The following is a 144,179-nucleotide window of genomic DNA, read 5'->3' on the forward strand; positions in this document are numbered from 1 at the left end:
ATTATTATTATATTTAGAATACTGGTTTAATTACTATTAGACTAGCAATAGGAGTACATTAATATATTTTTTTTATTGCCTTAGTAGACAAACGAGCAAGCGGTCCACCTGGTGGTAAGCAGCATCCGTCGCTCATAGACTGCAAAGCCAAAGGCACAGCCAAGCCGTTGCCTAGTGGTAAAATTATTTAGGATATTGTTTTATTTAAGTACAGTTATAAGCGAAGTCATTTTGTTTATTATGCTACTCTGTCTCAAACATCAGATTATCAAGCCAACATAAACATTAACATGGTCAAAATAAACCAAAATAAATACTGTATTGCGGCTATTCCATTAACACGAACTTTAATTGATAAAATCGTTTGATTACAAATTACCGACATTTTCATTTCCCGTACAATCTCCATTGAGTCCACGTAGTTCGATACAGCTTGTTTTGTGTTGAATACAGCTTGTTTGTAAGGCGATGTGAATGTTAATAAGCATTATTGCCTCCGGATATTCTCGGCTAGGATTTTTTTACATTCGTGGACGTATGACAGTGCGTCTAGTAGTGATTTATGTGGGAGACTTCGTTGGGCTTGGGTGTAGAAGCTTCTGTATTTGCTGACTTGCTGAGACTGTGTTCCTCTGTCCCTTTCTAGTAGTATAAATGACGATTACATGTCACTTTCGTAAAACGTAATAATAATAACATTTATTTATAGAATGAAGGGAATTTATTTGTCATACAGACAAAATATTTGGAAGCAATATTTTATGATTTTGTGGGTCTTTTGTTTCGAAAATATAGACAAAAATAAGAGATACTGGGGCCTTATTCTCTATCCCGCACGTTATTTTAACAGTAACACAACGGATCATGTTTAGGACTATAGAAATTTGTCTTATAGAATACCATTCCACGCACATTTCTCGAAGATAACATGACACGGCCGCGTTACGGGCTACACTATCATACAGAATAAGGGCCCTGTTTTAATTTCGATGGTAGTGCTTCTGTAAAAGATATTTTAGAACGATAATCTGCAGAAATCGTTGTTTAATTACTACACTAAGCAGAATGTAAACAATTCGAGTGTAACTTAGGAAGTTAGAAATTCCTTGTTCGAGAGCTAAGCAACTATCTCCAAAGTTGAAACACGTTAATCCACGCAAATCAATTACCGGAACCCTTCGTGGCTTTCGGTTGCAATAAACTGGACCCTAACTACTAACTGCCCTCATCCGAACTTAATACAACTCTAAAGAAAACTAGTAATTTATACCTAACGCGCATTACCCCAATTGCCCAATGTAGTAGACTGTGTTTGCGCTAAACGTATTTTCAACTGTAACACCCGAGACATAGCTCTCAAAGTTCTGTGACTGATTTATTTATTTTAATTCGTATGCAATTTCAGCCCAATGTCCCCTCACGGTCCGGTGGACATCAGGCCTGGCTTAATTACGTGATAGCGGTCCATTTTAGCGACACCCTCTCTTCAAGTGTTTTGCACGTGTATACTACGACCGCAAGTTAAGAATCGTCCACACTTGCGAGTTAGAAACGCCGCGGTTGACTTCACGCTTATAACAGCTTTGTAGGGTAGTTCAAAATTTGTTTTCGCTATAAACAGAGATGCCATAGTAACCAAAATATATTTATGACTTATTTTCTCGTTCATATTATTATTTTTTGATTGCTTTGAATGACGAGACGAGCTTCCCGTTCGCCTAATGGTAAGCGATACGATCGCCCATAAACAGCAGAAACACCATCTGACACCTTGAATTACAAAGTATTTTTTGGTATTCCACTGCGCTCGCAATCCTGAGACATGAGATGTTAAGTCTCATTATGCAATGCGTATCCCCTTTTTTGTTTGAAATCGACATCAGTTCTTAATTTAGAGAACTAATGCTATAGGATATTGCATATCTATATTTTAGGTCATTCTATTCCCTTATAATACATCAATCAGAGCAGCAGACTGGGCTCTCTGGCGTACTTTGGGAAAGGCCTATGTCCAGCAGTTGACTGCAACGGGCTGGTGATGATGATGATAGTTTTAGGAACAATCAAAGTGACATTAGTAGAAAGTTTTTAGCTGTTAACGGTCCGATCCAAGCAGAATGAGCAAGACAATGTGAGGTGCTTAGATGGGACCATCAAAAGCTAAAAAAAAATGTATAATTGTAAAATGTAAGTAGATATCTTAACTTTTACTTTCGGATCACCAACACCTCAGTCCTGCCCTGTGAACATAAAGGCTGTAAAGTCTTCGAAACGTCGGGAGAAAATAATTACATAAATAACCGATAAAATCGGTCAATAGTTTTACTGTTTAATGTTTTCGGACTTATTGCATAATTAAGCAAATCATCCTAATAAAATTATCAATAGGAAAATTATGAATTAACTTAAGGTACTTTAAATGGCATTAAATGTTTTCTTAAATAACATGTTAATTTGATAAATTACGGGAACAAAGGTTGCAAGTTTGCGAAGGCTATCCCTTTGATTAATTCAGTACTAATGGTTGGAATGTAATTTGGAAGTTTCTAGAGTAATTTTCTATGTTGAATTAATGATATTCGGTTCTTGGGCCCACCGCAAATCCCCTGATTCCCTTAAGAACCTTGTTCAAATAAGTTTTTGTGTTATGGGATGCTGTTTATGTTGTATTGGTTGTGATGATAGTTGGATTACCTTCTTGTATACAAAGTTCAAAATGAAATTTATTGAAATTACTTTCAGCAAGATTAAAACCCAAGAGCACGTACCTTTGACTTTTTTAAAGTTATGTGAGTATTCTTTGTGAATTATCGTTTGCTTTAACGGTGAAGTAGAACGTCGTAAAACCTGCTTGCATGAGAAGTTTTCCATATTAATTCCGAAAGTATGTCAAGTCTCAACCCGCACTAGGCCAGCGTGGTGGACTAAGACCTAATCTCTCTCAGTAATAGAAGAGGCCTGTGCCCAGCAGTGGGACGGTATGTAATTCAAAATTTATATTATAATATAATATTTTTAGTAAACCAAAATCACGCTATTGATTATTCATAACGATTATTTTCATATTACCAATTAACATGCTTCGAAATATTATGACAAGCCTTAAAATATATTGCAGGTAATCTGTTTCAAGTGTTTAACGGTGTTTATAGTTGTTAATATTACAATAAATATTTCAGTCATATTATAATTTGTTTATGAACATGTTTTTGATGCGAGCATTATTGTTTACATTATGAATGAACAATAACTTATATTGATGTACGAGCATAGAAGAGATTGCGTGGGATTTGCTAAAAATATTTTGCGATTAATTTAGTAATTTGTTTACATACTTCTTTAATATTCGCTTCCAGCACTAAATAAATCAAAGTGTATTTTCATGTGTCATCAAGTATTTTCGTCTTCCAGCTGTTTTGCAGATGTGGGTTTATAAACATTACTTTTTATAATAAGCTTACGAAGTGTTAATGTATCGTCTCGAATTTACGAATCATTCGAGCAATAATTACTTTTGAATATGTTTGAATGCGTACAAAAGAAATAATAATATGATGTAGAAACGCTTTTCTAAATTATGAATTCAAAAGTTACTGGCAATAGCAAAACAATAACAAAAATCAAAACAATTTTGAATTTCGAAACAAAACAAACTCAAACACAATGACAACCGATTGAACTGGATTTGAAAATGGAACGAGACGCAATCACGAGGGATTGTGTCGAAATCCCCATTCTGCCCACATATCTCCGCTATGATAGGAACGAAAAACCTTTCGATTTGGTATCGCTGCCCTTCTGTCGGCCTGTTTTTAGAGGGGAAGGGGAGAAGGGTAGGTCTAATGTCTGGTGGCTCAGGCGTAAAAGGGTCGCGAAAATGACATTTGTGTAAGCTGGCCGCCCTCGAGATTAGCCTGACGATGATTCCGTCGGCTTGAAGTTTGGAACAATAGTCGGTGGAGTGCAGTTACGACACTATGATAATATTGTTATTTTATTGAATTGATTTAATTAATTTAGATACTGCTCAGTTCTACAAAGGACAATAATATTTTTTTATATTACGTAATAAAGTGAACAACATACTGCTTTTTAGAACGGGAAAGATGTTTTTAAAACTGAGATTCAAAATACGAACTAAGCTTAACTTTTACCAACGTTTCCGCGCTGCCACATTATGTTGATGAAGAGCTAGAAAAGTTTATGTGAAAGAATTTTAAGGAAATTTATCTCATGATTCTGCTAGTTACCCTTAAATACTTCGAGTAACGGAGCCTTGGATTTAATTGCAATCATTGTACTTGAATAGCTTCAGTTCAAATATTTCACCATCATTTTTTAATACAACTACGACAAGCAAGTCGCACAAAGTAAGCCTGTTTTTTGAAATAACTACCTTTTATTTCAATTTTGTAAATTATTGTAAATTAAAAATGCTGTCTCCACAGATTTCGCAGTACCGGTAAGGGTAGGCTCAAGCGGATCCGCAGTTTAAATTGTATCGGTGGCGCATAGCAGGCGAATTTGTAATGATCGCCTATCTGACATCGTACTTCGGAGTTCGGACTAACGCTTATAAATGTATTGTAATTGGACGCCAAAGGTACTACCACGAGTGGATTTAAAAATATTAAAACCTTTTTATTTGATTAAACTGCATTACTTATGCGTCTATAAAATTTTCCATGAGAACCCAACGTAAATTCTTAAATTTAACTAAGACTGGATAATAAGAACACTATTTTTAGAATGCAAAATCCTTTTGTACAAATATACATTTTAGTACTCGGAAATTAAAATACGAATCCATTTGATAACAAAATAACACAATTTCCCGCCTCGGGATAATTAAACGCCTCTACCTTGAATTTTATTTACTCTGTACGCCAATGACAATGAAAAATGGCGCTGCAGAAAATGCGTTTTCATGCAATTAATTCATGTCGTTGTTCCGGATTAAATTAATTTAAATGAAACTATTAATTCCATAAAGGTTTCGTTTGTTAAAATTAAATTGTGAATTATTTTTACTGCGTTCTAGTAAACTGTATTTTTATGAGAGATTTGAGCTATCATTTAATAAAATCAGATCTACTATTAAATTAGAAAATATATTGATCCTTGGAGTTTAAAGACTTAAATTCAAGGAACTTTATCAGAGTTACTTTTGGCATTTCATCCTAACGAAGAGGATGGGATTCTTGTCATTTTAGTGAGATCCACTATGGAGTTTCAATGTTTTGTTTTATTTTTCAGATGCAAGGCGTAATATAGTTGCCATCAGTTGACAGATTACATGACCAATTGTTCCGTCACTTACAAACATAAAGCTTACTTCGGACTATGTATTTTAATCGAATATCTAGCAATTTGGTGACTAAACGGGCCTGAACACCGAAAATTATGTCGAATAAATTCGTAAAGTTACTTGTTTACTCGCTACTTCAAAATACTAGCGCAGTAAAATAGTAATCGTTTAGTGCGTCCACAACTCTCAATACAAAAAAAAACGTACAGTCGAATTGAGAACCTGCTCCTTTTGTGAAGTCGGTTAAAAAACAACATGAAACGGTCCCCGCTAACAAATTTAAGCGATTGCCAAACTTTCAGTTATTTAGTTAATCCATGGATTGGGCGTTCCTTCGGGTGCTTGTAGTTGGGACCAAAGGCTCGCTAGTTAAAGTCCAAACTCCGTTCATTAGGCTGACTGCAGGCAAATTATTTTGGATTTCTCATTTCAATTGGACAGACTTAGTTGCATGTTTATTGGTTTGCAACAGTGGAGAAGCGTGAAATTTTCTAAAAGAGACACGACTATAGATACTATTTACATATATAAATGCGGACTAGACATCGTTTTAATACTAATTAGATTTTAAAGAATTTACGAAAGGTAAGCCGGTAGGAATCCGTTATATGGACCTTTTGCCACTGGTTTGCAGAGTTTAGTGTTTGTCGAACGACGTTATCGTATTAGGCTAGCCGCCATTTTTAATAAGCGATCCCAAACGGTTTTTCGATCTATCGCGAAAATGGACCAATCAGAACAAAGGTTTTTTTGACGCGCTTACAAATGAGTTATTTTGATTGGTTCATTCTCGGAATCGGATTGAAGATTGAGATTGGGATCGTTTATTGAAAACAACTGTTAGTGTAGTTACGATCGTGAAGTAGAAGTTTTGTTGTTGTTAATATTTAGTAGTTCCAAATCTAATTACTTTTGTTCTTAAAATCATCCTTTAAGTCAGCAACGCACCTTGGAATTTTTTAGCTTGAGCATCCTTGGGTTCAGAAGCGTTGATGATCTTATAATAACTTGCAAACAGGTAACTTAAAGTGTTATTAATCAAAATTAAATGTAATTAGAAGCTATAACTGTCTTGAATGATGTCTTCATTCCGCTTTGTCATTAAAACATGACCTGAATTCCAAGTGTAAAAAAATACCTTATCCTACATTTCATATTATGACTGACATATCCCAAGAAAATTTTATAAATCGATTTAAGCCACGCAGAGCATCGATACTACCTGACATGAGAATACAATACAAAAATGATATTGTATGTAAAGTAATCCGTAGAAATGTATTGAATAGGGATCGTTGGATACTGAACAATGTTCCGTCAGCTGTGACACGGGTCTTAAGTTAATTTCCGTTGGCAGTCATCCATTGCCGTCTCTCGTAATCGAGTTGCTAACTTTGAACGGATAACTGCAAGCACTGGAGGTAATGTGTCTGAAATTGTATTAATATTTGAGTAGTTTTAAATAACTATATATAATAATATTTGAGTAGTTTTAAGCGGCGATAGCCTAGTTGGGTGTGGAACGGACTGCCGAGACGAATGTCCGCAGGTTCACATACCAAGGGCACACACCTCTGACTTTTCTAAAATCATGTGTGTATTACACTAGGCCAGCGTGGTGGACTAAGGCCTAATCCCTCTCAGTAGTAGCGGAGGCTCGTGCTCAGCAGTGGGCAAGTATATAATACAGGGCTTATATAATTATTTTATTATTTAAATAACTGAATGTCGAGTCGTTTCTCTGGGGTAAGAGCCACAGCTGGCAGTGGTGAAAGGTGAAATTTTCCGAAAGAGAACTCGCATCAACAAATAGGTACTAATATGCAGGAATGCGATCGGTAAATCGTTCTAATAATAAGATTCTATATAAATGGGATGCAGACTGGAATCAAGTTATATAGACGCTTCGCCACTGACAGCCGGCCATAAGTGCCAGGATCTATGGGACTTATGATATCTGGGATGTCTTTTATAAGCGTGTCATCACGCGTCATAAAAATATTGACTTATTTCAAGAGGCTGCAATAAAAAATCTGAAGACATTCCCGTGTTGTAGCGAAAACTTTGCTGCAATATTTCGAAGCATACCAAGATAATGTTGCTTGGTTCATATTTTTGGTCTAAACTATCAGAAGTAAAGCATGAAGTTTTAATAAATAGTACATGCCGAATGCCGATTTTCCAATATTTTTATTTTATCTTTTGAAAATGATCCGACCTCGACAAGGCAACGCGAATAAAAACGTTACACTCAAATTGGAAAGTTTTGAGTAAGTATTAAGTACAAAATATTTACTACGTGATACTGATACGAAAAAAGATGTCGCCTACATCTATATTTGCTGGGAACGAATGTTAAAGACTACATATTTATGGCCTTAGTATTTGAATGCGACCGAATCCGACTCCCACGTTATTGGATCCGACGCGCCGCAACCGAATAAATACACAAAATAAATTATCCGTTTCCAATAAAACAGCATCCTTGCTACGGTTCATAGAGCACTAAGTGCGGGTAACAAAACATTTACAATGCACACGAATTCGACATTTACTACTAACGGCATATGGTGGAATATCCGATAATGCATGCTAGTGGTTATGCCACGCGACGAATATCTCTTGGGTACGTCGATTTTTCAAAAACCCATCCTCCGTGCTTAATCGACTGGAGGTAAACATAGCATTTTTCGCCTCCCGCGGAAAATATCGACGGGCCATCGTCTCGCATTGTGGTAAATCGGCAATGCGGAAATGTAGGGCTCCCACGAATATGTTTTCGAAGAGCGCAGTCATTAATCATGCATTGAGTGGCACAATGCTGCTAGTAATGGACTGTTTTGTCGCAAATGAAGCCCTGAAGAGTGTATAAATGCTACCGTTGAGTGCCGTCCCTAACAATGGAATGGCAGGCTTTGTTTCATCGGCACTAATTCATCAATCCTTGTATTGTAGCCTACTTCGATGTTCTGTCTTCATTTAGTTTATTTTGCAAACGACCTCGTCGTGTTTTTATTCAAACAATACAAAAAGAGTAATCTATGATAACCATGACGTCATTGCTTATAGGTTTTATAATCACTATAAAAACATGTGAATCGCTTGATTAGTTTTGATTAGTTATAAAGTAATTTAAAATCAGTTGGTTGTTTTTTTGTGTTTCTAAATAATATAATAATGAGCACAGCGTTGTATATCTTTTATTTATATTCCCAACATGTCTGTTGGTTTAGGACAACCGTATCCATTTAAATAACAAATTTCAAACTGATTTTATGAAAATGATATGAACCATGTTTGACAACGGGGTGTACTAGCCTCTAGGCGAAACTTTAAAAGTAGACGCAAACGGAAAGAAAACGCAGACTTATTACAATATGATAAGGGTTATAATGGGTTAACATTCTACGGTATTTATTACCGTGTTGTAGATACTGAAGATGATTAAAAATGGTCCAAAGCTATCAATCAAGCGACAAGTCTCCTCCGATAGGTCTTCTTATTTGAATAACGCCCCCAAGAAAATGAAAGCTATAGAGCTGTACTTTATAAAAGTTTTCTAATTGGGCAAAATTTGTTTATTTCGAAATACTGTGAAATACTTTTTCTTTTAATAATTGAGCAGTTTTTCATTACTTAATGGATTTTCCCTTTCATTAATGAAGAAGGCCCGAGTCCGGCAGATCATAACACAGAGCTAGTTTTATAATGAAAATAGAATTTATTTTAAACACCTAATACAGCAATTATTTAATATATAAACGGTTACTGTATAGCGAATCTAAATAGATAATCCTTCTAGTCTCCAATATTGATTCGACAGAACGCGTTGCTTTTAATTGTCATCCATTTCAGATTACCGATTCAAACCTTATTATCCTTCTAAACACGCCTTTGGGACAGTTCCTGACTATTCACATGACACAAAATGCACGTAACGTAATAACACTATCATTATCGCTGATGTTTCATCCTCTCTCAGTGACCGTCTTGAGCCGAGGGTCACCACCCGTTAGTGGGTTGCCCTCAGCATGGTCACTAAATTTTCAAGGGCGAGTGCCTAAAGCACTTGCCCAAAAATCCGGCTGTATAAGCTGGCCCACGACAGGCTAAAAAACGTCAGGTTAAAAAAATATATATTTGTGACATAAAAAACAAATAGAAATATCCTTTTGAAAGAAATATTAAAATATCATAAATGTCGTGAAATAAAATAAGGAGAAACGAATATCTTGTTAGCACTCAAGAATAACTTATGTTAAAAGATAACAGAACACGAGCACGGATCTGAGTGGGTGCTTCAGAATGCCGCAGATGTATGCAATCGTCATAATCTCGGGTCACGGTGCAGTCGTTTGTACTTCGTACGCGAGTTTCTCTAAGACGCTTTATGCATTTATCATGAAACTAAATAGCTTCAGTACTATATATGTGTGTTTTCTGAATTGTTATTTCAATCTTTGGAAAGGGTTATAATTACTAGTTCGATATAATCATGTGCTAGTGAAAGTCAAAATATACCTAGGTAGAATGATAGTTACTGAAATTATTATAGAAATCCTTGACAACGGACAACTTGAATATCATAAATACTATTTAATATAACCATAATTATTATACTCCTTAACTAGAAATATGAAAGCTGAGTTAAACGTCTATATGTCTTTATTGTAATTAACGTTTCGATATATTTTTTAATATTATTGATATAAAAAAATATGTAGATACAATATATGGTGATCTACTCTACAGTTTTTTAGGCCAGTGTACATACGTAAAGGATGTGTTTTCAATTCGGGAGATTGATCGTTCCGGTATCAGGCCGGCACAAATTGCTCTTCGTTTTAATATTAGATCCGGCAACTTTCAACTAACAAATGAGTAAGCCAGTTGGCTATTGGTATGAAGATCCTTGAGGATTCACCAGTGTTTGTAGTCCCTATATTGAATTTCATAGTAGAAAGTTTCATTAATAAGATCTTAAGTTTTATTATGTTAACTTCTTTTAATAGAGAATTCCTTGATTTTAGATAAAATTACAAAATTTAAAATATTATAAAATTATTTTCGTTATACATAGAACAAGTGAAAGCAGAATAAATATCAGTCGACTAAGTAATAAAGATTTAAAATAAACCCGTAATACATTCCTTTCGCCTCTAATCGATTGTAAACTCTACATTTTATGGTTCAATCGCTACCGTATGACGGATGCAGTCGATAATAATGTGTGTCGAATTACGACCGTAATCCCTTGTTTGTTTACTCGTATCGCACCCGTGCAGCCCGCCCGTGTGGACGCGTCCTAATTGATTCGCCACGAAGACTTATTGTGTTACGGAAGATTCATATTCATTTACAAACATTGACTGGCACGGGAATAGCTCACTAGTATTTCGGAGATTTAAAATACGTTTGGAACATGATTCATGATTCGTAGTGACTATTGAAGATAAGAGTTTTCGTAAAATTTCGTAGAGTTAATGCCTAACTTTTTCAGAGGATATTTGCTCTATCATTTATTTTTTAGACTCTATAACAAACGAAGTTTATAAGTGGATTTGGCCTTCCCTAGTAGGCCTCTGCCAGTCTACCTTTGGCTGACCTATTTATGTATAAGTATTAAAAACAAACTCTGACAGCCGTATAATTCGTAATCAATTGACTTCAATAAATTCCTTTCACCATATTTATAAACTAAAATAAACGCTACTAAAACCAAAAAATACATGTATAAAAATAAGTAGTATTGTCTGAAATGTCTAAATCGATTTTATTTGTCGAGTGTCGACGCGCGCTGTCCAAACATGTTCGTCTGCGTTTGTGTTTGTTTGTTTTGGGATTCGTTTGTTTGCTCAGATGTCGGCCACGGCTGCCATGTTACCAATTAAAACATATTTTTTATAAAAAAAACTGAAGACAACGTGATTATGAGTCTTATTAGGTTTAAGTAATTTATGATTCTATTAATACTTTATTATGTTTACGTTTATACAATTTATTTGCTAATGAGTAGTAAACTATACTAGTTATATACGTTTTTTAAATAAACTTAGAATAAGTATTAAAAACTGAATATAACATTCTAATATTTGTAAAATTTCTAAGTTTGACATTAAATAAAATAAGTTATAAAAAATATACTTATTATTGTCTCCAAAAATTATATTCCATACTAAAAATACCGGACTTTAACACTAGTTCTTGTCTCTTGCACAATATACTTATTAGTGTTTCTGAAGTACATAAAGGTTGATTAAACTAATTTTTAAGCCAGTTCCCACAACTTGCCCAAGCGTGATGTGACAGCACGGATTTAATTTAAATTACAACGCACGAGCACCTCGGAGTCAGTATACCGTGCGTATCCACCAAAACTAAATATAGGATAACGCGTTCTTTTTATGCAAAAACTGTCGTGTCATCGTAGGGGTGGCGTGTTTACTAACCGGTTTTTTGTGTCACTCGCCAACCGCCATGTTGGATTTCTATGATAATATCGTTTTTTGTACTACATTTTATGATTGACTAATATATTGTGTCTCAATTCTATCGATCAATATAAACAAAGGTAAAACTTGTGAATAAAAAGTTGTTTTTAGTGTCTTTGAAACTACTGTTATTTACATTAAATACAATATATGGAATTGAAATTAGAATTTGAATAGTCCCTTACTTATTACTTGCACTAAAATATCTTGTGCAAGGTTTGAAACATGGGGACCCCATCAGGGTCTTGGACATTCACTCGGGGCTCTATATTTGTCCAGAATCGAGAGATGTGCAGACCTCGCCGCTGTTGTGGACGCTAATCGGGTTCACTATACCAACGGACTGTTTACACAGTATAACGCCGAGGTTGTTCCGGTAGAGGTTTGAAGTAATGCCTTATGGCACCTCAGAGCCGCCTCTAATGCGTCGACGACCGCGGGGTTTTAGTCAATACGCAAACGTGCATAGCATGCTGGTAACCCCGACATTCCCATAGTTCTTCGAACTAAAGAGCGATCTTAAAGTGATTTCCCCGCGAAAAAAACGTAGGTCTTGAATCAAATTCTAGTAGATTTGTCGTTTGTTATAGTTTCTTTCTTTGTTAAGCATAGAAGCTATATCGATACAATAGATTACCAATCCTATCGGACGCAAATTCTTTGCACTTGTTGCGCGTCTGTCTGCCCTTACAGGGATACAGTAAATTGCCAAACAGAAACTGCTATTTGAAGCTTGGTCGTGTAGATGTTTTCGCCTATTCAAAACTAGACGATATTCGGACCGTGTTGCTTTTAGTTTTTCTGACCAAAGCGCCTGTAGTATTCAGTCTGGTAAAACCGGGAAATTTTGTTTAGACAGCTTGGAGAAATTAATGTAAATTGCACCGTTGTACGCCGGTTATCTATTAGCTGCATTAACTTTTGGTAAATTATAAATTTTTTTTTAGAAGGGTAAATTTTTTTTTTTTTAAAGGTTTCGTCAGTAATAGTCACGGTATATATTTATTATGTCTAAATTATAGTTGAATTTATCGTAGTTGTTCCATTGTGTAAATAACATTGACATGTACTTTGAATTTCTTTAACAACTTACATAAATTTTGTGCGTTCAGTTTGTCGGAAACCTAAAAATATCCTTCTCGGGTCCTAATTATTTTGTAAAATTTTAGGAACGTATCCATATTCCTCTAGCACTAAATATGGTGGCCATTTACAATAAGGTGACCAATTTCCTTTTTCTAATACAAAACATTCATGCTTGATATAGACTGTATAACTGTATAGGTTCAGCCGCTCCTCATTTTCCATATTTTACGGCATTCAGCATAAAAACTGCCTCGTCAGGCGCACTTATGTTACGAGCTCAAAACTGTAAGTCACGGCGCATTGTGCGATATGTGACAGACTAATGCAACGCGTATAAATGACGTGTCACCCCGTTTTATTAAGCATATGGGACGGTAATGTAATTAGTGGATCCACAACTTTGCCCGTACATTCCTTTAGAATTTATTAATCGTTGCTTGAGCGTTTAAACACTGCTTCGAAACTGTACCTAATTTTTAGACATATGAAAACTACCTAATATATATTATAATAATATCAGCCCTGGGTATATAAGGTCCCACTTCTGGGTACAGGTCTCCTCTACTACTGAGAGGAATTAGGCTTTGGTCCACCACTCTGGCCTAGTGCGGATTGGTAGACTTCACACACCGTCAAAATTCATATAGAGAATTTCTCAGGTATGCAGGTTTCTTCACGGTGTTTTTCTTCACCGTTATAACGATCGATAATTCATAAAGAATACACACATAATTTTAGAAAAGTCAGATATGTGTGCCTTTGGGTTTTGAACCTGCAGACATTCGTCTCGACAGTCCGTTCCACCACTCAACTGGGTCGCTTCATAATATCTACAAATTTTAATTTAATTAACGAAAGTTTAAAAGTTAGGAAATATTCCTATCCATCCTGAGTAAGAGTAATATTTGAATGCATACCTATTTCGAGAGGGAAGAACTGATCAAGGGGTTAGATACCGTTTGTTTGGATTTGAGAAGTTCTAGCCGAGAAAATGCACGTTTTTTTAAAAGCGAAGTGGGGTCCATTTGGAATGTCGATTGACAAGAGGAGATGCGTTTTGCCACTCGCCACAATTATGCCGGCCTGTTAGAACCAAAACGAAAAAAGAAAATCATATAAATTCAGTAAAGTATGGAACTCTTTATCGTGGGTTCCACTAACAGCTCAATGCTCGAGGTGGAAAATTGTAAAGATGTAATTGTGTAAAAGAACTCCGTAGGTATAACTTCTAAAGAGCATATTTGAATACAACGTAAATTAAACCAAGACTATGCAATATTTCCTGGCATTTCAATTTATATCGTAATAATACCTCTTTATCTACCTATATACTAATAAAGCTAAAGAGTTTGTTTGAACCAGCTAATCTTAGGAATGAATAAACTGACTGATTGACGATTTTAATGCTATAGGTTACTTTTAGCCCGGAAAATATTTATCCCAGAATTTTGTTTTACCGGGGGAAACCGCGAGCTAAAACTAGTCGTAAATATACGATATCGGATGCTGTGCAAACTACTGGTAACAAGATAAACAATCGAGCAATGCACTTAACATGCCCGTATGATAAACTGCCTTGTCTGAACCGGTAAGGCAATGCTTTGTTACCATTCCTTTGTTTCGATGCTTAGAGTAAATTATGATATTGATGGTTTCATTTCGATTCGACGAGATTTATACTTTGATACTATGTACCGACATACCTAATGTTTGTTAAATACTAGTTTTGGTACTCGTAAACAATTGAAGTAAAATCATTCATGTTGATCTGTTAAAGAATATTGCGTTTTCATTGTTTTTTCTAAAATCCAAAGTACCATCACTGATGTGCAAAAGAAAAAAGAGTTTGTGATCACCAAATAATCCCCATGATAAAGTATTATTAACTAGCTCTTGGTCTTAGCTCGGCCCGCGTGAAATAGATTTTCAGAAATAAAAAACCCGCTTTATATTTTTCCAAAGATAAAAGTGGCGTATAGCACTCAGTAGGAGGAGTAAAGTAGCTTCCTATTAGTGGTAAAAAAATCAAAATTGGTTTAGTAGTTCTTGAGATGCACATATGCAAACAAACGAACTCTTCAGTTACATATATTAAAGCATAGATAATAGTTATAGTATAATAGGCCCTTATCCAATAATTGCCAGCATGCACGCGAAACCGTGAGTAACAACAGCAGCTTTGTCTATAATTTATTTTTATCAGTTGGAAATAAAGTGTCTATAACGAAATTATTTATTACAATATATTAAAAAAAAAACATTTAAAAAATTATTAAGTCCCACACGGACTTTCCTCTAAATTAGAGTTGATGTTATACTTAGGTGGTACTGTAGAATCTAGCTGAATGACAGGTTCCTTTGCTAGTCTTTATATAATTTTTAAAAGTAAAGATAAGGGGTAGTATACGTCTATAAGGGTAATTCCGTCTGTTTGCAGTTACGGGCGTTCTATTTTTGACATGACATGTTTAGTCTTATTATATCCAGCAATTATACTTGCACATATCTGTGCAGTCTGGAACTGGACTGTGTGTTTAAAAAGGCGGTTTTGCCCTCGTAGACGTAATAAGGCCCCGTGACTTTAATATGTATTTTTACCGGTGTTTCGAATTGTGTGATAAATATTTCTTTCTTCGATTATCATGCTGTCTATTTTCTTGTGTATTGTATTATACGGGGCTAGTATTGCCCATAACTTCGTCTGCGTGGACTTCTGACGCTGAAAAGTTTTAAAATAATTTCTAATACCTATCTTAAAATGATGATAACTTGCGATATTTGGTTTATTAAAATAAAAACAGATTCCGTTGTCAATTACGCCGATGATCACTACATGAAAATCTGTTAAGCATTTTCGGATATGTGCGCTAACAAAAAAAAATAAACAGACAGAAAAGGATTCTAAAAAATCACTGATTTGTGTTTTATTTTTCTTCTATAGACACGTCTTTCCTTTTAGTTAATTTTCTATTTAAAAAACATCGAATTCTGCTGTTTTACTAAATAATGTGGTATGAAATTATCTTCGATCGGTAAAAATGATACAAAATATTGATTCACACAAACTATTCCCAAAGAGATATGTCCCTGTATCTGTCATTCCCACGCGCCGGTCGCCTCCTAACAATGCGTTTTATTTTTTATTTACACTCATATTTATTTTATCATCGTCGTATTTTATTTTTAGGGTGGCAGAAGTGCTTTTTGTTGCTTATGCCACGCGACGTTCTTCATTGTTTATCTTATTTGGACATATATTTCAATGAAATTGTATAATTGAGTTAAAAAGTTTGGGCGTATACCCATTGCGTATAATTAACTGTGTAACTCAATTTTAAAGTTAAATAATAGTCGTATTTATGCAATAAATTGTTATGTAACTTTCTTATTGTGTCAAAAACTTGCAAGTATTTATTTAAGTTTTTCTTTTATGGTATGATGTGCAGATACTACGAGAGTTAATATTAAATCATGCTTATCAACTTGTTTCAAACTACGCCGTTTACTTTCACTGTAAACCTGTACAATATAATTATCAAGTTATCTCTATGTAGGTCCGAGGCGAGTGCTTTCGTCAAGAAGGAATAAAAATAAAAAAGTGAAGGCAAATTGGTTTGTAAACGTAACATTATCGTAATTGCAGGCACAAAACAAGACTGCACAGATATGTACCACAAGCAGTGGTGAAGAGAAACGTCAAGTCTTTATTGATTGAGTTTACTTTAGTTTTTATGTATAAAATTGCGTTAATTGTAATAATTAATTGTAAGTGTCTGAAATGTTTTCACCCATTGTCCTTGCACTGTACAAATATAAGTTTTAAGTTTTAAGTAATTGCTATTTTAATATGTTAACATCATAATATAATATAAGTCAGACAATTTTTTAAACAAATAATGTTTAAATCAACTACAGATTTTAATAAAAATCACCAACGAACGGTAACGAAATCAATGTCACCAACCAGAAAAATATTGAATCATCTGTATTAAATATTTTATGGTTCACGAGATAATCAATAAGTCAGAGCTCACAAGCAATTTCGTAAACACACGTGCTGAGATATTGACGAGTAAAACAAACAAGAACTTATTCTGGTGTAATCATGAGCTGCCATTAAATCGTATCGCTACTCGGAATTATCGAAACATTGGTTTTATAAAACAAATGGTCTGCCTGTGGGCTTGTTTGGTTATCGTAATTTATTGTATTGGCAATAAGAATAATAATGATTTGTGATTTTTTTTTCATAAGGTTATAGGACATCGCTGTACGTAGACTGCTTCCAACAGATCGGTCTCTATCCTTGGAGGAGATGGAGGGGATTACGATCCGCTGCGGAGTGTGGACTTCATTTGGCCGACGATGATATATTTTTAGGGTTTCAAGCCTCAAAAGGAACACTTATAGGATCAATTTGTTATCCACCTGTTCGACTGTCCGTGTGTCTGAATGCTTAGATAATCAAGTTAATACAATCAAGTTGAAATTCAAATACGCAGGTCTATGGTTTCTTTCAGCTGTGAAAAATCAAACTTGTAAGTCAACGCTATCATAAGATATGACCGATTATGTCGCATATTTTGCGACTTCACAAGGGAATCAAAATCTATATGATACCTCTCGTTGACCAAGAATAATTATATTTAGTAAGAAGCAATGTCTTACAACACATACCTACTTATATATCTAAGTATATACATAGTCCAATCCGCACATGTCCGGTTTTTTTTATTTCTACGAGGGACAATAACACGTTAAGATTATAAGTAATTAAAATTTTTAATTATAAGAGTTGGTGTTTTAAGCTTGGTCAAAAGTCGTGCTCATTTTTATATCATGGCAGACCTGAATTTGTTATATATAAATAACATTTTTATACGTGCACAGCTATGGGACTCCATTGCACCTGATTGTAAGTGGCGTGTTGTATTTAGCTTAGATAGATCAAATGTATAATCAATTAAAGTATAGACAGCATTAAAAACGGTAAAAGTCATAAGGTAGGGTCCAAAAGCAGTGCAATTCATTTAAATAAATTTGAGAAACCTACATATCGCCGGGACCGCTCTTATGTTAATTACAGGGTATATTACGGTTTTTCGGGAAGCGTTAGTAATTGCTATAATATTAGAGCCTCCCTTGCCAAACTGCGGCGTCGGTATTCCACCCCCTATATTTTCTTATGGCTTATTTTTTACGTGCTTTTAAAATTCTAATTGAGATTTACTAGCTTAATATCTGGAGATATAGATATTTGGGGTATAATCTTTTTTGTTTTTTCCCTTTTGATCCTTGCAGGGAGATTAGAATAACTAAATAGAACATAATGCTCAAGTCGTATTATGTTTGAAATTTATGAGTGAATAATTTCAAGTTACTTAGGTTTTTAATTTTGAATCTCAATATCCGAATATAAGTCCTTCAAACCAGAACACAACAGTGACTACACACTGTTGCATGGCGGCAGAAATAGATATTGCGGTGGCACCTACCCAGACAGACTCTCACTTATGAGAGACGTACCACCAGCAAATCATTGTATGACGCCAACGCCGTTTATTAAAAATCAAATTAAAAAATTCCACTTTTATCCATGGCAGCAAATCACCGGAATAAAGAGCCTGTATATTAATCCAGGACATGGTCAACCAGTGTGCCAAATTTCATCTAAATCCATTAAGTTGTTTGCGTTTACTTCTAACAAATATCGTTACATTTCTACATACTTACACATTTATAATATTGTAACGTTGAGTCAGTCAGGTTTTATAGTTGAAACTCCCGGAACGGTATGAATTATATTTACTTAATACATTCTTTGTTACCACGAAGCTATGAGCTCCTAGTACCTGTGGGGTACATTTACAACGCACATCAAGGGCTTTATTCTTTATGACAGTGTAAACTCATGGGCGTATTACGTTTTCTTCGTGAAATTGGCGTGGAATGGTATTCTGTATGTCAATACTATAGGCTTAAATGCGACGCGGTTCGTTAGCTTGTAACGTACTGTCAAAATGTCGTGGAACATAGAGAATAAAGCCCCAGGTGTCTTGAACATATAAATTGATAGCATAATAGCATAAAGCATTACTAGACCATAACACTTCACGTTGCATCAAGAACATAGACTTCCACGAACTTACACCATTTACTGATTTATAATAAAAGTTACAAGCCAAACAAATTGCAACCTTAACTGAGGGGGGGAAGATTGAAAATGTACTGGATGAAATTGAAACTATGTTGAACGGAGAACTGAAATGCATTTGGCGCAGATGGCAACAAGTCCCCTCTGAGTCAAGTTACAAGATCTAAAATAAATGGAGGTTCGCTTGACAAGTTAATTATTCATTCACTCATTGCAATTCTCGGTAATGCGTCGAGTCTTTAAAAACAATGCAGCCGTTTTAAATTATTATTTTAAAGTACGCTTGGCTAATGACTGAAGACAAAGAACAAGTGGACGTTTAAAAATTAAAAGAAATTATATATGGAAAGGTTTGAACTTTGAACCATCAACCATCAGTACCACACGCCTGAAATAATCTAATAGAATTTAAACTAACAAACAACGGACTATTTGGAATTGTAGCGTCGAATGGCTAATGAATATAATTGAATAAATGCACTTTGTTTAAATAAATTTTACAAAATGAAACACAATATATTCATTGTGTGAAATTTATTTATACAAATTCCATATTGTTTTATATACGAAGACATAACAATGCATATTTAATTAAATGATTTTTTCTTATTTTGTGGCTGTTTATTGTTCTTTAATTTATTATGACAACATACTAAAAAGTTAAAGTGGATTAAGAATGGAAGGCGTGTTTAAACGCTTATTATTATAATTATTAAGATTTGAAAATATAATACTTGAACGTCGTTCGGTCATCACGTCCGATGTCGAAACTTAAATCTTGAGACCTTGTAGGATGACCATCATTATATATACGTTTTGGATTTTATTATACAAGCACAGCAAGTCCAACTGCACCTGATAGTAAGTGGAGTGGAGTCCAATAGAATGTCGACTGACGAGAGATGACTCCCCTCGGCAGTGGACAGAATTATGCCTTCCTATTGGAACCAGATATACATAAGTAGTTCCCGGAAAGCGACACACTTACGTGGGCCACTATGGCGGGTTTTAAAATTTTGTGTACGGTGATTGCTACCCGGGTAGATGTAAAATATATCCTAGCACCAGCTAAAGAAGGTATTAGCCGATTTATATTATTAAAAGTCACATATTAGCGCCTAATCAGAGTCATTTGCAAAATTCGTTATTTCATGTCATGTACTTGACAAGCCAATAATTATAATTAGTGCGATAACTTACAGTTTTATGTAAGTTCTTGGGCGTCATTGATTAAATAGATAGTGAAAAAAAAATTGTCAATTTTAATATTACGTTATGTCTTATTATTTTGAATTATGTATTTTTACAGGAAATTATCCTACCGCTAAGCGAATAAATGGTTAACCGACTCCTCAGTCCCCTGACATGAGGTGATTACGAGGCTTGTTTATTTTGTTATTATTGTTTTTTTATCTAAACACGATCGTGATTATCGGGTGGAAGTGCTCTAGACGTCGGCTTGCTTTACATTTCTTTTTAACACGGTTCCTTCCCACATGGCGTGCTTTGTTTCACTTTTATTAAATTATCTTGGCTTAGAAACGCGTAATCTGATTTGAATTCTAGTTGAATTTGATGTGTACTTTTAATGGAATATTCAAATTCATTTATTTTTGCACTATCATACTTTTCTAATTATTGTTGAGTTTGAATAGGTGTCCTGAAGTCTTACATCTTATCTAAGTACAGCAGTTGAACTAATAAAAATATAAGTATAGTTATAATTGCTTAGTTACGCTCAATTGGTCCAAATGAAAATAGGACTTCAAATTTCATTATAGGAATTTGTATAATTGTAAACTCTAGGTAGATATTGTAAGTAATATCTCGGACGACCAACACCTCAATTCGCCCCGTGACTACGAAGGCTGCTAAGTTTTTGAAACGTCGCTATAAAATTATATAAAACAAAGCAATAAAAACCGAAAAATAGTTTTATTTGGATGTGACATTCGCGTAAACATAAGAAGTCACGATTAAACATTTAATTACGTTTAAACTACACGTAGTTTCTAACGTTCTTTACAAAAGTTCGTTCCAAACATGACAATTTGAAATGCACGCTTGTGTCGTGGCAGACAAGAGCGCGCAACAGTTCACCGAATGCGTAACATTTGACCTGGACCACGCTCTTCACATCAAAGGGGTGCACGCAAGGGATTAGTCATAGCTGACTCACTGCGAATACCTGGTCATACTTTCCAAATGAGTTTCCTACGAAAAGTGTCTTTTAATGTTTATGTAGTGTACTGGCTAGTACGTTTTTCTTGATATAATGTTTTGTTTTAAAGAAATGTGAGTTTGTAAATAAATGGATTCAGAAGAACAAAGTGACATTTCTCGTCACCACTGTAGAATTCCAAGAAACATGGAAATAATATTCTGAGTTTGTTCTTCTGAATCCATTTATTTACAAACTGACATTTCTTTAAAACAAAACATTATATCAAGAAAAACGTACCAGCCAGTACACTACAGTTTACTTTGTTTTTTCTTTCTAATGATTCGAAATAGGAGTTTGATATAATCGAAAATGGTTAACTATAGTCTTTCACATCGGATAAGACCGCTATTTGATACGTAAGTCCCCCCCCCCTTTACATTGCATTAGGTACTTAGGTAAAGAGTTTTTCGTGACTATCTTTTTTTAGTATGCTTTGCTCTTTTAAGAAGTAACAAAAAAAGTATTTGGGACAAAATAATAAAATTCATGTAAACATTGTTACAATAAATTTGAGTGCAATTTTAAAATTATCTATTTTTCAATTTACTGAAACAATGAAACAAAAATAAAATACTATTTGTTTTTACAGGAAGAAAAAACAATTCAGTTTATGTTTTTCCAATCTCGGTTCAGTGTGTCGTAAAGATTACGCCTGATTTCCCCTGGCTCTCTTAGTCTCCAAGTCATTTTCTTTTAACCAGATAGGTTAATAGAAATTGAATATATCACTACTTTTATTCAGAAGCCTAATAACATCTTGTAATTAATTGAGTATTCCGTTTTCGTAAGGGAAACACAACTTGTTGTGTACTCTGAGTAATTTCACTAAGATATCACTATATTTAATTTATTATAGTACCTAGTTTTCAAAGATAGATACCTAATATAGATTTAAGGATAATATTATAGTATAGTATAAGAAAATCAACATTACTGTATTAGGGCTAGCTACCCTGTAAAAGTAGTTATTAAGTGGAAAATAAATTTAAATAAACCAAATCTTGAGTCGCATAAAGGTTTCCTGTTTTAATATATTTATCTCGCTGCTTTTTACAAGCTAAAATTCTACAAAGAGTTGCCAACAAAGCTTCAAATTTCGCACAGGATATTGTGAAACCCTTCACTTTGACGGTACAGTCGCAAATTTCATACTCCAAAATTAGCAGAAGACTTGCAAAGGAGCTGGAATATTATTGGTATAAAATACTCGTATGTCTAAAACATACCTACTGCTATAGAACCGTAGCATCATAAATATAAAGATGATATTAAAATAACGGGAAATAATAAAAATAACCTTTATTCAAAGTCAATCTTTTAAGTTGCCGCTTTCGCAAATCCCCGCATAGTTGATATTAAATTTGCATTGATATTTGATCATAAATTATACATGTTAAAACGACTGCGCCTTTGTAGTGCCGACTTTTTGCCTAACCTTGTTAGCTGGAATGAAAAATATTAATAAATATTGTTTGTAGATATCAATCGTAAAGCATGTAGCGAGATGTTTTTGTAACAGCTTTTTGTAACGGTTTTGGTAGTGTTAGAGTTTACGGAATGTAAATAAGAAATGCTTTGTTGTGACATGGAATTGAAAATGCGGCGGATTATCACACTAGCTGTTAAGTTACAAATTGAATATTACTACGCAATTGATGTAAATTATTACTCTTGTCTTTTATTGGAGTGCATACGTGCCTTTTTTTTATAAATAGTTACTGTGAGTCTTTCATATAAACTGTGATAAAGAGCCCCCACAGCAATTGTCTAATAGCTCACCACATTTTTTTTTATTGTTTTAAACCGGAACATAACAGTGACTACACACTGTTGCTTGGCGGCAGAAATCGACATTGTGGTGATACCTACCTACCCAGGTCGACTCTCACATATGAGAAACCTACCACCAGTAAACCTTCATCTTCATTAATTATCCAATTCACTCAATAAATAACAAGTTAATTTCTCTGTCCTTACGTAAGATTATATTTCTCTCGTATCTAGAGTCTGTGTTATAGACAGTTATGGATCCCCGGTAAGTAGTTCACTCCCGTTACAGGCAGTCGGCACTCTCCTGATTGCGGGCCTGGGATTGTTCGCTATTTGCATCAGCCGTATTGGTATACTTCAGTTCGCAATATTTTTCTACTAAGGTAAATGAGATTGAATGCGTCAAAGAAGGAAATATTTAGGGTTTCTTGGTTACTTATACAGGGTCATTTTGACATCGCGTTACTAAATTAAACCACATACTTATATACTTGAAAATAAAACTTTACAATAAGTTACTTGAGCCGTAGATGTAGGATAAAAAAGTGTAAGTTTCGAACAAAAGAAATATTAATAAAAAGTAATTTTAATTTACCGCAGTCTAATGCCACTATTACTACTCTAAGAGAATTCGTCGCCGCGGCAATATCATACATTCAGTCAGAAATATACTCCCGCACACGCCATATACGCATTAAACTACAAAATAATCAAAAAATCAGAAAACTAAAACCAGGATTTTTGGTGAAAATATTGGTTATTAATGGATGATTTTTGACACAATGTCGGCAAAGATGAAGAAGAGTATGTGGTTTCATAATTTTAGTAACGCGATGTCAAAATGACTCTGTATAATTAAATTGATTTGAAAAATATATGGAATTATAAAATATAATAAATTTTACAGAATACAAAAAAAAGAAAATACTACTTATTATTTAATTTCATCACACAGTTACATGTTCGAACGATGGTAACTACTAACCTTTCTTGTTACATAATAAAATACATTTTAAGTGGCTTCTCAAGGGCAACTTGGCTGACCTCTTCGGTGCCTTCGCCTACGAATGTCTTAAGTTAAAGAACGTCTGTCTGTCAAAATGTCTCGTCAATGCTCATGCTGTGCGGGCTTAATTAAATAAAATGATTAGTTGTTAAGGTTTCTTAGAAAAGTTAACGAACAATTAAATGCAATTCACGTCTTTTTTAGATTGCTTGACGTTCTTATTTGCAATTAACTTAATGCAAATATTGAAAAAATATTTTAACAAAAAATTATATCGCCTTCAAAAACCACTAAAAAATAATAATAATTTAATATTACCTATATACTGGTTACCAATTTTGGAGTAACAAATATAAAATAAAATACAGTCGAATTGAGAACCTTCTCCTTTTTTGAAGTTGGTTAAAATGATTTGAGCGCCTTCGATTTTTTAAAAAAAATACTTTGTATATCAAGGCGTAGTCGTCTTTTGTTAAACCTTCCCCGTTATAATTAAGCTAACAAATATTACGTTACCTACACTTTACCTATTTAAATCTTTTTGCGTAATGGTCACCCTACGGAAAAGAAAACAGCAGAAAGGATATTTCGAGAAGCTATCAGTTTCATTCGCGGACTGTACATAAACTAGAGCACGGTCTCAGTAATTTGAAAGCGTGGTTGCCCGAAGTATTTGCCGCGTGCGAAACGTTCCTCGTCCCTCTAAGTATATTCTTATATTTCCACTTACATTTTTTTCTAAATCGCATTTATTTTCCATACACAAGGCAAGGTGAAATAAATGTCAGTTTAATAAAAATATAAATCATTTCAATATTAGTACTTTTGCTAGAGGCTAAGATATACATACATGGAGGTGAGGGAGACGTAGTTATAACTATTTGTTTTTTTAAAGGTGAATCGACTTATTTTGTACAACGTTACCTATATAAAAATTTTGAACTTCGATAAAATATGGAGATAGATGTCGGAAGAGGACGGAATATGAAATGACCTTGCGTTGGAAAAATAATTATAAATCGCAGATTAATATAAAGAAGTATGTACCTACATAAGTACCCATCATGGATCATACTTACTACAACATTTTGGAATAAGTATTTTTGAAAATATAGTTAAAAATTATACTCATAACAAAATCCTTTGAAAAAAACATTTATGTATTTTTGGACGCTAATATAGTTAAAAATTGTACTTATCTTATAAAATCCTTTGAAAAATCATTTTTTATTGTTTCTGGAGATTAAAATATATATATTTCAAGTCTCAAACGACATTAAACAGTGTTGTTCTGTAGAAAACGTTTTACGTACAAAGAGCTAACTTTCTAAATAGCGTTTTGTTTACCCGTGTGTATTGCGAGCGGCGACTGCAGTCAAAGCTGGACTCAAAGCGTTCCCGCGATCCTGAGGGGATAGTGCTAACCGCCCGCGGATTATTTGACGAATAACAACTACCAAAGAGACTATTACGTGATGCCCGATATGGACCTTTGATGTTGCCTTCACATCTTGTATGAAAATCTAGGAAGTCGATCGATAGAAGTATAGAAGTTGGTAGGTATAAACAGACATAACTTGGTTCTTTATATTTCTTTTTGTTTTTTGTAAATGGTTAAGTATATTTTTATTGTTTTTGTTTGATAATTTCACAAAGATAGTCAATAGCCCGGCTAGCTCAGTCGGTAGAGCATGAGACTCTTAATCTCACGGTCGTGGGTTCGAGCCCCACGTTGGGCGCAACTTCTTTTGTATTTTTAGGACAATACCAACAATTTGTTTTTTTTTTTTATTTGGACTTTTGCACATCCTGCATTCCATTATTTCTTTTAATATGTTTAAGGTGGTAGCTCAAGGTCCATTTTCATACATTTTGTTTCGGCTTTAATCTGGGTAACTAAACAAGTATTGGCAAGTAAAGAATTTAAATTCACGTCTTGTTAGTGATTAGTTCTCGCAGTTGAAAGAAAAATGTAAAAATAATTAATAACCATGGATATTTCTGCCTTTAAAATTTCGTCATATTAAATTTTAAAGGCCGAAATATCCATGATTATTAATTATTTTTACGTTTTCTCCAACTGCGAGAACTAATCACTAACTAGACGTGAATTTAAATTCTTTACTTGCCAATACTTGTTTAGTTACCCAGATTAAAGCCGAAACAAAATGTATGAAAATGGACCTTGAGGTATCGCCTTAAGTGAGAAAATAGCTATTATTTTGCCCATCAATGCATTCGATTATGTTTTATGATTTATAGCTAATTTTCAATGTTTAGATTTTTATTTTTATTTTATGAGAATACATATCAGACTGTTACTAAATTAATTATTGATAAATAATTGACAAAATATGTTTTGCATTTCACCATTATTTAAATTAAATATTATACGTTGAATGATAATACGAATAAAAATATAAGCTGAAGCACCGAGAGCGCCATCTATTGTTGTATCTATTATAACACTCAATTAGAAAATTTTAACGACAAAGGTATCCAAAAGCAAAACAAAGGAAGAACAGTCAAATATTATTTTTTACGCTTTCATTTATATCTATAAAGTTTTAAATTTGTTTTATTTTTTATTAGCGACATCTACCTATCAATATATAAACTAAGTAGTCAATTGATAGTGGTTTGTTATGGTTGTTCGTGACAGGTTAGTTACCACAAATAGTAAGGAGTTTACTGATGACCTCATAGATGGCGTCGTATACAATTCTATTTAAAATAGATTTTTGGCCTACGATTATGTTCAGAGACATAAGTTCATACGTGACACGAAATGTGCCTATAACATTATATTACCCCAATGTTTTTCCCCTAATTTATACATTCATAGTTTTAATTTTGAAAACCATAACCGTTTCATAAAAAGCGTTAGTTCTGACCAAGAACTTTAATAATATTATTGAATTGACTTCAATACGATTGAAAAATCACAATCTCTACTGGAATATTTGTAACCAGAGATTGCATACCTACTGCTCTACAAGTCGCTATGTGGTAGACTCGTATGCACATACTTGCAAAATCGTAATTATTTCGCTATAACGAAATCTTGATTACTACATTCTATCCTTGCTGTGCCATGTCACTGAGATTTTGGCGATGTTTTTCCTAGTTTTCCATCTTCTTGCCGCGCTATTGTCTAGAGTGTATGATATAAAAAAAATATTACGAGGATGAAAAAAACTGCACTGACTAATAAGAATTTAGATCTCGTTTGGGAAAAATAAATAACACAGACATACACCTTTATCCAGGAAGGGGTAGGCAGAAGCGCAGCTAGTGCAACCACTTTCCGCCGTGTGTGTTTCATGATGCGATGGAGGGCGAGCTTATCGCCATAACGGACACAAATTCCAGACCCCAGGCTGATGAGTAGAAATCCCAATATCACTGCCCGGCCCGGGAATCGGGAACCGGGAACCCGAGAGCTCGGCATTGCAGTCGGCTGAAGTACAACTACGTCAAATATGTATAATCTATATTTCTTACGGTTACTGGCCATTTGAGTTGGAGATAAAGTGGTCAATTTGGTCAATGAGAACCTTCCTTAGTTCAATGAGATCCCTCGGCGTCAGATGATTACACGCAAGATTTAATATAGATCCTAATCTGGTTCTAATGGAATAAACTGAATTAACTATTTATCATCTATTTCTACATTGTTTTCTAAACTTAAAACTTTGATCATTATTATGTTCATTGTTCTTGCTTTTTTACTCGACGGGATTCAACACTTGACGTCGCTTTTTACAATATAAACACGGCATGTAATTGCTGGACTTCCTTTGCGACATCATTTAGCTCAATTTGTGTTGTTTATATAAAAAGCAGATAGCACGCAACTTGGGATCTATTGTTTGTGACAACTTGATACAAGTGACAAGATGGTAATGTTTCCTTTCTGTTTGGCGGTTTGTGGTAATGTTATTTATTTTTATTTTATCTTCCAATTAGTAGATATAGTTATATTATAGTTTATTAGTGTTTAATCAAGTGTGAAATTAAATATACTAGTACTAAGTTTGCTGAATATAACATTATTTTTCAAATGATTATAAGGTGTGTGGAGTCTTAAAAATGTTAACAACGTTTAATCGTGGAAATCGGTGTCCAACAGCCACATTAATTGATAGAAAGGCTCATACTATTAGCAAATTAAAAATAAACAACCGTTGGAACTAGAAAGGCGTTTTTCTATGGCGTTTTTGACGTTTTAGTAAAACACAAGAATCATTTTAACGTCAACAGCGTTGTTCTACGAAAAGCGGTTCTTAATTAAGTAGTAAAAGTAATGATTACCATTTCCAATGACTTCAAACCTACGCTAGTAAACAATGGTTCGTTATCTATTCACGAAGTTACTGCTTCAAGACTGGTTTGGTTTGTGTCAATGTACGCAGGGACGTAGGATATATTTGTGTTTTAATAATACGTAAAATTCATAAATAAAATCGTAATTGTTAAGTATACATTTGATACATTTTGTAAATTTAATCATCTAGGTTTTGTAATATAAGGAAGATTTCTTTAAATTTTCGAAATTATTTTTTTATCGACAATTATAATTATGGGGGGTAAATTAGACATTTTGAATTTTTGTTTATAAATTGTTCATTGTTCATAGATAATAATATGGTACAAATTAAAACTACAAAACGTAGTGTGCTTAGATTGTTTTTTACATCCAACATTGTGTTTAATTGCTAAGATGATAAAGGAAAAATTTAAGATTAGCTACTGTTCCATTCAAAGATTTTCCATTAATCCTCTCTTTGTATTCTTGTCTATCAACGCAGAGTTTAATGTTTCATTCATTACACCATATATTCTCACAATAAAATTCAATTTCTTAAAACCAAGAGTCGGTCTCCATTAACAATATCAGCCCTGTATTATATACTTGCCCACTGCTGAGCACGGGCCTCCTCTACCACTGAGAGGGATTAGGCCTCAGTCCACCACGCTGACCTAGTGCGGATTGGTAGACTTCACACACCTTAGAAATTCCTATAGAGAACTTCTCAAATGTGCAGGTTTTCTCACGATGTTTTCCTTCACCGTTAAAGCGAACGATAAATTCACAAAGAATACACGCATGATTTTCGAACGACCTACCAACTAAAACTCCGCATTGACCCTCTTCGGCGCATAGGGACGGCTGCGGGCTTCCTCCAGACAGCAGGTCTTAGTCTTCGTCCGCGGCCGCCTCTGCGCGGTGCCGCCTTGCGGCCCGTCTTCTAAATGTGGGGGGGGCTCCTAAGCCCCCGCGCACCGAAGGACGCTCTCGGCGTCAACGGCAGCATGAGGTCAACACCACACTGCCGCCCACCCTGGGGGTCAACCGAAAGTGTGCGATGAACGCACTACACGCACTGAAAAGTGCGTGCGCACTGGGACGGGCAGCCCCCAGCCGCCCGCCGACGACCCCCTTCGTGGCCCCTATTAGTCGCCTCTTACGACAGGCAGGGGTCCACACCCAACTAGGCTATCGCCGCTTTTTTTTTATCCATTACTTTCGAAATATTTAAGTTAATAATCAATCTTCAGCTCTAATTGGAATTAGTCAAGGCGTCTTCACCAAAATGGATTTCGGCGACGAAGATACGTCAGTAGTCACAAACACAACCAAAGTTGGAGACAAAGACGTAGAAGTAAAACATACTATAGTCGTATCTACTAAATTAAAGAACAATCGACGGGGAATCCACGGAGCTAATGACGGTGAGATATATTAGCAATTAGTTTCATCTCAAACACATCAGTATTTACGTCCATTTTTAAACCGGCTCACATATAAAATGCAATAAACGTTCTTCTCACGTATGCTTATATGTATTGTGTATAAAATAAAACGGTAGCTATGTTTGCTTTTTGTATCATGTCAAATTTATAGAAGCCGTTTTGCACATACTAACTTCTCATCACCTAGATTTATTATAATTGTCGCATACACGTTATTGTTACTTCTCTTGAAACAATTTATATATAAGTATATATTTCTTGCACGAAAATGTTCAAAGGATCTTTAATAAATAAGCTCAGGTGGTTCAATTATACATCCATCTTGGTATTTACTGGGAAATATTTTATGGCTAGTATTTTTTGTTTGAAATAATAATGGGCAATGGTATATTTGATTGCCTTAAGGTTGTAGTTATAAAATTATAAAAAAATATATATTTATTTTTATTGGCATATTTAAGTCCATTACATTGTACCAATAATTATATAAACAGCTAATGACAAAGTGATTATTATTTTAGATCAAAGAACAATAACTTACAATACAGGCCAAAGGCAGAATAAAGAAAAGGAAGACAGTGGTGAAGTGCCCATTGTAAGTGGCTATAAAGCTGTCGAAACAACGCAAATTAGAACTCCAGATACAAGACATAAGACTGCTTATCCAGAAGTCACACTTGAGAGTCGTAATCTACGTGATGAATACGATATATATCCTAATTTGGCAAACCATCCCATGCAATGGAAACCTTCTAGCTTCTACAATAACATAAATACCTGGAATCAAGATTACGTTTCTCACGGACGTAGCAATACACCGTACTACCAAAGCAAACTTAATAGAAGGATAGCTGACGATACTGTTAAAGAATTTTACTGTCGGAGATGTATGGAACTCGGCGGATCTAAAGGCTGCACGCAAAGACCATATCGAGCAACTACTCCTAAAGTGAAGATAGACGGCAAATTGGTGAAATTAGACTAATAGTTTCATTGTTTTTGTACATCCGTTACTGTAGAAAAAATAAAACGGAGTGATGTTATCTGAATAACCTTGAGACGTCGCTCGTAAGTTGAGAGGCATGGTATAATGACACGCACTCGTGCGCACGATCTTGGTTTCGTTAATCCTCGTTTTCATCTTGTTTTATATACTGTATAATATACATTTAGGTTTTATTATCTTTTGAAATTAATTAAGAATAAGTTTGTATTCAAAACACCGTGTAGTGGTGTAGCTACAATTTTAATTGTTTTAGTCAAGACTTGATAGAGTCCTAATAATGAAAAAATTAATGGAGATGGATGACAAAATATTAAGAAAAAAAAATACAGTTTTATATATTTTTATGTAAATAAATCGCCAATAACATATTACAGAAGATTATATTGTACTGTTTCGATAAACATTTTGTTTGTTAATACAGCTGAAAATTAATACATATGTCGGTTATCAATACATGAGACGATGCAAATGCGTTTAGCTCTGAACTTTGTATCTGGTGACGCGGCCATTGTCGTTGACAACGGTCTCGGCTCCTCGGCTGTTCTTGACTTCTCCATTCACGTTGGATGATGAAGAATACGAAGAGGAAGAGACACTCATGAAGTTTCCAGCACCAGGTGCAGATCGTGAGTCTGCATACCGGTTTACCGTATCTACATTGGGCACGGCCTGCCAAAAAAAATGGATTATTAGTCATTTGATTTATTCCAAATCCACACATGCAAGATTGTATAATATTATTTATAGTGTAGGAGGAGAAAAGTGGGACTTCTAGGTAAAATTGAATATTACAAGTCATAATTTTTTATGAATATTAATATGTGTATTGTTCGAGAGATAGTGCATGCATTTTTATGGCTATATTGTCAAGCATGCAGGTTACCTGGTAAATGATGCCAGAGTCCAGAAATAACATTGACCCATAGTTTACAGGATAGGAATAAGGAATTAAGACCATTGGCTTGATTACCGGAGTAGGAGTCCGGCAAAATCACAGACCAACTATAATGCACAAACTAGCCCAACGTTATATCATATGTATTTTCTGAAATATAATAGTTTTCGTGCCATTCTTATCCATATCCATGCTAGCTATGCTATTGATAATATTAACTACAGCTCGGGTCCCTCACAAATAGAATATTTTATGGTGTATTTAACAACGAATCAATTGCTTACATTCCTAATTCGATCGTTTGATATTATAAAATATTTGGTATTTAATAACAAGCCTTATGTATGTGCAACCGCAGCGATTTGCAAACATGACCTCATAACTTAAGTCGGCAACACATGTATTTGATATGATCCCATACAACTCCATTCATCAGTTTGCATCGATAACATCAAGATGAACCTCGATTACCTACAGCGGTGCATATCACGAAGGCAGATCACGGTCTCTGCGTCATCCCACACCTATGTCCATTACTGATGCAATGTGTCCGGCTCAGGTTTTTGTTGCGAATATCAAAATTACGTGGGTGTGCCTTAATATTGAGACTTGAGTTTTTTTATGTTATTGTTTGTACACCCTTGAACGTAATGTTTTTGTAGAGTTTATACCCATAAAGTACTTTTACTTTAAATAAATGATATGTATATCTACTGTTTTTTAAAAACGAACACCTGATATATTAACTATCACGTGCTATATTGTATAGCGTTGAGTAAACAACTATAGCGATTTATGTTCGTTTTATTTTGTTTTATTTATTATTATAATATATCATCCATTCGGCATTTCGGTCACCCTTTAAATTTAGAGGTCGTATTTGTCACGTTTGGTTAAATAATATATTTATACGTAAATAATTTTGTTAAAAATACTCTTTTTTATTGCATTTTATAAAGTTAACCAGCAAGTAGGTAATAAAGTATGTTTACTTGGTCGTTGTGTACACAATAAAGTTATTTAAAGACGTTTCGCAATCATCCGATCTTCACGAAGATAATGAACGGGTCGGACGAGGGGTCACGACTTCTAACAATTATACACAATAGGACAACATAACCAAATAACTTACCGGATTTTCCGGATTAATTGCGGCTACTTGGCGATTAACTCCGGGAATAGCAGCAGCGCTGGCGAACGCGCTGTAGTCGTTTCCATTATTAAAATGCGGCGTCGGGAACGCTGACGGCCCTGGAAAAGCTCCGAAATCCGGGAATTCCATGAATCCTGGGAACCTGTAGTTAAAATTGGGTATGAAAGCAGCCTGATTCGACGTCAAGTCGAATGCCTTTTTAGCCGCGTTCAGCGCTAGCCGCTGGTGTTCTAAATTTGAATTGAACGTCCTGAAAGAACACACACAGTTTGAGACACAGGACACACACGAAGCAGATTTGCAAATGCCATTTAGCAAAATAGAATAGCGTAGAAGTCCCATTAGTAAGAGAGAAGTAGGAAAGTTATTGTCAGTTTCCGACCACGCAGTATTACTGTACTTTACCTGAACATTTTCAGAGGTTTGAATGGTTTGAATGGAGGGAACGGAAGCAGTCTTGGAGACCGGGCAAATCTTCGACTATTAACTCTATAAATTATAATTAATAGTTTTAATATGTAACTAAAAGTGAGGTTCGATTTTTTTACACTAGTGCTTTATAATACCTATATAATAATATCAGCCCTGTATTATATATGTCGCCGCAGCACCTCGTTATTCGTTGAATTGGTGAATTTCCGGAGCGATAGTGGCGCCATCTATCATTACATCGAGGAAGTATTAGAAGAGGAGGGAGGTCGACTGCTGTCAATATAAGGACCGGCCGAACGACGACGAGCAGAATCTTGTAGAAGTTTTTGTACGAGTCTTATTTGAACGCTCGAACCGAGCACATTGTGTATTCCGCTAGTGTTACTATGCAGTAAATTGTTAGTGAAGTAAAGAAGTGTTTCAATAATCGAATAACTGTCTGGAAAATAAATATAGACCGGTGATACTTTGCCGGTCATGTAAAAAATAACCAAGTAAAGAGTTTTCACTACGACATCAGAATTGGGATAAGTAATCGATGCCCATAAAATTAAATTGTGTTCAATACATACCTACGCTATGTAGCATACCATGCTATGTGTAAGCAACTTCGAATGATAAAATGTCTGCGGGTACCGCGATCCAATTGCTACAGCGTTCCTGTATGGGTGCCGCGCATGGTGTGGAAATTCTACGGAGGCGTCTTGGTTAAAGTAACTACGTGAGTGACGAATGGCGGTTGATACTAACTGGCCTATCGCAGAGTATATTTATCGACGCCTGGAAAGTGGTATCGTATGACCCATAACCCTTATTTTATTTAACTACCTTCGTAGCATAATTGTAATGCGTACACAGTACGAGTACGACTACTGCGCTGAAGGCCTGGATTCGAATTCCGGGTCGAGCTAATAATAATTCTTTAGTAGCAACTCGAAGTCGGGTAGTTAGTAGTGTAACAACCCCGTGCCCCGGAAAGCACGTAAAGCCGTTAGTCTTGGGCTTGATCACTCTCCGGTCATGTCTGATTGCCGTCTCACCAGATTATTGGCCACTGTGGCAAAATTCGGCTATGAGGAATTCATTCATTAATAAAACACTTACTTGAGGGTGAGTTATTTTCCCGTAATCTCAGGAGAATTAGTTTTATCATGTGTTATTGGAAGTGATATCCGATCTAGTTTGTAGGTAGATTTGTTTGTGATGCAATAAAATTGCTGTTGACAAAGAATACTTTGTAATTCAAGGTGCTGGATGATGTTTTTACTGTTTATGGGCGGTCGTATCGCTTACCATCAGGCGAACGGCAAGCTCGTCTCAGCATACAAACAAAAAAAAAAAGGGAGGGTTTGAAAAGTCCGACATGAATAAGATTGAAGTCGGAATAGGCCAAACGATGATGCTGTTTTGGTTTTTGTTTTTTGTGTGCAGAAATATGTTCGCGGGCGTGCGCAAACGCGTCTCATGCGGTGCGGGTACGCGCCTCAGGGGGTGCGGATGCAAAACTACGCGCTCCAGGCTGCGCGGGTACAAGCATCAAAATTGGGAAGAACCTCCGAGAACTCTGCGAGAACCTCCGAGAACCTACTAACTTTGCAAAATTGATTTTCTTAGCAGTTCTGCTGATGTAACAACTGTGACAAAACAACGCAAGTTGCTTTGAGTTAAAATTCAATTATTCATTTATTATTTTCATAATGCTTACAACTACACTTTTACAATAATCTACGAGAATAAAATATCTGGAGAGTGGTACCTCTGAGCTAATTTATGTGTTACCCTTGTGCTAACCACGGGTCCTTGATGTATCCACAAGTGAACCCTGAGATACCGTTGGGACGCCTTGTGGAACCGTGATTAGACATGTACACACCACAGATTCTAAATTGACAAAACAGTGCATTAGGGATGTCTTTGTGTACTGAACTTTTCAATTATCTGCGAGAATAAAATATCTAGAGAGTGGTACCTCTGAGCTAAATCATGTGTTACCCTTGAGCTAACCACGGGTCCTTGATGTATCCACAAGTGAACCCTGAGATACCGTTGGGACGCCTTGTGGAACTGTGATTAGACATGTGCTCACCACAGATTCTAAATTAATAAAATGGTGCATCAAAGATGTCTTTGTGTACTGGCCTTACAGCAATAATGCTTTCAAAATAAGCAACATGGGTTGCTCACAGTTGTACTAATAAGAGGAAGTTCTTCCTATTCTTACAGAATCAAAATCTACTTACGAGAATCAACGAGGTCGGTGCAGAGCATGCTACACCGCCTGTCGGTATGGCCGTGCTGGCGCAAATAAAACATTTCATCACATTTTATTTGACCAGTACTCACGTGGAGTGAGCTGTGTCTTTTACAACTTACCATATGCCATCACTAAGAGTGAGCTTTAAGTTTGCCTGTGTTCACGTGGATTGAACAAACTACTCGTGAAACCCATGTTCCATATCCAAAGCTATGTTGCTTACAAATAAATTGACTGAGGTGTACTGTGGAAGTAAACACCTTGGCAATGAGTTTCTGTTACAGAAAGAGAATGACCCAGCGATGCAGAGCACGCATCGCATTTCAGAATGGCCGTGTCGCCGCAGCACCTCGTTATTCTTTGAATTGGTGAATTTCCGGAGCGATAGTGGCGCCATCTATCATTACATCGAGGAAGTATTAGAAGAGGAGGGAGGTCGACTGCTGTCAATATAAGGACCGGCCGAACGACGACGAGCAGAATCTTGTAGAAGTTTTTGTACGAGTCTTATTTGAACGCTCGAACCGAGCACATTGTGTATTCCGCTAGTGTTACTATGCAGTAAATTGTTAGTGAAGTAAAGAAGTGTTTCAATAATCGAATAACTGTCTGGAAAATAAATATAGACCGGTGATACTTTGCCGGTCATGTAAAAAATAACCAAGTAAAGAGTTTTCACTACGACATATACTATCCCAGTGCTCGCTACGGGCTTCTTTTACTACTGAGAGGGAATAGGACTTGGTCCACCACGCTGGCCCAGTGCGGATTGGCAGACTTCACATACCCTCAAAATTCTTTTAGAGTTTTTACAGGTACCTTTGCTGATTTCCTTACGATGTTTTCCTTCACCGTTAAATCAATTGATAATTCACAAAGAATACACACATAACTTTAGAAAAGACTGGGGTGCGTGCCCTTAGGTTTTGAACTTGCGGCCATTCGTTTCTTACCCAACTAGGCTATCGCCGATTACTAATATGACTAGGTGCCAGTTTCTATCATATTCGTGTCAGCAGTCCGTTCTACATCCTACTAGGTGATTGCCGCTTACTAGTCTGACGAGTACCCTATTTATATGACATTAAAGTCCTGACTCCCCTACCGTATTTTAATGGTTATAATTTTCAACATTCCGCCACCACCTGCGTATAAAGAGGTCAAGCAACACGAGGTGGGCTTGATAGAAAGGGACAGAACCAACCACCGATACCTCCACCAGAAGCTGCATAGCCTCAAGTGTTATATCTTACTCTTGCAACAAGTTCTCTAAATTCTTAAAGTACTCGGGGGCGAAGTAGTCCCACTCATGAAAGTTGTTCACTTGGAAGTTTGGCGGGAAGTTTCCTTCTGCCTCAACAATTTTGCCGTCTTTAAGACCGTATGTGCCACCGTACCTATGTCCAGCAGAATCCTGGTACGCAAATGCTCCTACTTGTTGAGCTCCGGGCAATCCTGGAACAAAATAAATTACACAAATTCATAAGCCGTGGTGAAAAATATAACATAATATAACTCTTAGGTGGTAACATACTAATAATATTAAATTGAGATCATAGGACAAAAACAATACCTCGGTCCCTACACTAGGCACAGCCTGTATCGTAGGCGATCTGATTCTATTACGATCTATCGATATCTGATTTACATACCGCGTTACACATTATAATAAAATAAAGTAAAGTGTGAAACATCAATGCAAGGTTTTATAAATTTGGGTCTGAGTTTGTGGGTGTATAATACGTGTAGTTGAATGGGGGTACACGTATTGAAGTGTCTGTGTGTCATGTGTGTGTGTGTGTGTATAACTTATGTAGTTTAAAAAAGATTAGAAACAATTAATAGATATAAAAATAATTTTGTTATAATTTTCTTTGTGCGATAAAATCAAGACAGAAAAAGAGAGAATTATGATCACTTTGATGCTATCAAAATTTTAATAAATTAAAATGGTCTACGAGTAACTGTTGATTTCAACAAAGAAAAGATTAAATTCATCACAGCGTTGCAAAACTATATAAATGTAAACTAGCGGTAAACTGCTTTTCAAATAACATAAGCTTCCTGTCGTAATCAGAGATGTTATAATTATCTTGTAAAATAACGGTTACGTTTACAACTTAATTGAATCCTTGGAGAGATGAAAGTAACACAAATGCTTTTTAAAACTGTAATGTAAATAAATTAATTATATCTCAATAGATAGGTTGACGTTTTATTTCATTTCAAACTAAGTCATATAGATAAGCAGCGGATTTTAAATATATTTTGCAAACACATGTTTTAACAGTTAAGAAAGTTAACGATTAAATTGAAACATTAATATTCCAAGATAACATTTTAATGGTTAGTCTGTAAATTATATTTGACTATAAAATGCATTTAAGAATTAATAATAAAATCTATCAGATTTTCTAAAATAAAAGAACAATAAAGTTTTTATATCGGTTAATTATGAATAGAAGATTAGACAAAAAACTATACGACATTATGAATATTTAACCTATACTGAATTTTAAAATTACAGTCTTGGTAGACGTAATATCAATTTTAAAATGTATGCAGTAAAACCATTAGGATAAGAATCATAATTAATTAGATTCGTAAACATCACAGAAAATGGCTATAAACAGTGATCTAGTCGCATTGAATTGTAGTTAGGATGCAGAAAGCAAAACATTGCATGATTAAACTATAGGTATGTCCAAGCTGAATCCAGACATGAGCAGCTTTATAGTCTGCATGTGGACATAGTAAAATCATCTTACGTTTTAGGACATGAATTTTTAATAGCTATCTTATTTTTTTTAATATAGGACATACGAGTAAGCTAATCAAAGCATCTTAACAATTGATTTTAAATAAACGATGAGAGAAGGTGTAAAATGCTGGTAAGGTTATTCACAAAATTTCTATCAAGCTAGAAAGTTGTTTCGCTGGTAGTAGGATATATTTTATATCCGCCCGGATACCGACCACCGTACACAAGGTGTTAAAACCCGCCATAGTAGCTCACGTAAGTGTCGCGTTCCGGGATCAGCCTGTATATCCGGTTGCATCAGGCCGGCATATCGTGTTGACTGTCGAGGAGTAGTCATCTCTCGTCAGTCCACATTCTACCCTACTCCACTTACCATTAGGTACACAAGGGTCAGTATGCCGTAACCGTTAAAAAAATGTTGGTACGAGTTTAGTTTAATTACTATAAAGATTAATGTTTATTCTGCTGACGTATAATATCACGTGATTTAGTCCCGCGTGAGGTTAATCAAATAAAACTTTAAAAAGCGTTTAGTTATAAAATCATTAACAGCCATTAATACAAGGCAGTAAAAACTTGTGCGCGTCTGAGATCATTATTTGATTGATGGGAAAACCCGTTTACTAGGTTATTATAGCACTTGTCGACACGCGTGTTTACTGACTATATGTGATGGTACAATGTTATGTTCAATCATATCAGTCCTTTTGTATCTATTGTCCTTTTGGTTACGGACCTCTTCTACTACTACGAGGGTTTATGCTTTAGTATATCATGCTGGCCTGGTGCTGTTCGTGTGGTCTTTTTGCTAACATTTTTATCCATTAAAATAAACAATTTTTGAAATATTGTATACGTAATTTTTCAAAAGCTAACAAGCCAATAATGACCTTTTTCTAGAAGTTGCGCGAACATGTTCTGAAAGTTGGTGTTATAATATTTCAATATAAATTTTATACCATCGTCTTCTGATAATACATCGATCTCATAGCTGAGCGCGGGTTTCCGATATTACCGAAAGGGGTCCCATACATAGACCTCTCTTCAGATATTCAAGGGTTTTGTCTAGATATAGTATATAAAAGTAGGTATATACTATACTAGGAGAAATAAACATTATTTTTATTTATAGGCTATGATGGAAGCCGTGGGAAAATATATCGTAACCAAATAAGCTAGCTTTATATTTCTATGGTCAGTATTCTTGGCTCCACATACTAGATATTGCAGCCAACATTCCACCGACACAAATAGCATTCCAAAGATAAGTTACAACCGTTTTAGTAATACTCAATTGTGAATATAAACATTTTATGAGTAAAAATGTGGGCGGTGTTACTTTAAAATAATGATGGAGGAATTTGAAAAACATAAATAGGACGAATTCAAAATTAACTTTGATAAAATCCTATAAAACAGAATGGCAAAACGAGTAAGGTATCTGATTTGCGATAAGTGCCTGCCTACAATGTAGTAACAACGGCACTAAAGTCCTTGAATTCAAAATCAATGCATACTACTTTACTGCGCTAGCCACTTTGTGAAACCAGAAGATACAAAGCCTACCGCGTCAGTCGTTTGTCTTGCAAAGACTATGAAATTAACTAGATTTGGTTTTCATACCAACCCCTATGAACCCAATACAGAAGCAAATTTGGTGGCACAATCCAGATGGATTTCCGCATAGGATAAGCTAAATATCTCGTAAAAACAATCACTAGTCAAATATAACTGGTAATATGTTACTTGGCTGCATGTTTAAGCAGGTATATTACGAGCAAATCTGTTGTTAAAAATAATTATGACTCAGTGGAAACTAAAGAATTTGGTCGTACATTTTTAAGCATGTTAATACTATGTTTACATGTATTTGAATACGAATGTACAGGAATTAAATTCCAACATCGTAGCAAAACTAGTATGTAGCTGCAATACGATTAATAAACCAATTAATGTACTTATAAAGTGGAGAAATTTGATTAAAAAAGTAGTGTGCTTTTGACAGTGAAGCCATTAATCCAACGATGCGCGCGCATAAAGAATTAGATTTAAAATAACAATAGGTGTTTTCTAATTGGATGTCATTATTAAAAATAGGATGACATTAAACTCAAACAGAGAAAAGTATGACGATAATAATAAATAAAAACAACACTAAAGATTATGACATGATGACTAAGAAACTTATCGAAATGGCTAACAAAGATGATGATACAATTTACAGTTATCGAGACGAAAGTAAAAAAGTAATCATACATGACAATTGACAGCAAAAAACGATTAACCAAGCACCACATCTAATTGATACAAAAACAAATATGAAAAGCAATAAAACAAAATTCTAACCTCAATGTTTGCAAACGGTATAGCGGCATGAATTGGACTGAACTGAGGCTCGAACAAAGCTGTGAGTTATGACTCAGAGATGACATACTACCTTAGTGTTATTGAACACTATGTAGTGTGTGTACTTAGTATATAAGCTATGTAACGTATTGTAATAAGTTAGTATAATAAGTGCAGACAAATAAAGAACCTAAAACCATCAACACGTCTCAACATATATATCCATCCTTCCATTACATGGCGACCCTGCCAGTCGCGTCGGCGCAGCCTCGTGCTAGCGCGCGACGTGCAGTGAAATTATGTTAAATATTAATGAAGAAAAACTATATTTAAATGAAGATAGAAGATAGTAAGAAATAAAAAAACAATAAGAAGATAATGAAGAATTAAAATAAATATTATTAAGATATAGATATAAATTAAAATGAAGATTGAAATATGAAACTATTTAAGGAAGAAAACACATAGGAAGAACGAAAAATGAAGATAGAAAATTATATTAATTATTGAAGAAAGTAAATACTAATAAGCAAGAATGAAAAGTGAAGATTTAAGAAGAAAAATAATATGGAAGACATATTGAAAAAATAATTAAGAAGAAATATGATTAGCAAGTACATATTATATAAAAATAATTAAGAAGAAGAAAAGAAATCAAGATGTTCGAGCGGTGTCCAGGGTAATCCCGGCCCAAGGAGTCCAGGGTATAGCCCGGCCCACCCAGCACGCAGCACCAGGCAACAGCCCAGCCGCATCGTCGAGCCACACGCAAGTCTTCGAGCTGTCTTCATGAAGAATAAGCAGTTTATATCCTTTTTACATTTTTAAATTTTATTTTTGTTACACTTAATATGATAGACTCGTATATTAATTTACATAGAAAGCATATTTTTAAAAAGACTTTAGTAAACTATTTTTTTTTTTGCTATTTCAATAATTAAATATTTTTTTTTTGTTCCTAAAAATTAATTTAAGTGAAAATGACAGAAAACTTTGATTTCGAAATTGCTCTAGAATTACTACCGGTTATGACAGGAAATGAAAAAATTACTAGACAATTAATTGATAATATTGAGTTTTACGGTAGCATCCTTAACGAAAGTTCAAAACAATTATTAAATAATTTTGTATTAAAAACTAGATTAACAGAACATGCTAAATATTCTTTAAAACAAAACTATTCTAATTTAGAATCATTATTAGAAGATATGAAAAGAAATTTATTGCCAAAGAAATCATTCATTGCTTTACAAAATCAACTTCTTAATTGCAGACAAGGAAATAGATCCATAAAAGTATTTGGCTCCGAAGTAGAAGGCCTTTTTACAGAATTAACTTACGCACAATGCGAAGGAGATCATTCGAAATTAAATATACTTCGTCCTATAAACGAGAAATTAGCAATTGACTGCTTTAGAAATGGTCTAAATAACTACCGAATAAGTATAATAATAGCATCTAGAAAATTCAGTTCGTTGGCACAAGCCATTCAAACTGCAATAGACGAGGACATAATTTTAAAAAATAATAGTGTTTCCCATCTTTATAGACAGAATAATAATTATTGTTCGAAATTTCAACCCATGTCTCACAATTATAATAATTTCTATAAAGTCACATCTCACAATAAATCAAACATAGATCATTCGCACAACATATTAGCACATCAAAACAAGGTGTCCAATAGCGAGTGCATTTTGCAAGATCAGCAATCATCGCATTGCGACTCGTCCGAGTGCATCAGTTTGAATATTTTAAACAACAGCGTAATGAAATCTGATCCCCGCCCCGTATGTGACGATAGTCAAGTTGATATTTGTACTGACGTAAATGTTTGTAATGAAAATCAATGCGATATAATTACAATTATGGAGTCAGTAGAACCTAAAAAAGAGTTCATTAAGCCTCAAGAAAAAATCGAAATTTGTAAGGATAATAATATTTTAAATTTAAAACAAACTCGAACAGAAAATGTTAATAAATCAGAAAAGGGGATATTAAACAGGTCTAAAGATGCAGAATTGAGTTTTGGAAATAATACAGGATATAGAATTAAAAGTAGGAGAATTTTTAAATCTAATGAAGGATTTTGTTTTTATACGCCTTTGGAAAACAAATTGTACTTAGACTTAAAGTATTTAGAGGTAGGTAAGAATTTAATAAAAGATATAGAAGTATTTTGTAGAAATAAAAATATTAAGGAATTGAAAATCAATAAGAATAGGAGTAATAGAAAAGATATTAAAAAGTTTATAAGAGTGATAAGAAAATATTATGTAGAATATCCAAGAATAAAAATAAATAATGAATTAATAGATATTATGAAAGTAAAGGAAGTAACAAGTAAATATACGAGAAATGATGATGTGAAAAATAAAAATAATGATATTAAAATGTCGACAAATGTCGAGACGATGAATAATAAGAAAAAAGTTATATTGTTAAAGAGTATAGATAAATGGTCAAGTAAAATTATAGACAATATAAATGATGAGAATAATAAAGATATAGTAAGTTATATTATAAAAACTGAAAGAAGTACTAAAGTATATTGTATTGATGAAGAATACAATGAAAAATACTTTGTAAAACTATGTGAAATGTATGACAAGCGTTCTGTAGGTATAACATAAGTTTAGAATAAAGTATGTTTTGTGGTTACATCAAAAAAAAAAGTTTATTTGCAGGATATAATGGATAATTGTTTTTTTTAAGTATCATGTGTTATTGTTCTACATTCATATTATATTAAAAAATATAAGAATTTTATATAAGATAAAAAAAAAATAAGAATGTGTAAACATTTTATTTTTTTTCCCAAAGGGGGAAGGTGTAGTGTGTGTACTTAGTATATAAGCTATGTAACGTATTGTAATAAGTTAGTATAATAAGTGCAGTCAAATAAAGAACCTAAAACCATCAACACGTCTCAACATATATATCCATCCTTCCATTACAACTATTCCACAAAGAAACGCAAACATGTAGGTGTTTAAACAAGAAGGTGACTTTGAAAGAAAAATGATGTCTTATGTACAAGAATTATTGCAGAAAAGTTAGCTATAATTTAATAATCATAGATAAAAACTTCATTTACTAGCGTAAATAATCTAGTTAATTAGGATGAAGTCATAGTGTTTGATGCTAGCAGCCGTCTTGCATTTATTAATGGAAAAATACTGATAAAGTTTTACAAAACAATGAAGACCAGAGAATTAGGGACAAGGATTACCTATCTTATTGAAAATAATAAGAATATTGAAAATTATGACTCCGGTGGCGTAGTTGTATTGCGTACGCGGTATGACTTCTACTCTGAGGTCTCGGGTTGGACAAAGTGATTGGGATCTTATTCTTTCTTTCTTCTGATTATAAGCTTACCCTCTATCATACCATGGGGTGAAATACACATGACAAAAAGTGCACTAGTTACGCCTCTGCTTGCCTCTTCGGGGATAAAAGTGTGTGTGTAGGTGTTAAAGGTAATTAAAAATAAACAGTAGAGAATATCTAACATATGTACTAGTCACTAAATTTAGTAATTTTAATTAAAGAAACAAAGAAATGCTTAATAAGTTTCAATTCAGTTTGGAAGTCAATTTATGCTAAAGTCAATTTAACCAATCAAAATAAAAGATATATAATTACTCCTTTTTGTATTCAACACAAGAAATTATCGTACAGTGGGCGTGCAATTTAAATCTAGATAAATTAAATTACAGAGCATAACACTTGAAGATCTGTGTGAGATTTTAACATGAGAATAAATAATAACACAGTTTCGCACGTTATTGTCCTCAATTATGGCTTAAGTGGTAATTTTCAGTAATATTTACTTTTTTGCCTAAGTGTGAAAAACATTTGGAATTTTGGGAAGTGTTTATTGGGAAATGTTACCTTATGATGCCGCTTGTGTTTTTCAAAGGAAAATTTTAAATATCTGTTAAAACATGGATTCAATCTATCTTCTGAACGTTTACTGAACAAAAAACATCAATAAAAAACTAATAGTAATCTAAGAAATAATAATAGGTAACTTTTGTTTTAATAATTTAATCGTTTTTAGACAAATTATGTATGTCTCTCGGTTACATCATCTGTGATTATTATTTAAATTCAGTTATTTTGATTGCAAAAACTTCTTTTTTATAGAAACGTCGAACTAAGGAATATTTTTGGAAGTAGAGAAATTACGTTACAATTATGCAATATAAGGATAATTCGTCAAATTACACGTAGATACAATTTTGTGATTAAAAACATAGATACCTAAACTTCGCATAAGATAAAAAAAGTTTCTTATATTTCTGTACTCTGTTTTAAAAGAGTTATATGTAGGTGCACTTTAAAAACTTCTTTGAATTGCACACTTAAACACTAAGTCAAAATTAAAATACATATTATTTTCAGTACTCAGCGAAATTATCCCAAATCTAAAAAAAAAAAACTATCATTTACCTTGTACAGATAAACAAATATCAATTACTAATGAAATCAATAAGCGTCACTGTCAAATTAATAGATCATTAAACTGTCAGAAAAACAAAGTTGGGAATTACCTAATAACTGATGTCATCAGCAATCGATTCCATACTTTATTACCACTTCGGCCTTATTACCACTTTGGTATCACTTCTTCATAACAGCGAAGGTTATAAGGCTTTTTGGCTTAAGCGACATTATATATTTGCTGCACGGATAGCGATCATCGTATACAAGGTGTTAAAACCCGCCATAGTGGCCCACGTATGTGTGTTGCGTTCCGGGATCAGCCTGTGTACATCCGGTTCTAACAGCCCGGCATAATTGTGTCGACTGTCGAGGGGTAGATACTTATTTTTCGTCAGTCAACATTCTATTGGGCTCGACTCCACTTATTATCGGGTGCAATGCGGTCACTTTTTCATGCGCATATAAAAGAATGTAATATACTATTTGTGATATTACGTTCTACACATATTTCGAATCAGTGTTTTTTTTGGGATATTTTGCATTCAATGTCATTTTTTTATATGCAATGTCGCTTAGGTCCTTTTCATGCCCGTATAAAAGAATGTACTTAATATACTATTTGTGATATTACGTTCTACACATATTTCAAATCAGTGTTTTTTTGGGATATTTTGCATTCAATTTCATTTTTTTTAATATGCAATGTCGCTTAGGTCCTTTTCATGCCCGTATAAAAGAATGTAATATACTATTTGTGATATTACGTTCTACATATATTTCGAATCATTGTTTTGTTTTTGGGATATTTTGCATTCAATGTCATTTTTTTATATGCAATGTCGCTTAGGTCCTTTAGCCTTACAACTGTCGATGTTTTGTGGTATGGTTAAATGTCACCGCGGAAAATTTAATGTACCTGTGAAACGCTGGAAGGTGTGAATTCGAGATAAATAATGCTAATACGATCATTTATTGTCATCTACAGCATAAGATAATTCTTTGCAACATTTGGTACTACAGAAAATTTTAAGTGATATTTTTTTATTTTGCTTAAGCATGTTTAAAGTAAGCGACGATAGCCTAGTTGGGTGTGGAACGGACTGCCGAGACGAATGGCCGCAGGTTCAAATCCCAAGAGCACACACCTCTGACTTTTCTAAAAAAATCATGTGTGTATTCTTTGTGAATTTATCGTTCGCTTTAACGGTGAAGGAAAACATCGTGAGGAAACCTGCACATCTGAGAAGTTCTTTATAGGAATTTCGAAGGTGTGTGAAGTTTACCAATCCGCACTAGGTCAGCGTGGTGGACTAAGGCCTAATCCCTCTCAGTAGTAGAGGAGGCCCGTGCTCAGCAGTGGGCAAGTATATATAATACAGGGCCGATATTATTATTATTATGTTTAAAGTACAATTAGACGATAGTAAATGAAAAATTGAGACAGTCTCGGTGGCGTAGTATTGCATTATATATCGTGCTAAGGTATATACGTTTATTTCTCGGGAAGAATAAAAAAAATGAGTTTTTCTCTCATCTTGTGTCAACAGAAGTAGTAGTCGTGTTGCACCTCTATCTACCCTTGAAAAGTACAAGGCCATGCTATGTATGAAAGTATAAACATGAGATATATATCTATAGTCTAAGAGAGTACCACGAACATTGTGAATGTTAACCTCATAACCTCAATCATGCATTTCGACCCCCTTCATAAGACATAGAAAGTCTAGATGTACCTATTGTATTTGATAAGGTTTGATATTCAGTGTCAATGGCTTCTAAAAAACCAAACTAATGTCTATTCGATGTTATTTCATTCTACTTATTTCTAGACCTTACATTTTATCTATTCATTTATTAATTATTAATTAAAGTATTGTAAAAAGTAGGCGATGAAACTAAAATGGGATATCAATAGATAATGATGTGTAATGGTCAATTGTCTTGTAAATTCATTTATAGTACCTTGGATATAGTATAGAAAGATAAGTGCTATATATGTATATTTGTTAACCAATAAAATCTTTACTACTAAAAAAACTGCAGAGTTTGTTTAAACGCGCTAATCTTACGGACTACTAAACCAATTTTGATTTTTTTACTAATAGGAAGCTACATTCGTTTTAAATGCTATAGGTTACTTTTTATCCCGGGAAAATATTTATCCCGAAAAAACATTTTCACGCAGGCGAAACCGTAAATAAAAGCTAGTTTCTAATAAATTTTACTATCACAAATCTAGTTGTTTGCATCTAAAAATAAATCGACGGTTGAAAGGCTAATTGATTTAAGTGACATGTTTTTTTTTTAATTTTAACTAGCTTAAAAAACATAGAAAAAAGTGCTGATTTTTAAATATGTATAAAACTTTTAAATATGTATAAAGTGTCACAATAAATGTCGCTTAAGTCCCTAGTCTCTAATTAGCCCTTCAACCGCCGATATAAAATCTAGTAATTTCCGCTTTATTACATTTAGTAGCTATTACTTCTTTATTTGCGTGAACTATGACGAGATTTAATTCAAGTTTATGGTCACCTAACCGGCATGTAAAAGTTTTTTATGATATACCGTATCTAATATAGTTTTAATAGAATTTTATTTTCTCTTCATAATGAGAACATGACGCATAAATAACTAGAAGTTGATACATAAAATGTTTGTTTTCAACGGTTATACTCGGTCAGTTAATTTAATTGCATCACTTAAACGACAAAGACTTCTTTGATTTCATAAAAAATGGGCTATGAGTCAATTGTCATCGTATAGTGCAATTATAAATTAATTGCTATGATTTATCACGATTTTAATTACACGTAGGTGTCTTGAAATTTTTATCGTTTAATTCTTTGTTTTAAGAAAGTCATAAAATATAACAGATCGGTTTTTATCTTAAATTACCAAATTAACATTTTATTTTCTGCTATAAAAATAGACATTAAATTTCCAAAAAGAGAAGAGGAGTTGCTTTTTATTGCGGCATATCTCATTTATAAAATATAGCAACAGTATATCAATTATATATAAATTGGGAATTATTTATAGTCAGAATAGTTGAAAGCCTAATGAGGTTTACTAAGCTGTAAAACAAAGAATTTCGATATATTTCAAATGGGTATATAAATATGGTTAACCGCATTGTAAAAAGCGATTTGAATCAATTCTTGAAAATGGCGGTTAGAGCATCTTATTAAATTATCTTTGGCTTGCCAAGAATTTTGTTACTTGACTAAAATCTCAAAACACACAATAATAAAATCGAAATGCATTTATTTGCTTAATGTAAATCTAAATGTATTACTTGTAACGTCTGAGTTCATCCATAGTAGAAACCGAATCTGCATTTAATTCTAATTATTCTATTCTTGGAGGGTTTTCAACGCATTTTATGATAATTGGAATTACTTTTAAGTGGATAGGCAGTAAAAATACTTCAGCCGCATTCTCCACATCTCGCTAGGAATGAGGAAGGTTCTATTGTACTATGACATCTTCAGTTAAATACTAACAATTAACATTTATAAAGGAGATAGAAGCACTACCTTCTGCCTCCTGTCGCTAAGTTTATATGAATTTTATATTGTCAAAATTTAATTAAAAAATATTTATGTGTATTACACCAGATATTTGCTTTGAAAATAAATGTTCCGACACGGTTAAAGAATGTACGGATAAAACACATTCCCGATCATTATTGTCATATATTAATTTATTAGTTCTGCTTCAATAGAACAACGCTGTGAGGTATAACTAGCGAATCCTTGTTTTCAAACCTATATAGTTTTCATAATATTATTAATTTTATGACAAAAAAACTGCATAACTGAATATAATAATATTTCTGCACATTGCACGTTATAACAGTTTTTTAATAGATACATCATGCAAACGGTGTGTCTTCATTATTTTTGTTAATTCCAAGCAGTTTAGTTCCGCCTCAATTCATGCTCTGTCACGCATACTCATTAATCTCAACTAATTCGTGAGCATCCATTGATACATATATACATACATACGGCCTGTATTTAAACATTTATTTAATGTCTCGCCTACTTAATTGCTACAGATGTGATTAATTTTGTTATATAAAAATATTTCGCGGAATAATAACCATTCGGTTTCCATATTTGATGGTCAGGTTTATTTTGGCTAATATCTTACATTTGAATCATTTATAGGTATACATATTATAAAACTAAATCCCCTTTTCTGCCTGTCTGTATGTTATCGATTTTTTAAAATCTACTGAACGATTTTTTATATTTGGTATTGAAATACTTTAAGATCCTGGGAAGGTCATAGGCTATCTCGGAAAAAATGTAAAGTGGGATTTTGATCCCGAAATTCGGAAAAGTACTTCACGCAGGCGTAGCCGCGACTAAAAGTTGGTTTACAATAAAACTCATAGTAGACATGATTGGAATAAACGCATACTTTTCAAAAGTAAAGGTTATGTCTTCTTCGTTTTTAATATGCGAGGTTTCTGAAAGCTAGCTGTAAATGCACAACTTAATCATACCTTTTATAGCTGTTGGCAAAGTTGAGATTTATAATAAAGACAAAATAAAAACATACGTGGGACGAAGTGCACTTGACCTCTCAAGAGGTCGTAAGCCGATTATAATTAAACATTACAATAGACCGAACAAATAATGCTAAACATGTGAGGGCGTTTGACCAAGATTTAGAATAAGAGGAATTAATTGATGAAAAAGATATAACTGTTTTACTAGACGTCGCGTCATAACAAATGTTACTAGATAATTTTTTGATGGATATGGGAGTACCGAGTAGCAGTATGCGAAAGTTCATTCAACAGCTATAATACAAGCTATTTATATAGTTATAACAAAAGGAGAAAATAATAAAGCTTAGTCAGTAGGTCAGTCTCAGAATGAAATAAATTAGTAATTGAAAGCTAAAAATTAGCTTTATTGTATTGATATTTATTTTGGAAGAACATTTATACATTTTAGATTTATTTGGCAATTACTGGATGCATAAAGCATCGGACCGAGCTCTGTGGCTCGCATTGGAAGAGGTCTATATTCAGAAGCGGACTGCAGCGAGCTGATGATGATGATGATTTATAAGAAAGTACTCTGTTGTATATTTGTAGATTGAAAATATTTTAGTATTCAAATTTGCTATTGCTGTTACGAATTCAAAGGTTTACCTATAATTTTTTATGGTCTATCCAAATAACTATAATGACCAGTTCAAGGACATCATCTCTTCATTACCAACATAACTAAGCACTGTTTTATTACAATTATTATAAGTTAACGTGAAATTCTCTTGCTGAGTTCGTAAACACATGTATTCTAAGAAAAACAAGGAAAACGTCACATGAAATTACAAAAGATCACACGCCAGGTGACATTGGAATTTAAAGCGTATGAGATCAGATTTGCCATATCCTTTGTAAGAGCCACACCTTCAATTAAATACTAGTTAACAGTAACGATGCAGTCAACTGGTCTCAAGTGCATCCCATATGAATATTTATGAATCTGTTCGCCTATTATAGGTAATCTCTCTAGAGAAGCTTAAAGCCCCCTAAGCCTCTAGACAATACGTAATTTGAAAGATCTCTTCTGAGAATTAATTGTGTTGCGTAATAAGGAACGGAAGAAATTAAATGGATTGACTGATGATACCCAAGGGTAATAGAGAAATATTTTGTTTTTCGGTCGGAATAATTCTGATAGTCCAAAAAAAATTTTAGGTGCTAATTTATTAGGATTTCCATTGCAGCGGAGTTTATTTAAAATGAAGGTGATGTTGACATCGCGAATTATTTAAAGTTCGATATGAAAGTTTATATTTATTTATGCAATAATTTTTCCAAGAATTGTGATGCTGTTGGACCACGTTCGAAGTGACTTTTACTTAAATTGAGTACAAGAAATTCTGGTTGCCCTGGCTCAACGAAACTTTTGATAATTAGTTTACCTAACTATATCTTGACTACTGATTGATATTTGTCTTCTTTAAGTTATGAGTCATTATTTCTCACTTTTCATGAGTACTACATACTTTTTGAATTTTCCGTCTCTATAAACTTATGTTAATATAGGTTGTTATTAAAATTCTCTTTTCTTTGTTTCATGATACCATCGTTAAGGTTTGAGACGATTATCATATTGGAAACATTGATTAATTCAGTGGGAATAATTATTTAAAAAAAAAAAGTTAAAAGACATTCTTCTAGCCATGAAATTTATCAGCTGTCACGCATTTTTAGTAAACTTTTGCTCGCGGTTTAGGCCGCATAAAGAAGTTTTCCGGGATAAAAGTCTCGCTATATATTTTCCCGGAAAAGAAAGGACCTTATAATCTTCCCAGGATCTTATACTATCTCCATACCAAATTTCATTAAAATCCGTTCAGTAGATTTTGAGAAAATCGATAACGCACAGACAGAAAAAGGGACTTTGTTTCATAATATGTATAGATAAACGTCTAAATCTACTCAAGTTGAATTTTGATTAATATTAAGACAAAGTTTTTAATGTTCGTCTGGTTACTCTTAAGACTTGAGAAAAAATGTTTCCTTTAAATCGATATCACCTAAATAAACTTATCGTACTTGAAAAAAACGATATTCAGTTTTTTAACGTTGCGTTTCCTAGGTACCATTTTACTACCAAAGCGATTAAAAAAGTAGTTAATAGTTTTTAATGATTTTTTTTCGTTTATTATCTTTTGAATGGAATGAGTTTGGTAGCGAACAGTGCCTTGATGACAAAACGCTAAAAGTGAATATCACTTTTTTTCCAGATATGATAGTTTACTTAAGAGCCATCGAAATATAACTTCTTAAAATTTAGTGCACAATCTTGTTAAATATTTGTAAGAGCTATTATTTTACATTTTACATATTTAACAGCTATCTTATATAAAATATCATAAAGCGATTTTGAAAAATTAACCATGCACAACGTCACTTTAGTGAAGTTTATGTTGCCAATCACGAAGGTTTCATTTAACCTTGTTTAGTTATTATTAGAATCTTACCTCTTTGCTTTGATTATGAATAATTCTAAACATTTTCCAATGTATACTTTAGAAAACTGTATTACGATCTAGATTGATTCTAATGTTCCTGCATTTTAGTAGTGCCCCTCTGGTTAAATAAAAATAATTTCAACGCCATTTTTCTTTAAAAACTTCTAATTCATTAACTACTTACGTTTATATTCTAACATAATTATCGCGTGAACGTTTTATAGTTGCCAACTACTTGATAATAAGACCTAATTCGCTTCGCCCTCTAACCACGTCAAGTTTGGTACCGATTATATCGCTGGTGAAATTTACATGTAATACTTGAGTTAGAATACATGTAAATATGTTTTTAAAAACTACGCAATGTATACAGTGTGAAACTAATGCAAGTTTCTTGGTAAACAGCTGCCAAACGTCGAAAAATTTAATTATAAATGCCATTTGCTAAGGCATATTTGTCACAGTGGTAAATTACCTACTTAATGTAAAAGTTTATTCCAAAACAAAAATATTTATTTGTTGAAATCTTTTCACGCATTTATTTGTTATACTCTGAAAAATTCTTTGTATCGCCCAGAACAAGGTACTAATTAAAAATATGAATACAGTCACGTCGTATGTTTATGGTTAACCAGATTTATACTTCTTACTCAACTCCTCGGTATTATGTTGGTATATTTTATATTTAATGCATTTTAAGTCAATATCCTAATTTTTGAGTTCAATTCTATATAAGCGAAGGTGTTCTAATCTGAATGTTGATGGAAAAATATTCTCCTAAGTTTAGGATAACAGGCAATCACTTTCTATATGATCAATCCATCTTCCACTCTCATTAAGTATTGTTGGCGTGACATTCATCAAGCATGTTACTAAAATGATTTGGCTCAGTTTATACGACCTGTTGCTTGCGTTTATCTCCTCAGGGGAAGCAATTTGAGGCAATTTCTCTTAATAAACTGATACGAAAGGTTTGTAACTTTTTATTTGTTTCTTTTGTTTTTATCCTACAAATAACTCTATGATGATTAAAAATCAGCCATTAATAAAATATGTAGGAGGTTTTATATGTATCTATTTAGTTGACTGATATTGTGTCATAGTGGTTTCCATAAAGATGAACACTAACAAAAACAAAATGGTGTTACTGTTATACATTCGATGTAGTAAAACTTCTGCTAATAAATAAATATATCTAATGATATAACAAACTTTTTATGTAGTCCAGTTAACAAATTTTTAAAGGCGTTTTTTACTCTGCCACATACGCTATTCTATTATATTGTGTAATAAGAATTTATTTTACCATTCTGGCTTTTGTCAATTCGATTCTTTATTTGTCTTTTATACTTCAATATCCGCATTAAATACCTGATCATCTAATTCAGTTTTACTATTTCTACTATCACAAGTGTAGGTAACTGAAAAGTGTTCAAACCGGCGGCCTTGTTTTATTAAACAAATTGATAATACGAATTGAACAAAGGTAAGTCATAAAGGTTTCACTGTTTTATCAATTAGTTTATAAATTACCTTATTTAGAACAAATAATATTAACTTGAACTGAATTTTCTAGCAATTGATTAATTATTCGAATTTTAAAGCTTCAATTATAGATGAAACATCGCTATTTTGTTTTCAATAAAATAAATTATAAATAGCAGTTACTTTAAAATAATCAGTGGAGAATTTTATCGCGTTATTTGACATGCAAAGGGCTCAAAACCTTAGTTATTATACTTACCGCATAGAGGTCGTTTATCGATGAAGTATTTAAGATGAAATCGAAGAGCTCTAGGAATATCTGACCATCATAAGAATAGAGGATGGAATTTAGAAGCCTATGTTCAGTAGTGAACATAGCCTTGGATAGGCTGATTATTACGATGATCTCAGTAGCTTGGTTCTAGGATAAACATGAATACTTTAATAGCCATTGATACTATGCTGATGTAAATCATATCACAAGGATCAATTTTTGACTATACTTCGTGAATATATAAAAATCGAATGCTGCTAGTTGGATGTTGTTTTATGTGATATAAGTAACTTCACAGGTGTGCCAATTATTTCTAGGCATTATAAAAAACGTATTTGCTTAACAAATATAGTTGACTTAATGTAAATGGAAACATTTGTTACTGCCGTGAGTCGAATATGCTAGCTCACGTACCCCATCACATGTCAGTCAATAGTCAGTACTCAGTACATAAAAATCATCGGACGCACCTAAACGTAACGTATGTTGTTTAGTTAACGAATTAGTGAATATGTGTTAGGTTTTCGTGAATTTTTACTTGTGTTTTTAATGTATAACTGCATGTTAAATAGATCCGACTCGCGGACGTGATCAAATTAAATAAGTGATTTAAATTTGAAAATGGAATAATTTAATCGCTCAATTCATTATTATTTTAATTTCGTAGCTATGGATTGTTATATTAATAAATACAAATACGTTTAGCATATACAATTGAATGTTACTTTTTTAAAATAAATGATAAAAACGTCAATGATGACAAAAGAAAAACATAAATTTATTTGGACTTGTTATATATGGGACAATGAAGGTTCGTATAATCACTCACCGTAGCACCAAACCAATTGACAACAGAATGCACTGATCAATACAATACTCCTCATTTTGCCGGCACAATTGCGTCTATGCGACACACGTTGGTTTACAAATTGGCAAGCGAACCTGTTTATGACTAACACTTAGACCTGTAGTTAAACACGAGTACACTCTTCGGTTATTCGACGTATTGTGTACGAGGTTGGATCCTCGCGGTCTAATAAATGGGTTTTCTCTCACCGCTTATCAGATCTCTACCAATAACATATGTGTGCGATATACGCTAATATCATCCTTATTGTATTGTTATAAGGTGCTTAAGGACGCGCTTTGAAATTTGTTTTCGCCTTCGTGATTTTCTACACGCCTAGGAGATGCGTTTACTGTTTGTAAACATCCGGGGGCGAATCGTTATAACAAGGACTTGTGTTGCATTTTTTTACTGTTCTTTTTTTAAATATTTGATTTTATAGTTTTTTTTTTATATTTGAATACTGGTTGAATATATTTTAAATAAAGAATTAAATTGAATAGTTTCGTTCTACGCATACGGTTATCGCCAGTTGCATGTAAAGGGAGCATCGCATGTCAAGGTTGGGTGATATAAGACGATATGTAATCAAACTAAGGTCGTTTTATCTCAATTAAAATGCAACGTTTTTGTTCGTTGTGATTTTTTGCTGCACCCCATTCCGCTGTCATGCGTTCATTTGTTTTATTTAATTGAATGTTTTATTAGTTACGGTAGGAATGGGTATAATTTTATTATAATCATGTTTTCCAGCGATGTTAATCCGTTGGATAATTATTATAAATATGTAATATTCATTGAAATAAAATTATTTTTAAATTTTATCGTGGTTTTTTTATTATTATTTTATTAAGACTGCAGCCTTCATGGTCCTTCCCGCGACCGTGATAGTTTTATTTCAATATATAACATTCGTGTACACAAAAGAAATTATTATGTCATATTCGTTGTTTATGCTTCGACGTCTCAGTGTAAAAAAAGGTTATGCTTGAAACTGTTAATTTAGTGTTGGTCGCAACATTTAGTCTATGCCTAACCCTCATTAGCACATGGAGATTAAGGCGTCGCGCAGACGTTGTCAAATTGTTACCAAGAAACGTTACTACGAAACTAGTTTCTCTTTAATATAGTTACGGATAAAGACATTTATTTTCTCAAAAGATTACAATAATCACTTATAGAGAAAATACATATTCTAAACCAAATTAGCGTATTTAGTATAGGGTAGTTGTGAAAGATTCGTTTGAGTTGAAACAGATATCAAATCACAAATGTGTCAAGAGTACTACAGGTAGGCGCGGACTCGAAAACAAGATGTTTTCTAAGGCTCATCATATCTTAGTGACGGATGCACAATTTAATCAATAAATCGTTTGTACCACCTTAGCTTTCTTTTTTTTCTTTAACATAGTTGTTTTGTATTTCGGTAGGTCGACGTCTGCGCAACGCCTAAATTCAATATTCTATACGTAGTTATTTCCCATTAATAGCACATACATGTTTACTTACTGCGGATATAATAAATATAGTTGACAGTTTCTTCGTCATATTTCGATGCAATTTTGCACCGGAAGACATTTGCGTACATTCACCTTAGCGGTAGATAATTGGACAGTGGTTAGGTGTTGTAGTAAACTAGCTTAGAACAATGTCGTAAATTAGATCTATTTTATTTTAATTGTTTATTACTTTTGGAAACGGGTTGCACGAAAATTTTCAGAAAATATGACATATTTAAAAACTTTACTTGTAATGATTCCTATGTTTACGTGAAAGTTAGATTCATTCGTTAGATATTTTGGTATTTCAACTCACCGTACTCTCGGCTGAGAGCTTTAGGCGCTCGCAAACCTTGACATAAAGTGATCATGCTGAGGGCAACCCACTAACGGGTGAGGATGAGACATCGATTGTGATATTACTTACACTCAGCGAGTGTTCATCTGAGTCGAGATCGAAATATCGAAATAAATGTAGATTTCCGATTTTATCGCGGTTTTCATAACTTTTCTCGTACAAAAATCTTTACCCACCGTTAAAATCCAAATCCAAATGCTGTACCAAAATTGTCTGTTTACGTTATAACTACAACTATACAAAGATATGTTTACAAGTAGATACCTACATCTGTTAAAATGAGTTGTTTTTGTTTTTATTAATTTAATAATACATACAAAGTGTCAACATTATCATAATAATCCGAGTAATAATTGCTTGTGGTGTCAGGTAAGCATTATTAAATATAATTATATAAAAGTTGTAATATATTATGAATATTACATGGCTCACCCGTGGCTTCACTTGTGAATGTTCGTGGATTATTTATGAGAATAAAATAATTGATTTCTTATGTTTACGCGAATACATCGGAGGGAAAATAGTTTTTGTATTTTATCATGGTTTTTTATATTTTAATTTTTTCGCGACATTTCGTAAACTTTGAAACCTTAATAGTCACGGGGCAGACTAAGATGTAGATATTCCGCAAAGTCAAAGTTACAATATCTACCTACATTTTACAAAGATACAAAATAAAAAAAAAATCCTAATGACGGTCTGTTCTACTCAGAATAAAATAATTATAAAAATCAGGGTGATGTAGCTTCTTATTAGTGAAGAAATTTTTATTACCTATCGGATCACTAATTTCAGAGAAGAAGAATAAGGAGAGCTGATCCATTACCATAGAAGAGAAAGATAGAGAGGAGTTTCCGAGATGACGCGCCACATACAAACTTACTAACTTTATTTGTATATAACTCGCATCCAATGATCTCATCGACAACGTTGATTTACTTGGTGTATTTTAATTTAAAGAAATCTTTAGGCTACAAGAAAATAAAAACTATATTTTTACTTAAGTAAAAAATATCGAAATCACTAGTGGCGAAGGGTGAAATTTTCTGAAAAGGAACCCGCGACGACCTATAAGTACTAATATGCATAAATGCGGTCTGCAAATCCTAATGTTAAATAGATTTTACATAAGATACAAAAGGGAAGTCGGCAGGAATCGGGTTATATGGGCTCTACGCTACGTAAATTACATTAATCGCAGATCGATACATTTTATACCTTCGTAGAACAATGCATTAACAAATGAAAAAGGATTTATTAATTAAAAAAAATCTGATAATATCGGATATATGACCTCTGACTGATAGAGACAACTCTACTTCCCATTTGTGACAACGTCGCCAACCTTTCAAAGGAGAAGGTAAGGTTGGGCCGCAGATTATTATCTTCATAAAAATCTAGCCAAGTTTAAGTGCCTAATCAGTATTTTAGAGCAACAATAACATGTTACAACATAAAATTTTTGGTATTAAATATAAAGATAGATAAAAGATTCAGTATTTGTTTGTATGTGTGCTCAGGTTGGGCAATTCCAGTTTCTGTGTTTCGATTTAGCAAAGCATAAGTATATATTTTATTGGAATTTAAGACAAAAATGATGGATTCATATGCAATCACATCATGGTAACCAGTATAGCTGCGATGTGTGCTTGTATTAGCTAGACCCGTGTTTCTCCTTCCTTTGCTTATCTCTTTTTTGATAAAAGGCGTGAAGTTACATTATGTTTTGTCTTATTGATTATCAAATATGGACCGTGTTAAACACGGACCAGGTATATGTATATAATTAAAATGAAATGCGCTGGACCGATCAAGTTAAATCTGCCGTGGACCGTCCCGTACATGAGTGCACCAGAATATCCTACTAAGAAGAAGAAGAAGAAAATTAAATATTTGTAATTATGTTTCCATTGAAAACATTTGAAATACAATTGGAAACTTTCCAATTGTATTTAAATGGGTTGCTTATTTAATCGTAAATATTGTGGGCTTTATAGGCATTATTACAAATCTTGTTGGTAGACGACATTAAAAGTCGCTAACAGTTTGGTTATACATTTAGCTCTTATTTGTCACTCGGGATTTTCCACCTACATGTACCTACAATAATTATGGACAATTTTATTTCGTATGTAACTTAAATATTTCATTTGGATACGCCATTACCCCAATAAACCGGATTGTAGGTATGCTAATAAAAAATATTGTTGGCAAATAAACATCGATCGCTAGAAAGGGGCGCTCGATTAGAGAGCACTGGATGGCACGATAGTAGGCGTTTTTTTTTTTCATAAATAATAGCACATGCACGTTAGTCACATTTTTTTTTTACACTTTATTCAATAAAGGTTTGCCATCCCTGATGTAGATGTTTTGAAGAATAATATTGCTTACAAGTATTTAAGGTACTAATACGGTACGTAATACCTAGGCAATTAAGATAATCGTGCGTCACGAAGCCATTAATCTTTCTGACCACAAATCATGTATCAGCGATCGATCGTGTTTTTCTCGGAAAATTTTTGGCCATCGCCAAAAAAGTGGGGCTTTGCAATGATACTTGCACTTTTTGTTACGATTTATATACTACTTATTAACTTTAAAAGGTAGGTAGGTTAACAGATCATTTAAATTATTGGTTCTATAGATAAGTGATGCTCGCTCCTCCGTCCACGAAATATACGTACTTAGATGTATGACGAGGACCATTGTATTACTTTAGTAAAAAAACATAGGAATAAGCAGAGGTGCAACCAACGCATCCACTTATTGCCATGCGTATGCCGGCCAGTGGTGCAAAAGTAACCAAACATTAATTTAACCTTGTTGTCGAGCACCCTTTCCCCTCAGCTACGGCTAAGGATCTAGTTATAAATCCGCTGATTAATAAATTTATGCGTAGATTTATAATATTCCGCTAAAGTTCACTGAATTTAGTGTTTCTTAATGGCTCAGCTTACATTGTTACTGAAAACTTTATGATGGTACCAGCGCTTTTTTTTCTCCCCCCAGTGATGGTCTCTTTGGAGGATGAGTAGAACGTGGTTGGTTTCACCGGTCTTACGGCCCAATGTCGAAGTGAAGCATCATCCGACCGAGCATTGGACCGAGTTCCTAAACCAATGTGCATCTTACACCGGCCAACCAAAATCCGCGTTCGCCATCTTCAGCGCACGCGGAGCGGTCAAGAGATGTTTTGTTGTACTAGGATAGCAGCGGGGTAACGGTAGTTGCGCTTGCAAATAAAAAATATACAAATATTTACAGACAAGAGCTAACGTTCGCCAATCGGTATAACCCTATACTTTAAAGTTTTTGATATAGATACGCATTGCATTTTATATATAAGTATATATTAATTAATTAATTTACATATAAAAATCAATGGGTTATTGTTGTGTTTTTTTATTATTTTACGCTGCCATACTATGATTAAGATAAAACTTTGTGAACTAATTGCTTGCGCTTGAAGTAAAGTTATAGTTGTAATACAATTCGTTTTCAGTAGATGGCGCACGTTACAATCAATTTTAATAAAATCTTGTGAATGGGTCTAATTGCTCCTACCTTCAAAGATAGGATAAACTTGGACTCGATAGATGGCGCTGATGTGGAGATCTACAAAGTTGAAACGTAGTATACATAAAAGTCGGTATACGCAGGCGCCCTGTGGCAGGTAAATTTTTTTGTTTGACATTAATTGATTACAAATTTCCATGGTTCAGCCTATCTTTTGTTGAACATTTAATTTTTCAACCGTGCAAAGTTACCTTCACCAGTCATCAATAACTTTGCGCTAAAATTTGTACTAGGCGATAAATAAATGACAGAGTAATTATAATTCAATTTTTTATATTAGTTAAGTAATTAAAGTTTACATAATAATCACAGAATTTTTAAAATAAGTAGTCGTTTACATAGATTGTGTTCAACTGCGTTTTGGTAACAGTTTGTGACTTTTTTATCGCAAAGTATACAAGAGTTTATTAGTAAAGATTCACAATCTTTGTAAATAAATATCTTTAATATTTACAAGTCTTATGTTCATGACAATTGAAATGATAATTCCTTAAAGTTGGTTGTACAAAACCCTATTTTTATATAAAAAAAAAAACTTTTTAAAATTTTATCATATAAGTTTTTGTGGTTAAATATATTTATTATTTTTAGAATTATAGATATAATTGTTAAAAAACTGCGTGTGTTATTATAAAAGGCTTGAAACATTGAATTCCTTTCATACATAAATAACAATAAAAACGGAGAAAATACACAAAATAACTCAATAAGAACAAGATGTTAAAGTAAACATAGGTATCATGTCTTTTATCGTCTCTATACATTCTTTTTAACAAAACAACGAATAGAAATACGTCAACAAAATTTAACACAAACTGTGTACCTAATACACATACATTTTTACTTAACACTTAAATTAATGACTCCGAAACTGGCACTTTGATCTCTTAAACCGTCTTATATTTAAGGCTTGATGGCTGGCTTGACTGGCTTGAAGTCGAATTCAGATATGCGTCCGTCGTCATTGACGATTTTGTGACCTCCGCTCTTCTCCGATGTCTCTCCGTTGACGTTCGTTTCCGAATGGAAAGTGTATTGGGATTCGCCGTAAACATGGCCGCCAGGAATCGGTTTCAAATTCTTCACATTGGCTACGGGGAGAGGCTGGAAGGTTAAAATTAAAATGTTAATACGAATTGTTATAATATCATATTTGTGTCAATTTACGTTCGTCTGTGTACCCGCTGGCGTCCAAGTATTGACGTTTAATTTTTAAATGAGAGCATAATGGATATCACTACATAGTATAAAACAAAGTCGCTTTCTCTGTCCCTGTGTGTGCTTAAATCTTTAAAACTACGCAACGGATTTTGATGCGGTTTTTTTTAATAGATAGAGCGATTCAAGAGGAAGGTTTATATGTATAATAACATTCATTAAATAGTGGAGAAATATTGCACGCGTGCGAAGCCGGGGCGGGTCGCTAGTATGCTATAAAGTTGAAATCCGCGCGTGGATTAACTTGATTTAAAAATGACTTAGTTGAAAAATTTTATACTAGTAAAATAATATCAGTTCCATATGAAAGGACTACGTACTCAATTATTATGACTGTTATTTATATTTATTTCTAACACTATTAATTTTCTAACAATTCTATTGATTGTAGTTGCAATTTAACTGGATGTTGAAATAGAATACATTCGGTTGGACAAAATATTATCAAAATTCTCAACATAATATTTCAAATTTGTTGTTGACGACGCAAAAAGGTCAGATTAAATTATACAATAACCCACTCACTGATCTAATTTTGGACATGAATTTATTCTGACACGCACATTTCAATGCAACTTCTCCGTATATAAGGAAAATCCAATATTATAGTCAGGGGTCTATTTAATATACGAGGGCGAATCCGTCCTGTTGGAATTACGGCGTTCTAATCAAAGGACAACTTTTAAAGCCGTATAGGTAAAATGGTTTTTTTTAACTCTTTTATCTATAAACTACCAAAGCTATCCTTCGATTAGAATGCACGTGATTGCAAAAAGACGGATATGCCCCCATAGACGGAATAGCCCCCCTGACCATATTCATTTCAATTACGTTCCTAAAAACTGATTGTTTTCTTTTTAAACCATATTTGATAAGTAGCTAAAAATACTCACTTCCCAGCTGCCATTTGTTGGAATACTGCTGCTCAATCTGAAATTGAAGTTTATTTGTTAATATATTTATACAGAATTTAGGAGACTGGATTCCTTTTATGGTTGAAGTGAGAGGAAGAAGCATGTTTGAAAAAGTATGTTCTGCTGAGTACATTTTGCTAGTGGTAGGATCTATTTTATATCCGCCCGGATAGCGACCATCGTACACAAAGAGTTAAAGCTCGCCATAGTGGCCTACGTAAGTGTGTAGCGTTCGGGGATTAGCCAGTGAATATCCGGTTCCAACAGGCCGGCATAATTGTATCTACTGCCGAGGGGATCATCATCCCCATTAGGAAATGAACAAAGGAGCACAAAAGTTTCAAGTAAATATATATATTATATCTACAAGCGGGTATATTACGAAACAATATTTACAGTTTTTGCACTTTATCCCAGTTGCCAGCCGCCGCTGCCTGCACCAAATCGTCGTTGAAGAATCCAGAATTTGGCCGTCCTGAAACGAAAAATGAATGGTATAAATATAAGCAAAAGTTGTAAGCAGAAGCCACTAGATGGCGCTGTATTAAGATGGTTTCTTAAATATTTATACCCTCCAAGCGTTTGGAAGGTAGAAGAGAATATTTTTGTATAAAAGTACGCCATGGTAAAAAAACATCAAACTTATGCCAATACTGTTAAAATAAATGCTGGATGCAAATTTAAAGATTTAAAAATAGGTTGTTTACATTTAGTATTTCCTTGTCTGTATAGTATAGACGCTTAGCCGTGTCAATTTAATGCTATAATATTATAATAAAATAAAATCTTTATTATCATATTTTTTTATCATTTGCTCGATACATACAAAAGTGCAACTAAGTTATCCAGTTTTCGCTATGTGTTCTATCCCATGATGTGATGGAAAGAGTTTATCGTCATATCGTGCACACATTCCAGACTCTACACTAATACCGAGCACAGAATTCCAATATCCCGAGGGATTCGAATCCAGGACCTCAGAGCATTGTCGTACCTCGCAATACTACATCAACGAGACAGTCGATAATAATACTTTAAAGTTTTTACTAGTTGTAGAAGTTAAGTTATTTCTAGCACTATAATAAATAAACGAAATACATTAGAGATCAAGAATTTTCGGTTAGCCGTGAACCTCGCTTGAAATTATCAAGTATATTTTATAAATGCCTGATGGAGGTGCAAACTTCCAATATTTGTTTTGGTTTGAGCTGCGCAGTAGTCATATTTGATCTCGGATGTAAATAACATCCGCGGAATACCAATAGATTTGGGCCGAGGTTTCAATCCGAGCACTATAATCTAATTTAGGGGTTGTAGTGCTCAGATAATTCTTACAGGAATTAAATCGGAAATTTGTACTCTATAAAAATTGGTTTAAGGTTGAAAGATGGCTGATTCAATGGACTCATCAAAGAACATCTAAATGAATATTTGTACTCTCAAGATTTTTAAATAACGAAAACATTAACAAAATATAATTCTATTTAAATAATAATTGTGTTTTGTAAAATTCAAATTCATATACGTTATATTTTCGAATCTCTGACAATAACACCTTCTACATAAACATTTATATTTGAATTTAAGTGTCCATAAATATAAATATCAAGGATCGCTTGACTATATATCATAATAACAAATGACAATAATTTACAACTGCATAGATTTCGTTAAATAATATTATAATTAACTAGCTTTTGATCACGGCTTGGCTTGCCTGAAAGACATTTGTAGGTTAAAAGTCTTGCTATACATTTTCCCGAGAAAAAAGTAGCGTATGTCTTTCCCACGGTCTTAAAATATCTCCATACCAAATTTCATGGAAAAAAGTTAGGTAGTTTTTAAATTTATCGCGTTCATACAGAAAGACTCGATGGGGAATTTGTTTTATAATATGTAACGGTAAGGCAAATACTTTAATTAACCGCTGACAATTATTAATTATATTAGAGAAGGTAGGTATTGCTCACGGATCCATTGCGTCATATGTATGCCCAGCGCCATCTATTTAAAAAAAAAAGAATTTAAAAATCCAATTATTTTTTATGGAAGCAAGTTACCGGGACAAAGTAGCTTATGTGTTAATCCAGGACATGTTCGATCCGTATGCAAAATTTCATCCATTTCACTAAAGTTGTTTTTGCGTTTACTTCTAACGAACAAACAAACATTTTCCTAAAATTGCCTATTATATTTTATTATTTATTATTATATTATAGAAGTAAGATTGAATACTATTATTCGCATACTATAATCTTGGCAATAGAGTCCCTTCAGCTCGAATACCCAACATAAATACGACTCATAATAATAATTGTACTTGCCCACTGCTGAGCATGGGCCTCCTCTACTAAGACTCATACCCCAAGACAACCGATCTATAAGGGCTCTAAACTTCGACCTTCGTCGATATTAAAAAAAAAATAACAATAACTTCAAGGTTTCTAATGTTGTTCCACATTAACATACTCGGGGTGTTAATACTCGCTTTAGTCATAGTAAACGTATATAACTAGTTTATATTGATAATACGTTTGATATGGAAACAACGCGAGAAATTCCGGAATTTAATAATATTTTTCTTCATGCGTAACAATTTACATAATCTGTTACTCGCATCGATATACATGTACTAAGTACTAGATTTGGCGTTCCGAACATTCACTCAGTTCAACTGAATTGAACTGCAATCCATTCAAACTGACTTTAGAATGGTCAATATTTCCAGCTTGCCGTTGTGTACGGAGCGGCGCTCATAATATAAAAACTCGAGTCTAAGCGTAAACCTGGACGTGAATAAAAAATATTAGCTAAATAAGTAAAATGAATTGTTCTTCAAGTGAATAAATAGGTCATAACAATGACGTTTTGGTTGCCATTTTAGTTCAGATTTTGAACAAATTGTTTATATGAACGTCGTGTCTATAGAATATACGTCAATGGTTCCTCGAATCTATACTAATTAATATATAAAGCTGAAAAGTTTGTTTGAGCGCACTAATCTCAGAAACTACTGAACCGATTTCAATTTTCACTAAAAGTAAGCTATATTACTCGTGAGTGCTATATGCTACTTTTTATTCCCGGGTAAATATTTATCCCGGGAAAGCTATTTCATACAGGCAGATCCGCGAGCAAAACCTAGTAATAAAAGGCTAATTATTTCATTTCTAAATTATTCCTGATCAAGCCTGAAAGCTTTAGTAAATAATTATTTAGCACATAAAGTAATACTCGTCTAATCAGACTTGGTACTCTAAATGTGTATGAGTATAGCTCGAGCCCGGAAAATAAAAGTAGAGGTATATATTATATTTCATTCCAAATCATAACACTGCATTTCATATTTTTATTTTAATGGAATAATTGGATGTTATTGCCTTAGATTTTTGTATTTATTTCACTACCAATAAAGGTCAGTTATATAACAGAACTTGGTTTCCATACTAAAGCAAATATCAATATAAAAAACATACACCTACGTAATGTGTATATAGTCACTATTAAAAGGAAGGTCACCAACGCATCAAGATAATATTTATTCTTATTTCAAAAACTTCAATAATTTAGCAAAAATGTTAAAATACTGGTTCTGGCATATGCTAGCCAGTTTAAGATAAGTACGCGTAAAATATTCACATCTGTATACGCGTTTTATTTAAATATCGAACGCACAAATTTAAAAAAGGAATTTCTTATAATAATAACGTGCATTTTTTTTTTAAATACCTAGCTAGCTAAGCAAATGCGCACGCAGTTCCTCTAGTTGTAAAGTAAGATCACTAATGGCCATAAACATCCAAAATGCCTGAAGGATCGTAAATTTATAGCTAGCTTTATAAATATAACTAGCATCTTCTCCATTTGCTCTGATAATAAAGGATCTCATAGACCGTGTTTTGTTTTTTATTCGATAATTTAATAAAGGAAATTAGGTGAAGTGGTGCGAATCTTCAAATCCTTGATCACCATAAAAATAATATGTACTGACATCAGCCTGTCATCTATCAGGTTTAAAATACACACATAAATAGAATTTTAGACGTTACTACTTATAAACTGCAAAATATCTCTGACTGAATAGATTATTAAAACCAGCCTTGTGAATATTTAAAATATTATTGAGTGGAAATACTGAACACTATAGTTCCGCAACAAAAACTATGAAGATATGAATAGTACGAAAAAACAGAAAATCGTGAAATATCACGAATTGCATTATGGTTATAAAAATACAATTAACACTAAAAAAACAACAGACGCAATCTTAAAAACCACTACACAATATAGGAAACAATAAAAAATATAGAGAGGGAATAATTTAAACGATTTAAAACACAACACGTATAAAGCACAATTTGCGAAATTCTAAAAGTTTAACATCAAAACCATAAAATTTCAACCTTACCTTGAACAAGAACGACAGACAAAACCAACACTGCGACGAACTTGATCATAATGCTAATTGATTTGAAAAAAATATAAACAAACAAATCGATGTTGCGAACTAGAGTCCGACACGAATGGAACAACGCGTGCTAATGTTTTAGATGTAGCGATAGCGAGGTTTATATCGCGAGCCAATTTGTGATTAGGATGCGGCTATACTTATAGCGATTAGAGAGGCGGTGGCGTTTTGCTCGTGAGCCTCATGTCATATTAAGCTTTAATATCTTATTGATACATTTGTGTCTTATAAATATTTTTAAATAGAAAATCTTACAAATAAATAGGTACTTTAAACTTTTTAAACATGCTCGCAAGTAAAACTATCTCGTATCCACGCCTGCCATTACAACTTTTGTAAGTGAGAATCCATGCATACATAATTTTTTATGACACCGATCATTGGTTTAGCTAATGTGTAATTAAGTATATATTATACTTTAAATGCGCTGCTCCAATTAATGGGCATAAACAATATGGTTTAAATATAAGAATATAATCCGATAAATTATAATAGCCCGCTTAAATCGGTAACACGTTACACGAAAACACGATTGACCAAATGCAATATAATGTGGATAAATCATTGGAAAATTAAAAAGTATTCAAATATCATACGTTTTATTACAATTAAATATTTTAGTCAAACAAAATTCATCAAATTTTTTAACGTAATATTGAAATTTTAATTAAATTATGAGGCAATTGTTGCTGGATGTGTGTAACAAAATAACAACCTAATATCTTAATTACTATCTTTGCAACTCAACATGTAGCTTAGAAGTGCGTAAAACGCGATTTCCATGACCGCATCCCAGACAATTTACATGTGACGTGCAATCAAAACCTAAAAAAACTTTTACTTAATGATGTCGTTTGCACATTTAACTGCAGCCATTATTCATGTTTTATTTTAAAGCCTCTTAATTCCTAATATTTATCATATAATATTTAATGTAATCTAATTTATAACTTGCTTTAAAATAGTTTTGTTTTATCGCATTTATAGTTAATGCATCATTAACAAATATTTACACAAAATAAATTATATAGAAGCAAGGCAATGACTTTTAGGAACTTATTGATATTGTGTTCTTCAAATTCAAGTTTTTAATAACATAAATCTGATCTAAAACTATCTAATTGGGTTTTTTATTTAGTGCAGATCTATCGATTGAGATCACGAAAAAAAAGAGAAAATGGTGCAGGAAAATAAATCTACATTTTATGCGAACGATAAAAATCTTGTTTATAGATTAAAGCTTCAAATATTATAGCTGAGGAGATGGTGAAAATTTTATTTCTCTTTTTACTTATAAAAAATATATTATATAATGTTTAAACAGGAAAGCAAGGTTAAACATGCTTTAAAACCAAGCAATGCAAGGGTTTAATACTGCTTTGGTTACTGGCTATTAAGACTATCCATTTTTTAGCCTTTTTTTGTCATGGGTAAATCCTTTTGGATCCCCGTCATACATATACAAGGTAGACGGGGTATATGCGATTTTTACCGGCTAAAAACTCCACAGTCGTCTCCAACAGCACTAGAATAACTCCAGGACCTAGACCGAACTCACCGAAACTCGCTTCCTTAGTCTACAGTCACCGTAAATGAACTGAGAGATGTCTGGTTGAAGCGCCAGGCCGAGCAGTACTTATGTAATACCCTTCCTGATTCACCTCGTATTTGATTCCTAATGACGAAGCTAAAACGCTTCTGAAATATACGTGTAAGGGTATGCTTTCTCCATGTGTGTGAAAATAGAGGACCTATGAATAAAATCTTATACACAATTAAATTACTTTAATCTGATACTATAAAGTTATTATAACCCCCGTTCTAGATATTTGTTAAATACAAACGAATACGAGTGTGTAAACAGCTTATAAGTGTAATCGTTCCTCATATCATAGTCATATTTATTCGCCAAATTATTCGCCGATAGTCTAAATGTGGCATAAAGGTTGAACCGATATTATAAATCGTGACGTTGGAATGATTGTTTCGTTTAGGAATTTTCATCTCGCGTAAATGTTTATCTCATTTGTAGCTCTATGTAAGTGTAGCGATAAGTAAATATTAGTATACCAATTGAAAAGTGATTTCATCGGTTATATGCGGATGTAGCTTGTTGACGACATTCTTTCATTGTAATGCAAAAAAACATATTTTACAAATTATCTATGACTGTTATGTGCATCGTTTTATTGTTAACGCGATGGCGAATAAATTGCGTTGGCCAGAATGAACTGGAATTTATGTAATTTCTAGAATTCTAGACGAACAATGTGTTTTCCATTTATGCTAGCGATGTGTTATCATAAATGTCAATGGATAATTAGAAAAAGAAGGATTCGTGGCAAAGTTACGACTCTGATTGTGAACTCGAAAATATTCGACGCTTAAAGTGACTTTGATATTAATGTCATTGCCCCTGCCGTTGTTACGCGGCATCGGTTAGTATATTCAATATTTTAGACCATTACAATAAATTCAATATATCACGCCTTTATCAACAAAGGGGTAAACAGAGATGCAACCAGGGCACCCACTTTTCGCCAAATGTGTTGAATACCATGATATGATAGGGAACGAGCCTATCACCATATCGGCCACAAATTTCAGACTTCGGGCTGATAATGAGCAGGAAACCCCAAATATGACTTAGCCCGACCCGGGTTTCGAACTCAGGTCTTCAGAACAGTGGTCGTATCGCACTAATAATACAACCACGACATCAAGACATTCCATCTATATGAAATACATATTTTTTTATAATTCGTCTGGTACTAACAATACGATTATTATTGCAATTGTTTATTAATAAGATTCTACATAAAGGACAGCTGGCAGGATACGGGTTGTATGCACCCTTCACCACTGCTATATACATAAATATGTTTAAAAAAAGCACACTTGATTCCACTCCCACACAATTTAATTTCCAATTGTTTTTCAAATACATATTATAAAACAAAGTCGCTAAAAGCTGTCTGTATGTGATCAATTTTCAAAAAAATTACTGAACGGATTTTTGTACGGTTTTTACTGAAAGATAGTGCAATTCTTGAGGAAGGTTTAGATTAATAGTACATTACGGTTTATGTTAATTGACTGAAATATAACGATTGCTATTGAAGAAGTCGCGCGGTTTAAAACAATCTCGTGGGCCGGAATTTACGTGGAAATAACTTTGTAACACACTTATTTTCACGCGGGCAAAGCCGCGGACCCACCTAGTTATATCTAAAAACGATGAAACATAAGCAAATGTCGACTAAGTGGGTTGAATCACCTAGGCGACATTTACTGCCTCTAAAAGCTTATTTCACTTTATCTCGATCTAATTATGTCTAGATAACGAGCGCCACGTAGGTGGTTACAGCTGAACAATACAGGTTACGTAAGCGATCCTTTATTCCATAACGTCACGGCATAATGATTACGACATACCTAGTCATCTCAATTACGCTTAGTTAGAGCCTTTACATTCCGAAAAACACTGTTTGTAAAGAGGGTTATGGTATAAAATACAGAAACATGACGCGTCTTTATCAATAAAGGAGTAGGCAGAGATGCAACTATTTGCCATGTGTTTTCGTCCCGTGATGGGACAGCGTGAGTGCCTTTCGCTATAACAGATTTCAGACTCTGAGTTAATACGTAGCAGAGAAAGCCTATATCACTGCCTGACCTGGGATTCGAAGCCAGGACCTCAGAGCGGTGAATGCACCGCGCATGCAATACTACATTTATTTAAAAGTTCGACGGTATTTTAATCAATGGAGTAGACTGGATAATAACTGATACAAATAGCGAAAAATCCGCCATAATGCGTTGTTCTAATTGCCGTTTTTCGAAATTTATAGCTGAGATGTAATAAAATTTGTAGTTTGTATAAGCTTGTATTGGACGCGAATTTACTATCTTGCTTTTGCAACGTATACCTTAGTACAATCAGCCATAATAATAGCTCTTTAAAACGCTTATACACATTAAATACAACCGAAATATTCTTTTTTCTTTATGTAAAATAAAGAAAACCCTTGGAAGTTTATTTTAGTGTAGAAATAATGATTGTTGATACGGACCCAAAAGAAGACGATATTAAATTTTGAAATTGACTTGTGGCCGATTGTATATAAAACATCACACGATGTGCTCTTCATTAGCAAACTATGATCTAAAAGTCAAAACAACAAATTAAAATGAAAACTCAAACTTCAGTAATAACTGAAGGTAATTTATTGTATCCATCGGAGTTTCTTTCTGCCTTTCTTCGGGTAGTCATCGCTTATCTAAGCTATCTAGCTAATGAAAGGTAAGTTGACTGGTAATTTAGCTAGGTTAGGGCTTTTATCGTCCCCACCGGTGAGGATCGCGACGCGTCCATCCCTTTATCTTTATCTAGATTATATACATCTTTTTTATTTTTTCTTTCCTGCCAGCCTGAGCTGGCTTCTTTGTTTACCTCATAGTTTTTAATTTATTTTATGACCAATTTAAAATGTCTTCAGTTATACAAGCGACTTTATTTAAGTAATTAAATATTCACATGTACCTTGACTTATAAGTGCAACTATGTTCGGCTACATGATGAATAAATCATTTTTTTTATTAGCTATTACAAAAAATTAACTAAATCCTTAAGTTAAAATCACGCCACATTTTATGAAGATAAAAATATAAGATGCAATCTCGAGTTGAGGAAGTTCATAAACATACCTCTTTGGACTGGATGCTGTCATGGTTTTTCCAGTTTAATTGCATATTCTGATCATAAAAAATAACCTTTGGTTATCAGACACCGTATGATTTATTTTATTATTACGAGTTAGCAATGTTGTGTTGGATAATTTTAAAATAGTATGGATGTGCCTCTTGTCTATGCTACACAATATAAATGAACTAAATAACAAAAGCAAATAGAAAACACAATATTACTAGTAACTAATCTTTACTAATATTATAAAGAGGAAAGTTTGTTAGTTTGCAGGGACTTTTCTCTGAAACTATTGAACCATTTTTGAAAATTCTTTCACTAATATGCAACTACATTACTCTTCAATGCTTAGTTACTTTTTGTCCCGTAAAATTTACGCGGACGGAGCTGCGGGCAAAAATGTTCTAATATATACCATTAAATGTAGTATATATACACTTGGGTAAGTAACGCTTTATTGTTAGCTATAGTTTAAGCATTATGTTCCGGTTCGAGGTACAATGTAATGTGCAGCCAATGTTCAACATTGAATGTTATAAATCACCGGGCGTTATGTTTTAGGATGATATTTAGTGCATTTGTTGCTTTGTTACTGTTTCTATATGTTAAAAACATTGTTTATATGCAGGCTTAACTTTTAGCAGCCTGCTCATTTCTTTTTCTTTTCTTTTAACATGTAAATTTTTTTTAATTTGTTAAGGGTCCGTTTATATACACTCATTTATGAAACTATATACATATCACAAGTAATACATACGTAATACAATAAAAGCATATTTGAACCAAGAGTAGCATAAAATATGCTAATTAAATTAGCAAGTTATTGATAACGTATCACGGATTTAACTTATTGCATATTTGTAATCTATTCTCACCAGATGATTCATTGAGACTTCATTCAAAATCTGATTTTGCTAGACTAATTGGATTGATGGTATAGGATGTGACTGAATAATCCCGGTTTTCAAGGCCAATCATCCATGTTTTTGGTTTCTGTTTGTAAGGCAAAAACATAATACAACTTTTTTGTTAGTTTTTTAATATTAGAATTTATATTATGTAGTATCTTGTAATTTTAGTATACAAACATTTTTGTTTATAACGTTTTTATAGAGGTTTTAAAGTCAGGCGGATCTTTAAGAGTTCCGGTACCTTATTATATTATCCATCTTTCAATTCTTACATAAAATGAAATCCATACTGAAAATTAAAATGAAAAAACGAAACTAGGAAAAGTTTTAATTGAAATTACATTTCCAAAGGTTATCCACAATATTTTTATAATACATTAATTAAAACACATATAAAGTATTTTAAAATCAGGTTATCGTATTGCTACTGTCTCCCCCGGTGGCGTAGTTTTATTGCGGTGCGACCACTGCTCTAAAGACCCAGTTCAAATCCCGGGTTGGGCAAAGTGATATTTGGGTTTTTCTGATCACCAGCAGCCCGGAAATTAGAATGTGTGCCAATATGGCGACAGGCTCATCTATTATACCATGGACGCAACACATTTGGCGAAAACTGGGTGCACCGGTTACACTTCTGCCTACCCTTTTATAGGACGTGATGTGTCTTTGTTTTTGCTACTGTTTATGGAGTGGATTTATCATTACCCAGTACGTCTCATCATGGATGATTTTAAACCGACATTCTATGGGTAAATACCAGGCACTTATCATGTTTGTTGATCTACTTTTTTAATACAGAGTCATTTTGACATTGCGTTACTAAATGAAACCACATACTCGTCTTCACCTTTGCTGACATTGTGCCAAAAATCATCCATTAATGACCAATATTTTCATGGTTTTAGTCACGGTTTTCTTGGTTTTAGTATTCAGATTTTTTTATTTATTTGTAGTTTAATGTGAATATGGTGTGTGCGTGGGTGTATTTCTGACATAAAGTATGATGTTTCTATTGCAACGAATTCTTTTAGAGTAGTAGTAGTGGCTTTAGGGCGCGTAAAATTAAAATTACTTTTTATTAATATTTATTATAATATTTATTCGAAACCTACACTTTTTTATTTTACATCAACGGCTCAAGAAACTTATTGTAAAGTGTTATTTCCAAGTAAATAAGTATGTGGTTTCATTTAGTAACGCGATGTCAAAATGATCCATATAAGTATTTATTATTTTGTAACATACTATATGTTATAAAATAATAATAGCTCTTAGTTTTTAATCCCAATAAGTCAACTATACTCTATGAGGAAATAAAGAAAACATTGACATTCACTCTGTCCTGGGCCGTTAATTAATAAATAGGAGGATGTTTTCTTATCATTTCATTTAGTATCTATAAGGATATGTGGATGAAACATAATTTAAATAAAATATGCACTTGTTTACTAAATGGGGGACGAATGGTTAACCTTGCAGTGTCTAAAGCTTGAAGATAAATATTATTATGGACCAATGAAAAGCCTGTTTTTATATGCCATTCGCATTTTATAGGTAAAAAAATAGCACAAAATTAAATAGTAAACAGTCGGATAAATAGGAAAAATCAAATGATGGCGTCGAAATGATTTTTTAATAAGGCATGCAAATGACATTATTATGAACCTATGCGATGTTGAGTGTTGCGTCGACTGTCTTTATATTTTGACTGGATTTGCAAGTATATTTGATAATTGAAGCACTGTATTCCTTTTGTTGTGTAATTTAGAAACACAACAAAATGTAAGTTAAAATAGTGTTAGGTATTTCATTTTGAGTATAATTTGAATATGTTCTGAATGCGATAAATTATTTGTCAAAGTCACTTCAAAGCGAAAATCGCTAATACTTTCTGACACCGATCTTATATTAAAACCAAACATATTTCAACGAATAATTTTAAAAATTCAAAATCATGTTGCATCATTTAAACGTACGTATATTTTAAACGAAACTTAATTTCCTTAGAGACCATTAAAGCTAAATATTGAAATACCAATTACTGTGAGGTAAAACCAATATTTTTACTTCTTATTTACAGATTACTATTTATCGCATAAAGAACAAATAAAGGATAATAATTGACCATTTAACATATTTAATGTAAGAACAGGTTTGTGTTAATAAAACGAATATTGCACATAATATATAATGTTAAATATTTTATATGTATACTGAATAATATGCTTAATGACTGCCTCACAGTTTTACCGCATGCGCGGTACGGCAGCACTGAGATCCTGGGTTCGAATCCCGGGTCGGGCAAAGTGGTATTTGGGTTTTTCTGCTCAGTATCAGCCCGGAGTCTGGAATTTGTGTCCGATATGGCTATAGGCTCACCCCCTATCACATCGTGGGACGGAACACACTTAGCGAAAAGTGGGTGCCCTGGTTGCGCTTAGCACACACCTTGGGGAAATAATGCTTGATGTGTGTATTTGTGTATATTCCACCAATGTTGCAACAGATTTGATTAAATGTTGATGAAATGCCATTTACTCAAATCAACTTCGTAGCATATAATTTTCCTTTTTTATGTTTATTAACTAGCAGACCTTTAACCCTTAACTATGGACGTAATTTTTTTGTCACACTACCACGGACGCGCGGTCTCTCGGACCGCTATGTTCTGAGTTAAAATACAACGTGAATATAAATTTTATTTTTACTCTATTTTATTTATTATTTTCTAGGCATATTGAAATAAAATAATTTAGAAGCTTTTAATCAATCCTTATTTATTTCTCACCTAATCAAATCATATTAACAGTTAAAGGCACTATTTGGCATAAATTTACTTGAGATCAGTTTAAGGGCTGAAAACTTTAATGAATTAAACTTTTTTGAAAAAATAACCATGTTTTCTATAAATCTAAGGCTTATTCTAACATAAAATCAAATAAACGTTTTCTTAAATTCAAACATAAAAATTTTGACAATGGTTCAATATGTATCAAATTATTGGCAGTTTTTCACAAGAGTTTGGAACACTGTAACTGTATGACCTGTTTAGAACTTATGCAATTAAAATTGGACTTTCTCTTTAGTTTTGGGGGATAAAGACGACATGTTTTGCGCTTTGACGAGTCAGTATCCTGACTAGGGGGTTCGTCTAGAGCAGAGGTTCCCAGATTTATATATCTCATAGACCCCTCTCAAATTTTTTTTGGTTCCGGTGGACCTTTTTATTTTTTAGTTTTGGCAGAGAAAGTACATTACTACTACCGCCCAGGAATCGCGGGGGGCTATGTTAGGCTCAACGTGCCTTTTACGACCCCTATCAATATTATCTGCCTATATTGATAGGTGACGTCAAGTCAACATTTTAGTACTGTACTAGCAAACCAGATACATTTTCGCGGATCCTCGCTTGGGGCTGATATTCCTTATAATGTTATCGTCTATGATAGAGACATTGGTATTATCTTCATTGTCACTTATATGTTTTCGGATAAAATAAGCTTCTGATAAAAGCAATCCTCGATAGTTTCTCATTATCAGACTGGTGTGACTCTAAAAGTAGATCATAAATATGTTGCAGCTGTGACCTTGGCGTTTATTTTGACGTAGATGCACTTTATTTATTGACATTTTGAATGAAAATAACATAAAAAAAAACATATTCGGCGAAAAAATTTGTATATGAAACATGGACGTGCGGTCTCACAGACCGCGGTTAAAGTTTAAAGACAAATAAATGGCCTTATTTGCAGCCGCCAACACTGTCTCCCATTTTAACACACGTTACGTCACTAAAACTAAAGCTACTGAGCGCCTTATACAAGGGGAGCAAGTGGAAAGGTGTAAACACGAAATTTTCAAACTGCGAGCGGCCTGTGAGACCGCGCGTCCACAGTTAAAGGTTAAATAGTAATTGAATAACGTTGTTTCTGGGTTCTTGCCCATTTATAATGTCTCAATACGACTCTAGGCTGCAGTAATGTAAAATTTATATTTGAAAATACTGCATTAAGTACACGTGCTATTAAGGTGCTCTTAAACAGTACATTCTTTTGAGTATATTAAGAAGGGGCAGCAAGGGCAGCTTATCTTTACCGCTAGAATTACGCGAAAATATTGTTAAGTTGCTCCCCACAATTAAACGGTGCGCTAACCCTATTTTTAAGGTTTACAGTCAAAATGTATACTATATATTAAAAAAAAACATCTCTCTACATGTGTTATCTTAACTATGGGTGTTTAAATTTTTTTATAATGTCCACATTATATTCTCACACACATTCAAATTATTGTCTCATTAATTTTTCAATAAAAATGCCACTGAAATAGTTGATTTCGTGCATCTCTTCCTAAAGTACAAATGATTTTAATTTGCAACCAATACCATTAAATAGACAATTTAATAAGAAATATTTTGGTAGGTTAAAAAATTCAAAAAGAACTAAAATGGATATTTTGAATGAATAACTCTGAATCACATATTTCCGCCGTAACTAGTGCACCGATTATATTTGGAACTAATGTTCAAGGCCGTTTGCTGGGTGTAGAGTCTTAAGGGCTATATATGATTTGGTTGCACAAAATTATATTACTAGTATAAGATCACTAATACAGACGATTACATAAGCACTACTGGTATGTTACTTGTTCTTTTGCTTAGGTTTTGGTTTTTTAAGAAGTTATTTTATTATATGTATTCAAGGGGCTTATTCCGTCTACGAGACTAATCCGTCTTTTTAATATTACGGGCGTTCTAATTAAAGGTTAACTTTGATAGCACTATAGGTACATAGGGATTTTTTCACTCTTTTACCCGTATGGCTATAAAAGTTGTACTTCGACTAAAATGCTCGTAATTTTAAAAAGACGGATATGCCCCCATGGACGGAATAAAGCTCCTTGACTATAGTAGATTTTTTTATACTTAATATTCATATTATAAGTTTTTTATGTAACGGTTTCTCTATAAGTCTTTTATTTGAAATTTGATTAGACATCTAATGTGAATTAGGTATTTCCAGATGCACGGATAAGGTATTTTTAATTTTAAACCTTGTTAGTATGTGATCATCCTCCAAGTATAACCTTAAAGCCATTAAACTCGCATTAAACGCAATTAGGTTTAATATCGATTGACTCAATTGATAGAAACAATGTGTATTGTCTCAAGATCAATCTACTTTAATTACTTAAATTACACATATTTTATTTTAAGTAAAACACTTAGGGTTGCCGCTTCAAACTTTATTTCCCATGACAATATGTATTTTATTAAAACCTTTGTTAGATATTATTTCAGAAAAAATACGTGTATTCTATCCTCTTACATATATATAATAGGTATATAAAAAGAAAACTTAATCAACAAAATGAACTCTATTGTAAATGCAGGAAACTTCATTCTTCTTTACTAGCGAAATGACTTTTTAAAGGATTTTCCGCTTCGTCGTACGAACACATGACCGTGACCGTCGTCGCTAACGGATGCGAATGAGGCCGTCAGGTCCTTTGCACCATTTCCGAACTTGGAAATCCGAATAACATCCATGTTGGGTAAACTCTGCAAAATATATTAGTATATTTATAAATAATGAATTATAAATTGAATTTTAAAATTAATTTATAAATGCAAAGTTAGTAATTTATCAATTAAAAGTTATTTTATTGGGACAACTTTATTTGACGCAGGTATCTAATGAATGATTAATACATGATATTTTCGTTTATATCAAATCTTGTTATTGTGGATCAAAGTAATGTATCCAATTTCAAAACTTTAATATTTATATGTCACCTCAATTTTTTTAATAATTTTTATTATAATAAAAAAATTTAATGAATTAAATATAACTAGTGATTACTTGCCTTCATAATCGCATTTTGAAAATTTTGAGTATCAATCACTGGAAAGCTGAAAGTAAATGGATATTACTAAGTAAACTGTTTTAAATAGCTTTATAGGAGAGTCAACAAATAAGAAGTAATTTGTAATTCATTTTATGGTAAATGAAGTTTGCGTCGATTGGGGGTTAATCTCTGAAACTACTTACTACTCCGATTGTAGGAGTTATTTGTATTATATTATATTTGTATTATATTACAATACAATATTACACATATATTGTATTGTATTATACTAGCCTATAATGTCCCAATGTTGGGCAAAGGCCTCCCCAAGATCCTTCCACGAATGACGATCCTGCGTTATAGTGAACCAGTTATTTTCATTTGATTCCAGTTCATCCCGGCATCTCTTCTTCGGTCTACCTCACCTAAGAGCAGTGTCAGGGCTCCACAAGGTAGCAATCCTGGCTCAAAACTCTTCAGGCATACGACAGTCTGTTTCTCAGTGCTGACGGCATGGCAGTCTCCGCAGTGCGTAGACGTAGGGCCGTTGTGATTGGCTAATATTGAAATACAACAATAATAACCAATCACAACGGCCCTATGTCTATTTCTCAGTGCCGTTGTACACTGAGAAACAGACTTGTTATCACAGCTTTACTCCGTCCTTAGATAAAAAACGTTTATGAATAAGGGGGTAAGAATATACATTAACATATAGTAGATGTAGTTATTATTATAAATAAGCCTTGGGATCTTCGCTCAGCAATTGAATCCTGGGTCGGACAATATTGGATTTTTCTACTCGGTATCAGCGCGGAATCTAAATATTATGCCCAATACAATAGCTCTATATAATAATATAGAGCTGAAGAGATAGTTTGTTTGAACACACTAATCTTAAGTTCGAATTGAAAAAAAACATTTTATTATTGGACAACCTATTTATCGAGGAAGGCTAACATCATCGATAACCAATACGAGCGAAGCATCAATGAAAAATATTACAAAACCGGGGATTTTTTTTTAGAGCTCCCGTAGCGTGCGTTGCGTAAAAGGCTAAAGTTCCGCAACAATCATGTATGAGGGAACTGTTCCTCTTAAAAGCTTCTAAAAAATATATTATGATTACGATGAATTTTGGTATGGAGATAGTTTGAGTCTCTGAAAAGGACATAGGCTTATTTATATTCCGAAAAAAAATATAGCGGAAATTTTATCCTAGAAAACTCTGTCACGCGAAGCCGCAAGCAAAAACTAGAGGTATAATGAACTTAGATTTTATGATTCTATAAAACAAGCAAAGCAACAATGTAAAAATGTATAGAAAAATACAGATTCTCATTGCGTTTAATTGCGGAACGCCATCCTACTGGTATTAAGTATTTATACAGGATTTTTCCTAAGCATCGAGAAGATTCATTCGATAATCGATTACATAATAGTGTTTATTAAAAGCACGCAATTGTATAAAAAATGTTTTGTTCATGTTAATTTCGAATTATGTCATTTTAATTTAGTCGTAATTGATCTAGTTGGCTACGGCTGATTAACTTATTATTAGTTGGAAAACGTTATGTTTTCTATGATCCTAAACGTAGAAGTATACATTTTATAGTCTCAGAAATGCATGTATATCAAAGTCCTGCTGGAATTATTCATGGAACTTGTCGTTAAATTATCGGAATAATATATAAATTTTATAAATTTTTTGAAATATTTTTCGTCCTATCTTCCACAGGTCATAGCGTTATTACTATTTGGCTATGCGCATTCCTTTCATCCCCTATCTGGGACCGTATTTTTTTTATTAATATCCCTGCAGTCTACTCCGGGGTAAATCTGCGAACAGGATACTAGAATCTCCCTGCTGGATGTGGAAGGTAGTGTGGGGAAAGAATGGGAAACCCTTTTGGATAGGCGGAGGGAAAAAGGAGAAGAAATGTTCACGAGCCCTCACATGGTGTTAATTTGCAACCATGAGGTATACACATCTGAATGAGTGCCTAGGACGGTGACATGTCCCCCGTGCATGGATGTGCATTCGGTAAGGAGACCGAGCGCACAGGAATTGCCTTGGGAGGAAATTGGGACTGTAATTACGTATTGCAAGGTAAACTTTTAATTGAATATAAAATTACTGTAGAGAAAGCTATTATGGTTATTAATTTATTATTAGGATAATTATTAGAAGGTATTTAAGGAATATATTAAACTGTACATACTGGAAATAGTAAATGCATCACCATTACGAAGTAAAAATCGTTCTACTTACTTCCCAAAATACGGAATAAAATCATCCGGATCCGGTACAGGAACGGCTAAAACCATTTAAATTAATTATTATCACTTATCATAAAATATTCTCTACAAATTCATTCAGTTTCAGAAACAATTAAACTAATAGAACAATATCTTTTTCTAAAAATATTTACTCACATTCAGTCGTGTATGTAGCAACAAAAATAATAAATATAGCAAAGACTTTCGACATTCTGAAATTGCAAAGTATTCGAGTCTGAAAACTATTTAAGTGCCTGAATTTCAACAACTGATGGGCTGAGCGATATATGTCCTATTATATACCTTGAAAAATCCTTGAAATGTTCAGTTTTCGAAAACAATGTTTCTGGGGGAGACTTGGGTTATCTGACAAAGTAGGAAAACTTGATTCACTTAATTTAACTTTTAATTAAGTTATTAAATTAAGGTATCGTCTACTTACTGTAGTGGTAGTTATGAGCCATGAATTTAAAGCCTAATAGGTCCAAGATTTACTTTTTTGCTTGTGTTTCTATTGTGCAGATTTTTCTTACGCGTGTTACCAGTGATGAGCCCATCAAAAGAGTTTAACGTAAAGTAGGTAGACGGTCTTTTAACAAAGCCAAATCGTTTCTGTAACATTCTTATAAAAATGTGTTGCGCCAACTCCAAATTCTATTCGTGGTCTATTGGTACTTCATAATCTATTGAATCTTTGGAAGTGAAATGGAAAAATTTCTAAATTATCTTTAGTATATATTACATAATCTATATATGTTTTACTTACATGCATCAGAAGTGGCTGCCTATTTTAAGTATTAGCAAAAACCTTGCGTGACTATTCTTTAAATGGTCACATTTCCCCACTCTGTTATTTACCGATATCGCAAACTACGCAAGCCTTGCCAATAATAAACAAATGAGCCCAATTTAAATTACAATGCGGCATTGAAACGGTGCTGACTAACTTCTATGAGGATTTTTTTTTGTTTCATTATTTGTAGTCAATTTTTGAACATTATCGTGTTTTGGAAATAATTAGAAGTGGCTTACAAAATCAGTTCGTAGAAAAATATCTGTTTTGCTTTAGAGCAAATTGTAAAAATGACAAGGATCACAAACTATTGTCTTACAAGGAATTATTAACATAATTTTTTAAAGAAACTTAAATAGTACGGTTAAAATTAATCATTTCTTGTATTGTTAGTGTTAACATATTTTGTTAATTGTTCTAAGGTATTGAATAAGAGTGGTATTTGCATCGAATGTACAACATCATACTAATTTATTCTTTGCTTCCGCCCTTGTACATGCTATCGTCTAATAGTCTCTCTGTGGCCTTTGTCTCAAATGTAATTTGTAAACGAATTCAAATGCGGGTTGATAAACTAATTGATTTTGGAATTTTCCTTAGTGTAATTACTACTTTTGTTACTCATTTTCATGAGATGTAAACCAAAAATGTTATTTAACATGATATGATCTATTAATCAAATTCTAGAAGTACTTGTAAAATTAATTTTTATGTATTATTTCTGTATTTTTATGGATCACTACGAATAATTTGGAATTAACGAGCGCCACAATTCACATTACAGATTATAAATAGTAAAAACACTATCTAAAATTCGAATTTGCTCGTAGCGTGACATTGCACTTAAATTTGTTCGTCACTTTGAAATATTAACGTAGTATCATAATACCCAGGAACTGTTGATTTTTATAAAGAGATGGAAATAGTTACTCATAATATGCATAAATGCGGTCTGTAATTCGTCCTAATAATAATTGGATTTTACATGAATTACGAAAGGGATGCCGGCAAGAATCGGATTATATGAACCCCCGGCCAATGCCAGGAATTACAAACTGTCATCAAAATGTCAACACAACAATGCTTTAATGCTGCTTGGCAGCAAATTTAGATAAAGAAGTATATGCAGGCGGTATCTCCAAGACTTCTTATGTTGACACGTAAGTTAGTTAGTTAGACATTGGAATACAACTATTGATCAGATTTTATCGCGCTTTTTTAACTATAATTTTGCATAATAATTGTTAAATGTAAATAGATATTACAATTAGACTTTTCGGACAATCGAAAAACGTCTGAAACGTCAGTAGAAAATTGTAATATAAAACACCGAGAAAATAGTTTTATTTCAACGCCACCTCTAATAGAACTAGCATCTATCTATATACGTTTTTCCTTCTACAGTTTTAAAATCTTCATATTTTGTTACGCCATTCTTAAAATCAACTCTTCATACTAATTAGTTATTTCAATAGCATGTGTTGTCAATAAAACGTGGCGTGACGTACGCAACTACGTCAATGACACTTGACGTAGAAGCTAAATATCATCATTAATTTTGGTAAGAAATAATTCAAGAGGAGAGTGGGAAGAAGAAAAGGAAAGTAAAAATAAGTCTTAGTCATAGTAAAGCCCGTTGCAGTAATTTCACCCCGCAAATTTATTCTATAGCACATTTGTTCAGGACAAAAAACTTAATGCAAGTGATGTCACGGCCAAAACTAGTATTAAGTCATAACAACAGATCCGGAATTATGGTTTGATTACAAACATGGATAAAAATATACAAACAAGGGTAATGACCTACTGACTGCTGGGAGTTTTGAAGACAATGAGCCCAAGGACCTTGCAAAAGCCTTGATGTTTGATTCCGTGACATACATTGATGATACAATACAAACAATATTAAAACTCCCAAGTCACGTATCGTTTTCTTAAAAAAAATTACCCTACCCTTATTTGTGTGACCTTTCTAAGTGTTTATATATTTCCTTATTAATATTGGAATTTATCTATTTTCTAATTAGTATTGGAAATATGACTTGGGTTTACACTATTCGTATAAAAAAAATGCTTTTTGAGCGGAAAAACACGACAAAATCTTTAACAATTCACGAACGCGTTTTATTTACAGCTTTTTTCGTCTTTACTGGACATCATTATTGTGATAAGTATATTCAAATGGGTCGCTTAATGGTATGTCTTTCTTAACCTAGCAATACAGTATACAGTTATATGCACTATCGACACATGAGGTCCTGAAATCAATTTCCAGGTCAGAATTTATGCACGTTGGTCACATTACATTGTACCCATTAAATACACAAGAATGAAACTTTGCTACGAATAATTTGCAATGAAATATAATCATAAATGCCTAGACGTTTTTGCATAGCAATTGTTCATAGATATGTTTTTTACATTTATCACCAGCTAATATAGTAATATAAGCTTCTCTCGTAGCTGCACTCGGCGTATAGCACTCAGGAACAAGATAAACTTTTATATATAGTGAAATATTTTTCAGAAACTTATAAAGAGTTCAGAAAATTGCCTTCTACATAATACGTATAGGTACCACCTCCAAAACTCCAACCACATTTTACTTCGCTATATGAATGAGTGATTTAATATATATATGTAGGTGTTCATTTACTTATGACCAAACACGAGTTTTAAATGGTTTTGAACAAATTTATTGTATTTGTTCATGTGTTCCTTGTGTACAGATGATTATCATCTTTATGTTTAACATTGCGTCGAATAATAGGTATAAAGGACGAGAAAAGTAAAATATTGTACGGTTCTGGTATATTTAAAAATATTTCGGACGTATTCTCAAATAAAACTTTCCGAGTTTTTCGATCTTGATATGTTTTTTACTCTCAAATACTTCTGATTGGATTCCAATTTAATTCAGAAGTAGGTACCTGTATATATTCCGCTTGTATGTGTGGTTATATGTATATATTAATACAAGTGAATTTCCTGGTGGTAAAATATATTTACATATATTCGCACGGAAAGCGATCATCCTGTGACCTTACACAAACTTAAAACCCGCCATAGTGGCATTAGTGGCCCACGTAAGTGTGTTGCGTTCCGGCATCAGCCTGTGTATATACGATTCCAACAGGCCGGCGTTATTGTGTCGACTGTGGAGGGTTATCTCTCGTCAGTCGACTTTCTATTGGAGCTCACTCCACTACTATTAGGTGAAGTGGGGTCACTTTACTATGCTTGTATAAAAGAAAAATTATCATTATATAATACTAGCTGACCCGACAGACGTTGTCCCGTTTTAACTATGAATTTGCAGCGCGTATTCTGTTAATCGCTGACAGTTATTTCAAACAATTGACAGCCATATAAAATTAATATTTTCGTTAAGTTTTCTTAAATTTTCTAATTTTCCGGGCATTTTTTTGATTTTTTTCCTTCATAAGAACCTTCTGACAATTACAAACACAACAACAAAAAAATAGTGAAATCGGTTCAGCCGTTCACGCGTGATGGTGTGACCAAGGGAAATAGGGATTTACTTTTATATATATAGATTTACTGACTGGACTGGCTCGGTGGCGTAGTTGTATTACAGTACGACTGCAGTGCTTAAATCTCAGGATCGATCCCCGGGTCAGACGTAGTGCTAGTTTTATACTTAGTATTAGCCCGAAGACTGGAATTTGTGCTCAAAGTTTTTCTCCTATCACATCATGGGTCTGAATACACAAGGCGAAAACTGGGTACACCGGTTACACCTCTGCTTACCCCTTGGGCGATAAAAGGAGTGAGTGGGTTTGTGTAACATAAACTTGTAGGCTTGTTGGTTGCCTTTTATTTGCTATAAATTTTAATACAATGTACACTCCAGAACGAAGAAAAATAGACGGTCCCTCAACATTCGTTAAATAGAGTTTACACTGTATTTGTATTTTTTTTTATATTTTTCTTATAAACTAAGTACAGTATAACTCCTGAAATTCCAATAAACATACTATCTAAATTAGGGCACCATCAGTTTGTAATGGCGTTGCAGAGCGTATGATATCGGAACTACTGTTTCATTAATTAATCTAATTAAAATTGTATCGGGTATAAGTACAATAATAAATACACGTTTCTGGTAAGCAATATTTTATTTAGTAAACAATGTAAATAGAAATTAAGAATTACCAAAGAATTCTCTTTATCTAAATTAAAATTGCGTATATTCCAAGTTTTATTGATTAATAATTAACTTTTACATAAGAAATTAATAATAATGTTGCTTTATTTATAATGTACATACATTAATAATACGTATGAACAGAGGCATTTATATCGAAATTACACGTGTAGTATTCTTTGTGGGTAAATTTTTGTAGTTAACATAGGTGCACTATATAGTCATTTTGACAATAAAGTTATTTAAAAATACTGCAAAAATAACATCTTGAGTTATAGATATTTAAACATTTTTCATAAATAGGTTAGTACTACATTTTTATATTAAATCTCTAGAATGTGATTATATTGTTCTTTTTTGTCAATTATGTTGCAAACACAAGATATCAAAAGTTGTTTGTTAAATTAGCGATTTAATTACCGTATTCCATTATTTTTTCTTCGACGTGGTGACCATCGTTGATCAAAGAGCTGACGCTACCTTCGAAGGTCTCTTTCCCGTTGATGATTGTGGAATGAGAGTGGCTAGAGTATGAAGAACCGGAGTACTTCTCGTTATCGCCTGCTACGTGGGCCCTGATCAGGTCGTGTGTTAGCGGCGGCATTGCCGGTATTGACGGCATATCCGGCATCGACGGCATTGCCGGTATTGACGGCATTTCCGGCATCGACGGCATAGGCGGCATATGTGGCATACGCGGCATATGCGGCATAGGCGGCAGAAAGTCTTCGCGGTCAAAATCAGGCATACTGAACTAAGAACAAAATACCTCATTAAGTATAGAGATTAGAGATAGGAAATTGATATCGGTCCAGATAGCAAAAACCGTACAAAATGTGTAAAATAAGTATCTATTATAATATAAATAAATGTATAACGTTCGTGAATCATATCCGATTCCGGACAGCTAGCACGGTTTTATTGATAAGCGAGGGATGATCCGTCATCAATCTATCATCTTTCTATCAGGCCGCCACTCTCCTTACCATACTACGCACTATGCACTACGAATATCATGTATTATGTAACCTAAAAAAGTATTTTTTAAAGCCATTTGTTTTGACTCAAATTGACACGCGCGAGCTCACAATATCATAAACAGAAGGAAAGGTACTTGTGCCAAGATATTTTAGATTATTCATTATTGCAAATAATCTTCAATAACCAAACACGAGTGAAAAACATATTTGCATCTGAGTTTGGAGTCACATGACAAAATGTCAATATTATTAACATAAATTCTGCTATTAAATAATTCATCCATTTTTTTATAATTTAAGGGAAAATTTATTTTTACATTTAAATATAACTGTGTCATCTCTAAATATTTGTTGTTTAATAACATTAAGGTATATTTACCTTGGGCTTTATGTGATGTATTTTATGCATCTGTAATAGAAATATATTCGTTAATTTACTTTTTAATACGAGTTAATATATTTTGTAAAAATCATAGTTCGTCTTTGTTACAATGTTACCTGTCCTTGTGGTATATAGTACTCCATTTGTATGTATATAATGTATATTAAGTGTAAATAATATGTATTGTGTAGTTTAAAATGTATTATGTATGTAAATATATCTTCTATCATCTATGAGGATTTTGTAAGCACTGGAACAAAGAAAATATCAGTTAATGAATTATGTTATGCATACGGTGGATTTTTTCTTATATACAGGGTCATTTGACATTGCAATACTAAATGAAAGCACATACTCGTCTTTACAAAAACAGTGATCCAAAGAATCCAAATTTTAGTTAAAGTATCAGTTTTTCGTTTCTGATTTTCAGATCATTTCGTGCGTATATGGGACGTGCGTGAGTGTAAAATATCTAACCGAAAGTGTGGTGTTGACGCTGCAACGAATTTTCTTAAAATATTAATAGTAGCCGTGTAAAATTACAATGACTTTATTGATATTTATTTTGTTCAAAACATACACTTTTTTATTTTACATTTACGGTTCTAGTACATGACTTTTACAAAGAGTTGTTTTCAGGAAGATAAGAAATAAGTATGTGGTTTTATTTAATAACGCAATGTCCCTGTATTTTTATATATGTGAAATTATCGTGCTCTCTAGTCTCCTTTATCTACAGGCATATGTATATCATAATAATTATTATCTTTCTTAATAAGTAAGTGCTTATATTAAAGATGTCAAATTTATTGCTTATTCAATAAATTGCCTCAATGATGCTGATACATATTATTTTCTAGATAAAAAGTACTCTATAGTTTTAATATTCTAATAATGAAGAACTGTCTGTTGTATGCTGCAAAAAAATTACTTAATGTCTACAATTATATTGCATTAAGAAACTGTTTTTTTTTCGCGGCTCCACACACGTAAAAAAGATTATCCGGAATAAAAGTCGAAATTAATCGAAATCTGTTCAATGGTTCAGCATTGAAAGCGTAATAGACGGTAAAGATGGATGTTTTGTATCATTGATAATGAGTTGGTCAAAATACTCCTTTAACACGAGAATACTTGCATCCATTTTTTTAATTAAAAGCTGCGGCAAGTGTGTACGATGAAATACGAAGGCATTATGTGAATAAGACCGTAATATTCGGTACATATTAGTTATAACCTGTAGTACTGGACCTAAAGAGAGATTACAAATAGTAAGGAAAGAATATATTCATGTAATGACTTTTATCGATGATAAATTCGAAATTTATACATAGATATACAGCTGAAGAGTTTGTTTATTTAAACGCGCTTATTTCAGGGACTATTTAAACGATTTTGATTTTTTTCACCAATAGGACATCACATTACTCTTAAGTGGGTTGCGAGCGCCTAAAGCGCTCACACAAATGTCCACTGTGTTTGTATAGGTCGGCCCTTGCCATGCTAACAAACGTAGGGTATTGTAAAATAAATCTGTCTAATGCTATAGGCAACTTTTATTCCGGTAAAATATAAAGCGGGACTTTTATACTACAGAGATAGTGATGCTTGTATCTTCGGTCGGTCGACACTTCTAAGGACTTCATTTCGCTTAACGTCAGGTGCATTGAAGACCCATTGCTGAGCTTATATAAAAAAAAAAATACCGGTAAATTTTTTCACGCGTGCGGAGCCGCGAGCCGAAGCTAGCCAATAATATTTAAATTTACCCACCTGCTTATGTGTCAGATTTTACAGGGACACCATCGTCACCAACTGAAACAATTGTAACTTATTAGGTACTTTACTCTTTTTTATTATTTTTTTTCGCGTGCAAAACGCGTTATCGCTACCACGAATGTGAGTGGAATGTAATGTTGGTTTCACCGGTCTTACAGCCCAATTTTGATGCTTGGGAGTGTAGCATCATCCGAGCGAGCATTGGACCGAGTCCCTAACCCCTGTATACCCGACACGGGCATACCAACTAAAACCCGCGGTGGCCTTCTTCGACTCATACAGGACGGCCCTACTTCATTCCCATTAAATTTGTTCTAAATCTTGTTTTAGGCGGATCTAACTTTAAAACCTTAACTTGTTTGAACTTGCACAATGGCGAGGCAACCTCGCCAACGTCGAACTCTCTCGGCAGATACCCAAAATACGGTTATTGCTAGCAATATTGCTTGAAATAAGTACGATTAATGCATGAAATAAGTAAAAATAATAAAAATACTTTGTTTCTGATTTATAGATATGTATTATGTTTATCTTTTCATAAGTGTCGCAATTTCTAATATGGAATAATCTTTAATTTAGTTTCTAATAAATTGGACGTAAATAGCATTTTTAATTGTAACTTGTACTCATAGTTTTGGCGTGTTTTCATAACTTGTTATAACAAAATATGTTCCTAATACTTACTATTCCCACTACAAAAACATGGTCTGCTTATACTGCTATAAGTTAAATTTATTAGATATTAATCTAACAAAAATAAATTTTATAACAATTATCAGATAATAATTACTCAAATGATAAAATGCAAGGTAAATAAGACTTTATGTTATACTTACTGGTTTCCTCAAAAACATGACCGTCAATGTTGAACGCAACTTTCTTTTTCCCTCCCTTATCGCTAGCGAACACTGCACTATAAGTTTGTCCCGGCTTCGGCTTCATTTTCAGGATATCTTCCTCGTTCGGCATTTGTATGTGTGGCATCATTGGCATAAAGGGTAGTTGGGGCATTTGTTGCTGCGCCATGTTTAGTAAAGCAAAGGGATTAAAAGGGAAAGGATTCTGAAACTAAAGATGTATGTGTGTGTACAAAGACGAACTATTAAGCATGTGTATTCGTGTATTTTTTGTACTTACCCTTGGCGGGAATCTGTAACCAAAGTAATTTATTTATTTAACAAAAGGTCATATAGAACACAACCATAATTTATCACACTTAATAATAATAATAATAATACATCAGTTTATTGTCTTATTACCAAATGATAACATACATATTACATATTCTTATACTAATACGATAATAAAGACAAAAGGAAGCGGGTCAGCTTGTGCTGACCAGGACAGTAGTTCCGAGCAGCGCTGGTTTTCAGCCTCTCCTAACTTCCTAGGATGTTACGCGGAAAGTGTATAGCACTATATATACTTTAGCACTACATTAGGTCTAGATTACCTTCCTTAAACTTATGCCCTAATAATTATAATTAAACTGCCAAAACGACTCTAGAATTAACAAAGTTTACATCTACTTATACGTTGAGTTTTATAAAAAAATATATATATGGAAACTAATTGTCTTACCTACATACTATAAAGAAAAATAATTTTATTTTTCTTACCTCTGAAAATGATTGTTGTTCGGCTCTCCAAAAATGGCGGCTGACAAAGAAATTCATTATTAACTTTACATCACAATGGAAAATTTTAAACATATTACAATTTTAAATTACCATTACAAATTAGGACATTCGGTAGAGATGCAAATATTTTCTGTTATTTTTCTTTCTATTGCAAATTTTAACAATAGCGCGAATACTAAAAGACCTTGTGAAGGTAAACTTAAAAAAATTGCTGATGTTATTGTGTGGAGACAATATTTGATTTTACCACAATACCTATTAAAATAGAAATGTATGATTTCTGCCTCACTACAGAGCACAGATTATCCATTGTTTTATAAGTTAATCAAAGGATAAAAATAACTCCAATTAAATAAAGTGGCTGCTTCAATTGTGAAGGTTAATTCATTTAGATAACTTTTCTAAGGAATCAAAAATCATTTACGAAATATGCGACCCGAAATTGTATACTTCCTAAGTATGTAATGTCAAAATATGTGAATTTAAATGCGAAAGTTTTTGATAAAAATTAGAATTTTGCATAACAAATATTGGTATAAGGTAGTATGAACGAAGGAAACCGTATCATAAGGCCTAACTGATCCATGTATTTGGATTTTTTTGTGTTATAGTACAAAAACATATTACGATATTTTGTTAGTTCTTTTATTACTAAATTTATTTTAACATGAAAAGATTTTATGAAGATTTAAAAATTAATTGGGCCTTAACGGGATCATTTCTTCCTGACACTAAAATAAATTTGGTCCTTTTGGAGTAAATCTTGCAAACAGATAAAACAAATCCTTAAACAACGTATGCGCTTCTTTCTCAAATTATTTTCTTATTTAGGAATAAGTGGTCATATCCGGAAAGATCCATGAGGGCGAAGCCGCAAGCAAAGTGTACTATTTCGTAAGATTTCCGATCTTTACGACAGAAGAGAGAACAAATATTTTGATGATCCTTACTATAATTTACTAAGACTTTAAATCGTTCATCGTTGAATAAAAATATAATTTAATACGGGCTATTCACATCGAATACATAATATCTATCTATATATATGTATACGTTATTATATAAAGCTGACGATTTTGTTTTGAACGCGCTAATCTCAGAAACTACTGGCTCGAATTGAAAAAGTACTTTACTGTTGGATAGCTCATTTATCGCGGAAGGCTATATGACATCACGCTATAACCAATAGGAGCGGAACATTAATGAAGAATGTCGCCAGGCTGGGAAATAAATATTCCCTTTGAAAGCTTCAGTTGCGTGGGCCACGTAAACGGTAACAGTTACGTCACAATCGTGTGTGACGAAATTGATCCTTTAATTTAATCCAAAATATATTATAAAACAAAGTCTCCCCCGCCGCAACTGTCTGCCTGTCTAAAGGCGATAAACTCAAAAACTACACAACGGATTTCGATGAAATATGGTATTGAGACAGTTTGAGACCCTGGGAAGGATATAGGCTAGTTTCTATTCCGGGAATATATATAGCGGGTCTTTTATCCCGGAAAAACGTTCACGCGGGCGAAGCCGTAAACAAAAGCTAGTATACTATATATGAAACCAACATTTTACAATTAACATGCACATTTAAATACCGAACTCATATTGAAAGAAGATAATACTACTACATAGGGTGATTTTTTCATTTCGTTACTAAATGATACCACATAATATACGTCTTTATCTCTGCTAACACTTCTTAGATCTTAGAATATCAAAGATTTTGATATGTAATAAAATCAATGCACCATTGTCAATTTCGTTCAGGAATCTGGTCTATTCTATGTGCCATTTAACATTATTTAACAACATAACCTGTATTATTAAAATGTTATGGGTAATAGTTTTTGCTTGCTTGCTGCTAACTCAAAATAACTAATAGATTAAGATACCAAGTATTTCTGTGTTCATTGAATAATTGTTTTCTATGGAGAAATAAAATCTTTAACTGTAATATTTAAAACAATTTCTAATCCAAACTACTTTTTTATTCTTGCTCTACGTATGAAACAACATCTCGATATATTTGCACAAATGGCAACAGTATTGACTACGTAATGACTTTTCCATTTTGCAACAACCAAGTATTGAGTAAAATAATCGTTAATATAAAATTAATTTATCCATATTTAAGGTGTAATATTTTCATATTTTACAACAGTTTTTTACATTATTCTCATCAATGATGATTACGAAATAGATTAATGAAAACACACATCATTTTAGACTGATCATTACATACAATAAAATTGGAACAGATCGATGTCTGCGCATTATAAATATTAAAGAAACTAATAACGGGGGTTTATTAGAGCAACAGAAATATAAACGGTTATTATTAGAATTTTTGTCTGTCTGTCGTGTGCCGTAAATATATGGAAAGATTGCGCAAGCCTATTTGCTCGGGCCCTTAACGTAGTTTTGGATTCCGCGACCTCTGCTTTCACAAACGAACACCTTTCCATACAGATGCATGTAATTTACAGAATGTCCTTATCCTTCTCAAATTCTTTAGCATTCATGTAATCTACACTGCTTAAATTAAGTGACCAAAAATTCCGATGTCCCAACTCATGATTTAATATAACAAATATCACTTACCTGTTGTGATGGTCATAAATGTAACAATTAAAGCGCACGTCGTGAACGCCATTTTATGGCGATTATTCAATTATTGGTAATAAACTCAGTTCTAGCAAATATATGGTATGCGCCAAACGTCGGTAATATACTGGGGATTCGTACAATAATGAGCGATTTAAGTATTATTCATAAGTTGTTGTTTTAGACAATGCAAGCTGTACAAACAGTGTGACGAATGCTTCGCTGTTCTGGGTACCTTATTGTGTAGATTCTGAAAAGAAACGAAAATATTGCGATGAGTTCTCCGCGTTATGTTGGAGTATCGTTTGTTAAAATCACAAAATCTTTACCGATATCTTGCTGTATGTACTGCAATTAGAACAACTATGTTGTATTGAATAGCTAATTTCAAAAAGAACTTTTACAATGATTTTTAACAAACATGACGCGAATTATGTATTACGTTACTTAATCGAATGAATTATAATGAACATCCCTTTGAATTAATTATTAATTCCAAAATGACTACAGAATTTCTGAATGGGGTCTTTCGGCAACGCATCGTGTAAACACGCCTTAAATACACATTGGATGTAAGTCACGTTTCGTTTAAATGCAAATAAACGTGTGAGTAACGGTATTGATACAATACCCATATTTTGGAAAAAGTTTCCATCCTTGGACAAAACATGTTTTGTTTACTGTCACTACAATGTCTGAAATCTAGAAAAATGCGCATTACTTTGCCGCTTTTGGTATGTATATTCTTAAAATATATATTTAGCTTAAGTTTTACTAAAACTAGGAAGAAGATAAAAATAGTAATCCAGAGTATAAAAAGGACTTGATACACACTTACAACATTAAAATAGGTAATCTTACTTATTTGCGGCTTTTGGTGTGTGTTTTCTTTAAATACACATTTACATTATGTATAATAACATCTAGATGGAAGACAAAAATAGCAATCCGATGATTAAAAATAAAAAAGGCTTGATACACACACAAATACGTAATCTCATAAAAGTACGCTGTAATATTATTAAGGACAAACTACTGACGCAATCGAAGCCCTTTATGGCATACTACGGAGAATTATAAAATATTTATTGTTTCACGTATTTGACATTAAGAAAAAAATCTTCATTTAAGTACTACGAAATAAAATTATATATAAGATTATCTCGACATTTCTAGAAATTAAATACGGAAAAAATGCGTGATTTAAGTATGCCGCACCTAAAAAAAAAACAAGAAAAAAAACGATACCTTTTGCAATCATAAATTATTAGTAAAACAAAAATATACTTCATCTGATTTTCAATATAATTCTTCATTTATTTTCTGTGTGTTTTAAATATCAGTTATCCGTTAATACTATGTTTTAAAATCAATATGTTTTTCGTTCCAATATTTCAAAGCAGACGATTTTTTAACACTTATTACTCTGTATACGTGTGGCACTTTGAAATCTCTTCTACTATAAGAAATACGACAAACCTCGAATACGTGACAAAACATTGTTTTTATAGACGACCATAGATTTCTATGAATCGTAAGTAGCCATTAAATGCGCACTGAAATTCATAAAATACATTGTATTTTGAAATCGATGCTCTTTACACGTTTCGCAGAATATGCCAATGTTATGTTTATTATTGCGTATATTTTGCGGAGTAGTGATAAGAATTAAACTGATTTTTATGGTAATTGAATTTAAACTTATGCAAATAACATTACGGCGCTTGCGCAGGTCCTTAGTATCAAAGAAAAGATAAAAAAAATGGTAAAACGCATTCGCTGTTTCAATGCTGTAATTCTACCAGGGTTTTCGGTTTCTCGGCTAACAGAACGCGCAATTTACTATAGACATTGCATTTAGAGACTTGGATGAATAAATAAATTCATAATAATTAAGTTTTAATTTGATATTAAAAATACACTAAGTAGCTCTTCGGCTTAGGAGACATCACCGCTACTTTCATGAGAAATGTATCACAAAGAGTTACTTCTATTATGTACTTTTCCGGGTTTATAAGTACAACAAACAGGACAGTAACATATTAAAATATCTTAACAAACTTTCGCAATGATAATATTAGCAAGATGACAACCCGGTTAAGATAAACTCACAAGCTTTCAACACTGTATAATTGCATTGAAAATGTGGTTTTATTACCAGTTTTCTCATTTAATAATGTAGAAACAGCACGTACTGAATGTAGGAAGTAGACAGTAATCTGCTACATAAATAATGGTGCCAGATAAGGCGTTTCTTGTGGACTCGAATATGATTTGTTACAATAACTGACAACTGGACTCGACTCGAGGTCAGTGAAAAATGGGACTAGAGATCCCTACATTGTTGTAACACCGCCATATTACGAATTCTATATTATATCGTATTCACAAATACTCGTTAGTTTATAAATATCAAATATTTCATAATATTTTTGTACATTTCTCCGATTCCACCACGCCGCGCTCTCCTCTCTCCTTTCTCGCCGCTCTCCGATACATTGTTCCATATTTACTTAATTAAATTCAGTGAGTCATACCCTTAGGGTCACGTTAACCACATTTAAGTTTACGGAGAATTATAAAATATTCCAAAACACTTATTTATAGCAGAAGACCAGATGCCTTTCACGATACTTTTATCACTAAGATATGTCATTCTCATATTTTTTCTGTTTGTAAAAGGAGACCTTGCCTAACGTCCTAAGAATGCTATGTTAGGTCAAATACTTCTCCAGTGGTAATACTGGTACGCTACTTTTTCAGTTTAGTATTCGATGGTAAGTGTACCATCGAATATTAAGAGAGTGCCGTAGGGTCTAGAAATATATTTATCCGCTTATTAAGCTGTTAGGTATGACGCGAATGTTTTTCTTCAACTGTCATCCTTTCTTTCTGTCGATATTTTATTTAATGGAAATAGTATCAGCATTGTTCTAACATATAAAAAAAAAAGGCACAAACTTTGGCAAGCGCAGTGGAATACCAAACAATACGTCGTAATATAAGGTGTTGGATAGCGTGTGTACTGTTTATGGGCGGTCGTATCGCTTACCATCAGGCGAACGGCAAGCTCGTCTCGTCATTCAACCCAATAATAAATAAATTAAAAAAACAAACACATACGTAATTAATAAAAGTATACTGAACTCTGAACGCATTCTCTGTCGTATCAAATTTAAAGCCAACAGTAAAGGCCAAATTCCCACAAGACGGGTAAGTAACATTACTTTTTGTTGCACTCTATATATACTTAGGGCTGTACAGACTATTCGATTTCTTTTCCCGCTTCATACATGTAGCTTGAAGTTTATTCCCCTAATCAAGAGTAAAGTAATCATTGTATAATAGTTATAAGCTTACAAATTTAAGACCATTGCCGGTTAAATAATACTCAGATATTAGTTTTAATTTTTGCTATTTCCTTCTTTTCTTAGTAATTTAATTTTATATTATGTACTAATTCAAATATTATTTATATCTGTATAGGTATATTCTAGTGTTAATTTTTTTCATTTTGTTGCTATTTTATTATTTACTAACCAAAGAAGGATATGCCACCGTTGATACGTAATTCAGTTTCCTTTTTTTAATGGCTTAGTGCCTGTTTCACATCTTCTGCATAAACTCGTCACATAAATGTGTAAGGCGACCAAATGTAAAAGTCCCAATATAATCTTCACTCCCAAATAAACGTTAGTAAAATGAGTAATACCTACATTAGCTGTTTAATACGATAACTATCAAATAAAATTGTTTGCAATTGTGAAACAATATAGTTTTGATTTATATTCGTAGCATCATTATTTTGATGCTAAAAAAAAGTGACCATTTTACAGCAGTGACCCTACCCGAATCAAAATTCCAAGTATGCGCTCTTTACTCAATACGTTCAAGTTATACAATGTTACATCCGTGTTCACCTGAGCGCTTTGTGACGACATGCATCCTTGGACCACGACTGACGATACACTTTCTTGTGCTAAACAAGTTATCTAACTGACATCTTGGTGGCCGGTGCAACGCAACTATATAGTAGAATTTTGTATTTCAAAAGTAATAATAAAAATGAGTACGTTTTTATAGCAATCAATTGACATTTTGTTGCACCAACGTTACAGTTATGTTTATACAGGACCATTTTGACATTGCGTTACTAAACGAAACCACATACTCGTCTTCACCTTTGCTGACATTGTGCCAAAATTCATCCATTAATAACCAATATTTTCACGAAAAATCATGATTTTAGTTTTCTAATTTTTTGATCATTTTTAGTTTAATGCGAGTATGGTGAGTGCGTGGGTGTATTTCTGACTCAAAGTATGATGTTGCCATTGCAAAGAATTCTCTTAGAGTAAAAGTAGTGGCTTTAGGGTGCGTAAAATTAAAATTCCTTTTTTAAATATTTATTTTGTTCGAAACTTACACTTTTTTATTCTACGTCTACGGCTTAAGTAACTTATTGTCAAGTGTTATTTCCAAGTACATAAGTATGTGATTTCATTTAGTAACGCAATGTCAAAATGACCCTGTATATTAATATAATTATAAAAAATATGTCCAGGACAGTATTGTGACCACCACACGCAAGGTGTTAAACCAGAAATAGTAGGCCACAGTGTGCCGTGTTCCGGAATAAGGTTGTGCATATCCGGTTTAAGCTGGCCGGCATAATTGTATCGACTGGCGGACGTAGTCATCTCTCATCAGTCGACATTTTATCTAGATCCAAATTCCACTTATCGGGTGGATTACTTTGCCTTGACGCTATAAAAGAGATGTAGAATACGTATTATTGGCTTCCACGAGGTGGTACTACTTTCCAACAGACGATGGGAACAGGGAATAGTAAGTGGTAACATAAAGGAGTAAGAGACAACAAATGGGAGACCCATTCAATTGTTTGGCGACCTTCTGCTATAGTATTGGTATAAAACGATCATAAAAAATGATTGCCAGTGACTTCGTAACCTTACAAATGTTTAAGTATAGAATTCACAAAGTAGAGTCAGAAAGTACAGTTAGCTAAAAAAATAGATGAGCAATCCCAAATTTCAAATCGCACTTTTATGACTTAACTGTTTTTTTTTCTTCATTGGTATAATTTAAAAGTGGATTTGTTGTTTTTTATATCAAATTATCATAAAATATAGATTAAATATTTTTTATTTTTCCACTATTTAAAAGTAGCTGAACAAATTACATATTTAAAACCGCTATTAAACTTTTGTGTCCGCATCAACAATATTTTTTTATTCGCTAAAATAAACTTCAAAGCCTTTTTTTATTTCAGACTAGCTTTTGTCGGCGGCTCCGCCCACGTCAAGAAGTTTACCCGGAATGAAAGCAGCCTTTAGCACTCAAGAGTCGTTACTCCTGTAGCGTCCTATTAGTGAATTAATTTTCAAAATGAAACTAATGGATAAGCTCATAATGTAGTGTGTGTACTTAGTATATAAGTAATGTAATGTGTAGTATTAAGTCAGTATAATGAGTGCAGTCAAATAAAGGACCTGAAACTATTAACACGTTATAACACTTATTCATTCTTCCATTACAATAAACTTTTCCTCTCTATGATAATAGTATAGATAAATAAAAAGTATTTCGATTGAAGTTATACGTAAAAGCGTTTTGAAGATATAAATTCATTAAATCTACTTTTGTGGCTGGCTGTACAGAATCTCTAAACGGTTCTTCAATAGGCACGAAGAATAATGTATTCGTCTGCAGTCGCGGATTAGGCAATGTAACCAATGTCATTACTTGCGTACAAGCAAGAGCGTTTAGAAATAATTATCATTCCTGAATTGTAAACAAGAATTGCTTTTTTTATTATTTAAAGGCTTCATCGCTTAACGCCTATATCACCCAACAAAAGAAAGGAATTGATTAAAAAAAACTTGATTAAAAAGTTATCTTTTTACTTTTTTAACAAAATTGATTAAAAAAAATATATAAAAAAGTAAAAAGAAAAAGTTATAATGTAATATCAAGGTTTTTTAAAGAATGTAATCGATTCGAGAAATGTTTTCGAACAATTATGAATTCTTGATACAAGAATGTTAAAATTATTGAAATACTTCAACACGTAATTGAATGTAAGAATTTTTGCGTTAATTTATTTAATTTAAGTTATTTTTTTTAATAATGCGCCAAATGCCAAGCAATAATAAACCGTAATAATAGCCTAACATAAGTCTAGTTCGGACTACGTTAATATTTTAACCGAGTGAATATTTTAGTTACTAAGCCTCACTATGAACCAGGCTATGGAAGTTGTCATTGTCATTTACTGTTGTTACTGGTTCTTAAATGACTTTTGTCTAAAACTTGTGAGAGAGATAACAAGAACATGCAGCTGATACCCCTTACTGATTTTAATTGACATTTAACTATTTATCTTCCGGCATTGCCAATTTACATACACACTGGTATGTTTGCATACCGCCATTGTCAATAAATGATCCCTATAGCTTTTTTCGATTTTCGTCAAAAATGGACCAATCAGAACAAAGCTTTTTTTTCACATTTTACAAATGAGTTATTTTGATTGATTCATTCTCGGAAGTGGATTGAAGATTGAGATTGGGATCATTTATTGAAAACGGCTAATAGTCGGTTTCTGCCAGCGTAAGCTACCTGTCCTTTCAACATAGTAGTAATTTTGGTGCGAGTATTTTAGCCCGTGTTTGCATTAATATTATAGCTAGTTTAGAAAAAAAATTATTAGTTTTACTAAAAAAACCGCTGATATTTTAATTAATTCGAATTTTTTAATATGCAATAAGTATGTACAACACTAAAATCATCTATAAACTTCGTCAAATACCTTATCGAATTTAAATATAAATGGTATATTTACATATTAAATTCGCAACTGGTTAGACATGTCTACTTTTAAACCTGTTTTGAACAATTACAAAATCAAAGTTCGTCAAAGGATGGGCCGTTAAATACAAGTGATCAATACTTGTAATAGCTTTGAGGCGTGACGTGCATTTAAATGTATAAGAGCCTGGTCGATCCCAAAGCGGGAAAACAGTTGATCGTTAGTCTTACTGGCCAGTAACTACACAATCGTGAGACCAATTATACGATTCTAAGACTAATTGATTATGCATTCTACTACTCAATAAGAAACCCACTGCGATATTTTAAAATAGTTGCTAATTTTTATGATTGCCGGCTAACTTCATTGCCTACGTGCTTACATCTGTTTCGAGTCTGTATTAAGGTGCTCTTCCAAAAAAAGGGTGCGGTAACCATATTTTTAGAAACCCACTGCGATATGTTAAAATCGTTGCTAATTTTTGTGACTGTCGGCTTGCAGTTTTCAGTTTTTTTTGCCAGCTTTCCTACATACTGCATACGAGTCTATATTAAAGTGCTCCCCTATAAAAACGGTGTGATGACCGTATTTTTAGAAGCTGTCAATTCGAACTTTGTATTACATATAAAACATCAGACATATTTTATAATTATCAATAATCATAGTTTTGAATTAAACAAGTGTGAAAAAATAACTTCAAGCACGTGATGAAAAAATGTATGTGTAATAAAATTCTGCAGTGTTGTCCGGCGATAAAAAAAAAAAAAACAAAAATAGCCTTTATTACACGCCTATTAAAGTCGCCGGCCTGCAAGCGCTTATCAGTTGTCAATGTAGTCATGGGTTCATATCCACATGCGAATTGCATGATTCAACAGAATGTATCACACTGAAAAATTCTTACTATATTTAATTTTACAAAAGAATTATAATATATTCTTAAAAGCAGTGAGTAATATACTAAAGCATTGTGAAATTTTATGCTCCAAACTGTAACGGATGTATGATTCATTCGCGTATTTATATTCATACAAAAGGCTTAAAATTACAATTGAAGTATTATTCACTACCGAACTTAAGGCTCATTTAAATGGTGCAATTTTCTTCGCTCGCACGTGCAAGTCTTGAAATGACAAAAAGCTGCTCCGTCTAAACATGCGCATTGACGAAGCAATTCTCACCGCATTTACAGGCAATAATGGCCTGGCCTCAACATTATTTACAAGTCTTAACAGATATTTAAATAAAGAATAATATCTCCACATTTACGATAAATGTCATAATGTAAACAGTTATAGTGAGACAGACAGTAATACACATTTTTGTATAGCACAATCGCATGTGAGTTTTATTTCTTCTGCGTCTAAACAGTATAATGGAAAATCTCCTGATAATTATTGCTAGCAATAATTGCTCCGTCTAAAACGGCTTTATTTGTTTATTTATGAAACAGGATTTAGTATCGATAATAGTTCCTTGACATTTTGTAATCTGATTATTATTAGAAACAAATATGATAATAAATGCATCGCTTCCTGTACACATTATAATTTGTTTAAAAATCAATTGTGTTTCATTATAAGTAGGATTCACGTAGATAACTTATAAGGCGGAAGAGGCACTAACACGAACAATTTATACGTGCATAGACATATGTAGCTATTATAGCTACTAATAGATTGATTCTTTCCTAACCGAATTTCTGCCACGGCGGCCAATGTCAACGGAGATCAGCCAAGTACGCAAATACTTACCTATTAATATAATATCTCCATGATACCAGTATAGAAATACCAGTGTCATTCAATAATGATCTACTCTACACTCCAAATAGACTTCAATATTGCAAGAGCGAGAAGAGTTCAACGCGCGATGACTAACGTATTGATTACAAAAAGTCAAAAGACTTTTTATTGTTTTGGGTTGTTATGGTTTTACAGTAAAAAGTCACACACACACACACACACTGTCACACGTTTTATCCCCGAAAGGGCAGGCCAAGGCGCAACTGATGCACACTCTTTTCGCCACGTGTCCCATGATGTGTGTGATAGGGGGCGATCTCCATCTGAAGCACAAACTCTAGAGCAGGCTGATACTGAGTAGAAAAGCTTAATATACCATATATACCAATTAGAATTTACCGGAAAAGTACTAAGCAATGACAATTAATCATCATCTTCACTAAGGTAAAGGAACTCTCGAAGGTCTACTTAATTTGATATTTAAAGAAAATCCTTTGATTAAATTACGATGTCACTACATAACATTAAATTTAATGATAAAAGTACTAACAAAAAATAGTAGTATGTTTTTCAACTACAATACAGAAAATGCCAAAAACATGGATCATGGGCCTTGTGAAGAGCCAGACTTTGTTTGGTTACACTACCTTAGTATTAAAAAGTGTTAATTTTTGTGATTTAGATTCTCCTTTTAAACCCGGTATAAAGCATATAACACGCGGGAAGCTGCGAATAAAAGCTAGTATTGTTAACAAAAATAAATTTAATCTATATTTTATGCGTAGGTTACGAACATAGATCGCCACATAATCGTAAGGAATGAGCACCTCCATTAAATATATTTTATGTTTTTACTTAATTTTGTGTCACGATCCGGTTTTAAAGTTTGCAATTAAGAGGTTCTCTATTTTTGGAATTTTTCGTTTTATGTAATAAAGTTTTTTTTAACTTCACGCAACGTCATTTGTAGTCAACAGAATAATTTCAGCTGCTCTAGATTGACATTCAGGGTACGTTTAGTTGGCTGGATAAGCACATTGTAATAAACAGACAGCCTGATATAATCTGACATCTGTTTACCTACGCAAATTGTCTCTGCCAGCCCTTCAGGGATAAAAGCGTAATCCTAGTAATGGCTTATGAAGGTATGCTTGCGGACTGTCGATGAAATGTACTTACGTGCATCGTTACATGCGACATCGACGGCGGCCGTGACACGAACGTGCGGCCCCGCTTCGGTTCACACTCACACTTTATGCGTTGTTAGGGTTGTCACTCACCCCCAAGATGGCGATAACATGTTTTTTGCCCAAGAGAAAAAAAAATCGTTGTCACTCGAACATAGTTTTATTAACGCCTCTTATTATAACTTCGTGGGTTTGGGTACCAGATTTGGTAAGATTTTTTTTTAATTCCAAATAGCACGACTGATTTCAACGGTAGAGGTGATACAAAGTTCTAACACATCATGATACCCAAGAAACTTTTTTTTAAACGGACACGGCAGTATCCCCTTAATGGAATGGGGTTCAATAATGTCGACTGACGAGAAACGATTACCCCATGGCAGTCGACACAATTATGCCTGCCTGTTGGAACCGGATATACAGACTGATCCCAGATCGCGATACACTTACGTGGAAGAAAACTTATAAGGAATGTACATGATAATTAATGTCGTTAACAATAGTTTTTTCTTTAATTGTATAAGTGACTATACTGCACCTGGCCTTTGAGTCACTAGCAATTATTCATTTGTACTGTTTCTCTTAGTATATCAGATATTAGTCCAACAAAACTGCTATGACACTTTAATTCTGACGATATAAGTACAGTTGTCAATCTGTTGTGACATAAATAAATTTTACTGCATCTTTTAAAACGACAACTACCAATGCGCGTTGACCTTACGATTTAAAAGTTTTATTTTATTTCTTACTAATATCATAAATGCTGAAGTTTTTCAAAATGTTTGCATATTTATCAGAAGTAAACGCAAAAACAGCTCAACAGATTTGGATGAAATTTGACTCACGGGTGGACAATGTTCTAATGTAACGCATAAACCACCTTTATTCCCAGTAATTTTCCCCCATGAGAGAAAAAGACTAATCCGATTTTTTTATAGACAGCGCTGGCGTCGCTATCAGTAGCTACCGTAATTTTTTTTTTTTTTGTAACGGAAAAGGCTTCTCACGCGAGCGAATCCGCAAGCTACACGTTATTGGTAATATTGCAGAAAACATAGACTCATGAAATTGATTTGACAATTTAGTGATTATACCTTTACCAATGATAGTTAAAAAAATACAAAACCATACGCAATGTACATTCTACTGTTGATAATTGCGCATGCAATTGTTTTTATGAAAACTAGATTTTGCTTGCGGCTCTGCCCGCGTGAAAAAATTTTCCAGGATAAAAACCTATAGCAATCTGGAGTAATGTAGCTAACCATTAGTGACATTGAAAATGGGTTTAGTAGATCCTGAGAATAGCACGTTCCAACAAACAAAAACACTCTTCAGCCTTACAAACAAACAAACTCTTCAGCTTTATTTATGAGTATAAATTATAGATTATGAATTTTATCAATTAAGAATAACAGACAGGAAAGAAATTTTGCGTGACAACCCTGTTTGTCAACGGCCAATCATTGTTGCCGCCTGACCGCTTGATATAAGAGATTAATGCGGCACTACGGTACCTGCGTCGAACAGGATCTTATGCGGTTTCTCATAAGGTTTAGGTACAATACCCGAAAATCTAGAATCATAAAATATTTATAGACGAAATTAATTTCTAATGATATTGGAATATTTTATCACCGTTTATGTACCGTTAGATTACTCATAAATTGTTAAAACAAGAATGTAAATTAAAGAATTCATAAAAATATTTTAGAAGTTAATGAAATAAAACTTAAACACGTGTAAAGAGATCTTTGAATTGTTAGCATACGAAATCCAGATTTATAAAAAACAATATTTATTTTGATGAACTAATGTCACGTATAATAATAATGGATTTTAAAATATTATATTATTCTAATGATAAAAATAAACTTCATATGCCATTTCTTTTATGAACAAAAAGGAACACAAAAGTTTCATTTATTACAATCAATATAAATAACAAATATTATACATAAATTTGTACACTTAGTACACACATTGCTGTGTTTCTTCACCACCCTAAAGACGATCGGGTAGGGAATGCCTTCTGCGTTAAATAAAGCCAAGATTAAAGTTACAATTACTAATGAATATTCCGTTTATATAATTATTGGTTATGTAAGCGGAAATTATTATTTTTAGCCAGCCACACCACCCAGTCCATTATAAATTTTAAGGGCTTGTTTCGTATTATTAAGAAGCTAATGTAGATCGCTATCTCAGTAAATAAATGGTAATCATATCTATATAGGCAGCGGCCAAAACTTGGGGACATAATTGACAACATAATTTTGTATTTGGCCTTTTAAAAATTACTTATTTAAGGAGAAGCAGTTAATGAGAGGTGTTGAAACAGGCGATAAAGGTTATAAATAAGTTATAATGTCAATAAGTACATTATTAACAAAACCCGGCTCTAATTTGTAAGCATAAAGGTTTGTGTCAGTCATATCGAGCCAAACTAACAAAGATCATCGGACTATGTAACCCGGAGCGTCATGCCTGTGACATAAGAAGTCAATTATTAAATTTTTATTTTTTCGATGAATCCAAGCTTTGTGGAATTTTACTGTAATTTATTCTAATGAATTGATGAACACATATTAGCGATACGAAGTTTTATCCTTCGTTAATTATTCAAAATAATATTATATTAAGACTATATTTAAATATAATACTAGTTTATGACTGGTTCAGTTTGTATATATTGTGTAAGTAATATTTAAAAAACGTTGTACTTTTTTAAAATGAATAAATTAACTGTTATATTTATCTTTATATAACGACTAACGTTTTGTTACCATCATGTGGTTGACCTAACATTAAAAAAACCGTTGCTTCGTAATCAACTGCAGCAACCTGTTTCCATGATTTATTACTGGAAATAACGAAAGCCTGTTTACTAGAATTCCCAAAATACACGCAAATATATCTGTTAGTCTAAACTTCATAAAATAGGATTAATATAGAAAGGAGGTGGTATGTTTTGATTAAAAATGTAGTGAATAATATGAAGATATTAATTCGAATCGATTTTCACAACCAACGATTTCATTCCCTTACGAAAGAATACGTCGAACCTTGATCCCATATTCGTGGGCCCTTCGACTTCCGCAGTTGACTAATCTGAGCCATGTCATCAACATTACTATTCTAAATGTAACATTAGTTACCTAATACTTAGGTAATTAAAACGGACAAATTCATGACGTTTCAAAACAATTATTTTTTATTGCTATTCGAAAACATTTGCGGGTACTTGTTATATTATCGTACATAAATGTAACATTGAATTACTGCTAAATTTTCTTACACTATTTACGACTTATTTAAGTCAAATGTACAACATCTAATTATATAATTTTGAATCTACTACGCGTCTCCGATACCTTGGTATGAACGAAGAGCACATTTGGTTTTCCCAAGCACGCGACAATCCATATAATTTTCCTGCAGGCGATACATCGGACAATAACGTCATAAAACGTAAAAGGAATAGCTGCTTTTACAGATGTGGAGAGGGGGGCGCGATACTTGGCAGGATGTCGTCTCGGGCGCAGCGCAGTGGGTTTTCTGAAGGCTGCGGCGCGTGCCGCATGCCAACATCGCCGGCGACCTCGCACGACCCTATTAAAACAAGATACACCGACCAGCGAGCATAGTATCACCAATAGACCCAACCATGAGGCTCCTGTGGTGTCTTTGCGTCGCGGCTTTCGTGAATAATGCCATATGCGCGCCATCAGGGTTCGCGTTCCCGGATGAGCGGCGGCAGAAGAAGTTGGAGCCGGTCATCACGCCGCCGATACTTCCAGTCCTGGAGCATCTAGAGCGGGATCCAAGCACGCTCCTGCCGAATGAAAAGCGGGCTCAGCAAGTGTCACCTAAGTTTGGTGGTGGTTTTAACGTGGCGCCATCTGGAAATGGAGGGTTGACAGCGAGCGTTAGTAGCAGCCTGGGTGGCACTGGCGGGAGCCACTCGGCGTCGCAATCGTTCTCATTTGGATTCAGCGAGGGATTTAGTGCGTCACATTCGGCCAGCCAAGCGTCATCATTCAATGGATTTGGAAGGTCAGTGACTCTGTATTGTTGTTATATTTAACACCCTGTCATAATATTTTATTAGTAAACTGTATATTATGGAAATAATTATTTTTATGACTTTTTAGCGGTGAATGCATCTTTTTTATATTGTACTCCAGGTACAGAAAAAATATGAAATCTGTATGGGAAACAATTTCCTAAATTTAAATATTTTGAAAGACGTCTTCAACATTTAATTCAAACTCTCGACATAATACGAATATTTTTTTGATACACCGATACATTCATACCTTTTATCCCTGAAGGGACACACAGAGGCACAACTACTTTACCTTCTTTACTCCGCGTGTAAGCCGTCCCATGATGTGATAGGAGGGGAGCCTAAAACCATATCGAGCACAAATTCCAGACTTTGAGCTTTGAGATCATAAAATCCAATATTAATTGGCTTAATCCGGGACTTGACTTCGAGACCTTTGAGTCGTAATAGTACACCAATTGCTATATTCCTCATTCAAATAATATTTTCTACAGTCTGTTTTTATTACAAGCATATATGTTACGATTAAATACACGAAACGAGCGCAATGTATTTCAATGCTCTCATAAATAATTTTATATCATACAGGCTCAATTATCATAATTATAAACTTTTTAGTTTTTTTTTCGGGGCACGACAAAGTGACACAGGCTAATCCCGGAACGCGACACACTCACGCGGGCCACTATAGCGGGTTTTAACACCTTTTGGTGTTAAAACTATCCGGGCGGATATAAAATATATCCTACCACCAGTAAAACTACATGTAGTGTTAATAGTATGTAGATGATTATGACTTAAATTATAAATAAATTTGAATAATATATACAATTTAAGGATCAACATACGTAGTAAGATAAATATCACCTGTATAACGAATTATGTTTGCATAATGACGTAGACGCAAAAACAGAATGTAACTCTTATCTACAAATAATACGAATAATATTCAAGTTACCTTTTTGTTCAAGGATATAAAGACACATTAAAATTATGATAACCTTTTCCCAAAATAAAATTCATCGCACATTTTTTAACATAGATAATAAGTTTATTAAAACTTAACTTATCTGAGACAGTAACATCTACACACATTTCTCATTATTAATTATTTCTAAATATCAAGATTCAAATTTTGTTACGCGTTACCACAGTGACGTATCTGTATTCAGGTACAATTGCTGAGGTCTGTTCGATCTGGGCTCATATCATTTTAAATATTATCAAGTAATTTTGAGATTTTCTGATCAGTATCAGCCTGGAATCTGGAATTTGTCCCCGATATAAGATTGCCCCCTACCACGTCTTACACAAAAAATTGGGCGCACTAATTTTCCCTTTGCTTATACCATCAGTAATTAAAGGCGTGAGTATAAATGCGTACGTGTATGCGTCTTACGCACAAACACACTTGTGAGCGTTAATATTCAAGAGGGAAATGTCACATGACTCACAGTGAATAGTGACTACCGCCAACAATACTGACGTAATACAAGTTTAATAAGGCTTTGTAGACCAGTATTATGTAAACGACTTGAATGTGATTCAAATCCGAAACAAGAAATTAATTTGCATATTGTACACAGTTTAAGGGATTGCGGATGTGAAATGTCAATTGAATCATCTGGTTGAATGTTGTTCTTGAATGACATTTGAAACACTAGAAATATCAACCGTATGATTATAAACATATATTTGCGAATTTTTTGTAGGTGTTATTTCTGGAACTGACTGATTGATCAGTTTTAAAATAAAAAAACATCGCCGCCGCACCAAATCGTCTATTCGTTTGAGAGCTACGATGCTACAAACAGACACACAAGCACACAGATACACAGACATACAGATACACAGGCATACAGATACACAAATATACAGGAACATGGATACACAGACATACAGAACTCACAACTTTAATTTATAATGCTGGTACGTGTAATATCCTCGAGTAAAACTGGCTACATTGATTAAATTCCTGTTATTATTGACAAAGAAATCGTCGCGAGCGGCAACTTCTAAAAAATAGGGGTTAGAATCATAAATCTAAATTTCTACAGCTAATATACATTGTAAATAATATTTGTTCTCAATAGGTATAAGTACTAAAGTCTACAAAAGTCCTAGACCCCTTTTACAAATGTTATAGTACTAAAATATTTAATAGACCATAAACACATTGACCCGGCAACGTGTAATATAAAGAATGTGCACACAAGCGAACACTTACGTCAAAATACACGATGTTGCAATATATTAACACTTCTCAAATGTGTCGTCGTCTGACGTTTTCGTTTGCTACAAAATAATTTCTAATTTCAACAACGATTGAGTAATACGACCTACCTTTTCACCTACTTTTCAAAAACGGGATTTCCAATGCTCTACAACCTACACACTGCAGGTTTACTGGCAGGGAATGCTTCTTGTATTTAGTCGGTCTGTACTTTATGAATATATATAAGTAAATGCCAAGCGAAACTTCGTCTAAATAATAAAGGCAACGTCACAAAGCACTTAATAACACCTTTGAAATAAATTGTCCATTAGGGGCCCTTTGGATAACAATGGGTGAAAAAGTAATCATATTATATAAACGAATAAATCAAAGACCAGTTATTTGTGCTGAGGTTTAAAAGTCAATCGATGTAAATGAATAATAAATAAATCTTGTGTGATTTTGGTTTAAAGATGTATTATTGATATTACTTTGATGAAAATACTACGAGTCATTTCAAACAGCCTCCTCCAAGCTATAGCGAGATTAATAAAAATTTATCTACAAAATAATCCAACCTTTACAAGGAAAATCGCAAAAATTGGATTCTATCCATAAAATACTAGACTAATTGGTTTTATTGCTATGAACACGTAATCGTCAAATTAGGTTTTATGACAGGATACAATTTAGTCCAAATCTAATTTGGCAAATGACGCAAAGGTTATTAAGATCAATAAAATTATTAGAAAATTCACATGTTAATTTATTTATCGATCAAAATAGCAACAAATAAATTTTTGATATTCGAAATTTATGGTTTGAAACAAAATTATTAAAATCAAACATATCGTTCTAATGAATCGTCTAAATATTGACTGACCTAGTTGAGAATGGAACGGACTTACAAGAGATCCACGTGTTCATAATCGAAGGCTCGAACCTCCGACTTTTCATAGTTACTTGTGAATTTTTTATCAATGATCGGTCGCTTTAAAGGTGATAGCAAACATCGTGTTAAAACCTAAATATCTACGAATTCTATCTAATAATTTCGATTATACATACATATATGAAGTTTTTCAACTAGTACTGTATTAGGCCGGCGACACTACACCTGAAGTCTCTCATTAGTAGAGGTCTTCCCAGCAGTGATAACACAGGGCTGATTATCATTGTTACTAAACATATTGCTCTAATGTTACCTGGTCTATACTAAAAAAAGATTTTTATCGATATACTGCTAAACTACCGAACATATCTCGATGAAATTAAGCATACAGATAGATTAAACTCTGAATTAATTTATAGGCTTCTCTAACCCTAAAAAAACAAATAATGATACGACTGGGTAAGTGTTAGGACGCCCTCCAGCTAGGTGGAATGACGATTTGCGAAAGGTCGTTGGCAAAAACTAGATGCGAGAAGCCGAAGACAATGTGGCGTACTAGAGGAAGCCAATGTTTACCAGTGGACTAAAATATAGGCTGATGATGATGTTTCAAGTCAAATTATTAACCAGTTACTTTTATAGTGGTTTCAGTGGTAGCCAGGCGAGCAGTCAAGCGGCGGCAGCATCATTCGGTGCTGCGGGCACATCTGTCTCGGGGGCGGCGTCTCAAGCTGCTGCCTTTGGTGGAGGCTTCGGCAATAACTTCGGCAGCCAAAGTGCCTCCTCGGCTTTCGGATTCAACACGCTGAATGGATTCCAACCGCCAAATGTAAGTTCATAATTGTTATTCGTTTGAAGATACTTTTAAGCGACAATTATTTGTTACATTTCAGTATATAAGTTCGATTGACTTGTTAGTAAATAAAATTTTAAAAATCTTGTAATTATGACGTTTTATAAAGTCAAACTGTAACTGTCTATAGTTTTCTGTGATCTATCCAGCTTTTTTGTACATATTATCTGATACTATCTTTTTAGATTTGTAATTAATAATATTTTACCGCTAAAAGTACCCATTATTTCTGCGCTAAAATAATAAAGCAAAGGTCATAATATTGGGTATAACTTACAAGAACCTGTTTATTTGTCCACCACTAGCCACAAAATACAAAATTGTAACAACCTTTGCACAAAACCATTTCAGCAACAAAAACTATAATTAGTACGTTTTTATACAAATTTATTAAGTTGTTAACATTTAGATTGATTAATTCAAATAAATAGTTTTATTTTTATTAAAAAAAATGCTATTAATGATGTTATATAGGTTACTAGTGTGATACAAATAACCCTGAATATTGTTTAACTGATCTTATTCTATTACTATTTAATATTAGATGTTGCATACGGCTTCCCCGGCGTGAACTCTTTATTATTCTGGCACGGCACAGTGATGGTACTTCACTGCACCTGATGGTAAGCGCGATGCCGTCCAGATAAAGTATAGAATGGCAACTGATAGGTATCTCATGCCATTCGACACAATCATGCCAACCTAAGATGCTTCTTCGCGCTATGGCGAAAGAACCTAGAATTATAGAAAGGAGGTATCACGCGCGTTGATTATGAAGCAAAGAAGTGTTGTCGAACCTATATACCTATCTATATCGAATGAAATTTACCGTCAGAGAGAACAAGACAAAACCTTATGTAGCTATGAACGTATAGAGAGTGTTCGTGAGGCCCTTAACATTTACAAAGTAATATTTTTGATGTTTCAGGCAAACTTTGGCGACGGACTATTCAACTACAGACATAGAGGGATTCCAGATTTTCCAATCCCGGATTTAGTAAGCGGTAAAGGCATCGGTGTTGCTTCATTCAGATCTGGAAAATCTAGAACATCTCCAAAGTTTGGAGACGATTTCATAGCTGTACTACATACCTTCTAACCAGATTCCTCGATGATAATTAAATATTTTTATCTGGTAGAAACGGGTACGTTCTAATTAAATACGAAACGAATTTGAGATAATTCTCAGTAAACGTTAATTTCCGATTATTATTTTTATCTAGTCGGTATCTTCATTACCAGAAACGATCAGATAGAACTAAGTTTTGTAAAACATGACGTCATTCGTAATCTACCAATTGCCTCATACATCTGTATTATTGTATATTTGATTTTTTTTTTAACGAAAATGATCATATTTATAATCAAGCTTCTTCTAGTGAGCTCTTTTTAGCTCTCTATAATTTTATTTAGTGCCAAAAGCCAGTTTTTTATACGTGAGTAGCTCTTTGTGGAAACACAAAATTCACTCAGTCTCTTGTATCTTATTTACCTATTGGATGCATTTAGATTTGTCAACAAATATATTTGCTAAACTTGTCATTTATAGTAGGAAATCATTCCAATTTGTTTTTAGTCAAATTGACCTTCTTTACTCTATAATTAGATGTTCTGGTTCCTTTACTTCAACCTTGCATGAAAAAGATGGTTTATTCCAACAAATACATTTTGATGTTCCATTTAATTATGTCGATTAGTTGATATAACGATGGTACAAGAATTACCTTCCTATTGATTTAAAGATTTAATAAAATAGTTTACTTATGATTCATGAATCTGATGAATTAAATAATGGGTGCATAGTTTAAGAATAGACTAAGTAGGTGTTTTATTTATTATAATATTACAAGACTTTATTATTTAAGTTAAATAAATGTACTACATAAGAGTATTTATTTTTTTCTAATTCCCCGACCAATTCGAAAAACCTCTGTAATTGGATACTAGCTGGTTGTCGATTAATAACACATACAATGAATGTTGGACCTAATACGAACCAAATTACTACAACCTTCCAAAATTTAATCACAAAAATCTGCATAAAAAATTCACGTTGTATCTTCGATGGCAATACAAACAACCGGTATCAAATAACTTAGGTAAGAAAAAATGCGTCTGTAATCCTTCAATACAAAGAAGTAAATATTTATTTAGTTTCATAATCAATCAAGTGGATAATACTTTGCTAGGTAGCAGTACTAACACCAGAGACAGAGATAACTTGTTTGCGAGAGTCTGCCTGATAGTTGTTTGTCATTTTTTGTCTCCAGGCAGCAGAGGTACAGTCACCTACATTAGTAGCTGAACAAAATAACCTCAAAGCGTGTGTACACTTTCATGTTATACCATTTTTTTTATGAGACCAAAATTTATAGGTTTATAGGTCTTTACTCGACATTAAAAAAATGTTAACGTGTATAGGCGATTTAAAGGTTTGAACTTTTTCCGCTATTTTTGTTGCTAACTGTAATTATATAAACAACAATAGCAAGTATAACAGTATAACTGGAAATGTGAGTGTGGCAGGCGCATCACATAATGTAGCGAGATGGAGTCAAAGAAGTTGCTATCTACAATATTTAGCAACATGTATCTTAAAGACTATTTCACTATTACAGCGTCGTGAGGCGCTTATGCTTTAATAAAAACTGCGTATAGTACTACCATCTTATTTGTTCAGATGTCAACGTCGCTAGAGTAGAATTTGGTATCGCCACCTAAGAAATTTACTAAGAAAAAAATAAATCAAAACATAGGGCAGTCTTTCAAGCCAATTTAATCTGAGAATTTTATTTGTACCTGCATGCATGGTGTGTACACGAGGAAAATTGTCTTCTCCTTCTCTAATATCGAGAGGGATTAGGCCTTAATCCACCACACTGTCCTGGTGCGGATTGGTAGACTTCACATACCCTCAAAATTCTTGGAGAATATTTCTGGTATGCAGTTTTTTCGCGATGTTTTCCTTAACCGTTAAAGCAATCGATAATTCACAAAGTACACTCATAACTTTAGAAAAGTCAATGGTGCAAACATTTATCTCGGCAGTCAGTTCTACTCCCAATTAAGCTATTGGTGCTTTTTAAAGATTTACTTATGGTCAAAGTATAAATAACCAATGATCTCATTGCTCTTTTAATATGCCAGCATAGTGGACCTGTAAATCATAAAGATTTATGTCTCGATTTTCAGTTCAAGCAATTTGTTTTTGAATCTCAGTCAATAAGTTTGGTGAGCCTTGTGTGTGTTTGTACCATTTGCTATTACGTGGAGGCAGGCGTGACATTTTATATATAACCAAATAATATAGGTTTTTAATATTAACGCAGGCCATTTTACCTGAAGAACATGCGAAGATGAATAAATAAAAAAATACTTTTTAATAAATACTGTAAAATATATAGCCTATATTATCACACAATGAAGTCCATGGACTAATTGATAGAGACCTCGTTTGTCAAAATAGCCCCACTAGTAGTGATACTAGAGTGGAACATAAAATGTATATGTATACATACATACATACATTAGTATTAAAATTATTACCTTCCGTCAGTTCGCCGAAGGTGGGTAAAAAGACTCGGGTATTAAATTTGTCTGGATAATATTAATGGGTAGACAACACGCATGGGAAAAGAATCTGGCACCTGTTTCGGTTTGGAACCAAACTTGAAAACTTGGATTATGATTGTTTTTCTTTTTTATTGCTTTTAATGAGAAGACAAGCTTGCTGTTCGCCTAATGGTAAGCGATACTGTTTATGGGCGGGCGCCCATAAACAGTAGAAACACCATCCAACACCTTGCATTACAAAGTATTGTTGGTATTCCACTACGCAAGCCAGCCTGAGAGATGAAATGTTAAGCCTCATTATGTCCAGTAGTTACACTAGCTACAATTTCCTTTAAATCGGAACACAACGGTGACTACACACTGCTGCTTGGCGGCAGAAATAGACATTGGGGTGGTACCTACCCAGGCCGAATCTCACATATGAAAGACCTACCACCAGTAATATGGTCCCTTCTGCATCATCTAAAATAAAGTAAATAATTAAATCAAACACAATACACAAAGTCCATAAAGTATATGTTAGAAGTTCGTAGACTAAAGTATATATTAAAACATATATAAAGTATTTTCTGTCATAACAAATAAGGTTATGAGTTCCATTTTATTAAAAGACAAGGAGACCTCCTTATAAAATTAACAAAGTATCAAAACTGTATGTTCCCCTTATTAACATTCAAAGGATAATAAAAAACCAACATGCAAGTATCACGTCATAAATCGATCAAAATTCTTAGTGTTGTTATGGTAATGGAAACTAATCATAATCATGCTGATTTCAACCTGAGTCATGATTGTTCATGTCGACACCAACAGAATACGAAATTAGGGTTAATCCGGAATGACAGAAAAATGGGAGGTCATACGTGTAGGGCTTGTGTTATGTAGAATATTAATAAGAGATTTGTATATTGACGTAATTATGCTTATTCTTCGCTACAGCTTGCACAGTATTTAGCTTCTTTTTATGTGATTTATTTTCTCTGCAAGATTTATATAGTCTGACATAGGTTAACTTAATGCGTGAACATCTTCAAATTATACTGTGTTTAATTTGCTTAAGTAACTTTTAGATTCAATTTTATACGTGTTGAGTTTTCCTAACTTGGGCTTACTGTTGGAACTGTATAGTAACAAAGAGTATAAACCAAACAATAACCAATGTGAGCTATATTAGTACTGGCAGTATGCCGCTTTAAATTTAGAAATTTATATACTTCTATTTTGTCATTGTCTAGTCTTTTACTGTTCTCAATAAATCCACTAATCGTTTTACAATCCTAAGTTATTTCTTTCATAATCCATCAGGTTATGGGCCCAGGATATGTGGTAATTAACAGTACGTTATTAGTTTCGAAGTAATATTAATAAAAAAATACGCTATGCCGAAAAATATTTTACCAGAACCGGCAATGGCGGCTTCAACGTCTACAGCTATAAGTGCTGGAATATCTGTAAATTTTGATAAACTCAGCGGTATATCTAATTACGGCAATTGGAAATTCATGATGCGGATGTATTTGATTCATGAAGACCTATGGAATTGCATTGATGGCGAGGCGGGTGTCCCCAAAGACAATGATGCTCGCAAACAACAACGTACACTTGCGAAAATATGTCTAATGGTGCAACCGTCGTCTTTTTCCCATGTACGAAATGCATCCAGTGGTTTTGAGGCTTGGAATAACCTCAAAACGGCCTATGAAGATAGAGGGCTGTGTAGACGACTAGGACTTTTACGTACAATGTTTGGATTGAAATTAGAACAATTTAATGACATGGAAGCATATCTTCTAAGGATCACGGATCTAGATCAACAACTACGAGATATAAATGCTCCATTGGATGATGATTTTCTGTCGGTTTTAATATTAAGCGGTTTACCATCAGACTACGACCCGCTTATAATTGCGTTGGAAAATTCGAACATTAAATTGTGTAGTGAGACAGTGAAGAGTAAATTATTACAAGAAAAATTACGCAGAGACTTTGACAAGAACGAAGAAGGTGCAATGTTTACAAACCGGAATGCAAAACGTGGAAACAAAACTTCTTACAAAAACAAGTGTTATATTTGTAAAAAGTCGAATCACTATGCTAAGAACTGTCCAAATAAGACCAACAAAAGTGAAAAATGCGAAAAAGCGTTGAATGGAACGCTATTAACTGCATTATCTACAGATGTCAATTCAAATGCTTGGTATGTGGACTCTGGCGCGACCTGTCACATGACAAATAATAAATATTTACTACAAAATTATGTTGTGGACACACCGCGGTTGGTCACGGTAGCCAACAAAGAAAAGATGTATAGTGAAGGACATGGTGAAGTGCACTTGTTATTAGAAGGACAAACTCAAAATACAAAATTATGTGATGTTGTTTACGTTCCAGGATTGTCAACAAACCTTATTTCTGTTGGGAAAATGGCTTCAAAGGGACTTGAAGTGCATTTTAGTGCACAGAAATGTAACATTTATTGTGGGAAGATTGCAGTTGCCAGCGCTACAATGGTCAACGGTGTCTATCAGTTGGACGTGGGATGTCAGCAGCCGACTAGTAAACGCGAGCTATGTGCAACCAGTTACTCAGTGACTGCGAATGGACCAGATATCCAGCCGTCAGGTAGAGAACGACCGGAGATTGCGAATTTGTGTGAGACAAAGTCATTGCAGCAGTTATGGCATCGTAGGCTTGGGCATCTGAATAAGCGAAGTATGGATCTACTACAACGAGGTATGGCTAGCGGAATTAATTATACTCCTAGTCAGTATACTCCTTGTGTGGCTTGTATTGAGGGTAAGCAGAGTAGATTACCATTCCCTAAGCAATCTTATAATAGAGCTACTGAGAAACTAGGGCTTATACATTCTGACCTGTGTGGGCCAATGTCAGTTTCCTCATTTAGTGGTGCTAAATATCTATTGACATTTATAGATGATTTTACAAGGATGACTTTTGGATATTTCATTAAAAGTAAAGATGAAGTATTGTCGGTATTTAAAGTTTTCAAAAAGCTTGTGGAAAATGAAACCAATTTGAAAATAAAAATGCTAAGAACAGACAGTGGTCGTGAATATGTTAATAAACAGTTCCAGAGTTTTCTTCAAGAGCATGGCATCAAGCATCAGACGACTATACCGTACTCACCACAGCAGAATGGCGTGGCAGAACGGGCCAATCGCACAATTATGGAGGCAGGGCGATGTATGCTACAAGAAGCAGGACTGGGCCGAAGATTTTGGGCAGAGGCACTAAATACGGCAATATACATTAAAAATAAGTCACCAACTAAAGCAGTTCGGGGCATGACTCCTGAAGAAAAATGGTCAGGTAACAAAGTCAATTTATCTAATTTGAAAGTATTTGGCTGTGTCGCTTATGCTTTGACTCCCAATGAAAAACGCAAGAAACTAGATGCAAAAAGTAAGCAGTTTGTGTTTGTGGGTTATTGTAATGAATCAAAGGGATATAGGCTAATTGATCCAGAAAATCCCTCTAAATGTGTCAAATCTAGAGATGTGCAATTTTTAGAAGAGAAAATGTACAAAGCTTTGAAAACAAATCAGGAAAATTTCACTATTACTGATTGTCAAATGAATCTCACTAATGATAATGTGAATGATATAAATACGACTGAAAATAATAGCACCAGTTCCCCTACTAAAATATATGTTGCGAATTCTTCAGATTCTGATTCTAGCTATGTCGATGATACCCATAATGTCACATGGAATCCGGATATGACTGAGGTTCCGGAAAGTGATTCAGAATATGAAGAAACTGCAAGTATGGTAGTTGCCATGACAGCTGCAGAAAGTCTGTGTGTAAAACCGCAGACAATAGATGAGGCACTGTCCGGACCAGACAAGGAACACTGGAGGAATGCTATTGAAGATGAGTATAAGTCATTTGAACAAAACAAAGCTTGGACCTTGACACAATTGCCTGCAAATAAAAAGACGGTCAAATGCAAGTGGGTGTTTAAGAAGAAATTTGGATTTGAAAGCAGCCAAGCGAATCTTACGCTATCTAAAAGGGACTATAGACTATAAGATTGTATATGATAAATCTCATATATCCATCTCTGAATACGTGGATGCTGATTGGGCATCGAATCAGCTAGATCGGCGCTCTTACACTGGTTATGTATTTTAAATAGGGAACGCAGCTGTGTCATGGGAAAGTCGTAAACAACGAACCGTAGCATTATCAAGTACAGAGGCTGAATACATGGCATTGTGTGAAGGAGCAAAGGAGGCTAAATTTATTAAAAGTTTTCTGTGCGAATGTTTAGGTAAAAACTTTTCAGTGACATTGTTTAATGATAGTCAGTCAGCACAGAAAATTTGTAACAGTCAAATCAATCATAGCCGTAGCAAACACATAGATATCAGGCATCATTATGTGAGACAAATTGTAAAAGATAAAATTATTAGATTAGAGTATTTGTGTACTGAAAATATGCCAGCTGATGTCCTGATAAAATGTTTAAGTAAAGACAAACATTTTAAATGTATTTCTCATCTTGGTTTACAGATTGTTTAGTTTAAGGGCAGGTGTTGGAACTGTATAGTAACAAAGAGTATAAACCAAACAATAACCAATGTGAGCTATATTAGTACTGGCAGTATGCCGCTTTAAATTTAGAAATTTATATACTTCTATTTTGTCATTGTCTAGTCTTTTACTGTTCTCAATAAATCCACTAATCGTTTTACAATCCTAAGTTATTTCTTTCATAATCCATCACTTACATTATAGCTATAAGTTCTAATATTCAAATCATTGTAATCATAGTGTTAAATCTGCTGGAAAACCTAATAAATAATAATGACCTTATTGCTGATATAAAATCGTGTGGCGTTCAAAGAAATAGCAAACTTTTATCAGGCGCTATACATACTTTCCCCTCCAAAAACTAAAAAAGACGCGTAATATCGGATTTGTAGAAATTCTCATATTATGTATAGTGCTCAAATGAACAGTTCCTGTGAAATGACTTGCAAGAAGACGTATCATTTGATTTTTGGCATTAGTAACTAAGTTCTTAAAGCATATTTAAATTGGAAAGGCCATCAGACGCACAAATATTCTTTATCAAGGCGGTCGCATTCACTCAGAACAGTGCAAACTCGATTCATAAATGGATAAATTAAAAATATTTGTGCTCGTTATTGCCTTTACGTTAATAACCATGTCGGAAGGTGTGCCGGAGTCAGACGAAACGGAAATGAAACCAACTAAACCAGTCCCAGCCAATTCGCCAAAATTAGAACATCCTGAGGGCCATGTGATTAAAAACGAAAAGGTAAATAGTACTTTCGTTATTTAAGTATATGTATTTTTTTAATTCTCTTTAATTATTCAATGCTACAATCACATATAATATTAAAATTAATTTACAAACTAAATTCGCATTTTAATTAATCAGGGAGGTTTTTGTTAGTTATAAAACTAGAAAATATTATTGCTCACGTTATTATTTAATAAGAAAAAATTTATAACCTATTTTTATGATAGTTGTCGCCGGCCGTCCAGCCGGTTTCCCTTTTAGCTCTATTTACGTTTGTCTTAGTCTTATTTTGTGTTAAATTGGTCGCAATATGTTAGCTAAGACAATCTTTTTTTTCGGGTTACCTTTTGAAAAAAATCACCCCTTACCATTGTTGTTTACCAACCTTGCAATTTGACTTAAGGTTTTTTCAATGCTCAAAAATGATTCATGGGCTAAAATATAAAACAAACAAATAAAAATTGCTATTGCTTTATTAAGATAGATATATTATGAATATTTTCGATACAAATAGCTATATTACTTAAAGGCTTTTATCTAATGATTAAATGAGCCCTTAAAGACCATCATGAAAATAATTTAAGCCACAAAACACAAGAGTCTATGATGTAAGCCAACGGACAACATGATTACATTAAGACATCGCGATGCGGCGTTATATTGCAATACTGTTCCATCTCTTCGCTTTAAAACTTGTTGATTATTGTTTGCGTAAGATTTGAGTACAAATATAAGTATTTTTTTTATTTATAATTAAACACCGCCAGTTTGTTTTTATTTTTTTATCTTTATTTAAGGAGCTTGGTCGATATTTCGCGACTATGTCGCTCCGTACGTCCACTTCTACCCGTACCTACTGAATTTTGATGAAATCAAAATATTTTTTTAATAAAGCCTTAGCCTCTTCCGATACAGGAACCGAAAAAAGCTATTTATGCTGCCCACATTAAAGCTCAAAGTATGAGGCCCATTCCGCACACACTCCGACAAAACATGAAGTACGTCATCTACCAGTTTGTTTTGTATAATACTCATTTTTTCTAGCGGCTTCACCTTCGTAAAAGAGTTTTTCCCAGATAAAAGTCCCGTTATATATTTACCTGGGTAAAAAGTAGCCTATATCCTGCTCAGGGTTTCAAACTCTCTCCATACTAAATTTCATCGAAAACCTTTCAGTAGTTTTGGAGTTTATTGCGTTCAGACATACAGATAGGGGCGGCTGGAGACTTTGATATCACATAAATATGGCTTGTTAAAAACACTGTAGGTACCTACAGTGACAGTGCCAAAACCTTGAGATACAAAATATTGTTTGGCATTCCATTGCGCTCGCCATCCTGAGACGTGAGATGTTAAGTCTCATTATGTACAGAAGTTGCACTGGCTACAATGTCCTTCGAACCGGAACACAATAATGACTACACACTGGAATAACTCCTTATTAGTTACATAATTTATATTGCTTTCCAATAACATCTGTAAATTGTTTTATTACAGAAGCCGGAACAAAACACAGCGACTGTCCAAGAAGCGATAAATGTACTATTAGGAGTGCCCGTACAATATTGAAGTGGTTCTTTATGACATTATATAAATTTCATGATTTTAATCTTCGTATTAATAAAAATAAATTACATGTCAAATATCAAAAGTCGTGTTTTTATTACATTTTCGAATGTATAACCTTTCCTGACCTAAAGGGAATTGAGTATCCTACCAAAGAAAAACAAAAACAGATACTATTTCTCCATGCCTTTCGCAGGATATTGTTTTTGAAAAAATATAATTATTCAACATGTATTATTAACTATAATTATTCAACGCGTATTATTAGCTCCCCTTTTATAGGAATAAATATTTTCGTCCATTGTTATAAAGACGAATTAATTAATAACAAAATTTCAAAATCTAGCCTAGAGTTAAGTCGTAGCAAATTGCATCAACATATTTACATATTATATATCTCTTACGAAACAGTCGCTTCGCTCTTGGTTTATATAGTCAGGTTTCATAGAGCGAAGTCCCAGTAATACCGTGAAATCCTAACCCAACTTCACCATCACAAATCCTGTGAACTACTATCGTGAATGATATCAATTTAGCAATACATTAGAAGTAATAATCCATTAAATTATTTTGTTCATGTTCTACTACAAAAAACGTATTGACAGAAGTCGTAATTGTTTTTTTGTCTGCCATAGCTATTGCCTCTTTTTGCTTCACCTTAACAGTCAGTCCTTTGCCGGGATAAATAATAACTCAGAGATAACATAACTCCTTATTAGTTCAGTAATTAATAAAATCAAGGCAGTAATTCCACATCAGCCCATTCAAAAACATACACTTTAACTTTATAATAATCAAACATAAATATCCTATGTTGAAAAAGAATGGGTAAATTCTGTTATAGATAATAATGTCTTCTGCTCTTCTAATACATTTTCTGAGAATGTTACCAAAACAGAAACTTGTGTAGGTATTGAAATCTGTTGTAAATGTCAAATGGATGCATTCACGCGGACCATCGATCGTGTTTCATCTCTGTAACTGATTCTATGTTGTCATTCAGGGTGAACTAGTTACAGATTTATGTTAATTTATATTATTATTGCCAACGAATTTTATAGATTCTTTAAGTGACATCGGTCAGTTTGGATCAGTCTATATCTACCGCCAAAGCTATTTAGTGTTGTTCAAAGAGTAATTTAATAATGATGAAGTTTGTTATTATTTCGATTGTTGTAACAATGTCTGTTTGTTTGACTGACTGTTGGCGAGTATTCCCGTTGGAAATTGAACCTACTGTAAAGAGTGTTAGCGCTCAAGTGCCGAAGTTTGTCACAACTACAACTACACCTACAGCTTTTGTTAGTACAACGGTAGCAGATGTGAAGTCAAGTCTATCAAGTGATGCTCCAGACGCTGTTGCACCTAAATTTTATGAAGAAAAGACAGATGAATCTATCAGACCACCCTCCGTAGACTTAATTCCGCCTAAAGAAGGTACGTTAGAAATTGTGTTAACTATAAAATAGATGAATACATGATAAACCCGGTAGGCAACAGCTTGTTTCTCTGACATTGCAAAGTCCACGGGCGACAGATGCCGATTACCATCAGATGGACCGCTTGCTCATTTATCTACAAAGGCAATAAAAAATCTGAATATTCCTCTCGAATCTTAGGTGTTTTACTCACAAGTACATCCGTAAAGTCATTTTCCCCGTATAAAAAAAACTTTGACTCATATATAATGTTTTCAAAATTAGTCAGACTGTTAACAGGTATCATATGTTTTGCTGGTTTTAGAATATATTTTATAAACGTCTGGATAGCAACCACCGTACACAAGGTGTTAAACCCCCCATAGTGGCCCACGTAAGTGTGTCGTGTTCCGGGATCAGCATGCGTATATGCGATTCCAACAGGCCGGCATAAATGTGTCGAATGTCGACTGGTAATCTCTCGTCAGTCGACATTCAAAATGTTCGACGTCAATGGACCCCACTCCACTTACTATCAGGGGGCCATTTTGCAGCGCACGTATAAAAAAAACGTTTTAACACATTATTAGCTACTGCACCTGCACATCAACCCAATAAACCAGTTTCTTTTGCGATCATATACATAGTTTTATACAAACAGGAATTATACTTCACCTCAATAGTAGAAACAAGAATGACTTTCTGTTAGAGTTATTTACTAAAATAATGTTTCGTAATTTTACAAGTTTGAGCATGAGTAAGGTTTACACAGGTTTGTAATAAACTAAATACTTCATAATCCGGAGATATCAAAATGTAATCAAAACTTTATCTGTATATTTTTTTTGTTTCAGGTGGCGCCGATTACTAAACAACTTACCGATGACATCATTTAATACTATTCTTAATTGTATTTTAGAACTAGTATATATTAACTAAGAATAATATGGAATTTCCAAAATTACGAACATTAAACATGAATTGCCGTGCACAGCGCTTACCACACCGTCCATATTTTATACTTAGTGTAACTTGTGGCTTTGGCCGCGTGACAAACATGTCCCCTTACAAAGGTCCATAAAACACTATAGGATCCCGGCGCCATCGACTTAAAAATTGTATTACTGGGAGCAAATTACCGATATGAAAAGAAGCCTATGTTTTAATCCAGGCCACGGTGAAAAAATCATCCAAATCCATTTCGTAGTTACTGCATTTACTTCTAACCAATATACAAACATTCTCACAAACTTTCGCATTTATAATATTAGTAAGAAAACATAATATAAAGGTTAACAAATTATGGTGGAAAGAAAACTAAACACAACCGAAAGTAGTAGAAAATGAAACAGTTAAAATAATGTGGGAAATTCCAATTCAGACCGAGTCACTGTAATACATAATAGACCAGATTTAATATATGTAGATAAAGTTAACAATTTCACCTACCTCATAGACGTCACGGTACCTTCAGATTATAATATAGGAGCAAAGGAAATAGAAAAACTTACTAAATACCACCTACTCAAAACTGAGATTAGGCGTTTATGGAACACGGAAACACAAGTCATCCCTATAGTAATAGGTTCAACTGGTATGGTGACAAAAAGTTTATCCAGATATATTAACACATTAAATTCCAGCATAGATATCAACATCCTCCAAAAACAAGCAGCAATCCATACGTCTGTTATATTGAGCAGAGTGTTGGGAGACACGTTTTACGTACACGGGGAACAACAGGGAAACTGAATCACCTCTTCCCTGAAGGTATCAGGGCGGGTGGTCAATAAACCCGAGCAAAAAAGCTCGAGTCAGAGAAAACTTTGAAAGTGGAAGTAAGAAATAAGATTGAAGCTGTCATAATTAGGTGAATAGTATTAGCCAATACTATACCTGGGACTGACCTATTTCCATTTAAAAGGTCATTTAAGCAGTATCTGTTTACGGGATGCGTCAGTTACGAAGAATTAAAAGCTGATGCCGGAGCGACAACGATGACCGCTAAACTCACAGTTGAGTTGGGTACTTGGTAATGGAATAATGCAGAGCACTGATAATGTTGAGGACACATTTAAGACATTACATCAGACTAGATGTTGTGTGCGACTATTCCTAAGCCTAAAGATTTTCTCCAACCATCATGATGGTTTGCTGCTTTTCATTGAAGTTAAGGTCAATGTTAAAATATAATAATTTGCGCTTTGCATAGTTAAGCCGTAACATTGGGCGCCTAAGTGGACGTTTGGCGTTTGCAATATGACCGGCATGTTTTTAACTTGGAAAACGAGAACGAGTGACAATTAAGGTTGCTAATATTATGACTTACTATTCAAGAGATTACCTTTTTTTGTTCATATCAAATAAATTAAGCCATAAACTTGTTTGCACTTACGTGGACTACAATAAAGTATTTCTTTGTCTTCACAACATAACGTCATTATAAATTTAAAATAGTTTTACTTTAAGAATTTTAATGTAAAATATAAACACGTTTTTTAATTAATGTTTTGTAGTTTTAATTAATTTTCCTGTTGTCAGATAAAAGTTATCCATCAATAAAATTATAACCTCATTAAATATAAAAGTAACATATACTGACAAATTTATTACATACAAATTTAATTCGGTTGTAATGTACTTTATTCTTCCAATAACTTTTATCTAATGATTAAAAAATCAGCCCTTATTAAATCAACTAAGTATCCCAACATTACTGCGCGAACCCACTCAATAATTATGATAAGTAGTCTTTCCTATCCGGGACTGATAAAAGCCAACTCCAACTTATAAGCCATTCATAACCACAACATTGCCTTCATGATTTAAACACGCTTTCGTAAGCAAGGAAAATCCAGTTGGATGACTCATCTCTCAACTTTGATATTGACAGTTGAAATGTTTTTTACCTACGCCGCGGTCCATGTACGTAACGTACACTTATTAAATAAAATTACACGAATTACGTTTTGTTTTACTGTATGTATTACGCAGTTAAAAATACTAATCTAGAGATGTGCATTACCGTACAGCTGAACGTTATAAAAGTAAATTAATACCATACGCTGTTGGAACACTTATACACCACAAAATAAAACTACCAAATCTTTCTGGGACAATAATGGACAAAAAGCCTTTTCTTACTTTCACAATCTATATGAAACTAAGGAAGTAACATCCCTAGCCGCAAACCAGTCTCATTGAAGTATCTCCACGCTCTAAGTCTAGTGTTCATGACTTACTATAATTAATTTGATATAATTTACTATACTATTTTAATTTTGCAATATAATAATTACACATGAATGGATCATCCTTAACACTTATACGTTACTATCCGAATTTATATCGCTGCTTCATAAAACTCTAACACATCCTTATTGCTATATCCGCGTGACGAAACTATTCGTGAACATCTCTAGCGCGAACAATGAGATTACTTCTTTCGTCTTTGTTTCGCTTACTGACCATACAAAAATACCCGTATGTTAGCCCGCCAAACGACTCTACGATCAGAGATAATAAACGCTTTGAATATTTTATATTTGCTTATCATGCTGGGAATCCAAGTTGTACTATTTTAAGTGTAAATAATGTCATACCAACAGTTTATGTATAAACTCCTGGACTCACTATTACAATTACGACACCATTATATTACGTGTAGTTTTACTTAGAAACAAAACTTTAACTCCTTTTCAAAATAGGATATTGGCGAAAACAACTGTCGTTGGTCAATACAGATTCTTATTGCATACTTTAACAATAACCATTTATCAATTTAAAAGCAAAATAATTTGTGACCTGCATGAACTTGTTGACGTGAAAACAATTTAATATGTCTGCCGTATTACTACTGAAAGTAGTCATAAAAAATAAAACATAAACCTCACGGAAAATATGTTCCTCAAAAACAAGAAATCCTCAAGTCCTGTGTATAAGGATGCAATAACGCCTATATATAGGCGGCGACGATTTGATAAAATCATTTGTGTTACCATTATCTGAGTAAAGTGGTTCGAAATGAAGTGGCCGGTTTTAATTTCGGTTTTGGTTTTTCTCTGTGGTACCCATTCAAAAGAAAAAGCAATATACCAATTCGATGGAACTAATACCCATATATTTGATTTAATAAGAGGTATACCGCCTGCAGAAGGTGCGGTGAAACTAACTAAAGTTACTGGTGATAGAAGTAAGTTACCCGATGGTATATACTTCGTACCCGAGGATGAGGCGTTGGAAAACACCGAGGAAAGAAAGCACCTCCTTATTAAGGTAAGTATCTGACGTGTTAAAATACATCGTGAGATTATTCTAATCGCCATTGTTCTTTTGCACAAGTTTTTACTCATTATAGGTAAACAAGGAAAAACTTAATAACTAATTCTTGACATAAAGTAATTTGTCAAAGAACCTGATGAATTGTCTGCACTGTTATAAGCCTATTAATATCTGTTGCAATAGAACAGAAATAAAAAATAAAAAATCTCCAGCAACTCATAACTGATATTTGTTGTTTTACAATATATTGACCGTTTAAGTATTTTTTACTTGGATATGTACACTCGTTTTGATATCAATTTATTTGCCTGTCCACAAAAGATAATTAAACTTATTAACTTTAATTGTAATAACATTAGTGATTAAGCAGATTTCATAAAACGAATCACAGAACACATTAATCGAGATGTTTTGATAAACTGAAAAATTATTGCTTTGTAATAGGACTCATAACAAACGAAAATGACAGTAATTTTACGCGCAATGCAATCATGAAATTACCAACTGATATACTTGGAAGGGGGACGGGGATTTTAGATCTTCATCATAAAGCGGTGCTGAACAATACAGTTGATGATATATAATTACAATTTACAATACATCCGTTATGCAAATGAAGAGGCGTCGCGCGCTTGCGCGGGAATGACGCTACCACAGACTCTAGCGATCATTGACATAAAAACAATTTGCTGTTTAAGCACAAAGGCAATATATGTATAACAACGAAAACACTTGAACAGAAATAGTTATACATACAACATATCACATAAGAAACAACTTCAACCAAACATAGAAAAAGCATGTGTACTTTTCTTAATATATTTTTTATCCTTGCTCATCATACTCAATTACGAATTTGTGATTCTATCTAAAATAAAAAATTACATTCTACATTTGGCTCGATAAAAAAAAGTACTACGCATATCGTTTTCGTTTGGAAACTTTGGGAACTGCGAGACGTTAGCATTATTTTAATTTCGTTGATGCCTCATTTAATGATTGTACCTCTAACTACGTCATTTGTTATGAAAAAATAACTGGTAATAATGACATACATGACATTACAAATTCTACTAAAAAGAGAAGGAAACATAAATCAAAATATATTCATTTAACATAAACAAAATATATAATCTAGAATGTTCATATCGTTTCCGATAAAAATCTATTTATTTTGTTTATTTATCTTAAATTATTGACCTTCATTCGTCAGGTGAATACAAAATATCTGCAGTAATTAAAATGTGATGCCAAGTGTAAATATTTCCTATGAATACACGTTTGTAGAGGTATTTATTAGTCTCCATCTTGTATCAGATGAATCTGAAGAGGTATCAAGGCTAACCACGTCTTAAAACTCGACAGCAGCTTTGTAATGTGTAGGAATATTTATATCCATTAGGTAAGTTGTTTATCATCATTGTAATCGAAATGTTTTTGAGTTAGACATTTAAAATCAATGACGAAGGTTTGTTGATACAAACATGTCTAGATGAAGCAGCCTCTTGCATTACTATCTTCATTGATTAGTTGTTTAACTTTACCCTTATTTTGTATACTAAACCTACTAAATTTTGCTGCATTACTAAGCATTATTCATTATCAATGCACAGAAAAATCAAAATTCCTCAATTACACTTCAATATCATACTATCTATCATGATAAACACAATTTCAATCGTATTACAATGATTAATGGATACAAATTACATAATCTAAATCATTCAATAACTCATTATGTTCCAACCGCTTTTTCACAATACAAGTAACATTACTGGTATCTATCATTTTACAAATCGTGATCGTTATTGAACGCTGTTCGTATAAAAGCTTCTAATATAATATTGCAACATTCATTTAATTACAAGATGAGAACTAGAGAATATATTTTAGCAGTTATAATATTGTGTAGTGCTTCCGTATTAAATTGTGATGAAAATGTAGATGGCGAAAAGGTTGTTTTGATAACTCCTGTGCTAGCACCATATCGAGGCTCAAGAGCTAAGGTGGTAGAAACTGCTAAAGATTTTCCATTACTCATGCTGTTCGCTAAAGGTGATAATGTTACTGTTGAAAGTGAACCGGCAGTCAAAGAAGATGTACAACCAGTGTATTATGTAAAAGTAAGTGTTAAATCATTCTATGGTTTGTGTAGGTAATTTACATTCTATCACAGAGAAACATAATTCAGTATGAAAATGTTTTACTTTTCTTTGTAACCTTTGTTCTCAATTGAAATAAGTACGCCCCGTAACCACGGAGGCTGCAGTGTTCGAAACGTCGGGAGAAAATTATAATATAAAAAAACTACGATACAATCCTTAAGCAATTTTATTTCAATGTCTAACATTCACGTAAACAAAAAAATCTTTATTTTCAACTTGATGTCCTTTAAATTGTGCATAAATTATTTTTGCAGTTTTACTGTATAATCTGAAGAAAAATCGAATTTAACCTAACATTGTCATTAATGATAACAACCATCCAAAAACATATTTTAAAACAAATTTTTGTTTAGTATTTTTTAAAGGCACGTAGACCTTTTTTTATCTAATAATGTCCTTTGTAAATTTTCGTCTTCTTGCAAATTTATAACTTTATGTAAAAAACAATTCATACCTATATGTAATTATGTTATATAAGTATAAATAGTATACTTTTCTGACATCGATTTAGAAACTGGAAAAACGGAGTTCCCCTTCGTACCATCGTTTACGTAAACAGCCAACCTTGGACCAACGTAAACACAAAAAACACTATTAAATTATAATTAAAGCGGGCTTTTCTAATGTCAGAAACTGACATTCAAGACACCTGTCTCGACAGTTTTATTATTCCATATACAATGTAATAGTTTAGCAAAATGGATGCACATTTTTATTCCTTTCAACTATGAATAGAAATAAATTTTTATATTTCAAACATTTTCACTACTTACAACTATAAATAGTACACATATCTTTTTTAACCGACTTCAAAAAAGGAGGAGATTAACAGTTCGTCGTGTAATATTTTTATGTTTGTTTAGAAGTCATTCATATATTAACCGATTTGAATGTTTTTTCTCATTCTTGTCCCATAGCTTTTCTTTATCTGTGCAGTAGTTTTGTTTTTAAACTTCGTCCAAGTAAACGTAATTGCGAATTTGTTTAGAAAAGCTTTAGCGTTTTTTTGTTTAGAAACTGCAAGAAACTAGGATTATCAATTTCATTCATGCCTATTAAAATCATTATAGCTCTTTTTTATAATAACAAGACTGTCGATGGGTAATCATCTCTGTCAGTCGTCATTCTGTCGGATCCTACTCCACTTACAAACGCGTGCAGTGAGGACACTTAGCCGTGCACGTATTAAAAAATAAACAGATATTAGGTATTTCATGCATTACTCTCCCTTGTTGCGTGCTTCGTAATTGACAACATTTCAAAATGTAAACGTGCCTAAAACAAAAATACCGTTTCTTAATTTTTCTACTCTGAGTTCGATTATGAATTTTTAATATTTTTTTAATACTTAATTTCGGAGAAAAAAATTAAATACCGAAAAATGCTTGATGACGTCACATATACGGTTGAATGAAATAGTTCCTTGGTCCACCTTATTATTTATTTTAAAAAACTAAGACAGTCAAATGTCAATATTACAATAGATCATTGCAATAGATACGTCACAACTGTCACTTTCAACGAGAGAGACAGAAACAAAAAAACTGTCACTTAATTTTTTTTTTACTGAAAAGCAAAGGTCATTGCGTTTTGAGCCGTATATGCGACGTCATTTGGAGCTTACGTCGTTTTAGAATAAAACAAAATTCAAAGTGAAAATCATGAATGAAACTATCTGCATTTCGAAAAAAGAAAAAATATTGGTCTCATCATTTTAGATCTAGTTTCATAAAATATAAACATTTTGGTATGTTGAAAAAATGAAATGTTGTCAATTCTTCCAAAGAGCTCTTGCGTATGAAAATACCACAGTACATCTTAGTTTATATTATAGTCAATCAATACTCCGAGCCAAACTTACAAAATTCGGAGGCGAGTTCATATCGATGAAATGTTTTACTTAACTTTTTCCGTGTGTTTGTCACTTGATTTATTATAATTTATTGAATTTCTATTTACTTATTCTACATTATTACGAATTGGTACTTTCAATCTTTGAAAACCAATGACCTCTAGGGAATGTAAAGACATTCACTAGAATTCATTGGTTTTCAAAGATATACTGATACGTAATTCTATTATTGAATGTATATATTCTTGTTTGTACCTCTACAGTCTTCAAAAACGACCAACAATAACCTAAACACGCTTTTGAAGTTGAAAATCATCATGTCGGAACTGACATTTCAACCTCTAATTGCTTCTAAACAATCTTCCCATTAAATATAAAATAAAGTTGGAACAAATTAATTATCATCGCGAATCTAGATGTTTCCAGTATTCTACGCAAACACTATCATCACTTGTCTTAACAAGCGTAATTAAGAAATTTTAGAGATAAAATCTTTCATGTATAATATATAAGACGACAGAAGAAACAATATGACAATGTGTTAAAGATTACACTTTAAGTTGGTTGCAATTCTGGTTTAAGATCAGGGGGCCCTATTCGATTTACGGAGTCAAATCCGTGTTTTTGCTATTACGGGCGTTCTAATCGAAGAACAGCTTTCAGAAGTGGTTTAGGTAAATATAAGATTTCCGGCACTTTAGCAATAGGGCCCCAGATCTTACTTCAATACATAGACAATTCTATATAAATTTGTACCAAAAACCCATAGATTTCAGATCAAAACCTCTAAGATACCCTAAGAAGTTTTAATTAATTAAAATGTTCTTGAAACTCATCCAAATGGTAGTTATACCATATTTATTTGTGTGCATTGTTATCAACAAGATCTTGCATCATCGGCATATGAACAGGTATTTATTATTTCCTTGTATTTTATATTTCTTCGCTTCAGCTTATTTAAATATTTTTGCGATTCGATTTATTAAAAGTAATTATTTTCCAGGTAGTGTTGAATAATTTGAATAGAATGAAGAGAGACGTTGCTGTAGGTATGTATTACTTCAATTAAGTGGTATTATTAAATAAAAAGGGCGATTTAGCCTTGTTGCGAGTGGAACAGACTGCCGAGACGATTGCCTGTAGGTTCATAACCCAAGAGCACGCACCTCTGACTTTTCTAAAGTTATGTTTATATTCTTTGTGAATAACCTATCGCTTGCTTTAACAATGAAGAAAAACAACCTGAGGAAATCTACCCTGAGAAGGTATGTGCAAGAATTTTGAGGGTATGTGAAGTCTGCCATTCCGTACTAGACCAGATTGGTGGGCTAAGGCCTATTATTAGTAGAGGCGGCCTTGCTCAGCAGTGAGCAATATAGAATACAGGACTTATTATATTATATTAGAAAAAAAAGTACATAAATTATTTATTTGTAGGTTATGTAACTCTATCGTCACCAAACACAGTTCACGCACGCGATCGAATTGTTGTGACAATTCCGAATCAAAGTAAGGGTAAATAGCCTTTATTTTAAGTATTTCAACCGACTTTAAAAAGGAGGAGGTTAGGTATCCATTCGACATGTATTTTTTACTATTTTTATTTTTTACTGTTCTCAGAACTCGGTCATTTATGAACCAATTTAGATTTTTTTTTATTCATAAGAATTATAATTTCGAATTAGAAATGGGGGTGTCACATTTGTGTCACTAAAATTTTATAATAAATTTCTAAGTTCACTCGACTCTCCCGCATTATAGCAATGAAATCACCTAATACTTCTAATAGTTGTAAAATCAAGTTGAGAGACAGTTATGAAAGTAATAATAACATATTATGCACAAACGTATATGCAAATTTAAAAGTATAAACAGCTCGATCTTTCTACTTGATACATTAATATCCAGCCCTGTTTTATATACCCAATGCTGGACACGGGCCTGCTCTACTACTGAAGAGGTTTAAGCCTTAGTCCAACACTCCGAATTTGGATTGCCCGATATCATACACCTTCCAGATTCTTGTGCAGATTCTTTAGGTTATGGTATGTTAATGTTGTCATTAAATTTTAGGAACAAATGCATATCCAGTATACCCCTCGACTCCATACGGAACCAGAGCACCTACTGTCATTTTAAACGTGCCAGGTAGTTATAAATATATAGATGTTGTTAAATAAATCCTTAACTAATAATTCTTCGGCGATATCATATTTTAATTAAAATAAATAGATGTTGACTACGTTACTAATATATTTTATAACAGTGGATTGTTAATTACTACCTAAAGAGTTGAGGAGGTAAAACATTAGCCAGGTTAAATAAAGATTAAAAAATATTTATTAAAAAGCCTTTACTACTTTGAGAATTAATTGAATTGACTCAGAAATTACAACGACTGAATTTTTAGATATCATTCGAGTCTTTTTTATGCAGGCACGGCAAATTAACTCCATTACACCTGATGCTAAGTGGAGTGGGGTCCTAAAGAATGTCGACTGATAAGAGATGATTACCCCTCGGCAGTCGATAGAATTATGCCGGCCTGTTGGAACCGGATATACACAGGCTGATTCCGAAACACGACACACTCACATGGGCCCTCGGCAGTCGACACAATTATGCCGGCCTGTTGGAACACGCTATATACATGCTGACCCCGGAACGCGACACTCACATGTCACTATGGCGGGTTTTAACAACTTGCGTACCGTGGTCGCTATCCGGGCGGATGTATTCTACCACCAGCAAATCCAGATCTAACAGTCTAATTATAATTATATGATTATTTATACTTTGTGAAATTATGTAATACTTTCTTTTCTCAGATGAAAGTTATACTTACAGAGGAATGAACAAACCTTACATCGGCGTGCCAGGACGTTTGTAAAATTCTTAATCATTAAGTAAATAAAAAATATTTTTCAAATAATGTTTTATTTGCAATTTCTTTAGATCGTTGTGATACGTCGAAAAATCGCCAATATTCTATCAAACATAGCTTTCAGTGGCGAAGTGTGAGATTTTTTAAAAGGTAACCAGAAGCAAAATAATAAAAAGTAGAGTCCCGAAGATCTTAAACGAGACTCTAAATCCATGACTTTATTGTAAATAAAGTCAGCATGATTCAATAATCTAATGAACTGTCTCGGTGGCGTAGTTATATTACGGTACGACTGCAGCGCTGAAGTCTCATGTTTGATTCTCGGGTCGGGCAGTAATATTGGGTTTTCCTACTTAATATAAGATATGGTGATAGGCTCGCCCCGTCTCTCATCATAGGACGGATAACACAAGGCGGAAAGTGGGTGTAACAGTTCCCCCTCTGCCTATTCCTTCGGGGATAAAATTGTGGAGAAAAAAATGTCAAGAGGCAAAAACATTTGATTATTCCAATCGTTAAATTTGCTATTCGTTCTCTTTATCCTAAAGAGATCCACTCATCTGTACATACATGTAAAACTATAACATTAAGTTCACATTTTGTGACGTACCAAAAATTTAGACATCTTTTAATATTATAACCCTATTGAGGTGATAATAACATTAACCAATATGCAAACCATACTTTGCAAAAAGCAGGACACTAAAAAAAATTACTTTGCAGAACTTTATAAATACATGCTTCTCATCTTTACATAATAATTATGTACTAAATAAATGAATGGTTTGTGCGGTAAATAACCCACAGATTTTCCCTTTTTTATTCTCTAATTACAGACTCTTGTTTGTTTGCTAACGCTATTATAACGCAACTCGAACTCTAATTATTAATCTACATCCGATTTCGACATATAAACCAATGATTCATAATAAGTAGTCTGATGAGCTGGACCGACGACCTGGTGAGAGTCGCCGGAGTCTGATGGATGAGGGCGGTAAAGAACTGGTTCCTATGACGCTCAATGGGGGAGGCCTATGTCCAGCAGTGACGATTCCCGACTGAAATAATGAAGTAGTCTAAATGGAAATTGTTTAAACCTATTTCTTTTCCGACTTCCGTTCCGTTCCGCCAATCCCCATTGAAAGTTCCAATTTCGGTCAAATCATGTTATAAAAATCAATGCAAATATTTCAAACCTCGCAATCAAACCCCGTTACTCATCGTCTAATATAACCGCCACTAAACAAAGAGGGCGTTAGATGACCCTGAAATATCTACTCATAGGATATAGACATTAAGTCCTTAATAACTAATAATTACTGGCAACAATGTTTCTCTAACCGGAACAAAACAATGCTTTCACTGTCTTGTTTTGCGGACCGAGATAATGCGTTGGTTTCCACATACATGGAGTTCCGCATAAAGAAGATAATTTTTTATTTTTTAGATATTCCTCAATAAAATATACTTATTATTGTAGAGCGACGGTTTTATCTTTTGATCGTTTTGACTTATAGTATTATTTTTTCACATCTGAAAGAAAACGTGGACCTGAGTATTTGATACGAATTTTAACATGGTACCTCTACACGTCCCGGAGAAAAAGGGTCTAGACAGACAGACATACAGACGAACAACAAAGTGATCTTATAAGGAGTCAATGTGATACGGATCCCTAATAAATTATCTTTGCTATAGACTCAGCCCGCGTATTTCGGAATGAAATAAGCTGAGCAATTTTTCGGAATAAACACCTGTTATAATCTACAATATTACTACAGAAACGGAAATTAAACGCATATAATATATGGTCCCTTCCAATGGCAATGGTTTCCAATAAATTGATCTGGAAATCTTTAGGGGAGGCCAATGTTCAGCAGTAGACATCCTGCGGCTGATGATTATGATGATGAATATATGGCCCTGTAAATACAAATTATTTTTTCATTTGAGTAACTTTAATTTGACCACAGGAATCGAAGTCACATCCACGGTCCATAAAGATATTTTCTTTCAACACGCGACATATGTGGTGCTATTATAATTTAAAATTAAACATAAAATCATATTTTTGCATAATGAATAGACATCTAAGAAATATTGCTTATTGAGTCGGTAATTTACCTTTTCCACATTAAAAGAATACCTGTACTCTGATAATTGTCAATTGCGCTAATTATGTATAGCGCAAAGCAATTACGCATGCTCATGCTATAATAATTAAATATCACTTGATATACCATTTTCTCACTTTTTAATAGTATTATTATTAGTAATAAGAATGTGGATCATACTATTGTGTGCAAATCCGATATCAAAAACATTGTTGCGACATCGTGGAAAATTCAACAAAGTAGAAGAATCACATAGGTGACTTTTACAACTATAAAAATAATTATAATAATTCATCTAAGTTAATTAAATTCATATTTATGAATTGAAGTATTAACAAAGAAAAGTACGTGGTCATAAATATTATGAATACAGGAAATATTCATCTACTGAATCTTATATAGATAATATAGCGCCCTAACGGAGACAAAGAAATAATAAATTTCGGATAGCATCATCTATTATTAATAACTGAACTAGAAGCGAAATTTTAGTCGCATCCCCTTAAATATTAAAATAATTTGCCAAAGTCCATGAAACGTAGCAACAACCTGTTTAATAAAACAAAACAACAGCTCAACGTCCTTGTACCTACAAATAAAAAGCATCATCGTAATCTCCTACAAAAAGAGCAAGAAACTCGTTGGCTCTTTAAGTAATATCGCATACCCAAACATACCGAGGCATCCGGTTTATGGGAATAACCAGGTAACCGTGCGGACATACGTGCGCCGAGTTCGCAAATTACAAACCGAAGAGCATCACGTTTTCAAAGCCACTCGCCACGAGAAACTCTTATTCATCTATAATAACGCGTAAAACCTAATTATCCAAAGTTGAATAACAATGTGGGCACATACAATAACGTCATCGTGGGAATAGATCGTTCTGCGAACTGATCTGCGCCCCAAGGACTGGTTCGACTCGCCAAGTAGGCGGTCCGTGACGTAGCGCGGCGTCTGCATGAAAAACACGCTGTATAAATAGGTTTGCATTGTGAGTCCTGCGCCAGTGATCGCTATGGGACTTAGTGGTGTAGTGGTGAGCATTTTGGCGCTGGCGGTGTGCGCCTCCGCGTCCATCGGTGACAATGCCCTCGACGGCGGCGATCGGGTCGTGTTGGTCGCGCCGGTGTTGGCTCCCCCGAGGGATTCCAGGACTCATGTCACGGACCGATCCAGGCAATTCCCGATATTAGTGCTCCTTGCCCAGGCTAACCCGGAATATGTGCGACTCGAACCCGAAGCCAAATCTCTGAAGGGAAACCCTGAACCAATTTATGTTAAGGTGATTTAAGTTCATTAAAAATATCATCGAGACGTGATGAAGATAATGTAAAAAAAAGAATACACCTCTATTACGTGCACAACTCTAAAAACAAGACATGCTCGAAAACATAATAGCACTTAAAATTTAAATAGATACAAATTAGACACCGATTCCAATTATTTTCGCTAAAATTTTAAAAGCAATTATAAAACACGCCGTGTGTTAAAGCAAGATGTACAAAGTACATACCGGTTTCTCAACAAACAGGGAAAAAAAACATTCACGTTTCAATACAAGGTTTTAAATGGATATATCGTGTTTTTTCAGAAACTTGAAGACCAAGAGAAGGAAGGGCCGCTTAATAGGCAGAAGCGGCACTTGCATTTGAAAAAGACGTTACTTCTCGGCGGAGGAGGTGGACTTTCATTTGGTGGTGGAGGTGGCTTCGGATTTGGTGGGGGTGGCGGTGGTGGTTACGGAGGGGGATATTCTGGTGGATACGACCACGGGGGATACCAAGAGCCCTCCAAAACCATCATCGTTAAAGTCGTGAAAGACAACGGTAGAGATATTTATACTTCGGTTTTAAAATTGCAGGATGGTAGCTGGGATGGTATTTAATTACCATCCGTTACTAAGAGTAGGCCACATATTTTTTAATATTTCCTCTTAGATTATAGAACCGAAATTGGTCCTGCGAACTTTAAGTATTACTATTTACCCCTTTTGAATAAAAGTTAGTCTTGAAACTGAGATTTTAAAATTTAACTTTGGCAAAAATTGTTTTCTATGAGTTTGATTGCACCCAAAAAACGTTTTTATTGTGTTATGGCACTGCAAAAAAATGCACGCTTATTATTATTTTGTAAATCAAATTATGCTTTAATATAATGCAAAAACAACGCCCATTTGCGTGTATTTGTGTGTGAGCGCTTTAGCTTTTTTGTAATAATATACAGCTGATATATTGCGTCGATGACTGTACAAGTATTCTAAGTATTATTTGGTAATATATGACACGCGGAAGATCCTATACTTCAAAATGTTGATAATTTAGATGTTACAATACAGCACACGGAGCCACGACACTTTAGGGTACGTGAGCTTCTGCTGTTATTGCATATTTATGGTAAAGATTTGTAGACTACTAAGTATGAAAGATAAAGTGCGGAAAACCGTCTCCTATCAAACAGATTTGCACTACCCTATTAGCTCTTCGTAATATACGTAGAGCTTCCATTTATTAAACAATAATGATGACTTTGTTGTACTGTCAAAGTTCCAAAATTATTTACATTCATTCACCCAAAAAGTGAGGGTTATATTGTATATTACGTTATATTAAATTTCACAACTTTACTCTAGATTACGGATATGGAGGTCACGGCGGCCACCATGGCGGCGGCGGATACAACAACGGCGGTGGATACGGGGGCGGATACGGCGGTGGTGGCGGATACGGCGGCGGTGGCGGATACGGCGGCGGCGGCGGCTACGGCGGCGGCAGTGGCGGAGGATATGGTGGAGGAGGTGGATACGGCGGCGGCGGTGGTTACGGCGGCGGTTATGGTGGCGGCAATGGCGGTAACTACGGACACGGGGGCGGCGATTATGGACATGGAGGTGGCTACGGTCCTGGACACGGTGGCGGCGGATGCAGAGGAGGGTGCGGCGGCGGATACGGAAACGGCGGCGCATCTGCCACAGCAACAGCGACTGCTACTGCCACCGCTAACTCGTACGGGTAATTTGTACTAAAACTCACCACATTTTACCTACATCAAGACATAAATCATTCCTCATTTATCAGTGCAATGAATTACTATAGCACCACATTATTTTCCGTTCGAGTTCACACGAATAACACACAAGTTATATTTGACATCGTGATATATTCAAATTCTACCAATAAAGAGAAAGTGACATGAACCGCATCATTATTAAATTATTTCAAAGATGTCAATAGAATTGCAAAACTCTAAAATCAGCATACGAGTACCTGAGTACTTTACTTATTAAGTGTGAAAAGATTCTAAGAAAACAGTGACCAAAGATGCAATTTTCCGAAAGGAACCCAACACAACGTATAACTACTAATATGCATAAATGCGTTGTGCAAATCGTTCTAATGATTACTAGATTCTAAATAAATTCTACATAAAGGAAAGCCCTTCGCCAATGCAAGAAATAAAAAAAAAACTTTTTTTACATACTACGATGACATATATTTTCATAGATAATATTCCCAAATACAAGATCAGTTATACTATCACGACTGAAATGTAATAAAAACAATCCATCAACTAACTCAACATGTAGTGCAAATTTTTGTTCTAAACATTTATTAGTGACAATTGAAAAACAACGTATAAAGGAAGATGAATTCGACCCGTACGCCATTGCCCCTAGTTCAATGCACTATGCTACATTTGTATTCAAACAGCGAAATGGATGTCAGATTATTGTAAAATATTCATATAATTTGCCGCTATCAACGTGGATACGATCCAAACAGGACCTTGACATACACGTTTAACTTTATATGGATTGTAATTTACACAATATAGGCAATATAAGTCAAGTTCCCACGCAAATCCAAATATACACTACTTTTTAATATTAACATAAATCAACTGTACCTAGCGGATGTTTATATTTTTTTATAAGAGCCAACAACAACTTTAATAACATTAAATAGACAAAAAAACTAGTAGGATGAGCCACGGCCATTATTACTTTTCTCAATTCCTATTTATTCATAATAATTTATCTGATGATAAACAGTGATCTGTTCCTTCCAAAACTTTTATATATTGAAATAAAACTATTTACGGATTTTATTGCGGTTGTTTATATTATTATTTTCTCCCGACGTTTCGAAGACTGCAGCCTTCATGGTCGCGGGGCGGTCTGACCCGTAAATAGTTTTATTTCAATGTCTTACATTCGCGTAAACATTATAAATCATTATAATTTTATATAATCCATTAAACACACTTTAAAACTAAAGACCCATAAGCAACGGTGTTATAATTTTATTTTATAACATAAAAAAAAATAAGTGCCCCTATTTTGTAAAAGTTGTAATCATTTAAAGAATCATTCACTATTGTTATTACTGTTATATCAAATGGTAACTTTATGTCAGGATTATTTTAAATCAATTTATACTAATTTCCATTAACATCTTATCCTTTTTGTTACAGGTATGGGAAGCGTTAAACTTCGCTGAGTCAGAAGTGTTTCTATTCTCTATACTGTATATTGCTGTGATCAAAATAGCGAGATATTATTCGCTTAACACCAAATACCATGTGATTTCCTCTGCTCAAAATTTAAATAGTTGTAAAGCCAAGTTCAAAGATTAGCCTCTTGTATTATTCTTTAAGGAGATGGATCGTATAATTCGTTTGCTTAAAATGCCATGCATTCTCATTAAACGAACCTAATAGTTGGACATGTATAGAGCGATATATTTTACAGAAATATATTGTTATATCCAGTTAAGTGTATTATAAGTAGTTATAAGTTACATTAAAGTAAATAATTTCTACATACCCGATTTTTTATTGTTGCAATTATAAAAGTATCTGAGTAAAATAAATTATTTACTTGTACCCAATAAGCCGATGATGCAATAATTATAGCAAACAACTTTATTAATAAGTTAGGTACAACTCTTTCTAGTCACCTCGAATCGCAAAACCCAAAGAATAAATTGATACATTAAGTAAGAATGCCTGTTTATATAGAGCTACTTTTTGTCACAATAAAAAAGGGAGTATCTCAGTATTAACAATTTTAATACTTATCTTATAATATTGTATAAAATTGTCTTTTATTGATGAATACTTGTATATTCTGCAAAACAATGTAATATCTATTGACGATGCACGCAAAACAAGAAAGAACGCAACAGGTCAACAAATTATGCAGAACTATTAAAGTCTGACATAATTACGGAAATCTGAGAACAATCTTATAAACGCCTAGTCGTATTAAAATGATTATTAAACAAGAAATACCAATGGGCGTAAAAACCACATTGGTATAGGAAAACTACAGTCGAGTGAGGAGCATACTTGATCGTGAAATGTTAAATCATTCGATATAATAAACAGTTGCTCACAAAAACACAAACGTATGAGTAATATCATAGAAGAAGATGTATTACTCATGATGATATATTATCTTGACAGTAATCAATGGGTGCCCATCATGCTGTTAGATAATTAGTGCTTCAAATCAAATTGATCTTTTTTTCAATGTCAGACAACAAAAACTTCTGTTAAAAATATATAGTCAAACAGGTACAAAGTACTCGTTGTATATTTTATCTTATTTATTTTTCGACTGCTAAAGAAGAGTGATGCTTTTGTTTATCTATTCAAAGCATGAGATTTCGGCTTGAAAAGGTAATTTGAAGTCTCAAGGACAGTTCTTCTCGCCAAATATGTCTGCATCATCATAACATCACGCATTTTATCCCCGAAAGGGTATGCCGAGGCGCAACTAGGGCACTCACTTTTCGCCAAGTATGTTCCGTCCCATGATGTGATAGGGGGCGAGCCTATCGCCATATCGGGCACAAATTCCAGACTCCGGGCTGATACTGAGCAGAAAAACCCAAATATCACTTTGCCCAACCCGGGATTCGAACCTCAGAGCGCTATTGTACCGGACGTGCAATACAACTACGCCACCGAGGCAGTCTGATGAATGAAATATGTCTGAGGATAAGTAAATCATATTTTTCGTTAGCCTGAAGTTATATTTTCTGTTGTACGAGAGTACCTTCACATATTATAATATAAGCAATTATTGACTTGTTTTAAAGATAAAGTTTAACTTGGGAATTTCAAATTATCTCTTAACATCGATTTGCATTATGAGATCGGAACACAGGGAAGTTGGCTACGTCACGTCGTACCTGCAAACGTTTTAATGCGTTGTTATTTCTCGCTTAGTTATAAAACCAAAACTTATGGATAAGATGATAAACAATAGGTCTTTATCAAATTATATTTATATCACTAGAAAAAAAATCTAATAACTTGAAAATTTCAGTATTATCGGCATTGACTCCTTCGGGATTTAAAAGTCAAACCCCGTCGATACTTTGCATTTCGCAGTTCAATATGAATCGCTTGAATTGTATCATACAAACTGGTCTCGAACTAAATACAAAGATTATATTCTTTCTCGGAAGACAATGATGTAAGATCATTTACTTGTCAATGTAAAACAGGCGCAACAAGTGGTGCATTGAGTCATCGGATTTCACTAAGTAGGTAAACCTAGTTATAATCTGTTAGATCATGGTATCTGCTGAAGGCACTGTAGTAATTCATGTATTCATTCATAATGTATTTTTTAACTAGTCCCGTAAAATACGTAAAAAAATAAACTCTTTGAAAGTTATAAAAGTCGTTGCAAAAATGTTAAAAGAGTAGTAAATAATGATTTCTTATGTTTACGCGAATGTTAGACATTAAAATTAAATTATTTTTCGGATTTTATGGCGGTTTTTATATCTTAATGGGGTAGCGAAGTTTGGATTCTATTCCTTTTAAAAAAATTGGATTGGATTGCCTTTCAGTAATTTAATTGATATTTTGTGACTTAAATCTCCTTTTATGAATTATTTCAATAGTTAAGATATAAAACACTTATTACGTTAAACACTAATGCAAAATGTTGCTTGGCAAGGCTCTTGTGTGGGTTGAAGAACAAGAACTAAGCTAAATTAGTTAGGCTTACCTCGGAAAATTTAAAAAGTTACACATAGTAAATGGCTTAGTTAGTATATCAGGTGTGCACAAAAGCATTAAAAATATCTTGGCTATGTGAGTTAAGCTAAACTAAAATAGCATAGCTTTTGGCCTACAAACGGCATTAATCCTTAACAAGTGCCTGACGTTTTTATTGATGTTAAATTTCCTTAACGTGTAATTGCTATTTATAACTGGCAGTTAACATTATTTGTATAGGTTGATTTAAGAAAAATAATGTTTTTTTTTATAACTTGACTCTACGTTTGTTGGCTTGGCAAGGGCTGGCTTATACAAACACACCGGACTTTTCTGTGAGGGCTTCAGACGCGCGCAACCCTTGAAAATTAAGCGACCATGCTGAGGGCAACCCACTAACGGGCTAAGAACATCGGCTCAGAACAGTCAATGGTAGATGATGAGATATTAACGATTATGGATGCGCGTAGTCGTAGTGAACTAACAATCCAACCATTACTGTATTTGTCGGCACGCGGGCCCGAACTGTAGAAAGTGTCGGGGGGATAGAGAATGCGGCGAGGTCCTTGGCGGCGAGGACAAAACTGCAGTCTTGTACAGTGTCAAAGTTTTAAGAACTCGTTTTACGAGGAATAAGCAGTGATATCGTCCTCTAGGTCTATCAGAACTGAACGCAGCCGTCTCAATTTAACGCGGTCGAATGGAGTATAAATCGAATTATGTCTAACCAACGTAATCGGATGATTGACTGCTCGATCAAAATATCGTCAGTCGGCATATTGGTGTCCACGTGGAGGTTGCGGTTGCGAACGTACCATGGGACACCCTGCTCGTCTTAGAAATTTGTTTTGCAATACCTGGAGACGCTGAAGGCAAGCAGGCAGTATATGAGCGAACGCAGGCAACTCGTATGTCATAATCGACCTAAGACATCGGCAAAGATCTGAAACTTGTTGTAACAAAAGGTTATCAAGTACCTATAAGGCGAGACCGCTAATTGTCTGGATACATTTATCAATTACGTTTAATGTGTCATTATTCCGAGAATCAAATGGATAATAAATCTAGGGTTATAAGGAAAGCTATATTAACCCATTAATTGAACAAAATATACCATATATTATGAAGATACACGCTAAAAATATTATATTGTTAGGCTCAAAGGAAATATAAATATTATAAAGCAACATTTAAATGTTCATACTAATTATTTTAAAATAATTTTAAACACTTATTTAACACACGAAATATAGAACAATTTTAAAGGACTGAAAAATTTGAACATAATTAAGGAGTTCTGAGAAACTTCACCAAGTTAATTAAGTTGGATAACACAGGCCCAAGTTCAAATCAACTAATCCGAGAAGACGTCAAATTGACGCCAAC

At 33.6% G+C, this 144,179-nt stretch overlaps 7 protein-coding genes, 3 long non-coding RNA genes and 1 other non-coding gene across 21 annotated transcripts; 8 read left to right on the forward strand and 3 right to left on the reverse strand.

Moving 5' to 3' along the window:
• Positions 1–25,705: 25,705 nt before the first annotated feature.
• Positions 25,706–25,778, forward strand: Trnak-cuu. The gene has a single exon. It is a non-coding gene; the product is annotated as a tRNA-Lys (tRNA).
• Positions 25,779–27,920: 2,142 nt separating this feature from the next.
• LOC115452123 lies at positions 27,921–31,279 on the forward strand. 3 transcript variants are annotated; one of them, XM_030180580.2, is made up of 3 exons: positions 27,921–27,972; positions 29,602–29,775; positions 30,318–31,279. In XM_030180580.2, the coding sequence occupies exons 1-3, from the start codon at positions 27,939–27,941 to the stop codon at positions 30,779–30,781; spliced, it is 672 nt and encodes a 223-aa protein (XP_030036440.2). In that variant the 5' UTR covers positions 27,921–27,938; the 3' UTR covers positions 30,782–31,279. The 3 variants fall into 3 exon arrangements, with proteins under 3 accessions (XP_030036440.2, XP_030036444.2, XP_030036443.2); XM_030180584.2 differs by having other exon boundaries at positions 27,923–27,941; positions 30,345–31,279; XM_030180583.2 differs by having other exon boundaries at positions 27,925–27,941.
• LOC115452124 lies at positions 31,125–54,909 on the reverse strand. Of its 2 annotated transcripts, none has more exons than XM_037442698.1 (4): positions 54,692–54,909; positions 36,790–36,991; positions 32,830–32,992; positions 31,125–31,471 (listed from the first exon to the last, which is right to left on the reverse strand). In XM_037442698.1, exons 1-4 carry the CDS (start codon positions 54,744–54,746, stop codon positions 31,277–31,279), a joined length of 615 nt encoding a protein of 204 aa, XP_037298595.1. In that variant the 5' UTR covers positions 54,747–54,909; the 3' UTR covers positions 31,125–31,276. The 2 variants fall into 2 exon arrangements, with proteins under 2 accessions (XP_037298595.1, XP_037298594.1); XM_037442697.1 differs by having other exon boundaries at positions 32,830–33,100.
• Positions 54,910–60,401: 5,492 nt separating this feature from the next.
• On the reverse strand, positions 60,402–66,835 carry LOC115441707. The gene is made up of 4 exons (XM_030166601.2): positions 66,686–66,835; positions 62,674–62,752; positions 62,257–62,293; positions 60,402–61,249 (listed from the first exon to the last, which is right to left on the reverse strand). The coding sequence occupies exons 1-4, from the start codon at positions 66,732–66,734 to the stop codon at positions 61,049–61,051; spliced, it is 366 nt and encodes a 121-aa protein (XP_030022461.1). The 5' UTR covers positions 66,735–66,835; the 3' UTR covers positions 60,402–61,048.
• Positions 66,836–85,490: 18,655 nt separating this feature from the next.
• Positions 85,491–94,305, reverse strand: LOC115441697 (RNA-binding protein 12). Of its 3 annotated transcripts, none has more exons than XM_037442852.1 (6): positions 94,122–94,305; positions 92,832–93,084; positions 90,210–90,249; positions 89,728–89,740; positions 86,809–86,838; positions 85,491–86,203 (listed from the first exon to the last, which is right to left on the reverse strand). In XM_037442852.1, exons 2-6 carry the CDS (start codon positions 92,881–92,883, stop codon positions 85,862–85,864), a joined length of 477 nt encoding a protein of 158 aa, XP_037298749.1. In that variant the 5' UTR covers positions 92,884–93,084; positions 94,122–94,305; the 3' UTR covers positions 85,491–85,861. The 3 variants fall into 3 exon arrangements, with proteins under 3 accessions (XP_037298749.1, XP_030022449.1, XP_030022448.2); XM_030166589.2 differs by having other exon boundaries at positions 94,083–94,305; XM_030166588.2 differs by lacking the exons at positions 89,728–89,740; positions 90,210–90,249; positions 92,832–93,084; positions 94,122–94,305 and adding an exon at positions 86,928–87,061.
• Positions 94,306–95,845: 1,540 nt separating this feature from the next.
• LOC119190630 lies at positions 95,846–98,367 on the forward strand. Its single transcript, XR_005113036.1, has 2 exons — positions 95,846–96,047; positions 98,128–98,367. It is a non-coding gene; the product is annotated as an uncharacterized LOC119190630 (long non-coding RNA).
• Positions 98,368–106,055: 7,688 nt separating this feature from the next.
• LOC115441705 (heterogeneous nuclear ribonucleoprotein A1) lies at positions 106,056–112,521 on the forward strand. The gene is made up of 3 exons (XM_030166599.2): positions 106,056–106,657; positions 110,420–110,606; positions 111,559–112,521. The coding sequence occupies exons 1-3, from the start codon at positions 106,269–106,271 to the stop codon at positions 111,727–111,729; spliced, it is 747 nt and encodes a 248-aa protein (XP_030022459.2). The 5' UTR covers positions 106,056–106,268; the 3' UTR covers positions 111,730–112,521.
• A 6,691-nt stretch (positions 112,522–119,212) lies between these two features.
• On the forward strand, positions 119,213–121,147 carry LOC115441700. Its single transcript, XR_003938491.2, has 2 exons — positions 119,213–119,511; positions 120,994–121,147. It is a non-coding gene; the product is annotated as an uncharacterized LOC115441700 (long non-coding RNA).
• Positions 121,148–122,124: 977 nt separating this feature from the next.
• LOC115441685 lies at positions 122,125–123,973 on the forward strand. Its single transcript, XM_030166567.2, has 2 exons — positions 122,125–122,499; positions 123,335–123,973. The coding sequence occupies exons 1-2, from the start codon at positions 122,208–122,210 to the stop codon at positions 123,349–123,351; spliced, it is 309 nt and encodes a 102-aa protein (XP_030022427.2). The 5' UTR covers positions 122,125–122,207; the 3' UTR covers positions 123,352–123,973.
• A 2,487-nt stretch (positions 123,974–126,460) lies between these two features.
• LOC115441683 (glycine-rich protein 5) lies at positions 126,461–140,600 on the forward strand. 6 transcript variants are annotated; one of them, XM_037442846.1, is made up of 4 exons: positions 126,461–126,755; positions 137,371–137,458; positions 138,409–138,787; positions 140,250–140,600. In XM_037442846.1, exons 1-4 carry the CDS (start codon positions 126,504–126,506, stop codon positions 140,263–140,265), a joined length of 735 nt encoding a protein of 244 aa, XP_037298743.1. In that variant the 5' UTR covers positions 126,461–126,503; the 3' UTR covers positions 140,266–140,600. The 6 variants fall into 6 exon arrangements, with proteins under 6 accessions (XP_037298743.1, XP_037298742.1, XP_030022422.1 ...); XM_037442845.1 differs by having other exon boundaries at positions 126,464–126,755; positions 137,371–137,605; XM_030166562.2 differs by lacking the exon at positions 126,461–126,755 and adding an exon at positions 128,605–128,884 and having other exon boundaries at positions 137,371–137,605.
• LOC115441684 lies at positions 130,706–133,314 on the forward strand. Its single transcript, XR_005113017.1, has 5 exons — positions 130,706–131,689; positions 131,782–131,827; positions 132,216–132,287; positions 132,852–132,926; positions 133,215–133,314. It is a non-coding gene; the product is annotated as an uncharacterized LOC115441684 (long non-coding RNA).
• Positions 140,601–144,179: the final 3,579 nt, after the last annotated feature.

This window comes from Manduca sexta, chromosome 25 (assembly GCF_014839805.1).
Source record: "Manduca sexta isolate Smith_Timp_Sample1 chromosome 25, JHU_Msex_v1.0, whole genome shotgun sequence".
In the NCBI taxonomy this organism is placed as follows: domain Eukaryota; kingdom Metazoa; phylum Arthropoda; class Insecta; order Lepidoptera; family Sphingidae; genus Manduca; species Manduca sexta.

What these genes read in the sequence shown, in the direction of transcription:
- LOC115452123 (XM_030180580.2), top strand. Translation starts at nt 27,939, where the DNA reads ATGGTAATGTTTCCTTTCTGTTTGGCGGTTTGTG. An exon ending in TTTCTGTTTGGCGGTTTGTG is followed by an intron (nt 27,973 to 29,601) that starts GTAATGTTATTT and finishes ATCAATCTTCAG; the next exon opens with CTCTAATTGGAATTAGTCAA. An exon ending in AATCCACGGAGCTAATGACG is followed by an intron (nt 29,776 to 30,317) that starts GTGAGATATATT and finishes TTATTATTTTAG; the next exon opens with ATCAAAGAACAATAACTTAC.
- LOC115452124 (XM_037442697.1), bottom strand. Translation starts at nt 54,746, where the DNA reads ATGAGGAGTATTGTATTGATCAGTGCATTCTGTTGTCAATTGGTTTGG. An exon ending in TCAATTGGTTTGGTGCTACG is followed by an intron (nt 36,992 to 54,691) that starts GTGAGTGATTAT and finishes ATTTTGTTCCAG; the next exon opens with GATTGCCCGGAGCTCAACAA. An exon ending in TTAGAGAACTTGTTGCAAGA is followed by an intron (nt 33,101 to 36,789) that starts GTAAGATATAAC and finishes GTGTTCTTTCAG; the next exon opens with GACGTTCAATTCAAATTTAG.
- LOC115441707 (XM_030166601.2), bottom strand. Translation starts at nt 66,734, where the DNA reads ATGATCAAGTTCGTCGCAGTGTTGGTTTTGTCTGTCGTTCTTGTTCAA. An exon ending in TGGGATAAAGTGCAAAAACT is followed by an intron (nt 62,294 to 62,673) that starts GTAAATATTGTT and finishes CTTCAATTTCAG; the next exon opens with ATTGAGCAGCAGTATTCCAA. An exon ending in CAACAAATGGCAGCTGGGAA is followed by an intron (nt 61,250 to 62,256) that starts GTGAGTATTTTT and finishes TTAACCTTCCAG; the next exon opens with CCTCTCCCCGTAGCCAATGT.
- LOC115441697 (XM_030166588.2), bottom strand. Translation starts at nt 87,041, where the DNA reads ATGATAGAAGATATATTTACATACATAATACATTTTAAACTACACAAT. An exon ending in ACTATATACCACAAGGACAG is followed by an intron (nt 86,839 to 86,927) that starts GTAACATTGTAA and finishes TTTCTATTACAG; the next exon opens with ATGCATAAAATACATCACAT. An exon ending in TACATCACATAAAGCCCAAG is followed by an intron (nt 86,204 to 86,808) that starts GTAAATATACCT and finishes TTTTGTTCTTAG; the next exon opens with TTCAGTATGCCTGATTTTGA.
- LOC115441705 (XM_030166599.2), top strand. Translation starts at nt 106,269, where the DNA reads ATGAGGCTCCTGTGGTGTCTTTGCGTCGCGGCTTTCGTGAATAATGCC. An exon ending in TCATTCAATGGATTTGGAAG is followed by an intron (nt 106,658 to 110,419) that starts GTCAGTGACTCT and finishes TTACTTTTATAG; the next exon opens with TGGTTTCAGTGGTAGCCAGG. An exon ending in ATGGATTCCAACCGCCAAAT is followed by an intron (nt 110,607 to 111,558) that starts GTAAGTTCATAA and finishes TTGATGTTTCAG; the next exon opens with GCAAACTTTGGCGACGGACT.
- LOC115441685 (XM_030166567.2), top strand. Translation starts at nt 122,208, where the DNA reads ATGATGAAGTTTGTTATTATTTCGATTGTTGTAACAATGTCTGTTTGT.
- LOC115441683 (XM_030166559.2), top strand. Translation starts at nt 136,795, where the DNA reads ATGGGACTTAGTGGTGTAGTGGTGAGCATTTTGGCGCTGGCGGTGTGC. An exon ending in CTGAACCAATTTATGTTAAG is followed by an intron (nt 137,062 to 137,370) that starts GTGATTTAAGTT and finishes GTGTTTTTTCAG; the next exon opens with AAACTTGAAGACCAAGAGAA. An exon ending in TAAAGTCGTGAAAGACAACG is followed by an intron (nt 137,606 to 138,408) that starts GTAGAGATATTT and finishes ACTTTACTCTAG; the next exon opens with ATTACGGATATGGAGGTCAC.